At 32.1% G+C, this 120,861-nt stretch overlaps 1 protein-coding gene and 1 long non-coding RNA gene across 4 annotated transcripts; both read right to left on the bottom strand.

Annotated features, from left to right (window-relative positions):
• Positions 1-8,357: 8,357 nt before the first annotated feature.
• LOC134699062 (TPR repeat-containing protein DDB_G0287407-like) lies at positions 8,358-97,721 on the bottom strand. 3 transcript variants are annotated; one of them, XM_063560749.1, is made up of 18 exons: positions 97,561-97,721; positions 96,591-96,701; positions 24,107-24,235; positions 23,449-23,644; positions 22,908-23,037; positions 21,880-22,049; positions 20,542-20,624; positions 19,210-19,404; positions 18,696-18,829; positions 18,013-18,097; positions 17,563-17,760; positions 16,190-16,327; positions 15,639-15,742; positions 13,261-13,432; positions 12,407-12,526; positions 11,157-11,303; positions 10,487-10,728; positions 8,358-8,746 (listed from the first exon to the last, which is right to left on the bottom strand). In XM_063560749.1, exons 1-18 carry the CDS (start codon positions 97,696-97,698, stop codon positions 8,581-8,583), a joined length of 2,658 nt encoding a protein of 885 aa, XP_063416819.1. In that variant the 5' UTR covers positions 97,699-97,721; the 3' UTR covers positions 8,358-8,580. The 3 variants fall into 3 exon arrangements, with proteins under 3 accessions (XP_063416819.1, XP_063416818.1, XP_063416817.1); XM_063560748.1 differs by lacking the exon at positions 96,591-96,701 and adding an exon at positions 25,839-25,949; XM_063560747.1 differs by lacking the exons at positions 96,591-96,701; positions 97,561-97,721 and adding exons at positions 25,839-25,949; positions 26,245-26,411.
• On the bottom strand, positions 74,745-77,023 carry LOC134699063 (uncharacterized). The gene is made up of 3 exons (XR_010103523.1): positions 76,886-77,023; positions 75,776-75,879; positions 74,745-74,910 (listed from the first exon to the last, which is right to left on the bottom strand). It is a non-coding gene; the product is annotated as an uncharacterized LOC134699063 (long non-coding RNA).
• Positions 97,722-120,861: the final 23,140 nt, after the last annotated feature.

Here is a 120,861-nt window from a genome sequence, read left to right as displayed (position 1 = left end):
AGTCTAAGTAGAAATTAAGAACGCATATTATAAAATAGTTGTTTTACACTTAAATGTACCACTGAGGTCTATTTTCCATAGTTTTCAGAATGACTTCGAAATGCTTTGCAATTACGATACAATAAGGCATACGATAAAAACCGGAAGTATTTGATATGTACCCGAATTAGTTTATAACAAAAGTCATATAACACGGCTAAGACGATTCTTCAAATTATATCAAGAAATATAGTTATATCACGGGGTACAGCCTTATCATTATTTTTTGACAAGTATTTGATAAAAAGATCATAACATTTTATTTTTCATAACTGATATATAATCATATCTCTGGCCAATATCAGCCCTCGAGCCTCCGCCTCTTGGGCTGATATTCAACCTTCGACTCATAATACATTTGATATAAAAAAAAATGTCATGCAATAATTTGATGGTTTCGACCTCATACAATGGCTTTAATTAATTGTATAATATACATACAATATAATATAACGCTTGATATGAGGATATATGTCGAATTGATTCTCTTGACAGTTGGACCACAGTTTTTGTTATATTATTGCTATCCTAATATTCGTAGTACATAAAACATAAAAAAAATTAGATAATCCATTTCGAATTGAGTTTTATAGTGAGTTCTATGTTGTGATGTTACACCGGCCCAGTTAAGGCAGGTGGTTTCGTGGCCGTGAAAACGTTAAACCCCTCAACATTCTGTATGAGTATGTCCCACGTAAAGAGTCGGTAATTCAGTGGTTGTAAAGTATTGATGTTAATCATATTGGTTTTCATTTATTGTTTTTTATCATATACTTAGCATTAATATGATAGCTTTTGCATATGTGTAACGAACGGAAGTACACAAGCCATAATTTCCCACCAAGGCTGATAACCCATATCAGCCCGGTCTGATAACCCATATCAGGGGCGTCTCGTGCAAATTACTTCCGGTTTTTCCGGTACCGGTTGTTTACTTTGCCATTGTGACGTCAGATAATTTTTATGACGACGTCAAAATTAACGTGAAATTTTGTGGGGATAGTTACTGGTTAAGTACCTGGAGTAATAATGACCATAAAACTCTTCTAAATTTTCAATGTTTCAAAATGTTACCATACATGATCATACATATATATGGAGGTAAAGATGCTGTTTTTGGACAATTATAATATATATTTGATTCATAACTTAACTTCTTTATAAAGTTTTTGACTGTTTTAGTTGTTGCATTTGTTAACAGTTTATTTGCCTTACATAAAACTATTGTCGGAAGTATATGATAAAGCGATTAATACATGGCCTTTTCCATATCAGCCTGGGTATCATCCCTCGACCCTTATCAGCGCCTCGACTCCGTCCCGGGCTGATATGGGGGTCTCGGGATGATACCCAGGCTGATATGTAAAAGGCCATGTATTAATCTCTATGTATATATCTGACCGTTATTTATTCTCGTTTGATTTATTTGACAATTGACATTATATAGCTTGCTAACTTGACGGTTCGGGGTTTACTCATTGTTTAAGGCTGCACTAGGAATTTGGTCTCTGGTGACCATTAGACATCTTCTTATTTTATACTACATTACACAGAAAATCCTACTTGGGACATAGACATCATGTGGTTGGGTTAAACTGACGTGACATGCGCACAAACCTCACCTTTGCCTATCTTGACAAAACGCTACAAAACAAAAGAACACAATAAAGAGCATGCGCAGTTAAACTACAACAGTTAAGAATTGAATGCTTCTTTTTGTAAATTTATTGGGTGGTAAAAGCGTTGACCGAAGTACATTTTGTATGAAGCGCGGAAGCGGATCATGAAGGGATCATGTTCTTTCTAAACGGTAGGTTTGAAGGTTGATTGAAAATATGGTTCAAAAGTTATCATTTGCAAACTCAAATTTTAGCCCATTTGCAGTTTACCGATTGCTGTTGTAACTGTGACTTTGCCACTTGTAAATCAAGAGTTTTTTTGGTGTTTGTGGCGTTATTATAACACGCTTGGACGAGTCGGAAATAACATATATCATATGGAAGTCGAAGTTTTGTCCCAACTCAAGTGTACCATTTGCATGCTTTTACGACCTTGGCATAGTGATCTCAAAATGAACTGGTATTGGTCTGCGGCATTTTCAAATCCAATATCAGGTTTTATGAAAAATGCTTAAAAAGGATGGCTATGCATTCATTTCCCTATCGTTTCTAAAGCAATCTTGAATGAAATCCAATAAACTTTAACCCTTAAAAAAAACTGGAGGGTAAACCATTTTTTTGGATTTTTATTTTCAACTTAAAAATATGATAAAGTTCATTGATAAATAAAAATGCAAATCCTATATTAGATATTTATAACACCCAGCTACCTTTAAGAATTCGAGATGTCGACGTCCAGATACATGGACAGCTTTACTTTATTAGAATTAGCAAAAAGTTTCACTAAAGGTACAACTCGGCTCACAATAAATAAATATGATACAAAACTTTAGATAAAAATATTTAATTCTAACAAGTAACTAATAATTATATAATATGTAGACATATAAAATCAATATTAAAGTTTGTATAATAAAATCTATATCACAAACTGCTTCTGTTTGTACCATTACTTTCATAAACATAAATTAGAACATACAATAATATGTAACTGCATGTTGTATTATTATTTTGCAGAGTATGTACATGTATCATCAGTACAGCAGAAATCGATTTTGACCTCACAACGTAACAAAAATCTTAGTTTTGTTCACATAAGATCAATGTGTACCTCAATCTAAACATAATTTTTGTTTCAAGAGTGGTCGTAGATTGATGAATAGAGATGTCTCATTATTTTTCCAAAACAAGAACAATTACTAAAACATGTCAAAATACTTGTCAAAGAAGTTGGCACTCGATTCATTCGGTATAATTCTATATTCATTGCCACTCTTTTTCTGATAGAAGGCCACTGTGCGTGTGTAATAAGTATAGTTGTACCAATAATTGACATTGAAATCTTTCATGCATATGTATTGTTCGATATTTTATTCCGAAAAGATGTTTAGCTGACCACATAAATCTTTCTGTACGTGCATAGTTAAGTTGCAATACACCGTACACAAAAACGAAATTTTCATATTTGTTTATTACCCAAAAAGGTTTCAAGGAATGAGTAACCACAGGTAGGTTTATGATTGGTAACATTTACTTTAGCCCTGTTTTAGCTTTATTTTAGGTAAAACATGTAAATGTCTCGACAATTCTATAGACATTGAAAGTTGGTGTTGACATTCACAACTATTTGCACATTTAAAAGTCAATTGTTCTTATTAGAATATAAAATATGTCTTATAAATAAAATCGATGCGAAAATTATTTTGGAGCATGAATTTCAGATATTGAGAAATGTACACTGAGTGTTGATTAAACAAAACAAAGATTTTCGTTACTGTGTCAGTTCAAAATCGATCATGCCCGCTTGGTTAGTACCTATATCCGCTGTACGATGATACACGGTGGCTTTGAAGTGTAGCTTCGGTTTAAAGTGATGAATACAATGATAATTTCAATTGTGCATTTCAAAATTTCAAAATATTAGACTTTCCAATAACCAACGAAACACAACAAAGTGTTTCTTTTAACAATATTTGAAAGTTCAGTTCCTTGAAAAATAACCCGTAAAACTTATTTTCGGTGATCAATGTCTTGAAGTGCAAACAATTCTATCCGGGTTCGGATTAAAAAGAAACTTAAAAAAAAATTGTCTCGCGAAAACCTAACTCACTGCATAACTCTTGATCAGTTGGTGTCAAACTTTAGTTTACAGCCAATCTCAAAATGCTAAAATTTGAAACAGATTTTAGTTAAAATAATGAAATAAACAAAAGAAATAAGTGCACAGTTCATAAGATTGTATAAAGTGGTATTATTATCATGTTTCAGGACGATGAGTTGAACGGACAGACGGACATGTGCATCACTATATACCCCGCATTTATGAGGCAGTAGTATAGTATTAGTGTTTTACACTAGATCAAGGATGAAAGGAAAAACTAATATAAACTCCTATGTTACTTGTCTATTAAATTAAAGAATAGTCTATACAGGTATAATACGCATTGCATAAAATATTCCTTGAAATTTATGATTGCTGTGGTCTGTTTAATGAGTACTGTTGACAGCCAAAAGTTAGGTTCATTAACTATTTATTTTTAGATCAATTTTTCGCAGATGCTTATTCTTATTTAAAGAATAATGTACTGGATTGTTCATGACTAAGATTTTTTGGTTCGTAGAATATAATGTACAGATATCGCTAATAAATAATACAGAGTTTTATAATCTACAAAATCACGTATTTAGGTTTACTCTATTCGTCTGGTGCCATACCAGAAACAGCGTCCAGCGCCTGCTTTACTGCTTTTGTCTCGGGGTGATCCTCTCCTAGAAATAACACATATACCCTGTAGGACTCGGTAAACTGGTATTTGGATTTAGCAAAGTGGTTTGTCCCAAAATATAACGCTCCTAAATTGTACCTAAAACAAAAAGTTGGAACCATAATCATTTAATATTTCTATTGTCTAATTTCAGTACAAATTGTAAGATTAACTAATAGTCACACTCTTGTCAAAATACATTGATTACAAACTCTAGCATATCTTAAAATCATACGAAACGATTGAAATAATGTTAGTCCAATTCTTGAACCAATGCATACATATATCATAAACTTAGCCTTCTATGCATATTTGGTGTTTTTTTGTGCATTAAATCGGTATAATTGTCAAAAATATTTCAATCGGTCAGTGTTGTGAAAATATGGTAGATAATTAATGGTCGTGTTTTGAAGCCGAAATTTAACAGTTGTCACCTGTGTGTAAACAACCAACAAAGAAGCATGCATATTCAGGTAACCATGTGTACGACAGGTTCAATAAGATCTAGTTTATCTTGATGACAGAGTGATGTTAACGTTTGGCTTCATTCGCACTTGCGTTTTGCGCTCACCGAAATTTTATTAGAAAGGTCATGATGCATACGGGAAACACTAAACAATTAAAAAAGCCAACTTCTTAATTTGGACAAATTATATAATTTTCTTGAGGAAAAAGTGTATGTACATCAGTTTTATAAGTTCTATTCGTGCATACCTAATTCCAGTCCCAAAAACTTAATAATAATTTAATCATAGGGGCATCCGAAAATACAATCAGAGACGTGTAAAAATATGAATACCATCTGTTACCTCATATCAATATCATAATAACACAGTATATAATATAAAAGATTGTATACTATCAACATTTTTTGGACAGTGTGCAAAAATATTAAAAATTCATTGCATACCGTATTGTTCCAGTTCCTAGGAAATTCTTGCCGTACGTTTCAAGGAAAATGGATAAGGCGGCTTCATAAAGCTGTGGTGCCATGACGTCATTCTTGTCATCGTAAATAAGTCCAAACTAAATATATAGTTTACCAAAACAAAAGTTAGATACACGAAAAGAACATAAAGTCTAGGTTCTTTTTTTATTAACTGCATGTTTGGGTCTTACAGGAATAAAACGCTACGAAACATTAGAAAACGGTAGTCATTTTGTCCAAACGTCGATAAACGTCGAAAAATCCAAATAAACGCTTTATTTTCCCACGTTACATGTGCCAAATTTTGTTCCATTATATATTCCTAATCTTTAACCGAATCGTGTGGTAAAATTTAAAAAAACATTACCGGTTGTCGTTAAAAAAAACAACACGGTGTATGTTGTGCATGAAACGGAGGAAACTAAAAGACTTATCGGAAATAGCGACAAAAACAGTTCATTGAATTAATGCAACCCCGTATTATACGGAAGATTCAGGAGAAGATAAGTACACTTTAAAAGCAAGCAACTTCAAATGACTGGGAAAACAGTTTTCAAGATCGGGTTGTAATTATTTTCTTAGTTTAGTTTAAACATATTTATTTATAGTGGATTGGGAAACAAGTTTTGCAACTTATATTAATCCCTTTCCACTTTGCGGGTGCGAGTGCTGCCTTGTAGCGGCATTAGCCTACTCTTTTTCGAAATCTACAAGGGTGTCTTTAACGTGCAAGAGATATGGCTCTCTCTTAACACGGGTCAGCCATTTATCGTCCCCGTCCGACGGACTATCATCGTTTCCTCAAGACCATACTCGCAAATGGTGTCAAGGGAGAGCCGAAAATTGAGTTCCTGAAATTTTCATCCCAAACGGGAATCGAACCAGGAACCTTTGTGTTAGTAGTCCGATGCACTAACCACTACACCACGGCTAATACAATTCATTTCAAAGTAATCAAGGGTGAATATGTTTTTATGTACTTGCAGAATGTCGGAATTTTTTATTAGGGTTGAATCAAGATACGAAAAAAATACAATGACAGATCTGATGATATGCACCAAACAATTTTAGCAGCCTGCGATTAAAGTTTTGTTATAATTCATTTATTGAATACTGTATTCTTCTGTCCCATTTTTCCTTCCTTCAAATTCATTACTTACCACAATACAACATTTTAAGGTGAATTAAGGGTAAAAATTATTTAATCGATTTCCGCAACTTGAAATAAATAAATTCATGGTAAATAGACATGACAAAATTAATAGAGACAGATTTAGAATTAACCAACTACATAAAAAAAAAGCAAATGAAACTTGCAAATTGAATAAATGTACGTCAAAAATTTCAGAAAACTCTCTTTGACGTCGTGGTGGTGTAACGTCGAGTTGTAGGAACATCGTGCGCAACGTTAGTATTATAAACCAGCAGACATCAATCATATGGTTTTTTTTTTTATTTTGCCATGTAATTATGGACTTCCCAAATTAATTTTCCTCTGAGTTCAGTATTTTTGTGATTTTACTTTCTACACTCAAAACGACAATGATGCAATCAATCACAAGTAGATATATATATATATATATATATATTTACTTTTTAAGTAAATGTACGGACGTGACCCAAAATTAATTGTCCGGAAATGAAGTTTCACCAAAAAAATATTTTTCTAAAGGGACTGCACCAAACAAATTTGTTTGGATATACGGTTGATATCCCAAAACCAAAAGGTCACCAAAATGTCTTTCTCTTTCTGGCGACAGTGACTTCAAGTACACCATAGACATTAAAACGATATGTTTACCATGTCTATTATCAGTTTATCAATAGGCACTGTGACCTTGGTGTATGACAGACGTACACCAAAATCAAATGTGGTCGTGTTCTATCTAAAAGACATATTTGAATGTTGAAATATGGTTCAAAAGATACTAAGATTTTGTTCATTAGCAGTTTACCGGGTGCTGCTGTAATTTTGAATTTTTGACTTTGATATCAATAGAATGCCGAGGCTTTTTGGTCGGACGTAAAAGACATCATACGGAAATAAAAGTTTTGGACCAAATCAAATGTACTTGCTATTTGTATAACCATAGCATAGTCATGATCACCTCAAAATCTTTTCAAACCAAGTTTTAAAAAACAACAATCTATATAAAAGTTTATAATTTAAAAAATATCTGAAATAATTACGTCTAGATGCATGGAAGGATTTTTATTATACGAGTATCATCAAAAAGTATAGTTTCATCAAAATCGGCTCACAATAAATAAAAATGACACAAAACTATAGATCTAAATATATAAATAATAAGTAATAATAAAAAAGATATAAAGTGTAGAAATATACATTCACTATTTGAGTTTGTTGTAATATCCATATCACAAAGTGCTTGTTTGCAGAAAATACAACGATATGTTACTGCTTCATGTATCATTTCAAAATCAATTAAAGGCCTTAACATTATTTGTATTTTACAAAATTTGAAAATATTAGATATTTCAATAATTAAAGAAGTATATCTCTTTCCTAATGGATAAAATTAAAGTTCACATGAATGATATTAAATGATGTCGAGATTTTTTACTACAAGTGAATACATTATCTTCTACGTTTCCTTGCTTACTTATTTTGACAAAATTGCACTAAATTCACTTATTAATGATTGAAACGAACAAAAAATATTTATTTATTTTCTTATCTCATAACAGCTGTCCCTTTAACGAAATTCAACATCAATATGCTGAAATTTTAAACAAATTATGGCGAGTGTTACAGTTTGATTATAATCATAAATTATACAAACAAATTACAAGAGAAATAAGTGCATGGTACTATTTAAATTATCACAGGAAACAACAATGTGTTGAATTAGAGGACCGACATGTGCATCACCAGACCTCAACTCAATGATACAGAAGAATAGAAAGAGTGTTTTAGACTAGGAACTAGAATGAAAGACAAAATTAATATAAACTATAAAACTTGTCTTGTAAAAATAGACAAAAATGTGTTAAGGGTCTCTTGAAATCTACGATTTCTACTGTCAGTTTAATCAAATTAATGTGTATTGTTGACTGCCAAATACCAAGTCCTTTTATTAGTAAAATATGATTTTTAAGAATGTTGTACTGGATTTTCCCGTAGAATATAAGGTACAGATACCGCTAATAAATAGTATATAATATATAGTGTTATAATCGATAAATCACGCATTTGAGGTCCACTCTATTAGTCTGATGCCATACTGGAAACGACATCAAGCGCCTGCTTTACGGCTTTAGTTTCCGGATGATCCTCTCCCAGAAATAAAACATATACTCTGTAGGACTCGGTAAACTGGTATTTGGATTTAGCAAAGTGATTTGTGCCTAAATATAACGCTCCTAAATTGTACCTAAAACAAAAAGTTGGAAACTTAATCAATAAGATATTTTATATTATCAAATTTTATCTAATGTCTGTTAGGGTGCATCTGATGTATTTGGGGATGGTACATCCAAATAATATAGTAGTGAATTCCTTGCTTTGAGTTTAATTTTGATTTTTCTCAATTTTAAACAACTGTAGAGTGTGAAAAATTGTATTGTCGAAAAGGTGTTATAATACATTTCATCATCCTTTGATGTTTTTACACCTCCAAAACATAAAAAAGGCGAAATTGTGTCACCGGCGAATATGAGCGCTCCAATCGATGTATGTGCTTTCCCAAGTCAGAAGCCTTTCATTCAGTCGTTGTCGTTTGTTGCTGTGTTACACATTTGTTTTTTGTTCATTTTTTTGTACATTGAGGATGCCGTTAGTGTTTTACATTAGTCATTTCGGGGCCTTTTTAGCTGATTTTTTGCGTTATAGGATTTGTTCATTAAGGACGTACTGTGACCTATATTTGTTAATTAACGAAGGACGTACTGTGACCTATATTTGTTAATTAACGAAGGACGTACTGTGACCTATATTTGTTAATTAACGAAGGACGTACTGTGATCTATATTTGTTAATTAACGAAGGACGTACTGTGATCTATATTTGTTAATTAACGAAGGACGTACTGTGATCTATATTTGTTAATTAACGAAGGACGTACTGTGATCTATATTTGTTAATTAACGAAGGACGTACTGTGATCTATATTTGTTAATTAACGAAGGACGTACTGTGATCTATATTTGTTAATTAACGAAGGACGTACTGTGATCTATATTTGTTAATTAACGAAGGACGTACTGTGATCTATATTTGTTAATTAACGAAGGACGTACTGTGATCTATATTTGTTAATTAACGAAGGACGTACTGTGATCTATATTTGTTAATTAACGAAGGACATACTGTGACCTATATTTGTTAATTAACGAAGGACGTACTGTGACCTATATTTGTTATTTTGTCTGTTGTGAAGAGTTGTTTCATTGGCAACCATACAACATCTTCTTTTCCTTTATTTGAACGATGTTCTAGTACTTTGAATTTGCTTTCATGACTGTCATTAGTCTTTTTAACAGTAAGTATTTTAGTATTGTTTTATTTATTCATATGTTTCTGTTGTTTCATGATTGTATAAATGGTATACTGTAAATAAATGAAGCACCTTTTCAGTGGCTTGATTTACTGTGCAACTTTTCGCCCCAAAAAATAAATTGATAAGAATCACAACTTTAACAAATCATGCTGTTTTTGAACAACAAATATTTATCAAATGTACCAGGATTATAATGTAATACGCCAGACGCGCGTTTCATCAGTGACCATCAGATAAAAATAGTTATATAGCCAAAGTTGAAGAGCTTTGAGGACCCAACATTTTGTTGTGCAAAATACGTCTAAGGTAATCTTTTCCATAGTTATTTCGAAAAATTGAAAGTTTTGTAACAGGAAATTTATAAAATGACAACTATATAATTAATAATCACGTCAATACCGAAGTGCTGACTACTGGGCTGGTGATACCTTCGGGGACGAAACGTTCTCCACCAGTGCCATCGATCCAGTGATGTAAATAGTTATCAAAGGTACCAGGATTATGATTTAATACGCCAGACTATATAAGACAATAGATGACATGACAGATGGCATATATCTACATATTTTGACAGTGCAAAAGAATAATTTTGAAAAACTTATTCAAAATGCATACCGTATTGTCCCAGTCCCGAGGAAATTCTTGCCGTACGTTTCCAGAAAAATTGATAATGCGGCTTCATAAAGCTGTGTGGCCATGCTGTCATTCTTATCATCGTAAATAAGTCCAATTTCATTCAGGACAATGGCAGTACGTGGATGATTGGTACCGACCTCACTTCTCGTCACCTTCAGATCATGTAGACAATAGGCTAAGGCTTCATCTACACGGCCTTGTTTGTAGGAAAGCTGACCAAGCTGTTATATCATAATAAAGTAAAATTGTTTCAATAAATGGATTGCGAAAAAAAGGAGCGAATATTACTAATGGGTTTTAGTGAGATACACAAACGGTTAGATATTCATAAATGTTAAATGTAAGAAAAGGAAGCTACTCTATCAGGTTATTAGAGAAGTTGCTTTTTAAAAGACAGATTTTGATCATTAGAGCTGTTGCGAAGTGCAGATAGCCACATAATAATTATGCCAGAAAAAAAAGAATTGAAGGAAATGTTCTTGGTGAAAATTTACACTAAATTAGTGATTTTACTTTTTATTGTCTTTCAGTAACCATGATATTGCAATACCCCTAACAGGAATAAGGAGCCTACCTGATTTCAGGATGAAATGAATAAAAATAAAACAAAAATAACAAAAGAAATAGTTATAATATACCCTATACGTACCCTTGTGAAAATGGCCGCTACAAAATTATGTTTCTTTCCGAGTACAAATGTCGCTAATTCTAATGCTCTCAACATTAGTTTCTTAGCTGACAACATGTCTTCTTTCTGAATGTATACTGTCGATAAACCAAGCAACCCCTCACACAACTATAAAAAAATACAAAATCAGCTATATAGACATGTCATCAAATACATTGGGAAGTTACCTAAGTATATATATAACAATTCTTAATATCATTATGAAGTTATCAATTTTCAAAAGCTGTGTTCAAACTTGTATATATATATATTAAACATAATTATGGTTTTTTTTACAAATTATCAAGAGATATTCAGTGAACATATATTATGAATAAATACAAATGATAAGGATCTTATCAAGTGCAGTATATAAAGAACAAAAAATGATTTTGTCTTCTTTAAGTAGATATAGGAAGATGTGGTGTGAGTGCCAATGAGACAACTCTCCATCCAAATAACAATTTAAAAATTAAACCATTATAGGTTAAAGTACGGCCTTCAACACGGAGCCTTGGCTCACACCGAACAACAAGCTATTAAGGTTCAGTTTGACAATAAGCTTATTCCTTATCAATATTCCAAGTTTGACCGGTCCTAATGAAGTTAAATTATAATATTGAAAACAACGCGTTATTAATTATTTGCGTCCGAAGCGCTTTTCTAGATTGACCTTCATCAGGAAAGCTCAAATATAAAAAAAGAAGATGTGGTATGATTGCACATGAGACAACTGTCCACAAGAAATCAAAATGATACAGACATCAACAACTATAGCTCAACGTACGGCCTTCAACAATGAGCAAAACCCATACCGCATAGTCAGCTATAAAAGATCCCGATATGACAATGTAAAACAATTTAAACGAGAAAACTAACGGCTTATTTATATATATAAAAAAAAAAAAAAAAACAAATATGATACACATAAACAAACGACAACCACTGAATTACAGGCTCCTGCCTTGGGACAGGCACATACATAAATAATGCGGGGTTAAACATGTTAGTGGGATCCCAACATTTCCCCTTGCGAAAGCCAAACATTTGAAATCCGAAGATGTATAAGTACCGAAACAGTTGAAGAACTATATGTCAAAAATACCTAAAAATAAATAGCCAAATTCATCTAAAGCTAACTTTGCTTGAGGGAGTTGAAAACTTAGTTTCTTAATACTCTCTCTATATTTAGAACGCAACACATTTAGCAGCCGTTGTTTTTATTAACATACCTGTAGTTTTTGTGTTGGTGTTATAACCCTGTTCTGACGATTTATAGCATCAATGTATACCCTAACCGCTTTATCATACTCGCCAAGTTTACTGTACACAGTACCTAGTTCATGTAATCCCTATAAAAATGGACAAAATCTTTTGTGTTAAAAAGAAAATAAACATTAAACAAATATATAGAAACAACTACAAAGTTTTAGACCTGCTTAATCTCTTATGAACATGTCATCATTGGCGTTTGAATTTCTTTATTTACAGTTTCCAGGTTTAAAACAACCTTCACAATATCTTACTATATTAGTCTCAAAGACAATATGAAGAGGAAACGGGATTAAACTTTCTTCTCAATGAAATTATATTCCCGTGGATGACTTTCATCTATCAGTTGCTGATCAACAATGTTGCTGGGTTTTCTTCAACTTCTGATGTTATGCAAGAGTAATTGCATGCGTTAAGTTTCTTCTTGGAATACAACTTAGCCAGGTTGACTATATGTTTAAGCTCTTCACATTCTGTTCTTCAATTTGCAAATACAAATAATTTGGCATCGAGCATCTTTAAAGATACATCGTATTTCAAAAGCAAACTAGTGCGTATACAGTAAAATCGTTCTAATTGAATGCTATACGACTTGACACAGCAAAATATCGATTTAGAATAACGCTGCTGAAAATGTAAAGTAACCAAAATTCCAAACTCTAAAGACATTTGAAACGGAAAGTCTGTAATCAAATGACAAAATAAAAAGGTCAATCACATCAATCGAATTGATAACTACTGTCATATTCCTGAAATGGTACAGACATTTTGTTATGTAGAAAATGGTGGATTTTCATTTTTTTAATATAAATACCTTAATAACATCCGGGTGTTTACATCGATATTTCCATGTATGATCATGTACATTGTATACCACAGTCCCATGAGATTCACCATAGTTCAGCTCCAACTGTTTAATCAGAGTTTTAAAAATCTTTTTTGCTGCCTCCATAATTCCAATGATCAAAAAGAAATTTCCCAATCGACTGTTAAAATAATGATTAATTCGATCAGGTATTTAAATAAACTCAGTTATGATTTGATCAAAATGGCCTCTGTAACATTAGTATAAACCATCAACTAATTATGAAGATGTATGTGATTTTATATCATCAATTGATACGATATTCCAGTGTTTTCCATTATGATTTCCTTGATAGAGAGTTGCAGGTCACAAGGAAACTATTAAACCAAGAGTTCCAAATTGTGAAGTTGACATCACCTCCTGTTTTAATTTGGATAGTGTTGTTTAGGCTTCATTTTTTATGTTGTGTTTGGTTTTTTGTGTACTGCTATTTGTCTGTAATTCATCTTTAGCCATACCGTTGTCAATTTAATTTCGATTTATGAGTTTGAATGTCCCTCTGGTATCTTTTGGCCCTCTTTTATAATCATTTCCCCAATGATTCCGGATTTATTTTTTGCCTTTTAATTTTAAATGAAAGTTTGAGTACTGCCTGACAACAAATTCTGCAGCTTTTAATATTCCTAATACTTTCGTGGGAGTTATTTTTTCTAATGCTTTTCCCATGTTGATCGTTGTTTACACACCTATAAATGAATATATATTGGTTTGATATTTGTATTCTGCATGTGTATCTTTCCTGATATGTTTCATTTGCATCAGTTGAATTCGTCCATCTAGAAATGTTTAGTCATATGAGACAACAGTGGTTTGTCGGTGTGTATGATCTGTAGATTTAACTTGGATATACAGACAGAAGAGAAAAAACTCAGCAAGTAATATAATAAATTTAAATGGAGCAGGACCAGTTGCACCAAAGCGCAACAGGGTCAAAATCTCTTGCATCGACAATCGGTAAATTTACACAAGTAATGCACTATGGTGACTGTAACACTTATGCAGTGTTGATTTCAGTCTTTTTTTACGCATAATGATACTGTCCTTAAATTCTGTGATAGTTTGGACACATGACCACAAGGGCAAGATTTCATTGTATCGTAATCAAGATATTGAAATACAAATTGCTACTGGCTATTTTGAAAAAAAATGTTGTGTTCCAAATTAAACTAAATAGTTTGTAATTAGTTTTTAAAATTAATATTTAAACATCCTATAATTAATCTTTGAATCAAAAATTGTTTTTGACAATTAAAAGTTTCTTTCAATTAAATAAAGGGTAACACATACCGTACAGCGGGTTATTTTCGCGGGTGTAAAGTTTCGCGATTTTCATGGAACAAGGTATACGAAATATTTTGGCGGTTATTATTTTGGCGGATTAAAAACTGTTATTCATACCTTTGTATGTACACCTTTAATTTGGCGGAATTTATTTTGGCGATTTTGTTGTATCCGCGAAAATAAGCGAAAATTTGCACCCCGCGAAAATAACCCGCTATACGGTATACATTGTAGTTCATTATAACTTGATAAGCGTACAATGCCATCTAAAATTGTTATCATTTATGTTATCTTCCATGTAATTACTCTGTTCACAAAATAGAGTGAACCATGAAACCTTCGATATATTTCGTCATGAATGAATAAGTTATTGGTTGCTTAATGTCCAGTGACAGATATTTCATGCATGTAAACTATTCACTAAACTACCTATGGGTACATACCAGGGGCAAATCCATCCATTTTTAAAGGGGTTTCATTTCAACCAAAAATACAGATGAACTGTATGTTCTTATTCAAAGCATTGATCATCCCCCTAAATAAGCGTTTTCCACCACCTTCCCTCTTTTGGGATCTGCCACTGCAAACTATCTATATGTTTTGAAATTTATCATGTATAGTAAAACACAGGTTTATACAAATATATCTACACCATATGATACATAAACATACTTACACCAGCAACTACAATCTTTTCATTCTGAAGTCAATATCTTGCAATGATAATAGTGAGTAGATTTACAAAACTATGTAAATGAGCTACAGCTAGTCAGCCAAGACATATCAATTGACTAATTACAGGATTACTCAAGTTGTAAATATGTGATAAATTGGATATTGTATAGAAAGGTATATACTATGAAAATAAGAGCTTGGGGCAGAGCCCCGCGCTCTTATTTTCATAGTATATCCCTTTCTATACAATAACCGACACTTGACATCCAGTAAGGTATTTAATTATGTATTTGCTTAGACACAATAGAACTATATGATCGAATATATTTTCTTAATTGTACTTCCTACTATAGCAATTGTATTTTCTTTACCTGTACAGTTTGCAGTAGTATGTAGAATTTTGCATTATATCCTCTTTGGGTATCTTTTGTACCTTTGACATATATGCCTCTTCTGACAAATCGAACCCACCAAGCTGGAAATCAAATTATATTGAATACACATGTCAGAGTGTTAGCCTTGTTTAAAATATGCATTGTTAAACTTGTGTTTTGTCATATATATCGATTTAAGCTATTACATTTTGTACATGGAATTACATTCAAGTTCGGTAGCATTCAATAACTTAACTCCACATATATTTAATGATATTAAATACCAATCGTATTTTGTTGTGTTGTGTGTATCTTACTCTCAGGACATCTATTTATTAATTTCATTGGTGATCATCTGTGAGTATTTTATTTATGAGAGGTGTTTGAAAAAAAACCTAATACACATATTTTTTTTAGCGGTTTTCACCGTCATTCTTAACATTTTTAGCCCTATTCTCATTGAAAATCATGTGATAACAGTTCAAAAGTTGAGTGAACTGAGTACATTATAGAAGAAAGGTGCATTTCAGTCCTAATATGTCAATTACCGTTTTCCAAGCTTTGATCAACTCAAAAATTCCATCCTCATTATCCGACAATCTATAGAAGACTGCCAGATCTGTAATTGTTTCTTTAAGTCTGTCCATTTGTCCAGCTTTGGTCAGCAAGAAAGGCAATTCTTCTACCTGAATGATATTTTACGATTAGTGAAATATTTTTAATGCTACGTCAATTAAAAACTCTCCGCTAATAATGAATTTATTGAGCTAATATATATCGTATTAGGTCAATAGCATATTGTAACAAATTTATCTTACTGACTATTTTCACATTATGTACTTAGACTAGTGGCTTAACTTATAGTTGATATGTTTCCCTCGGTTATTACCTGTATTTGTTTTCGCTTATTAATAATTGATTGATGAATATCTAAACAGCGGTATATTAAAGTTGCCTCTATCTTCTCCAAAGTGACCAAACCCATTTCCATAGGTTTATCCAAATGCGAATGTCAACAATTACAACTTGTTAGCTTTAATATGCCCAGCGGGCACATGACGTTGTTTCAACGTTGAAAAATTGTTGAATTTTGGTTGAGTTCGTCATCAACGTTGATTAAACGTAATTATTTTCAACGTCAAATATTCAATGTTGATTCAACGTCTTAATTTCAACGTTGAAATTTCAACAGAAAGTTGATGTTGATTCAACGTCTTATTTTTCAACGGAAATAATAATTTTAAACATTTCCCGCTCTTAAAACTTTGCTACTCGGAATATCACGGAAATGCCTCCGAAAGTTTGCGCATGTCTATATTTTTGTTATCATTCATTTGAGGTCATCAGGCATGGTCACGTTTGTTCATCTAGTCACACTAGGAAAATTCCAAAGAAACCAAGAAATTTTGAGATAATGATAAATTTCATCCAATTATTTGCAGAGAATAGATATTTCACTAAATATATTTTTCACACTGATCAAGAAATGTAAAAATAGCACAAACATTATAAAAAACTAATTATCAACATTCTCAACGTTGTATCAACTATGAGTTTTCAACGTTGAATCAACGTTGATATCTAAACGTTGATGCAACGTTGTATTTTCAACGTTGAAATGACCATTCATTTTCAACCTATTATTCAACTTTGATTCAACGTTTCAGCATGACGTTTTTTCAACGTTGAAGCAACGTTGATGTGCCCGCTGGGTGTTTCCTGCATTTATTTTCAATCGTTCATCATCAATTTCTTCAACTGTTCGTTTTACCTTTTACCTCAACGCCATGTTTTTTTCAAATAGGCACCACATCACTACTTAATGTATATCAACATAACTTGCGCCTACTTTCTCATTATCAAATATATGGGGTCCCCTCGTATTTGGTTTTAATCAAGGACTGTAAAAGTAAACACTTACAGTTCTGTCACTTGTGTCCTTAGCTGCATGGAAATCAGCGAGACACATATAACCTTTGACTTTAGCTTCATGTGTAGGGAGGAACTTCCTTTCTACAGCCTGTCGTAGATGATCGTGGAAGAAATTCAAGATACCATTCCTATTTACCAAGTTCTCATACAGCGATATATAGAATGGAGACCAAACAGCACTTGGTATCTATAATTCAAAAATATACCAGACTATTTATGCTTGTTCTGATTTGTCATGACTTAAAGCCATTACATTGGTTCCAGAAAGTTTAAACCATTATATGCTGTACGGAAAGATTTTGTGGGTAAGGATGTTCAAAATTTGATTAATTTCGAAAAGGTATCTTCAATTTAAGTCAATGGTAAAATTATCATATAATATGAAAAAGCTGCAATTATTTGTGTTTTTGCCATTGTTAAGCCATACAATATGACTTACATCTAACAATTCAACCAGCTCTGACTCGGACATTCCTCTGTTGGAGCACCACAAGGCAGTGGTAGCATCACGTACAAGATCTTTTCTGTAAAACAAGTTAAAGTATATTAAAAGTTGAAATGTGTCAAATAATGAGCTTAATATCGTACCATATCTTTTCTGTAAATCAAGGAAATGTCGATAACAATCTAAACTTCCTAATACTATTTAAGCTTACGTTAATATCAAAGACACAATATGGGACAATGTCCAGAGAATGTACAAAAAGTCTAGATTTTGTCAATATACTACATTCACACATCTTTACATTTTATTATAATGTATAAAAAATGTATATTTTGAACAAAGTGCATCAAACGAAAAATATATCAGCCTAATTTAAAGAAAACAAATAACATCAAAAAAAAATAACAGCAACCAACGTTAACGAGTTTCGGGACAGTGGTGAAACAACAAATCAGCAAAACAGAATGACAGCACCAGTTTGAAATGGCTAGACTTACAAATCGTACAGTACTTGAAATTACTGAATGCATGTTGAAAGCCAATACTAGCTTAGTTATATTCACAATTACATAACGTATTCATAAAATCACAAATTAAGATAAATCAAGGATCAGTTGAAAACATTAATGTTGTCTTACTGAAAAAAATATGCATGTTTATATGTAAAGGTTCAATACCTTGGAGTTTGTCCTTTCTCGAATTCCTCTTCCAATCTTTCAAGGATTTTGGCAAATAGATCCTGTGGACTTTCAGCAGATAAATACTCGGAAATTTTATTTGTCAGTGTTCTGAATGATCCAAACATACGGACCTGTAAAACGAAAATAAGCTCGATGTAATAGTCCTTGTTTAATAATTTCTTAATGTATTGTATGGCGTTTGTTTTTAAATAAAAATAAAGAGTTTTAACTTTTCAACTCTATTTTGTAATTAATTTTGTTTAAATGACAGTATTCTTATTTGATATCATTAGTCATATTTCTGTGTAAAGTTTGTTAAATGAAAATATATGTAAAGACTAAATGATTTTGTAAATTAGAATAAAAACTTAGTTGGTTTATTTTTTAATTTACCTCAGAGTTAGGTATTTTCGGTAATACTTTTTTTTATAAACTTTTGAAATTAGTAAAAACCTATAAGCTACATGTAGGAATATATGGTTATTTTGTTTTAAAAATATCAGAATACTACCTCATCCAGAAGTGATTTCAGGTAAAGTGGATTGGATGTCTGTTTTACATTGATGATCATTTCTTTTTGTTCCGTGGTCAATGATTTGCCGTAAATGCCTTCCAAATAATCCGTTATAATCTGCATTTTCTGTGATTCTTGTAGAGGACTTACTTTCATACTTGGAAATCCAGCTTCAATACAGGCGTTCATTGCCTATAATATAATAAGTTTTTCATATGATTCTTACCTCCATCCTTTTTTGACCCAAAAAAATAAAATATCCAAAATAACGAATTCCGAATAAAATAAATTAAAAACGGAAAGTCCCTTATCAAATGTCAAACACAAAAGCTCAAACACATTAAACGAACGGAATACAACTGTCATATTCTTGATTCGGTACACAAAATCATATAATTGAACCTGTTTATATATCAAGCTAAACTTCATACTTGAATGACAGTTGCATAGAATTCCTTCATATTGAAAACAATGTGGGATCATAACTAACAGATATAATAGGTAAAAACGTCAAAAATAAGGGTACAGTAGTCAACACTGTGTTATTATCTTAATCACTTGAAAAATTTAGAACGCTGTCCACAAGGAAAATCAAAATTGCATAAATACATGCCTTTAATACAAAAGCACAGCAGCAAGACGATAGATCAAGATAACAAACAAAAAATAAGTGAATTGCATAAACGCGACAAGGTAAGCGTCTTTAATTGTGCCTGCTCACATCAACGATCAAAACAATTAAATCATTCTTAGAGAAAAAAAACCTTTTTGCTTTACTTGAATACATTTGTTAACATAACGACCAGGTTGTTTATAAATATTCTGTTTGAACGTTTCAAACAAAACAGGATGATCTTGAAGTATATATTATATGTACTCGTTATTTATCATCTTGATTTCGTGTTTTTATCTAACTTTGTATATCATTTAGGCGTAAATGATGTGTGCATTCATAGTAGAAGACGCCTACATTGTCGCGTTCATGCGATACACGCATTTTTTTATTAGCTTGATTTATTTTCTTAAACGATAAATACGAATTAGATATCGGTTAACTAAAACTGCCTCAATTAATTTCAGAAAAATACGCGACTGTATTCTTGCTTTAATATCCATGATGATTATATTTTGCATAAAACATTAAAAGCATTACATAGCACTGGTATGGTTTTTGTTTTTTGATTTTGCCATGTGATTATGGACTTTCCAAATTGATTTTCCTCTGAGTTCAGTATTTTTGTGATTTTACTTTTTAACACAGAACTGTACAATGAACAAATAAAGTTAAGCTCCAGTTCTATGGACTTCTCATATAGATATTTAACTAACCCTGCCAGGAAGCGTTGATATCAATAGAAAAACATTGGGAGGAATTTCTGACGGTATCCACAACAAATCATGTTCAGTACTTTCTGTAAAAAAAGTTTTAGATGACATTATTAATTCAGCGTTTATAAAAATTATCGGATATGTAATAATCTTACATATTCAAGTCTACTAGTATGCCGTCTGTGTCATTTAGTATTTGAACAATTGTTGTCGCTTGTCAGTTATATCACATCTACTTTTTCTGATGAGGTCTGAATATACTCAGCTTATATTCTAAATCTCTGAAGACTGAAATTCATGAACGATTGATGTTCTTGCACACGGTTTCAAAGTATTTTTATAAACCGCTCCACGTTGAATTTGGTATGCTTATAGCCTTACACACTTTATCAGCCAATACTTTGATTGAGACATAAATATATCAGTCCATTGTAATGTAGTAATATTAAAACAGAATGAGACAATACACATATACTTTCTGTGGGTAGATGTATGGGTTTTAATTCATCATGCAAGGCCAAATGGTGACTTGTAGTTGTTCATTCCTCGGTCTTCGGGGGAAAATTGTCTCATTCGAAATCATACAACATATCTTTATTCTCATATTTACTTAGTCGTCATTCCATCTGGCTGTAGACAGTAAATATTTATAATTTCATTTATATGTTATAACCAAAAAAGTATGGACAAGAATTAGCTATTGTTATTCAATTGCACAATTACTATAAATAATAAGGTGAATAATGATCAACTTGTAGAGAAGGGTTTTTCATTCGTTTTAATTCATCTGACAAAGAAATTTAAACATAACTATAGACAGTACTTAAGGAGGTTCGCTACTCAATTTAAAAAAAAATCAGCTTTTCATATCACTAATATATATTAATCTGGGATTATTAAGGGAACCAAAAGAGCGAGACAAAAATATAGTTCAATGTGCTTGTTTTCTAGATTTTACCTATTGGAATTTTGGCGGACAATTATTCTTTCTTTAATTTGTATAGCTTTATCATTGGCAAGTTTAAGTTTTCAAAAACTATTTAAAAATAACAAAGATTTAATAAAACTTTTATAAATGGCTCATATTTATAAATGTAAAAGATTTATTAAAAGAAAAATAGGGCAAATGTTTTTCATGCATTCAAATGAATAAAACCAGAGGATTCCGAAAATCTGACAAAAGGTCAAAAACAAGACAAGCGAAAATCCTAAATGCAAATAACTCAAGTGATATCTTTTTATGCTTTTAAAACATGGGAGACGAATTTAATTGGTTACACCAAAGAAAAATTTTCAGGTAAGAAAAGCGCTATATGGATTCAATTCAATAAAACAAACCGCCTGCTCCTGATCCATCATCCAATTGATTTACAGCATCAAAAACTATGACACATTTTGTTAGAGATCCTGCCATTCGCAACCACTTCCCTATTTCATGAATTAGTATTGTATCTGATGACGGAATCTGCATATCAAAACTAAAGAACACTTTCATCTCTTCAAATAATCTGTAATACAAAACAAAATATATTTTAATTATATTAATTATAAATATAAGTTTTTTTCTTCATAGTGTTATGTACTGTTGAGTCACTTATTTACGTGGGTACCAATATTCGTGTATTAAGGATTTTTTTTATTTTTGTGGATATATTATTTCATGGTGTTTTTCGAATATTAATTTCGTGGTTAATCAATACCCACGAAATCCACGAAAATTGTTATCAAACGTTTCTCATTTTTTGCCAATATTCTCTTCGACCTTTATTAGATTGAATAGTTTTATTTAGCATATTCATTTGGTCAAAGTGTAAGTCACAAGTTTGAACATTATAAGAGAGACAGGAAATATGAAAAGGATATTATAAGTCGAAGAGAAAATTGGCCTAAAAAACTAACAAAAATAACCCGACCAGACCACAAACAAAAGTCTACAAAACATAGCATAGAAAACAAACTAAGATTGTTCAGTTCGATTGTCATATATAAAAGATACTTTGGTGAAATCAAGAAGATTTCCATTTACATATTTAAGTTACAGAAATTAAATTTTGTTATCTTCTAGTTTATACATATGAAAGACGAGCTGGCTCTAACTACAAATGTAGTATGTTGTCTGAAGTTTGTGTTCGTTTGTAAATGGACTGAGAACAGACAAAATTATTTGAGCTTACTATAAAACTTAGAATTCTATTTTTAATTATAAAAATACATTGAAATTGAGAGAATGGCGACGTGTTATTTTTTTTTACAAAGAACACGCTTATCTTTGGGTCTGCAAACACGCCTCCATTCGTATGATATTCACAAATCAATAGATAATATTTTTCTATTCATTTTTTTCATAATCATATATATCTGTATACCTTCTGATCATTTTAATATAGTGGGCACTATCAGCTGAACTTCCAATAAAGTGAAGAAAAATAAATGTGTCTTTTTCAGCATCTTCAACCTGTTTCGCCCAGTTAGCAACAAGAGCTGACTTACCACAACCTATCAAAATATTGAAAAAATATCAGTATAATATAGCACAAAAGAGTCTGTTCAATGTGCTTGTTATTTTTAAAAATGCATTCAACAGTATTAGCGTCCTTTATTACTAAGTTTTTCCAGAATAGTATTATATGCATCATTTTTGCTCGCAATGTTAAAGTTGTTGAATCATATTGCTAGTGGTAAAAACATATTTTTATTAAGTCATTGATAGCCGAAGAAAAAGATAATATATGAAATATATAAAATAAAATATGAGGGACTCTCAACTTAAATTGTGTAATGTTTTCATAGTTCACAATTAGATAAGAAAATATGCAGCTTGCATTCTGTCATGAATACTGATAAATTTATACACCCTCCAAACAATTCTATAACAATATCATATATTGTTACATTACTAGTATTCACCTGATTCTCCAAGTATAATGAATGGTTGTGATATATTCTGACTTCTATGTTTGTTGATTTCTGTAAAATAATTCTGATTTCCAATGTAAACTCGACATCTCTGTGAAGCAAAAGCTGCATGTGCTTCACCTTGTTGTTCTAGCTTTGTTAGCTCACTTCCAATTGGAAATTCTTGATCAACACAACCTTTTAAATCCTATCAAATATAAACATTTGGTCATTATAGCCACTATAGGCTAACTAAGCTGTTTAATTTAACTGTCCCTTGTCTGGACTATATATGCATTATATTTATAGATCATCGGTGATTTTTTCGCTTGCAAGAAAACAATTCGAGTGTAGATGATCAACGCTGATCTGTTTATTGCTGTTTACCTATGACGACGTTGTTAATTTCATGATAACGGGCACGTGCGTCCTTAATTAATAACGATAATTTTCAAATCATTCGACTTCGCTGAGAAAGACAATTATCAGCCAGCAAGATCATAGGTAACTTTCGGAAAATATCGATAATAAACAACAAATAAGGCAATAAATCTATTTCATTTTATCATTCACAGCTAGTATTTTTGCCATCCAAACTAAATGGCTAATGGAACAAAAAGATAATCGTTTCATCATTGCTTAACAAAAAAATATTAAGATAATTCATCACCTGCTTGATCAGTTCAGAAACTTCATCAGCTTGCTTGAATTTCTTTACACTGATTTTTGGATGCTGTTGTACCAATGACTTCAGATAGTCCTGTTGTTTCTTGTGCCATTCAGATTCACTTACAAGACGCTATACGTAAACAGAAAAAAGATGTTACAATATTAAAAGAGAAGTGAAAGATGCTAGAGGGACAATCAAACTCATAGATTGAAAATAAACTGACAACGTCATGGCTAAAAAAGAAAAAGACAAACAGACAAACAATAGTACACAAGACACAACAACAATAGTACACAAGACACAACATAGAAAACGAAAGACTAAGTAACACGACCCCCCCCCCCCAAGAAAACTAGGGGGATATCAGGTGTTCCGGAAGAGTAAGCAGATCCTACTCCACAAGTGGGAACCATCGTTTTGCTCGTATTATTACAAACCCGGTAAATAGTCCAATTCATTTGGTAGTTCACACTCTTGAAAAGTGAACGTGATTGTACTTACGAGACACGGAACATATCCGATATCATCTGTGAAGCAGATATTCCAAACCGGTCAACCAAGTCGTGATGGCGAAGTTTACTAATTTCAATTTTACCATTTGGAACGCTTGCTTTATAAGTCTCCTTGTGAAATATTGTATCAGTTGGGAGATATATACTCCATGTGCAGGGGATGCTGGTATGATGCTACATAGAAATGGAAAGGTCACAATAGGGAAGCTAAAATCATCTTATTTGGCGTAAACTTTGTTTTTAACCGACCCTCATGTCAGTTTCTAGATGTAAGTAAAAAAAATTAGACAGACGTTACTGTATCTGTTGTAATTTTTATCTCTAGTTCGATGGGATAGATGCGTTCAACATGGTCACAAAATTTTCAAATATTTAGTGAGAGAACATTTAGCGGAATGTAAAGTTAATGGATATTGCTAACTGTGTATCTTTCTTCCTTTAAAGTTCCAGTGTGAAGTCTGCCTAATAATAATAAAGGAACAAGTTAAAAAGAAAAAGAAAATGTTGCCACCTTTGGTACCGCATGTGGAGCAGGATCTGCTTACCCTTCCGGAGCACCTGAGATCACCCCTAGTTTTTGGTGGGGTTCGTGTTGTTTATTCTTTAGTTTTCTATGTTGTGTCATGTGTATTTTTGTTTTTCTGTTTGTCTTTTTTCATTTTTAGCCATGGCGTTGTCAGTTTGTTTTAGATTTACGAGTTTGACTATCCCTTTGGTATCTTTCGTCCCTCTTTTGGTACAGTCTATTAGTACTTAGTTGTAATGCGATAGTCATACAGTCCAAATTCTATTGTTGATGGTACAGTTTTTTTTTTATAGAAAATTACACAAACATCTTGATACTTTTAAATCCATATAATTATCAGATCATTTGAAAAAAAAAATGCTTGAATCCGAATAAACAAAGAGTCTAAAAAGTCAAAAACATTGAAATGTCCTGAATCAGCAAATATTGCAACCATACATACAATACTAACTTAACCAATATACATTAATGTCTGTTACGTCAAAATAATAGTTAATTCAACTTCCAGCATCAACATGGACGAGAAATAACAATTTAAAAAATCTTTATTTATGGTTTTTTTTAATCAATTAAATTTTTGGCGAAATAAAAAATTGAAATTAGTTGTAGATATGAACAGGAAGATGATGGATGGCTAATTTACGTCAATTGGCAAACAAGTATGACTATTTAGGACGAGATCATATAAATGTACCTTGTATAGTTCTGGTGACACATCATCTTGAGACGGTGGATCACGGAGATAAAAGAAACATTTGTCTTTTACATCATCTGGATTATTGAGAACACCATGGAAAATTTCAAGCTAAAATAAAACATGACAGGCTTATAACACGTAAATGATGAATGCATATTTTCAGTTTGCGTATACTTTCTAAATGATTTTGTTATTGATTATTTTGATAGGTCATTTTGATTAATTAAATTTGATTTATGATTAAGATTAAGAAAGTATCCAGCAGAAATATTAAAAAAAAACTCATTATTAATATAAGGATCAGAATTTTATTTTCCAGACGGACATAACGGCTACAAAAGACTCATCAGTGTCGCTCCAATAAATAAATGGTAAAAGGCCAAATTATTATCTGGTAACTGACCTGTGTTACACTTGTATCGTATCTGTAATCATCAATCCACTTCAGATTTGGATTATTCTCTATAGCATAGTCATAAGTCATATTGAGAATTTCGTCCTTTTTTACTTCTGTTTGGCTCCAGCCAAATCTATCCCCCATCAAGCAGATGAAGTATGGCCGGCATCTTTCTATCTGAAATAACATTAACTTCATACTATTCTAAGATTTAATCATAAGACACAGATGAATATATATGTAACTGTGTTATAAAAAAAATACACGTTTATAAACGACATATTTTAATTTTAAATTTACATGCTTCTTCTCAATATACACCTATAGTGACTACTTGACTTTTTCATGTTTCAATTCTTTTACTTGTCTCTTGCAAAACATATAGCTATTTGATAATCTGCTAATTTAAAGAAAATAGAATGAAAACATCACGTTAATAGTTCAATGCGCCCAAAGCGCGTTTCAGAATTTGCTTCCACCGTGAACGTTCAAAGCCAAATATTTGAAAGTCAAGGATAAGAATTTACTATGACTCTTAATTTTACTTAATTTTCAAAATAACAAAAAAGGCATCCGTTTGAATATAAAAAAAACTCTAATCGACAGTTTTTGTTTTATGCCTCTTGTTGACATTTTCTTTACTTGCAAATAACAGCCTTGCCTTTTTTTTTTTACATTTATCAATGTTCTACAGACGCCGTAAACATATTTATACTGGTATAGTCTTTTACATATTGTTAGAGGTTCACAAACCTCTTGTAAAATTGTAACAATTGGTTTACTTGCAGCTGTTTGTTACTATACAGCAACAGTTTATACTTGCCTCTTGTTAATATTTCTAAATAGTTGACTTGCCTTTAACACACATAATTGACTATTGCCTCGAATAAAATTGAGAATGGAAATGGGGAATGTGTCAAAGAGACAACAACCCGACCAAATAAAAAAAAAAACAACAGCAGAAGGTCACCAACAGGTCTTCAATGTAGCGAGAAATTCCCGCACCCGGAGGCGTCCTTCAGCTGGCCCCTAAACAAATATATACTAGTTCAAATGCACAGTTGTTTTCTTTTCTTACAATAATCAATACTTTAAATGAACAATGATAAAATTGAGAATGGAAATGGGGAATGTGTCAAAGAGACAACAATCCGACCAAATAAAAAACAACAGCAGAAGGTCACCAACAGGTCTTCGATGTAGCGAGAAATTCCCGCACACAGAGGCGTCCTTCAGCTGGCCTCTAAACAATTATATACTAGTTCAGTGATAATGAACGCCATACTAATTTCCAAATTGTACACAAGAAACTAAAATTAAAATAATACAAGACTAACAAAGGCCAGAAACTATTTATTCTGATTTCTTTTTTAAACTTATAGTAATGGTTTCAAAATACCTCCTGTAAAATATAGCAATTGTTTTTATTTGCAGATTATAGTTACCATACAGCAATAGTTTTTACTTGCCTCTTGTAAACATATAGCAATAGTTTATACCTGCCTCTTGTAAACATATAGCAATAGTTTATACTTGCCTCTTGTTAACATATAGCAATAGTTTATACTTGCCTCTTGTAAACATATAGCAATAGTTTATACTTGCCTCTTGTAAACATATAGCAATAGTTTATACTTGCCTCTTGTAAACATATAGCAATAGTTTATACTTGCCTCTTGTTAACATATAGCAATAGTTTATACTTGCCTCTTGTAAACATATAGCAATAGTTTATACTTGCCTCTTGTAAACATATAGCAATAGTTTATACTTGCCTCTTGTTAACATATAGCAATAGTTTATACTTGCCTCTTGTAAACATATAACAATAGTTTATACTTGCCTCTTGTAAACATATAGCAATAGTTTATACTTGCCTCTTGTAAACATATAGCAATAGTTTATACTTGCCTCTTGTAAACATATAGCAATAGTTTATACTTGCCTCTTGTAAACATATAGCAATAGTTTATACTTGACTCTTGTAAACACATAGCAATAGTTTATTCTTGCCTCTTGTAAACATATAGCAATAGTTTATACTTGCCTCTTGTAAACATATAGCAATAGTTTATACTTGCCTCTTGTAAACATATAGCAATAGTTTATACTTGCCTCTTGTAAACATATAGCAATAGTTTATACTTGCCTCTTGTAAACATATAGCAATAGTTTATACTTGCCTCTTGTAAACATATAGCAATAGTTTATACTTGACTCTTGTAAACATATAGCAATAGTTTATTCTTGCCTCTTGTAAACATATAGCAATAGTTTATACTTGCCTCTTGTAAACATATAGCAATAGTTTTGCCATCATTTGTTTGTTCTGTTGTTATCCCCCATCTTAAGTCGACATAAGTAAAGAATACACCTCTGTCTACACAAAGACGATTTATCTGAAATAAATGTATGCAACAATTCGTATTTCATATAAATATCTCCCAGTATACCACTACGCTTTAGTTAATAAGTAATAAGTAGTGCATTAACATTTCAAGCACGCCTAATAATATTTCATAACTCAATATCCTTTTATAACAAACGTTGAATAGCAGTAACAACTCAATCTAATCTTTGGTGAGCATTGGAGTATCAACAACACGAATTATATGAATTAGAAGAATTCTATGTTGCTTTTGATGCACAACTTTGTGGAAACATGTAAACATAATCTGACCTCAACATAAGTCGCAATCCAGGCAAGTTGTGGGTAAATTTTGAAATACATTTGAGGGATTGTTCTTTTTTAATATTTAAGTTTCTACGACATCTGAAAAATTTACCAAGAAACACATATCGTGCAGCCATAAATCAGAACCATACGTGTAATTATATAAGGACCAGGTACTGCTGTCCCTTCCGAAGCACCTGTAATACCACCAATCTCAAGTTCTTCTGTGTAAAACTTTTTTATTGTTCACTGCTTTTTTGTTTCTTTTCCTTGATGAGTTTTCTCTCTTATTATATTGATATATATATAACTTCTTTTGCCTTGCTTTGGATGTAAAGTCAATGTTATAATGTCATTAACTATTTAATGAGTCGGCCTGTTCTTCAATGGCATATCATTCATCTTAATAGACTAATACCTAGTAGATTATATTTCTATCATGTTATTTACTTTTTTATTGTAACTCTCACATTCTGTTGATAAAAAGGAAGTTCAAAAAATACAGATGAATATGACAATGTCCAAGTACACTCCTCATAAGAATATATAAAATGAAATATTTCCCAATTTTCATAATTTAGTATAATTAAAAATGTAAGTCATGCCCCGACAAATAAACTGTATTTACTACTCTGCTGGTAAGTTTTTACAATTCTTTTTTATTTGTTCAATCTTCACATTTTCGTTGTTTTGTTGGTATTTTTTCACATTTTCTTACTTACGTCTCTAAAAGCCTTTTTGATAATTGCTTCCCTCTCCATAGTAAAATCTCGAAATGTGCTTGAAACAAATACTCTGATTTCCCTCTTTTTGTGAGTTTGTTTTTTGCCTCCCTTCCAGCCATGCAACTCATTAGACATATCTGTTTGCTTTTCGAAATCCTGATCAACTGGTAAATCTACAAAATGTCCATTTAAAATTTCATACTATAGATTCACTATCATTCCTATGGATACCAATGCTAGTGAATTTTGTCGAAAGAAGTTGACTTAGAACTTAAATATTCAACGCAGTACACTTTTTCAATGATCTTGTATGCAGACGATGGCACAACCACGAAATTAGATATCGTTTAAATGTCGTTATGTACTGAAAACTAAAAAATACATGCAGGTTATTTTAATGTGTAACGTATGCTTCTAGAATGAACTTCACTAATTTATTTAGAACGAAGTTTATTACTGCTTTTTTCGAAGGTATAAATAAGAACATGAGTTAAATGAGGCATAACATCACTGACACTTTTCTCAAACATTCTACAAAATACATATATTTTTCTGTATAGTTCCTAAAATCAGCAGATACTCCTATGTCATCCGATAAAATGTATAAGAATGGCATTGTGTTCACTCATCGAAGATAACATGCCAATAACATTTACTTTGATATAGGAAGATGTGGTATGAGTGTCAATGAGACAACTATTCTTTCAATTCATTTATAAAAGTAAATCATTATAGGTCAAGGTACGGTCTTCAACACGGAGCTTTGGCTCACACCGAACAGCAAACTATAATATATATACATGTATATTACTCTACGTCATTCTAAGATAAAAGGTATTTGGTTGGCTTCTTGCAATTTTTCTCTCTGATCATATTGGTCATTACGTTATATCCTGAATACTTACGTTTGTCGTCAACGAGATCTTCAAACATACTCTGATTGCTGGTAAGAATATTTGTCACCATTTTTTCTAAACTTGATCTTTTACCACTGTCGTCAGTCTGTAAATTTTCCATATTCAAAGAATTGATATTTTGAAGAATTGAAGTTTTTTTAGGATTAAGAAATGTTCATCAAATTATAGCAACATAGTTAGTTTATTATTTCCGTGCCACTGTAGAATTACGTTATTATCAAATAAACACATCATAGATACCAGGACTAAAATTTCATATTTACGCCAACAAGGGTTTCGTCTTCAAAAGACTCATCAGTGACGCTCGATTCAAAAATGATTGAAAAAGCCAAAATAAAGTACGAAGTTAAAGACATTGAGGACCAAAATTTCCTAAAAGTTTTGCCAAAAAAAGCGAAGGTAATCTATTCATGTGGTAGAAAAGCCTTAGTATTTCAAAAATTCTAAATTTTGTTAACAGTTTATTTATAATTATGAACATATCAATGATAACTCTAGTCAACACAGAAGTGCTGACTACGTATACAGGGCTTGTGATACCCTCAAAAAGACTTGCAGAAATTATGAATGATATTTGCCTTTCATGAATTTAATTTCGTAGATCTACTCCAACTATCATTACTTCTTTATTTCCATTATGGAAAAAGGAATTCAAATTGAGTATATAGGAAATTGAATTCTTAAAATTCAAAACGACTTTAAATGACGACTGAATATTTACATAATGTGTCTCAAGGATACTTTTTCAGGTTGATTCTCTTTTTAAACATAGTATGCTGTCTTGTTTGTTGTCTTGCTGCATCTGACAAATACTTAAAATTCGGCCTTACATAAAAATTCATGCGTAAAAAAAACCCATTCTGCTCGAAAGTAAGCAAATTTATATCATGGCCTAGGAAAACGTAATTCTTTAATAGATTGTTACTAATAAAGAGTAGGAAAAAATATCAAACTCTAGAACAAATTCAAAAACAGTGCATAAAATCTATCAAAAAGGAACTCAATCAATCAACTGAACAGGTGAAAAATATATAACATATTCCTGATTTAGTATATGCATTTCGAAGAAAATTATGAGTTTAACCTGAATTTTAAGCTTACTAAACCCCCGCTTGAATTACAGATGTTTGTAGTTCCGTTAACATTGTATAGACAAAGTTGGATGATAAACACAAACAGACAAAACAGACATGATAGGCTTATGTTAAAGCATTGGACAACATGTGAGTTATTCACGTTACTTGCTACTTCGACAAATGATCTTGCCTTTAGTATCATTTAATGGTAAAATTTCCTTCAAATTTCTGTATAAAGCTCATTGACCTGTTTAACAGGAGATTTGTTCACTAGCAAACATCACATTGTTCTTAGGCAAGAAGATCATTGCAAACTTATGAATATGTTATCCCTAACTAATTATGCATGTCTTACAACAGCCTGTAGTTTTGTGGTTTTTTTTTTACCTGTTACATTTATTGTTGATTTAATATTTAATATCTGAAATATAACGTCGCATTTATCTAAAATTTATTATGGAACCGATAAAATATATATCTGATCGCATGGTTATTGCTGTTTTCCATCAAATGCATGACTAGTTTGCATTGTTGCTTTACCAACTTCCATGGGTTATATCTCTAAAGTTGTCAAAAAAGAGTTAATTTGATTGATTCAACATCATAACACTAATAAGACTGGAACTGACCGTGATTACTTATTATTTTTTGTCCTTGATGAAATGCTATTTTTTTAATCGTTGTATTTGTATTGGATTTTATGTTATATTGTGTCTGTTTGTAATTGTTTTTAATTTGTTTGTCTTTACTTCCTTATCGTTTACAACTAATGATGATCTTTTTTTATATATTCAAACTCTGATATACCTGATCAATATCTGAAAAGCTGTCATCTTTTGCTGGTTTACTTTCTTTCTTCACACGAACTTCAGCAGCTGATATATAAGGACCAAAATAACCTGTCCAGTATTTGTCGTCTTTACCTAATAAAAAAATCATAATTGTTTATCGAGTTTACTTTTATACGAAAAGATGTTTAGCAGCTACAATGTAATTGAATGCCGACGTCCCCGAGATGAAAAATAGCAGAGAATCATCCTATAGTTTGAAAAACCATAGATTATTTATTTATGTCTATTAAGATTATGACGATGATTATATTTACATTGACAATGGCACATGCGCCCTAAGTTTCTGACTATAATTTTCTATCGCAAGCGAGTAGCACGATATAATGAATTATCACACAAACATAATTTATGGAAACGATCAAAATAGTGATAATGATAGTAGCAACATTATTTTGATAGTTGTTTTTGGCAGATATTATAATGTTTTGTCTGACCAAAAGGATTAAAATGCATTTTTTAAACACAAATAAATACACAGGTATCACAAAAATATGTCTATCAATATAAACAAAAATATTGCTTTACCGATATATTAAAACTAGAGGCTCTAAAGAGCCTGTGTCGCTCACCTTGGTCTATGTGAATATTAAACAAAGGAAGCAGATGGATTCCTGACAAAATTGTGTTTTGGTGATGGTGATGTGTTTGTAAATCTTACTTTACTAAACAGCCTTGCTGCTTACAATTATCTCTATCTATAATGAACTTGGCCCAGTAGTTTCAGTGGAAAATGTTAACAAAATTTACAAATTTTATGAAAATTGTTAAAAATTGACTATAAAGGACAATAACTCTATAGGGGGTCAATTGACCATTTCAGTCATGTTAACTTAATTGTAAATCTCACTTTGCTGAACATTATTGCTGTTTACAGTTAATCTTTATCTATAACAATATTTACTGATTACTGATTCAGGGGCAGCAACCCAACAACGGGTTGTCAGATTCATCTAAAAATTGTACAGCAGATAGTTATTGATCAGATAAACAATGTAACCCCATGTCAGATTTGCTCTTAATGCATTGGTTTTTGAGTTTTAAGCCAAAAACTGCCTTTTACCGCTATGTTCTATTTTTTTGCTGTGGCGGCCATTTTGATTTAATGGCAAGGTCACCGGACACATTTTTAAAACTAAATACCCCAAAGATGATTGTTGCCAAGTTTGGATTAATTTGGCCCAGTAGTTTCAGAGGAGAAGATTTTTGTAAAAGATAACGAAGATTTACGAAAAATAGTTAAAAATTGACTATGAAGCGCAATAACTCCTAAAGGGGTCAACTGACCATTTCGGTCATGTTGACTTATTTGTAAATCTTACTTTGCTGAGCATTATTGTTGTTTACAGTTTATCTCTATCTATAATAGTATTCAAGATAATAACCAAAAACAGCAAAAGATCCTTAAAATTACAAATTCAGGGGCAGCAACCCAACAAAGGGCTGTTCGATTCGTCTGAAAATTTCAGGGCAGATATATCTTGACCCGATAAACAATTATACCCCATGTCAGATTAGCTCTAAATGCTTTGGTTTTTTGAGTTATAAGCCAAAAACTGCATTTTACCTCCATGTTCTATTTTTTGCCACGGCGGCAATCTTGGTTGGTTGACCGGGTCACGCCACACATTTTTTAAACTAGAAACCCTTTAAGATGATTGTTGCCAAGTTTGGATTAATTTGGCCTAGTAGTTTCATAGGAGAAGTTTTTTGTAAAAGATAATTAAGATTTACGAACAATGGTTAAAAATTGACTATAAAGGGCAATAACTCATAAAGGGGTCAATTGACCATTTTGGTCATGTTGACTTATTTGTAAATCTTACTTTGCTGAACATTATTGCTGTTTACAGTTTATCTCTATCTATAATAATATTCAAGATAATAACCAAAAACAGCAAAATTTCCTTAAAATTACAAATTCAGGGGCAGCAACCCAACAACAGGTTGTCCGATTCGTCTGAAAATTTCAGAGCAGATAGATCTTGACCTCAAAAACAATTATACGCCTGCCAGATTTGCTCTAAATGCTTTGGTTTTTTGAGTTATAAGCCAAAAACTGCATTTTACCTCCATGTTCTATTTTTTGCCACGGCGGCAATCTTGGTTGGTTGACCGGGTCACGCCACACATTTTTTAAACTAGAAACCCTTTAAGATGATTGTTGCCAAGTTTGGATTAATTTGGCCTAGTAGTTTCATAGGAGAAGTTTTTTGTAAAAGATAATTAAGATTTACGAACAATGGTTAAAAATTGACTATAAAGGGCAATAACTCATAAAGGGGTCAATTGACCATTTTGGTCATGTTGACTTATTTGTAAATCTTACTTTGCTGAACATTATTGCTGTTTACAGTTTATCTCTATCTATAATAATATTCAAGATAATAACCAAAAACAGCAAAATTTCCTTAAAATTACAAATTCAGGGGCAGCAACCCAACAACAGGTTGTCCGATTCGTCTGAAAATTTCAGAGCAGATAGATCTTGACCTCAAAAACAATTATACGCCTGCCAGATTTGCTCTAAATGTTTTGGTTTTTGAGTTATAAGCCAAAAACTGCATTTTACCCCTATGTTCTATTTTTAGCCGTGGCGGCCATCTTGGTTGGTTGACGGGGTCACGGCACACATTTTTTAACTAGATACCCCAATGATGATTGTGGCCAAGTTTGGTTTCATTTGGCCCAGTTGTTCCAGAGGAGAAGATTTTTGTAAAAGCTTACGACGACGGTCGACGACGACGGACGCCGGACGCCAAGTGATGGGAAAAGCTCACTTGGCCATTTGGGCCAGGTGAACTAAAAATAAAATTAATTGTATACATATACATTATGAGTGTCCGAATCGCTTTTCGCACTTTTGCCTTGATCAAAAACGTTAAAACCACAATAAAAATGCCTGACGTTTATGATAAATTCAGATATTGAAAGTAAATAATCCGGGTCAAAATGATAACGTTTTGTATATTGCAGTGCTCAAGTTCAAATGTTATGGCCATAACAGAGTTTTACTACCAATGGGGTCAAAGGTAAAAATCAACCTGACTGATAAATGACACATCTCATCCCATGATGTATCAGCATAACAAGTTTAGTCAGTTTGGTCAACATTAGTTTTATAGTACAAGGAAAACGTGCATGAAACAAAACAGACAAGATTATACTCTTATAAAGGCCAAAAGCTCAAAGAGAGTGACCGGACTTTGAAACATGACATACCCAAACAAATGATACCAGCTTTGGCTAACCTAAGTTTTAAGATAAGAAAGTTATACACGAAGGAAGTAGAAAGGACAGACGTTTTTATGAATTTGTCTTTATTAGGTAGTACCTAATCCAAACAAATGAAGGCCAAGGATTTTGAAAACATGAGAATAGTTATCAAAGGTACCAGAACACATTAGGAGCTGTATGATCAAAAAGGAACATAAAATAATCCTATATCTATAAAATAAAATAATTGCAACGGTCTTGGAAGGTCAACTCCACCTAGGCATTCGGTATCTCTGATTCTGAATGATTTTTTGACGGTTAATATATATATATGTTATTAATCATATTAACCAAGAATATTGAAGGAATCTGACAGTTATTGATTGTTTACATTAGGCCCATCAGTGTCACTTATATCAAAACATTTGAATGACAAAGTCGAATATGAAAAAATAGTCCCGAGAAAACCGAAAGTTCCGAAAGCTGTACTCCAAACGACTAAGCCATGGTAATAGTTAAGCTATATAAGGACATAAAGGACTTCTGATATTGTTTGAAAAATCATCAACAAAGCGTCATATCACAATTTTAAGATAACATACCTTTAGATGAAAAGGTGACGATCCTAGCTCCAGATCCATAATCAGAGAAAGTCACTGAAGCTTCTAACCAATCTTTATTAGTTAATGTACCTAATTCTCCTGTTGTATATTCTTTTATTACCTATAATATTTGCATTGACAACGTTAAATATCATACCCCTTAAACGTACAGGTAATGATAGTAGTGTATTCCCTCTTGTAACAATTAGTCGACGAATTTTTCGAGAAAAAAAAAGAATATCTATATAATGTTAACCATTTCCTCATGCTTATAAAGATAAAGTTTTAAAGAGACCGTTGATAAACAAGGATGCGTTGCAATTTATGCTGCACGTCACTGAGACGCATTTATGCTGATGTAACCGAGTACCAACTATAACACAATTAAAATTATTGTGTGTTTGAAGACGCCATCACAGAAAATTAACCGCTACCTCTTGCTTGGGTAAATTCGCTTTTGGCTTGACGTAACGTACCAATGTAAGAATTGCTAGCGTATAAAAGGAACATTTCACCAATTACATCCTATTTCCCGATCTGTGCGCATGTTATGTAAAATCTGGATTGACAACATTTTAGTTATCTAAAAAAATGAAATGCAGTTATTCAGTATAAATGTTTAACCTGATTCGTTATATACCAGTTTTCTAGTCTTATGTTTCTAACTTTAATAGCAAACATTTCCTGCGCATGAATTGAACGATGAAACATTGCATTATTCATCTAAACTGACCGTTTTCTGTCAAATTTTAAAATGGTGTATTTGTTAAACCTATTCTCTTACCTGACCATCGTCTGACATGAGTTGGGCTGTAAAGCAGTAGAATCCTCCAAAGCAATGCCCTTGTTTATACCACTCAGACACCTGTACACATACATTATGTTAAAACAAATTAAAGTTATAATTATTTTTTGATAACCAACAATATTGTGAATTCATTATTATTCGTTCGATATCAATTTTCTTGGATTTTTTTTATGACCTTTGAACAGCGAATTCCAATGACTTATGAATTACAAATGTTATATAGAAATGTATGCAGACTTTGATAGTAAAATCACAAAAATACTGAACTTCAATTCAGGATGTCAATAATCACATGGCAAAATCAAATAACAAAACGTATCAAAAACTTATGGACAAGAACTGTCATATTCCTGACTTGGTACAGGTATTTTCTAATGTAGAAAATGGTAGATTAAACCTGGTTCTATAGCCCTAACCCTCTCACTTTAATGACAGTCTCATCAAATTTCGTTATATTTACAGAAACCACGAAATCAAATATCAACTAAAATAAAAATTATAACCAATGCACGAACATTAGTATACACGAAAAAAAAAATCAAAAGTAAACAAAAATCAAGTGTTTTTTTCTTCACATTCTTTCATCATAACTGTAAAGCAGTTCCAACAGACTTTACATTTTTCATTTTGTGCATAAAACTGGTCAAAGAAAATTACAAATCAAAAGTTCAATTTCAAATAGAAAGGGGGTATACCATTGACATTGCTATCGGAGAAGGAATGATCCGATAATGGAACAGCAATCAAAACATATCTACCAAACGTAAACACCCTACCTGTATTTCAGGAGCAGTATCTAAGTATTCAGCTGTAAAGTGATCAAGTAGATTAACTTCTTGATATTTGCAAGACCACATGAGCGACGTTTTAAAGCAAGCCTCAGTCCCATATCCAGATGCATCGCATACTCTGATGTCTCCAGATGTGTTCCAGTGTTTCATATCTTTGTTCTATACAAAACAATTATAAGTGATTCGGTAGCTTTATATACATTCAAACATCTCTCGGTGAATTCTGCACCATTTATTTCAGTAGCAAGGCACATTTCGAAAGGAACGGAAAAACAGGGAAGTAGTCCTCCTGTAACCCGGACTCCATTAGAAGTGAGTGGTTTGATTTTATGTAATGAGTTTGTTTTTGGTCACAAAGCTTTTTATTTGGTCCGTGTCTTTAACATCATCGGCTTCAAAATATTAGGCTTTGTGTGTTCCTGATGCATAACATTTTATAAAAGTGTGTTTATATTGTTGTTTTTGGATGTATATGGATCCGTAAATACATAGTTTTTAGGAAATATTAGGTATATATCCTTGCCCAGCAAAATAATTTTACCCACATTTAAATCTGTGCAAAATACTAAAATTAATACTGGTGCTCGAAACTTAACAGTTGATTATGAAGTTGAAGGTAAAATCAAAAGATCAAAGACATCAAACGAATTGATAACAACTGTCATATTGAAGATCAATTATTCTAAAAACCTGAACCGAAGACGATCCGCAACTACGGCTATGTATAAATAAATAAACGGTACCAATTTTATTGCACCAGATGCGCATTTCGACAATACATGTCTCTTCAGTGATGCTCGTGGCCAAAATATTAAAAACCCAAAGCTTATATAAAACATGAGGAGCAATAATCCAAAAGGTCCAAAAAGTATAGCCAAATCCGTGAAAGGAATCAGAGCTTTGCACGAGGGAGATACATTCCTTAATTTATAATAATTTCTAATATTTGTAACAGCAAATTTTAATAACACAAAAATCCGTATTTTCATGCCAGTACCGAAGTACTGGCTACTGGGCTGGTGATACCCTCGGGGACTAATAGTCCACCAGCAGAGGCATCGACCACTTAGTATTTCGAAATGATACAAGATTTAATGCACAGCAAATTTACAGAAAATAAAGGTATGAATCATATTTCTGGTCACCACAAAAATTCACGAGCAGTGGAATCGACCAAATGTTTGTGAAAACTCATCAATTATACTATACCTCGCCACTTGCATTCTTGAGAAGATTTGGAGACCATCCAACAACTGTCATCTCTTTTCTAGTAACAGCAATATTCATTGGAAGTGCTTTATCTGCCAATTTATGTTTTTCTTCCTCTTCTTCTTGAAGCTGACTCTCAGGAATTGCTTTATCTTTATAGGAATTGTCAAGTAATGCAAAAGCACATAAGTAATCTGCAACAAATAAGCATATGGCCGTTTTATTTTGTATTATTCGTTTACGGTTTAAAATGTTTTGCAAGACATTGCAATTATAAATAATCCAAGAGAAGCTTAAAAAGCATGCAAATTGGTTTTTTTTTGTTATAGTTTATAAATGCATGTCATTTATAGTAAGATGCAATGAAGACATGATAAACATTGTGGAAGACATAAGAGCACTATACATTGTTAACGGTTTACCGCAACAATCAACAATCAACATTTAAAACCTCAAATTATAATACATCTTTCCATTACCTGGAAAGGTCAAACGTGTTATGAATTATTGAACTGATTGCGATCATAATTCTGCAATTGAGAATTTTTAAACTAACATCTTCCTCTTGCACGGTATATTTTAATTTTTTAATCCTTTTTAATGGATGGAATAGAGTTCAACAGAACCGAATAATAAAAACGTGAAATATTCGAATTGTTGTTTTAAGTGGACCAGTATTTGTTAACACTTCATGATCATGTGATATAGCCAAACATAAAGGCAACAGTAGTTTACCGCTGTTCGAAATTCATAAATCGATTGATGAAAAAACAGTTCTGGGTAACAAACTAAACCTGACGGATACGCATCAAATATAAGAGAACTACGGCACAACAGAAACACAACATTAAAATGTCACACACACAGAAACCAAATATAATATAACAATGGCCATTTTTCTTACTTGGTACAGGACATTTTAAGAAAAAACAATGGTTTGTTGAACCTGGTTTTGTTGCATGCCAAACCTCCCGCTTTTATGGTAATAAAGACTTTTAAGGTCTTCGTGTAGTATCTTAATTGTCAGTCGTCAGTTACAATAAACTGATTGTGGATATATTTGTCTGTTCGTAGTCTTTAGTATATATTAGCGATGAGGTTGTCATTTTCTCTTCCATGATTTGAATATCTACTCGTATTTTTCTCTTTTCTTTTTATTTTACTTTTAAAGTTAACATGGTTAAGGAGACACCTACCGGCATTTGTATAGACATCTGATCCACTCTGACTATGCATTAGTAGACTGTTGTCTGTTATTTCCACGTTAATGTCGACATAATAAGCTGTAGTACTTTTCAAGTCTCCTGCTTCCATCTTGTCTTTAATTTTCTGTTTATATAAAAACAATAGTATACCCCTGTTTTATAGTAATTGATAGATAAATCGAAAACAAATTTTGGTCACAAATACACACGGAGAGAAACACATAAACTATAATATGAAAATAACAGAACAAAAGAAACTTTGAACTTTTACAAAAACAAACGCCTAAGTACCGAGAAACGGACTACTTGATAACTGCCTTAATCCTGACAAAGTACAGCACAATTTTAAGAAAAAAATGTAGGGTTAAACATAATTTTATGAATAGCTTAACGTCCAACTAATATTACAATCTTAAGGATACTGCTAAAATTACAACATTACGTGACACGAAAACAGTATAACAAATTAAATTATACAATATGTATACTATTTTTTTCTCTACTGTATACTATTTTTGATATAACTTAAGGTTATATATAACATACACTTAAGATTAGTTTAGTATAGTTGCCATATGTCAATGTTTAATTAAATCGAAAAATTCGTGTTTTTAATTTGATACAATAATCTAATTACTCCTAAAGATGTGTAAGCTATATACTATATTATTTTGTTTAGTTTGAGAGAGGGAGGGATATTTAGATAAATTAGCGCTAAACAAAACATGATACATATATCGAAAGAGCTGTCGACACTGCTTTGTGATTGGTGCCTTACTTTGATTTGATATAGGTAAAAATCAAATGTTTACCCCGTAACTGTTTATAGCTTAAAAAAAGAAGAAATATCGTTATTTATCAACATTTTAGTTTTTAATAATAACTGTATGAGCAATATTTCCCATCGCTTTACAACTAAGGAGACGAGATATGTTTGCCAAGGAGACAACTGTCTTCCGCAGAACAATAACATAGAATAGCTATGTGTCATTCTACAGATTGAACAATGAACCTTTACGGAACAGTAGTCTGCAAACAAAGCTTAGGTATAACGAAATGGAATTCAAGAGAAAAAAATGCTCTTAATTCTCTTCCATTGACAGTTAAATGTAACAGTAAATCATTAGACAAATTATACAAATTACTTTAAAGTGTTTAATTACTCAAAACAGTAAATAGTGACACCAAAGAAGACGCAATACATGAGTAAAAATCTAAGAAAATTCACCATAACTGATAAAAACTTGCTCAAAACCCAATTTCAAATTGATTAATTGGTTGGTTGATTGATTGATGTAGATTAAGTTTTACCACGGGGTAAAAGTCAATTTAAAATTTTTATATTGGAATATTGCAAGTAAAACAAACTATCAGAACCAATACAAATATTTAAAAGAAATAAGCAAAGTTTAAAGTAATGTATGGTTATGGAATCCATGACTTAATAATGTACCAGTTATATATATAATATATTCATTTAAATTCCTGACAATGGCAAAGTGACAGAGCATTTGAAATACACATGCCGAACAAAATATTATCACGAACAACAAAAAAGAAAAAAATACTAGTAGAGGATAAACATGTCAGTATATATAAATATAGAAAGATGTGGTGTGAGTGCCAATGAGACAACTCTCCATCCAAAAAGCAATTTATAAAAGTAAACCATTATAGGTCAATGTATTGACTTTAACACGGAGCCTTGGCTCACACCGAACAACAATCTATAAAGGGCCCAAAAATTACTAGCGTAAAACCATTCAAACGGGAAAAACAACGGTCTAATCTATATAAAAAAAAAAAAAGAAACGAGAAACACGTATAAATTACTTACCTGATTGACTTCGTCGTTAACATCTTTCCCATTTATTAGTAAATGAATCGTTGGTTGTGTAAGGTGCAATCTAAGTCTGAATTTCCCATTTGGTAAGTCATTTATCTGAAGTTTTCAGAAAAATAAAATGACAGAATCGATTTGATATATTTAAAGTTCTATATAGATCTCAATAAAACGTAGACTTTTGGTAGGTAGTATGATCTGATCTGACTGTGTAACCGTCATAAAAATAAAAAAAACCTCAGCAGTCTTAGATACTAGATTTGACATTGTGTATGACACACGTATACAGAAGACTACTTGAAGAGGTTCGAGTAAAACATTGTAATTTATGCCAAATTGGATCATAATTATGAACAAAAAAATCTATTCTTTTTCTATCAAATTCATCTTATGAAATTTATTGCAGGGGTTTTCATAAGAAAAAAAGACTTTTAAAATTATATTTAGAATATTTACTTAACAACCATATATAAGATATTTCGCAATTTCTCTTCAATTGCTTCTGAAATCATTTGATTTGTTTCAATACATGATAAAACTTTGAAATTTTTCGAAAAACAAAGGTTTTTCCTATCCCAGGCACAGATTACCTTAGCCGTATTTGGCACAACTTTTTAGAATTTTGGATCCTTAATCCTCTTCAATTTTGTACTTGTTTAGTTTTATAAATATTTTGATAAGAGAGTCTTATGTAGACGAAACGCGCGTCTGGCGTATTCAATTATAATCCTGGTATCTTTGATAACTAATTACACAAACCTTGTAAGACAATCTATTTTCAAATCTATTTTTTTGTAATTATCATACACAGTTTGACTATAAAACAGTATCATCAAGTCACTCATCGATTAGTAAAACATATATTGAAATTAAAATGTGGTAAAATTCCTCTTTTGTATCATACAAATATTGTAAATAAACCTGTGGTCAGGTTCCTCTTTGATTTATGAAACACATATTATAAGTTAACCTGTAAGTTTTATTATATTTACCCTATAAGTAAACCTGTGGTCAAACTCATTATATGTTTCAGCCCTTCTTGCTTTAGTGTAAAGAAAACCGTCATTTGTTTTTAATAGAGAACCAGGCAGGTTTGCCATACGCTTTAACATCCCTGCGGCTTTACATTGGGTACCTTGCAAAATAAAGTAGATCGGATTATGACAATATAGGATATATAAACAACTAATGGTAATTTAGTCTATCAATGTTAATAGCTAGAATAATTACCTTATACTTTTGATAATTGTTTTTATTTTTCTTATCAATGTCTTGATTCGTATCATGCATTGATGCAATTCTCTTCTAAGTGTCTGACTGATCAAAGAAATTATACATTTACTCTTGTTTGTAAATTTTAAAACATTATAACACCTTCTTACATATCATAGGTACTGTGTGTAAAGATGTATATGCTATTGTATATCCTCGAGTCATTTGACAGCATTTTGATGATATTTTTTAATTTATAATCACTTGTTCATAACCAATGACTTACCTATCATTGATGAATATATGTAGTATCAAGCATTTACCCAGATTACAAAAAAATATACATAGGCAACGGCATCCTATTGAACACTTATATATCTTGTTCAGCGATTTTTTTTAGTACAAGGATCCGTGTTGAAGGCCGTACCTTGACTTATAATGGTTTACTTTTATAAATTGTTATTTGGATAGAGAGTTGTCTCATTGGCACTCATACCACATCTTACTATACATATTAGGTAAAATTGACACACATTAGTCATCAATAAGATACATTCTGAAAAGTAAAAGTGGAACATGATTTCTCACCATTTTCAAAAGTCGGGTCGAAATTGGCAAACAATGAAAATTCACTTGAATATACAATGCCATTCATGTCTTGGTAAACTGGGCTTCCGACGTTCACTGCGTAAATAACTCCTGGTTTCTGTCTAATCAACGAACGTGGAGAATTTGTTAATTCTATGTAAACATCCTCGTCACCTGAAACAAAATATCGCAAAATGTGTTGAAATCTCGAAAGATTATGTGTGTCTCCTTTCTTGCCCATATTTTAAAGTAGTTATGTGAAAACTTGCAGCACTTAGATATTTAGGGAACCGTTTTTTACATGTGTAATCCTACAGGTTTGATACGTTTTCAAAAAAGAAAACTATCCAGCAGGTGGATAATAAAAGAACCTCTGATGTAAAACTAAAAGCATTGGGAAAATGAGTCAAAGTTAATCTTTTATAGTTTATAAAAAATTACCATTCCTTAGAGACTTGGATAGAATTAAAAATCTATAACGGAATTGAACCAAAAATGAGTTGATGAACTACGTACCGATACATTCAGTATTATTAAAAGTAAATGTAGATAGACATAACTGTAAATATACATACTTCTGATATGTTTCCTTATAGCAAATACTCGTACAAGATAATGCCCTACGTCTTTCTCATCTTCTTTCCATATATACTTAAATGCATAAGATCCATTTTGCTGTGAAAGTTCATCAATGGGAATAAGTTGAATTATCTTGTGGTCTAACATTATACAAATCTCTGAAGGTTTATTGACATGCCCTTTTATTTCTTCTAAAGTCACTTCTATATCACCCTTTGTTTTTGTTGATTCGCCTGTTGCGAGACAGAAATCTTGTTTGCATGATGTCTTTAATTCTTCCTTAGATGCCATTATATTGGATAAAACCCCATATCTACAAGGTCCTGCAGGTCCAGAAGCCAACAAACGAGCACCAACAACTTCAAAATTCCATAAGTCCGATTTTTTGTAATTGGTACCATGACAACCAGATATCTCATTTGTCGTAACAAGAATTCCCTCTTTTATCACTAAATGATAAACACTGGAAACCGTAGAGTCTTCCGTTCCGCTACTGTTTGAGCATAGGATCATCATGGCAGCATGCTCTCTGACGTTTCCCATTAGTTGTATTGCTTCGTTTCCATCCAAGCACTGCGTCTGACTGACAAAAGTGTGTGACGTTACCGTTGATGTTTCTATCATATTATCTCTATTATGCCATAATCCAAATCGACTTCCGGCTGGTCCACTGACACAAAGAATGCCATCGTCATTAACAGAAAACTCGTATTTATCCTCCCCAGAAATGGCTTTAGCGCTGAATTTGTTCCCTTCTGTCTCAGAGAGAATCAAATACAACGTATTTATAGAATCGTCTCCTTTCCCGCCACTACAAAGTATCAATGTTATCCCACCTCCTCGTTCATTTCTCCCTCCATTTACATTCAAAGGAAACTCTACGGAAGACTTATTACCCTGCATTTCTACAAACACCCCATTCCTTAGATTGCCATAGTTACTGTCGTTTGTTAACATCATGATGTGATTTTTGTCATGGTAGCAATCAGCAACAAGCATGCCTTCTTCATCTACTTTGTAATTATTCCTTTGGTCGTTATAATATACGTCAGGAAGTGGGATTATTTTTGAAAGCAACTTAAATTGTACATGATTACCATCATATCCTGATCGTACCAAAAACAATTCCGTATTGTAATAGATAGACGTTGTCGAGACGAAGTACAGAGCAGTACGTCCTCCGTGATATGCATTTACATTGTAATCAAGTTTTCCAAAATTATGGATCGGGTGCTCTGACGTGGTAGAACAAAATATAGTTTTTATGAAATCTGAAAAAAGAAAAAAATAATTGTTCTACAACTATATGCAGTTACTAAATTGTCCTTGTTTTAGAACTATTAGAATTTTCTTTGATCTACTATTTTATTACAAATAGATTTCAGGTAAAGCGTTTAGAATAAAAAAAATCAAATGGCGATCACGCCAGTCTAAAATATTCAAATTGGAGAGTTAGTCATATGATACTTCAAGTTTTTTTAAAAGTGAGTATGTTTAATATAATTAATGGCTAAGTTGTCTTAAAAAACAAGTGTACATGGACTTTGACTGATCAATACTTCAGACATTTACTGAAATTAAACTATTGCCTTCCCGTACTATAATTTCCTAATAGTTTTCGTATGCAGTGAACTAAAGCACGATACCCCCTCACGTTGTTATTACTTTGGCAATCGCACAGCGCGTACAAGCGCAAAGGGAATACCGTGATGAAATTAGTCTTCATAAGCGATAGAAGTACACACTTTATTTATGCAATCATCTTTGTATGATTAAAGATTCTGTTAAGTTCATGTTTCAATTCACTATGATATTATGATTTATTAATGAATTATGTGTGTTACGGTTAAATAAAAGTTTCTTTGTCAAAGACTCATATAGTAATTTGGTACATTCCAACAATAAAATTAAGCGCAAATGACATATGTCAAAATAGCAATCGGCGCGAAGAAACTGCTGCAATGAAACTTGAACTTAACCTTAATTTCATGGAAAGTACCATGTAGCTGTTTAAAGTTTCTCTCATCTTTTACTGTTTTCAAAATTAAAATTAAAAACAAAGATTGTTGATCATTTAATACCAGCAGCGCCAATGAAAAGTTTTCTGACAGTAAATGTACAATGGATAGATCTCATCATTCTGAATATAGTTTCTACCATGTCAGATTTCTTTATCTATAAGTCAATAAAAAAACTTACATTTTACCTTTTTTTTCAACAATGTAAGACATGTTGGTTGGCAGGCTCGCTCATCTGACACAGTTTTAATTCTACGAAAAAGTTTGGTCCAGTAGTTTAAGAGAACCGTTTTGTAAAGGTTAACGACGACTACGGACGACTGACGACGGAGATCAAGTGAAAATAACAGAAAATGAACTGATATCAAATTTAACTTTTCTATAACTGTACCTGAGTCATTTACCGTCATTGGTTTCACTTCTTTTATCTTCTCCACGGTTTTTAAAGCGTCCATATTTACATTTTCAGTTTTAACCTCTGAATTATTTGAGAGATTATTTTCCATCTTGCAGGAAGATACGGTTACATCGGAGTTGGTTGCCATTATATTAGATGTTGTCCCTATTCCACTCTCATCGATACGTACAACCCTTTTCTGTTTTACTCTTAACGATGCATTGCTTATCTCTCGTCTATATCCCTTTAAAACTGTTGGTGTAGCCTAAATAATTTACAAAATTAAATATTTTTGATGTTTTATTACAGGCTGAAATCAATATAAGAAACATTCTCAATGAAAAAAATACAAATTATTATTTTAACAGTTGAAAAAAGCATACTACAACACTTTTTCGCAAAGCTTTTGAATACATATATAAATGTATAAAAAAGAATGTATTTAATTGAAGTTTTACAACAAATATTTTTTTCAAATTATAGGCTTTTAAGATTATACTTTTAAAAAAAAATAGTGCCACATTTGAAAGTCAAGCATCACTCTTAAGTGCCTGACAAAAAACCTGGAGTATTGAGATGATAAGATAAGCTTTTATCCAAAATAATTTTAAAACAGAAGCTTTATTTTGCAAGAAACTCAAGTGTGATACTGGAAATGCAAGCGTGGTGGATGAAATAAAAGAATAAATATATTTTAGTTAACCATGAAAATACATCAAATAACCAGCTTAAAAAAAACCAAACCACTTACCAACGATATGGAAAGCAAATGATTTCACTAATGCAAGACAATATTAGTTAAAATAAAATTGTAATGCAAATACATTTGTACTATAATCAAACTCATCATATATACCAGAACTTAATTTTGTACATACGCCAGACGCGCGTTTCGTATATAAAAGAGTCATCAGTGAAGTTCGAATAAAAAAAGTTAAAAAGGCCATATGTAGAAATATGTAGAAATACCTTGATAGATGGAGTAATGAGATCAGCATTTTGTGATTATTTATCAACAGCTATAATGTATAACGAAATTTTACCATCTATAAAAGGTCATGACAAGATAGGCATGTAAGGTTGATTTGTTTATAATAAATGAAGATTCATCAAGCTCGAAATGAAAAATCTTAAAAATTTGTATGGTTAAAAACATATGACAACACGTTTCGTTATATCTAATTATCGTTCATGAAAAAATAGGTTCATAAATACTTCAGACGTGATAATAGATTTACAAATTCTAAAAAAAAGCACCTAGAAACATTTCATGAACTTTAAACGTTCCTACTTATGAGTTAATTTTGAATGAGCAAATTTTTGCAACGTTGTCCAAACGTGTTACTTATCTGAAAACAGAATCACGCCCTCCTTACTGCATATCAGTAGCGGCCGATATTTCACGTATACAACCCTTGTTGACTACAGGAAACCCGAGAGTAAATTATGATGACACTGAAAGACATATTATTGAATGCCTCAGACTAAATGCAAGTTTTTTGGATTTCTGCTATGTAAACAATCGAAGAGGAGTATTGAGTTAGCCTTTCAACACCATCTTGGACTGTGGTATCATTTCTACGAACATACTCGGGTTTTTGAAATTTAATACATCAATGGATGTGTGTACTTACATTTTTACTTCCACCGGAACCCATGCTACTTCTGTAATGAATTTATGGTTTTTCTCTCATTTATTTTCGTAGTCTTTATACCTATGCGCCGAAAAGGTTTTTCCTAAATAAAAAAGAAATTAATTATTTAAGAATTCAACAACAGTCTCTTTACGACTCATGATTAAGGAGTGAATGTAATACATTGTAAATATGTCAATGTTACATGATTATGCTCCAGATCATATGAGTATTTGGACCGTATACCTACGGTCCAGACCGTATGCGTACTTTTTAAAAATACGCATACGGTCGATCGGGCTGTTCGCAAACGGTCTCCAAGATTATAAGAATTTTGTCAAGTTAATTAGATACACATGTATATTACAGATCAACATAACTGAAATCTCGAATTAATATAAAAAGTTGAATTGTAATTGGAATGAAAACTTAAAGTTTAACTAATTAAAAGTTTAGCTCTGACTTGTAAATCACGACAGAATACGGAAGATACTGGACATAAATTAAAAAAAATCTGTTCAAAATACAATGGGAAAATTAAATAAAAAAGTCTCGTTTAAGTCATGCAAAGATTGAAAAGGGTAGATGTGTTACTGTGAGAAAAGTATCGGTAATGAAGGGTTGAGGATATATTTGGTAAAGATGCAAACAATCATGTGAATTTTGCATATTGATCTCTCGTTATTTATGGGTGATATTGAACCTTTGACACGCAAAATTGAAACGGCACATTGGAAAACAGAAGGAATTATATTGCATGTTGTCGCAAAACAAGCAAGATTGTCTCTTGCCAGCAAAATATGCAAAATGTAAAGAAAAATGCATGAACAGAATAGGTAAATGAAAGAAATTTGATGTTCCATGTGTCATATGGTTCAAATTAGTACATGGTGAAAAATCCGATTAGCATGCTCATTTAAAATCATTTGCCAAAAAAAAAATCAATTTCACCACACCTGCTTGTTTATTTAGAACTGCTTTTTTAGAAGAAAAGGAATTGTTGGTTTGAAACTGTCGGTGATCTAAGCAAAGACATATTTATAACCTAAATAAAGAAAGAACACTTCACAAGAGTAACGTTAAGGTTCACATTTTTTGGGGAAATATGTGTTTGTCAACATATATTTGTTTTGTTTGACTAAGAGAATGGGTTCTTCTTATACCAAATCAGCTTGGTTGGATTCATCTTGTCCTTGGTAAGTCCGTTTGTTAAAAACATATTTCAATCACACTATTGACAGGTTATACAATTGCTTTAAGTTTTGTAAGAAGGTTATGAGAATAAAGATATTGGAAACATATTGGAATAAAATTGAGAATGGAAATGGGGAATGTGTCAAAGAGACAACAACCCGACCAAAATAAAAAAAACACAACAGCAGAAGGTCACCAACAGGTCTTCAATGTAGCGAGAAATTCCCGCACCCGGAGGCGTCCTTCATATATTTAATGGATCGACATGAAATTCTGATGCCAACATAAGAGGGCATTTAATAGATCGACATTAAATACTGATGCCAACATAAGAGGGCATTTAATGGATCGACGTCCTTCAGATATAAGGGGGCATTTAATAGATCGACATGAAATGCCCTCTTATGTTGGCATCAGTATGTCATGCCGATCCATTAAATGCCCTCTTATATTGGCATCAGTATTTAATGTCGATCTATTAAATGCCCTCTTATGTTGGCATCAGAATTTCATGTCGATCCATTATAAGCCCTCTTATGTTGGAATCAGTATTTCATATCGATCCATTAAATGCCCTCGTATGTTGGCATCAGTATTTCGTGTCGATCAATTAAATGCCCTCTTATGTTGGCATCAGTATTTCATGTCGATCCATTAAATGCCCTCTTATGTGGGCATCAGTATTTCATGTCGATCCATTCAATGCCCTCTTATGTTGGCATCAGTATTTCATGTCGATCCATTAAATGCCCTCTTATGTTGGCATCAGTATTTCATGTCGATCCATTAAATGCCCTCTTATGTTGGCATCAGTATTTTACGTTGCTCCATTAGAATCCCTCTTATGTTGCCATCAGTATTTCACGTCGATCCATTAAATGTCCTCTTATGTTGCCATCAGTATTTCACGTCGATCCATTAAATGCCCTCTTATGTTGGCATCAGTATTTTACGTCGCTCCATTATAAGCCCTCTTATGTTGGCATCAGTATTTCACGTCGATCCATTAAATGCCCTCTTATGTTGGCATCAGTATTTAATGTCGATCTATTAAATGTCCTCTCATGTTGGCATCAGAATTTCATGTCGATCCATTAAATGCCCTCTTATGTTGGCATTAGTATTTCATGTCGATCCATTAAATGCCCTCTTATGTATGCATCAGTATTTCATGTCGATCCATTAAATGCCCTCTTATTTTGGCATCAGTATTTCATGTCGATCCATTAAATGCCCTCTTATGTTGGCATAAGTATTTTACGTCGCTCCACTATAAGCCCTCTTATGTTGGCATCAGTATTTCACGTCGATTCATTAAATGTCCTCTTATGTTGGCATCAGTATTTTACGTCGCTCCATTATAATTCCTGTTATGTTGGCATCAGTATTTCACGTCGATCCATTAAATGCCCTCTTATGTTGGCATTAGTATTTAATGTCGATCTATTAAATGCCCTCTTATGTTGGCATCAGTATTTCATGTCGATCCATTAAATGCCCTCTTGTGTTGGCATTAGTATTTCATGTCGATCCATTAAATGCCCTGTTATGTTGGCATCAGTATTTCATGTCGATCCATTATCAGCCCTCTTATGTTGGCATCAGTATTTCATGTCGATCCATTAAATGCCCTCTTATGTTGGCATTAGTATTTCATGTCGATCCATTAAATGCCCTGTTATGTTGGCATCAGTATTTCATGTCGATCCATTATCAGCCCTCTTATGTTGGCATCAGTATTTCATGTCGATCCATTAAATGCCCTCCTATGTTGGCATCAGTATTTCATGTCGATCCATTAAATGCCCTCTTATGTTGGCATTAGTATTTCATGTCGATCCATTAAATGCCCTGTTATGTTGGCATCAGTATTTCATGTCGATCCATTATCAGCCCTCTTATGTTGGCATCAGTATTTCATGTCGATCCATTAAATGCCCTCCTATGTTGGCATCAGTATTTCATGTCGATCCATTAAATGCCCTCTTATGTTGGCATCAGTATTTCACGTCGATCCATTAAATGTCCTCTTATGTTGCCATCAGTATTTCACGTCGATCCATTAAATGCCCTCTTATGTTGGCATCAGTATTTCACGTCGATCCATTAAATGCCCTCTTATGTTGGCATCAGTATTTTACGTCGCTCCATTATTAGCCCTCTTATGTTGGCATCAGTATTTCACGTCGATCCATTAAATGCCCTCTTATGTTGGCATCAGTATTTAATGTCGATCTATTAAATGTCCTCTCATGTTGGCATCAGAATTTCATGTCGATCCATTAAATGCCCTCTTATGTTGGCATTAGTATTTCATGTCGATCCATTACATGCCCTCTTATGTATGCATCAGTATTTCATGTCGATCCGTTAAATGCCCTCTTATTTTGGCATCAGTATTTCATGTCGATCCATTAAATGCCCTCTTATGTTGGCATCAGTATTTTACGTCGCTCCATTATAAGCCCTCTTATGTTGGCATCAGTATTTCACGTCGATCCATTAAATGTCCTCTTATGTTGGCATCAGTATTTTACGTCGCTCCATTAGAATTCCTGTTATGTTGGCATCAGTATTTCACGTCGATCCATTAAATGCCCTCTTATGTTGGCATCAGTATTTAATGTCGATCTATTAAATGCCCTCTTATGTTGGCATCAGTATTTCATGTCGATCCATTAAACGCCCTCTTATGTTGGCATTAGTATTTCATGTCGATCCATTAAATGCCCTGTTATGTTGGCATCAGTATTTCATGTCGATCCATTATCAGCCCTCTTATGTTGGCATCAGTATTTCATGTCGATCCATTAAATGCCCTCCTATGTTGGCATCAGTATTTCATGTCGATCCATTAAATGCCCTCTTTTGTTGGCATCAGTAGTTCATGTCGATCCATTAAATGTCCTCTTATGTTGGCATCAGTATTTCATGTCGATCCATTAAATGCCCTCTTATGTTGGCATCAGTATTTCATGTCAATCCATTAAATGCCCTCTTATGTTGGCATCAGTATTTCATGTCAATCCATTAAATGCCCTCTTATGTTGGCATCAGTATTTCATGTCGATCCATTAAATGCCTTCTTATGTTGGCTTCAATATTTTATGTCGATCCATTAAATGCCCTCTTATGTTGGCATCAGTATTTCATGTCGATCCATTAAATGCCCTTCAATGTTGGCATCTTTATTTCATGTCGATCTATTAAATGTCCTCCAATGTTGGCATCAGTATTTCATGTCGATCCATCATCAGCCCACTTATGTTGGCATCAGTAATTCACGTCGATCCATTAAATGCTCACTTATGTTGGCATCAGTATTTCATGTCGATCCATTAAATGCCCTCTTATTTTGGCACCAGTATTCCATATCGATCCATTATGTAGCTTATAATGTTGGTATCAGTATTATAAGTCGATCTATTATATGCCTTCGTATGTTGGTAGCAGTTTTCCATGTCGATCCATTATGTGATCATGTGATGCCTTTACTGAATGTTTTGCTTTATAATTTTAGGTTACCGATCGAAACTTTAATTCTGTAAGTTGGCACTTGATTTGAAAGCTGAATCTAATTGGGAAGCTGACATGACAAGTTTGTTTCAAATGTTTTTATCGTGCGATCAATTTTTAAGTTTTGTTTGGGCATGAAATCTATTTTTCAAATATACAGTTTGATCTAGTTCATTTTGTATTTCCACCTTTTTAAAAATTGACAATCCTGTTCCTTAATAACACTATTTATCCAATCCATCATCGAGTTTCTATAGACATGTTGTATTAAATCTTAATGCAAACTTTTGGACATGAACATTTCCTCATTTCCCGATTTCCCCTTTCACGTTAACATGCAGACTGCTCTAGCAGGCTATCTCTTGTGGTAGTGTGCATTCTGTTGTGTGTGAGGTCTTTTTTAAGATCATATAAGAGTTTTGTAATTTCCAAGGGAGCATTACAACAATTTAGAAAAACTGCATTTTGAAATACTGTTACGTAATTAACAGTCAGTTAAGACCAATTTTGTCAAATCTGCGCAAAATATCACCAATGTATATTGCACATTTGAATCCTTATTAATGTGACCATATATTGGTCCCATAGTTTGAGATGGGGGACGGACCATCTGTGCATGTTAAGTTATTACTGTTTTTATCTTTTATCCTTTGTTATCGGAAAAAGTGTATGAACGTTGTCAAGTAAAACACTAGCCTTATTTGAAGAAATCATTTAACGGACTAATTTTAACCATAGCAGACTAGGATTATTGTCATTCAGGTAAACACGATGGTTGAAATGATTTAACAAGAAATCTAACAGACATAGAAAACTCCTCATTATACGATTGCATGTGTTTGTCGTCACTGATCATCGGCAGTCTTCGGATGTCATATTGATGTTTATTTTTATGAGTTGGCGTCTAGTATAACTAGTCCTTGCATAAAAAAAACTCATCATAGATACTAGGATATAATTTTATACTTTCGTCTACAAAAGACTCTTCAGTTACGCTCGAATAAAAAATGTTAAAAAGGCCAAATAAATTACGAAGTTGAAGAGCATTGAGGACCGAAAATTCCTAAAAGTTTTTTTCAAATACATCGAGGTTAATCTATTCCGAGATATTTGTGTTAGATTCCTTATTTTTTTTAGTTGTTATTAACTTCTAACTAGCTAAAAGTAAAAACGAGTACTCCTTTACATTTTATATATGTACTTAGTGTCTTTTCTTAATTTTATTATGGATAGAGGATGAATATATACCCTGTTACGTCCGGTCTTTGTGTGTTTTGTCTGCCTTGTATCGATCTAATGAGTTAAGGCTCTTCAACTGATGTCAAACTATGTTTTGTGTTCTGCTGTTACACGATTGTCCCATCTTTGGAAAAGGTTGGGCGCTCATAAATACGTTTAACCCAACCACATCCTGTATGTGCCTGTCCAAAGTCGGGAGACTGTAGTTAATGATTAGTGCATTGTTGTGGTTGGTTCATGTCTGTCATTTTTTTCTCTCTAGTATATTACTTTGTTACAAATAAGGCCGTTAGTTTTCTCAATTGGGTTGCTTCAAATTTTTCATATCGAGTTTAGTTTAAACATATGTATTTACAGTGGATTGGGAAACAAATTTTGCAACTTATAATAATCCCCTTTCACTTTGCGGGTGCGAGTGCTGCCTTGTAGCGGCATTAGCCTACTCTTTTTCGAAATCTACATGGGTGTCTTTAACGTGCAAGAGATATGGCTTTTATTAACACGTTTCAGCCATTTATCGCCCCCTTCCGACGGACTATCATCGTTTCCTTAAGACCATACTTGCAAATGGTGTCAAGGGAGAGCCGAAAATCGAGTTCCTGAAATTTTTAACGAGGCAATTTATAGTCGACTAAACGGTATTTGCACCACTTCATTTGAACTTTGTTGCATTGTTGTCTCATTGGCAGTCATACCACATCTCCTCATTCTAATATCAATAATTATTTCTAGCGCAGACATTGAAATGTCCTTTACACAGTGTCCGATTTGATTGTCATTATACCACTGGTATTACAGAGATAATCGTAACTGTCTCAAATGTATCATGTTTTTGATGTTGAAACGTTAATATTCAATCACCATAAGTTAATCATGTGCTATCATATATACGTTTTTAATGTCACTAACAATAAAATACTATCCAGTTACGATTATCTTCTCATTTTTCAATACCATAATTACTATTATCTTTTCTTTCGAGTTACGATTATCATCCCGAATTTTTCAACGGCAATTTTTAAAGCGCCTACACCATTCCAGTGCACCGTTACGATTCAAATATGATGTAATGGTATAGAAAAACCTTGCAGCTATGTAACTATTGACAAAAACATGCTGCATTTAAGACAAATGACTGGAAAGATTTTACCTATATCTGCCGTCGCCATAATGGGATAATCGTAATTGCAGTTACGATTATCTCTTTAATACCAGTGTATACGTCGAATTTGTGTTTTCATATATGAATAGACTATCTTAAAAGTTGAAAAAGGGAAGTCACAATGAAAATAGATTTATTTATAGGTTTAAATGGATATTTTCTTTAAGCGGTTTATAGAAAATCAATTTAAACCTCAATGTATTATCAAAACACTTTTACCAATAAATGTACACGCTTTATAGATACTTTGTTAATTGTAATTCTTGATCTGCAGTAGGTATATATGTATTCAAGCGAAAGTGAAATCGTTAAGTTGGAATATAAAAAAAAAATAAAATAAAACTGTTGGCTTACCGACAACCAAATTAAAAAGGTGAATTCCCAAGATTTTCAATGTCTAAAGAACAGATCAGAACTAAATTAAGATTATTTATCAAACAGTTGTATCATATTTGAACATAAATAAACATGTAAGGAAAATATAACTATATGATGTTTTGATTGAGATCAGTCAAATCATGAAATCTCAAAATAATGCAGAATCAAAAGAGCATCATTTTAGTACTTATAGCTATAGTTTCAAATGCCTTGACAACGAATGTACTATTTCACACATATGTAACCTGACAAAAGGAAAATATAAAAAAGCGAGTGTACACGATACGTTACACAATTTATACGATGATGTACAGACAGAGGTGAAAAAAAAGGTAGACCAAAATTACAAAAATGGGGGCTATACTAAACATAATCAATACGACAATTACTGTTAAAGTATACATACATGTCCATTATTCTTTCACAGATAAGTCCCTTAAATCCACGTAGAAACTGTAATTCCTTATGCTTGTATGGTGTTCGATGATATGTCGTTGTATCCACACGTTATAAATAGCTGTGTTTACATTTTGACCTAGGATATTTATAAGAACTGGTTAACAATTATTTTTTTAATGACTTCTGTATTGACAATGAAGGTATTATAATATAGCTCTAGGTTTAAATGTTGCCTTATTACCTTTACTTATGTATTTATTTTTAATTGCAAACTAGCGTCTATTGTTTTACTATTAAGAAAGTGTACTAGCCTACAGTGGTATTTAGGAAGTTATTTATTGATTTATTTAAAATATTATTCCATCGGAGATCATGGGCTGATAAGCGGTCTGATATGAAAAATAACAAATTATGAAAAATGACAAATTATGTTCTTTTTACCATATACTTCAACACAAGCCATTTAGACAATACAATTTTTGTAAAACCTAATTAGATTGTATTATTTGTTTTGCATTTTTTATTAATTTATGTTCCTGTTTTATAATATGCGTTCTTAATTTCTGCTTAGTCTAAGTAGAAATTAAGAACGCATATTATAAAATAGTTGTTTTACACTTAAATGTACCACTGAGGTCTATTTTCCATAGTTTTCAGAATGACTTCGAAATGCTTTGCAATTACGATACAATAAGGCATACAATAAAAACCGGAAGTATTTGATATGTACCCGAATTAGTTTATAACAAAAGTCATACAACACGGCTAAGACGATTCTTCAAATTATATCAATAAATATAGTTATATCACGGGGTACAGCCATATCATTATTTTTTAACAAGTATTTGATAAAAAGATCATAACATTTTATTTTTCATAACTGATATATTATCAGATCTCTGGCCAATATCAGCCCTCGAGCCTCCGCCTCTTGGGCTGATATTCAACCTTCGACTCATAATACATTTGATATAAAAAAAAATGTCATGCAATAATTTGATGGTATCGACCTCGTACAATGGCTTTAATTAATTGTATAATATACATATAATATAATATAACGCTTGATATGAGGATATATGTCGAATTGATTCTCTTGACAGTTGGACCACAGTTTTTGTTATATTATTGCTATCCTAATATTCGTAGTATATAATACATAAAAAAAATAGATAATCCATTTCGAATTGAGTTTTATAGTGAGTTCTATGTTGTGATGTTACACCGGCCCAGTTAAGGCAGGTGGTTTCGTGGCCGTGAATACGTTAAACCCCTCAACATTCTGTATGAGTATGTCCCAAGTAAAGAGTCGGTAATTCAGTTGTTGTAAAGTATTGATGTTAATCATATTGGTTTTCATTTATTGTTTTTTATCATATACTTAGCATTAATATGATAGCTTTTGCATATGTGTAACGAACGGAAGTACACAAGCCATAATTTCCCACCCAGGCTGATAACCCATATCAGCCCGGTCTGATAACCCATATCAGGGGCGTCTCGTGCAAATTACTTCCGTTTTTTCCGGTACCGGTTGTTTACTTTGCCATTGTGACGTCAGATAATTTTTATGACGACGTCAAAATTAACGTGAAATTTTGTGGGGATAGTTACTGGTTAAGTACCTGGAGTAATAATGACCATAAAACTTTTCTAAATTTTCAATGTTTCAAAATGTTACCATACATGATCATACATATATATGGAGGTAGAGATGCTGTTGTTGGACAATTATAATATATATTTGATTCATAACTTAACTTCTTTATAAAGTTTTTTATTGTTTTAGTTGTTGCATTTGTTAACAGTTTATTTGCTTTACATAAAACTATTGTCGGAAGTATATGATAAAGCGATTAATACATGGCCTTTTCCATATCAGCCTGGGTATCATCCCTCGATCCTTATCAGCGCCTCGACTCCGTCTCGGGCTGATATGGGGGTCTCGGGATGATACCCAGGCTGATATGGAAAAGGCCATATATTAATCTCTATGTATATATCTGACCGTTATTTATTCTCGTTTGATTTATTTGACAATTGACATTATATAGCTTGCTAACTTGACGGTTCGGGGTTTACTCATTGTTTAAGGCTGCACTAGGAATTTGGTCTCTGGTGACCATTAGACATCTTCTTATTTTATACTACATTACACAGACAATCCTACTTGGGACATAGACATCATGTGGTTGGGTTAAACTGATGTGACATGCGCACAAACCTCACCTTTGCCTATCTTGACAGAACGCTACAAAACAAAAGAACACAATAAAGAGCATGCGCAGTTAAACTACAACAGTTAAGAATTGAATGCTTCTTTTTGTAAATTTATTGGGTGGTAAAAGCGTTGACCGAAGTACATTTTGTATGAAGCGCGGAAGCGCTTCATTCTAAAAATGTACGCACGGTCAACGCTTTTACAACCCTATAAAGTTTCAAAAAGAAGTATTCAAAACTTATAATTACATTTTGTAGCTAAAATCATGAAAACACGATTTTTATCCAGTTTTATTTAATTCACCTGTTCACTTTTTTGTGGGACCTCGTGTCATCATGCATGATAAATGTTATTGTCTGATGCAATTGTTTACGGAATAACATGTTAGCCAATCAGGAAATGAAACTTACATCTAATGTAATTATAACGACAACTTACATGAACAAGAAAAATAAAAATTAACGACACATAGGGTAACATCTGTACTCGCTACTACATGGTGCTAGCTTAAGTACTTTTAACATGCTTTTCATAGATACTTTTTATGTGATGATCTCCCTTTATCAACAGAACGCGTGACTGCTCGCTTGAGAACTATGAATAAATTTTTGTCGTATTATTGTCCACCACACTGCAAGTTATGCTATCTTAGTACTAGTATTATTATGTAAAATTTGAGATGAACCATTTGTTTCATGGTGATTTCTGTGACGATTAGAAATAATTGTACTGGAAAGACTTTGCAAATATTAGATTTTGATTATCTTACATTGTATCAGTTTTGGGGCATTTAAGCAAGTTAAATAAATTTTATAATAGTCCAATGTCTTTTTGTGTAAGCATTTGGCCTGTATTGCCCTCTAAAAACATTGTTTTTATGCTTTGTAAAATATTCCCTTTTTCGATTTTTTTTTCTATGGAATACCATTTGCTTCATGAATATCTGTGAACAATTTTTCTTAACATTGTATTGAAACTTGTACTTTTAACTTCATATGTGTTTGTAAAATTACTTAATGTTGTTGGTTTTTTTTATCTTTTGTTAAAGATGTGATTGAAGAACTTTGTGCTTTTTGGTGCATGTTGTATTCAACCGGTTAAACTAACTGTCACCCCTGGGATCAGACAGAACATGGCCTTTCCTCTACATAAAAAAACGACAAAGATGTAAACAATTACATGTCACCGTACGGCCTTCAACGTTGATCATTGAGATCTTATTTCTAACCCATAAGTGATTGTCTAGAAACAAAGCTTCACCCAAAAATCATTTTCAAGGGCCGTCATCAAACAAAAGTGTTTGGATGCACGGATCAAAATATATTTTCCCAAAATCAAAAGGTGTCCCGAATTTCTGTCTATTTCTTGCTACTTTGACTTTAGCCAATTGACCTCAAAACGCTATGTTTAAGGTAAACCTCAGTTAATTAATAGGCACGGTGACCGTGATCTTAGACGTAAGTACATCAAAATCAAAGGGATCATGTTCTTTCTAAACGGTAGGTTTGAAGGTTGATTGAAAATATGGTTCAAAAGTTATCATTTGCAAACTCAAATTTTAGCCCATTTGCAGTTTACCGATTGCTGTTGTAACTGTGACTTTGCCACTTGTAAATCAAGAGTTTTTTTGGTGTTTGTGGCGTTATTATAACACGCTTGGATGAGTCGGAAATAACATATATCATATGGAAGTCGAAGTTTTGTCCCAACTCAAGTGTACCATTTGTATGCTTTTACGACCTTGGCATAGTGATCTCAAAATGCTGCGGCATTTTCAAATCCAATATCAGGTTTTATGAAAAATGCTTAAAAAGGATGGCTATGCATTCATTTCCCTATCGTTTCTAAAGCAATCTTGAATGAAATCCAATAAACTTTAACCCTTAAAAAAAACTGGAGGGTAAACCATTTTTTTGGATTTTTATTTTCAACTTAAAAATATGATAAAGTTCATTGATAAATAAAAATGCAAATCCTATATTAGATATTTATAACACCCAGCTACCTTTAAGAATTCGAGATGTCGACGTCCAGATACATGGACAGCTTTACTTTATTAGAATTAGCAAAAAGTTTTACTAAAGGTACAACTCGGCTCACAATAAATAAATATGATACAAAACTTTAGATAAAAATATTTAATTCTAACACGTAACTTATAATTATATAATATGTAGACATATAAAATCAATATTAAAGTTTGTATAATAAAATCTATATCACAAACTGCTTCTGTTTGTACCATTACTTTCATAAACATAAATTAGAACATACAATAATATGTAACTGCATGTTGTATTATTATTTTGCAGAGTATGTACATGTATCATCAGTACAGCAGAAATCGATTTTGATCTCACAACGTAACAAAAATCTTAGTTTTGTTCACATAAGATCAATGTGTACCTCAATCTAAACATAATTTTTGTTTCAAGGGTGGTCGTAGATTGATGAATAGAGATGTCTCATTATTTTTCCAAAACAAGAACAATTACTAAAACATGTCCAAATACTTGTCAAAGAAGTTGGCACTCGATTCATCCGGTATAATTCTATATTAATTGCAACTATTTTTCTGATAGAAGGCCACTGTGCGTGTGTAATAAGTATAGTTGTACCAATAATTGACATTGAAATCTTTCATGCATATGTATTGTTCGATATTTTATTCCGAAAAGAAGCGTTGCGTACGGTGTTTAGCTGACCACATAAATCTTTCTGTACGTGCATAGTTAAGTTGCAGTACACAGTACACAAAAACGAAATTTTCATATTCGTTTATTACCCAAAAAGGTTTCAGGGAATGAGTAATCACAGGTAGGTTTATGATTGGTTTACTATAGCCCTGTATTAGCTTTATTTTAGGTAAAACATGTAAATGTCTCGACAATTGTATCGACATTGAAAGCTGGTGTTGACATTCACAACTATTTGCACATTTAAAAGTCAATTGTTCTTATTAGAATATAAAATATGTCTTATAAATAGGAAAAATCGATGCGAAAATTATTTTGGAGCATGAATTTCAGATGTTGAGAAATGTACACTGAGTGTTGATTAAAAAAAACACAGATTTTCGTTACCGTTTCAGTTAAAAATCGATCATGCCCGCTTGGTTAGTACCTATATCCGCTGTACGATGATACACGGTGGCTTTGTAGTGTAGCTTCGGTTAAAAGTGATGAATACAATGATAATTTCAATTGTGCATTTCAAAATTTCAAAATATTAGATTTTCCAATAACCAACGAAACACAACAAAGTGTTTCTTTTAACAAATATTTGAAAGTTCAGTTCCTTGAAAAATAACCCGTAAAACTTATTTTCGGTGATCAATGTCTTCAAGTGCAAACAATTCTATCCTGGTTAGGATTATAAAGAAACTTACAAAGACATTGTCTCATGAAAACCTAACTCACTGCATAACTCTTGATCAGTTAGTGTCAAACTTTAGTTTACAGCCAATCTCAAAATGTTAAAATTTGAAACAGATTTTAGTTAAAATAATGAAATAAACAAAAGAAATAAATGCACAGTTCATAAGATTGTATAAAGTGGTATTATTATCAAGTATCAGGACGATGAGTAGAACGGACAGACGGACATGTGCATCACTATATACCCCGCCTCTATTAGGCAGTAGTATAGTATTATTGTTTTACACTAGAACAAGGATGAAAGACAAAACTAATATAAACTCATATGTTACTTGTCTATTATATTTAATGAAAGTCTATACAGGTATAATACTCATTGCATGAAATATTCCTTGAAATTTATGATTGCTGTGGTCTGTTTAATGAGTACTGTTGACTGCCAAAAGTAAGGTTCATTAACTATTTATTTTTAGATCAATGTTTTGCAGATGCTTATTCTTATTTAAAGAATAATGTACTGGATTGTTCATGACAAAGATTTTTTGTTGTTCGTAGAATATAATGTACAGATATCGCTAATAAATAATGCAGATTGTTATAATCTACAAAATCACACAACTAGGTTCTCTCTATTCGTCTGGTGTCATACCAGAAACAGCGTCCAGCGCCTGCTTTACGGCTTTTGTCTCGGGGTGCTCCTCTCCTAGAAATAACACATATACCCTGTAGGACTCGGTAAACTGGTATTTGGATTTAGCAAAGTGGTTTGTCCCAAAATATAACGCTCCTAAATTGTACCTAAAACAAAAAGTTGGAAACATAATAAATTAATATTTCTATTGTCTAATTTCAGTACAAATTGTAAGATTAACTAATAGTCACACTCTTCAGTCAAAATATATTGATTACTAATTCCAGAATATCTTAAAATCATATGAAACGCGTGGCCGGTTTCTTGAACCAATGCATACTTATATCATAAACTTAGTCTTCTGTGCATATATCGCTTTTTTCGCATTAATTGCGTATAATTGTCAAAAATATTTCAATCGGTCAGTGTTGTTGTGAAAATATGGTAGCTAATAAATGGTCGTGTTTTGAAGCCGAAGTTAAACAGTTGTCACCCGTGCGTAAACAATCAAGAAAGAAGCATGGATATTCAGGTAACCACGTGTACGACAGGTTCAATAAGATAAAGTTTATCTTTTTTTTTTATATTTATTTTATTTTATCAAAACACAATACATGATCATGATAATATACAAAAGTATATAAATTATTCTTTACAATGCAGGTAATACAATTACAGATAATTATAATTAAGTTAATTTTAATAATTCTTACAATTACTAATTCTAAAGAACAGTTTGAGTTTTCTGCTGCAAACTAATTTGTCTATGTTTTGTTTTATTTTCTATAGTAAAATTTTGAAGAAGAAAAAAAATGGATAGAGAAAAAAAAATAAAAAAAAAATCAAAAGTTTGTCAAAAAAGTAACAAAAAAATATCTAACAAAAGAACAAATACAAGTTTGAAATTTTTAGAAAAAAAAAAAAAAAGAAGAATTGGTCATCTGTGGTTTGCTCTATATATTACTGTCCTTATATGGTTTCTGATTCAAGAAAGGTGGAAAGTAAAGAGCCAGATTTATAGGTTTTCATTAGCAAATTTAAAAATAAAAGTCTCATGTATTTGTGTGATTGTTCTCAGTATAAACACAGAAAGTGCCAGCTATTCCATTCTTTCTCAAACTGTTCTTGTTTTTGTTTGTAAATAGCTACATTTTTTTCAGTACAATACAGATCATTTAACTTATGCTTGAGTGCCTGAAGTGATAGAACTTTTTTCAAACATCGACTTGAATAAATATAATACTTAATACAGAGCAATATCTTATTTTGTACAATACAGTTTCTAACATCAAAAATACCAAATACAAAAGTCTTACAATTATAGTTAAGTGTTACGTGTGCTGTAGATGAAGTCCATGTATCAAAATTTTCTAACAAAATTTGTACTTCTTCACATTCCCACAATAAGTGTATAATGGTTTCTGGTTGTATATTACAAAAAGTACAAAGAGGGCTTTGTACAAGTTTTATTTTTTCCAGAAAATAATTAGTAGTCAAAACTAAGTGGTTTATCCTGTATTGAAACCACTGTGCTCTACTATTTGTAGTAGTTTTAAATGGAAGTGTATAAATGAGTTTCATTTCATCATTAGTGACACCAAACTTTTCCATAATTTTCATTTTATTTGTTGGTTCCGTAAGATTTTTTCTCAATATGAGGTACATATCTTTGGAACCTTTTTTATGTTTAAAAAAAATCTTGATATTATTAGGAATGCTTGGGTAACAATTCTTAATTGGCGATGTAGCATTTTTAACAAACTGTTGTGAATACTGTTTAACACAATTTATTAAGCCATAATATTTCAGAAAATCTGTACGTATTTGATACACCTTCTGGAATTCAGTCAGAGAAAAAAATTCTCCGGCTTCATCTAATAAATCATTTACAATGTGTACACCTTTGTCATACCAGTCTTTGTAGAAAACAACATCATTTTCTATTTCAATTTTCTCATTAAACCATAAAGGCATATTCAAAAAATATTCCCATGTATATTCAATATTTAATGAAACAATTTCTTTCCAGGCACTCAAAACATCTTTCCAAAATGGATTTGTGCATACATTCATACTTTTTTCTATGTTTTTGACACCTGTATTTTCTAATAAGTCAGAATCAATCCCATAGAAAGCAAGAGTGTCCTGTAATTTTTTATTATTGATCAATCTTCTAACCCATGTACATTTTTGTGATTTTATGAAAGGTTTCAAACAAATCATTTTTAGACCCCCTTCAAAATAATCTTTAACTAATGTTTCTCTCTTAACTTTACCAACTGGTTTTTGCCAAACAAAACTATAAAACAAGTTATCAAGTTTTTTAATAAATCTAGAGTCTGGATTTGGCAATGATGAAAACAGATGGATTAGCTTTGGTAATGCCAATGTTTTAACCACTGTAATACGCCCAATTGGAGTTAAGTTTCTCTTGCTCCATTGCTTTAAAAGAGATTCAATCTCCAATATTTTTTTATCATAATTTAATCGTATCATCTTTGATAAATCTACATCAAAGTCTATTCCAAGGTACGAAAAATTATGTTTACCCCATGATAAGTTTAAGCTAGTACAAAGTTCATTCTGACTGTATTTCATACTGCCAATCCATACAACCTGGGTTTTACTGTAGTTAATTTTTAAACCTGAGATTTCCCAAAAATAATTAAGGTCTTTCATGCTTTCCATTAGAGATTCTTCAGATCCATCCAAAATAATAGCAGTATCATCAGCAAATTGAGACAATTTATTTTCAATACTAACAGATTTTAACCCTTTTATTTTCTTATTATTGCGAAGCTTAATAGCTAGTATTTCAGCACACAATATAAACAAATAAGGAGAAAGCGGATCGCCTTGTCTACAACCCCGTTCAATGTTAAAAAAATCTGATAAATTACCCCCTTGGTTTACAGCTGAATTAATATTAGAGTAGAAAATTCTCACCCAATTACAAATAGATTGTCCAAAATTGAAAAATTTTAATACTTCTTGTAGAAAATCCCATGATAATGAGTCGAACGCTTTTTCGAAGTCGACAAATAGGAGAAGTCCTGGTAGGTTTTTTTCTTCTGCAATTTGCATCAAGTCATATAACAATCTTGTGTTTTCTCCTATAAATCGACCTAGTACAAAGCCAGTTTGATCAGGATCAATCAAACTTCCCAATACTTTTTTAAATCTATTAGCAATAACCCCTGATGCAATTTTGTAAGAAGTATTTAGGAGCGTAATTGGTCTCCAGTTTTTAAGAAACGTTCGTGGTTTGTCTCCTTTAGGTATACATGTAATTATACCTTGTCTCTGTGTAACAGAGAGTTGACCTTTTTCAAAACCATAATTTATGGATCTTACTACAAATGGACCAATTTTTCCCCAAAAAACTTTGAAAAATTCAGCTGTAAAACCGGATGATCCTGGACTTTTATCATTTTTCATTGCTTTTAAAAAATTTGATGCCTCATGTAGACAGATATGACCCTCTAGATCATCTGACTCCTCATTTGTTAATTTGTTAACATTGTATTTATCAAAAACAGTATCAAAATTCTTAATCTTATCTGTAACAATATTTTTTTTTGAGTACAACTCTTGATAAAAAAATTTAACCTCTTTGAGAATATCTTTTTGATTATTAATCATTTCTCCATCATCTTTTTGCACTTTAGGGATAATTTTATTCGTAAAATTTCTAGATTCCAAATTACAAAAATATTTACTAGGTTTTTCACCTTCTGAGATCCATATTGCCTTGGATCTTAGTACACTCCCTCTTAATTTTTTCCCTCTAATGTCTTTAAGCTCTTGTTTTTTTTCCTCAAGACTCTGAAAGTCAGTATTGCTGTTAATATTTTCTTCTGCCCTTTGAATCTCTTTTGTAAGATTTTCTTCTTTGTCCCTCTCTTTTCTTTTCTTGTAGCTACTAAATGCTATAGTTTTACCTCTTATTTCCATTAATAAGGTTTCCAAAAATAATTGATCATCAATATTTAATAAAAAATCTGAATTCATAATGTTCTGCTTTTCTGAAAGTGGTATTGCAGAATACTGATTTTTTATATCTTCAATTTTTACATTTATTGTGTCTAAATATTCTTGGTCAGATAGCAATGAGTTATTAAACTTCCAGAGTCCTTTTCCCCTTTTGAAATCATTAAATACTAAATGCAAAACTATGATGGAGTGATCTGATCGATAGCTTGATTCTATATATGAATCTTTTAAAGAAGGTAATAACACATCAGATATGAGAAAAAAGTCTAGCCTTGACTGTTTCAGTGGTGACTTTTTTCTCCAAGTATAACGTCTTTTATCTGGATATAGTTCTCTGTATGGGTCAACCATACTTTGATTATCTATAATTTCCAATAATTTTAACCTGGCTTTTGGATTGTTTACATGTAAGTAATTGTAATAATCTATTTCAGGATTAAGCACAAGATTAAAATCACCACAGATTACAAAATACTGATTCTCAAAATCTTCAATGATATCTGATATTTTTTCATAAAAACCTGGATCGTCCATATTTGGACCATAAATAGCAATTAAGGTTATCTTATGATTTTCAATTGTTACGTCTAATGCAAGATAATTTCCATATAAATCTCTTCTTTCTCTATGAACTTGAAACTCAAAATTATTTTCGAAAAAAATTGCTACTCCTCTGGAGTTTGATGAAAATGAGCTAAAATAGCATTTGTATCCCCATAGGTTTTCAATATCATTTTCTTGTGATGGAGTAAAATGAGTATCTTCTAAACAATATATATTACAATTTTTATCTCGCAAGTAATCAAAAATATCTCTTCTTTTACCAATATCGCCTAAACCCTCGCAATTTACTGACAAAATTTTAATACATTCCATAATTCTTATACATTGTCAAATATATAATATAGAGCAAACATAGAGACCAAATATATATTAATATAAAAATTAAGACTAAAGGCTGAAAAGTAAGACAAGATACACAGTATCTTGTATAACCAGAATTAAAATCAAAAAAATTGTCCGACATGGTCACCACTGTATTGTTACACATTTGGTGTTTTGAACCTTTTTCACTAATTATATACAAAGATTTTAAGGCTGTGTAACAAGTCTTTGTTTTAAATTGTGTAGTACACAGTTTTGTTATAAAATAATTGGCATGATTTTTTTTTACCATATCTTAAACAGTCTTTCCCTTTGGTTACCTAAGGGAGATAACCACAATATTGTTATATACACATATTGCATATTTTATAGTCTATTTTAAATCAATCTAGCGTTTTAGATAAAATATTGGTTTCAAATTAAACACAAAATATCTTTGTAAGTATATAGACATGATGTAATAGAAAAAAAAAAACCAAAAGACCCATATGATAATGATATGACATATTTAAGACAAAAGTGTAATATTGAAATGTTTATATCAATAGTTTCACGGTTAAAGTTGAAGATATCTAACTTTCACCATTTGCATTGTTCACATCTTTGGTTCTTTCATATTCAATTCTGTAGCTTATATCATCAAAAATGTCAAAAATAATTTGGAGACCATCTTTTGTCTTCCCAAATACAGATCCATTGTAATAGTATGCTACATCAATGTCTTTATGGTGTCGTAGTCCCTTCAGTAGATCTCTATTTTTTATGGTAATGTCATCATACAATTTCACATGGTTCTTCATTTGTTTCTTTTTTCTCATAATTGCTGTTTTCACCTCACTATTCACCACTTTAACAATCACTGGTGGTACTCCAGATTTGTAAGACCTCAGCCTGTGTATTGCCACTATATCTCTCTTTTCCAGCTTTAAATCTAGGTCATCTTTCACTGTTTTTAAAAAAGACTCTCTAAGATTTTCATCATTTTCTGTCTGGAAGTTTACCATCTTGATGTTAAATTTTCGAGAATATTGCTCATTGTAATTAGCCATTGACAATGCTGAATATGATTTGTTCATAGTATCCTCCATTTCTATTGTTAAACTATTTAATCTAGTATTTTGTTCCTCTAACTGATTACTTCACTCTTCTCAACATCAGACAATGTTCTTTTAGCTTGTTTTGAGGCCTTCTCACCAGATTTTACCTTTCCTTCTTTGTGGTCTTTATTCTCTTTATTCTCTTTGTTGGTTAAATCCTTCCTTGGGGCAATAAGTGTTTGTACTGTCTTATTCAAGTTTTTACCTAAATTGTCTCTAGGCATATTGACTCTATGAACAGTTTTTACAATCCTTTAGTTTCACACAGAAAAACACTAAAAATGCAAATATAAATCCAAATGCAGAATTCTAAAGAATAAAACAGCTAAATCCTGAATCCTTATATGTAGAGGATCCTAAATATGTAATTTTCCAATAGCAACAATGTATAGAATCACTTCAAAAACACCAAAATTGAGGAGCTGAAATTAATGTGTCACACTCTTGGCAGCCATGTTTTATCTTGATGACAGAGCGATGTTTACGTTTGGCTTCATTCGCACTTGCGTTTTGCGATCACCGAAATATTACGAGTAAGGTCATGCTGCATACGGAAAACATGTCGGCGAAGTGTTTGCTGGAAGCAAACAATTAAAAGAGTAAACTTCTTAATTTGGACAAATTATAGAATTTTCTAGAAGAAAAAGTATACGTACATAAGTTTTATAAGTTCTATTCGTGTATACCAAATTCCAGTTAAAAAAACTTAATAATAATTTAATCATAAGGGGCATCCGAAAATACAACCAGAGACGTGTAAAAATAGGAATACCATCTGTTACCTCATATCAATATTATAAGAACACAGTATATAATATAAAAGATTGTACACTATCAACATTTTTGGGACAGTTTGCAAAAATATTAAAAATTCATTGCATACCGTATTGTTCCAGTTCCGAGGAAATTTTTGCCGTAGGTTTCCAGGAAAATTGATAAAGCGGCCTCATAAAGCTGTGGCGCCATGCTGTCATTCTTATCATCGTAAATAAGTCCAATTTCATTAAGGACAATGGCAGTGCGTGGATGATTGGTACCGACCTCACTTCTCGTCACCTTCAGATCATGTAGACAATAGGCTAAGGCTTCATCTACACGGCCTTGTTTGTAGGAAAGTTGACCAAGCTGTTGTGTCATAATTTAGTAAAATAATTTTAATAAAAAAAATTCAGGGATAAAAGGGCCTGCATCATACATGGATTTCAGTGAAAAACACAAAAGGTATAATAAATGTAAAGAGAAAAGAAACAACTATTGTGAAGAGTTGTCTGATTGGCAATCATATCACATCTTCTTTTTTTTTAAACTATGAGGATATTGAACATTTTGCTTATATTGAATGGCTGATTTTATTCATAAGATTTAATGTGAAGTGCAAATAACCAACGGTTGAATAGGCAAACAGAAATGAAATAAAATATCATCAACGAATAAAATTTTATTGTATTAAGATTGATTGGTTGTTTGAATTTTTTGGGGTTGTGTTACACGCCACTTCTAGCTTTTTGGCTATGTCGTGAAGGTCGGAGGAAACTGGAGTGTACAGAGAGAACAACCGATCTTGGTTAGGAAAACTGGCAATCCTAATCAATTTAGAATGGAATCAAAGGTATCTGCCTCGAACGGGATATTAAACAGTCTTGGTGTTAAGAAGCTAACCATTTCTGTATATAAAAGTCTAGAACAACTCGGTCAATAATGCAACTAGTGTATAAGATAGGAAATTTTCAATCGGAATAGCGATATATAAAATCACATTTCGGTTTTTATTAAATTTCAGAACTAGGAATCCAGTATGAGAAATCACATATGTAGGAATGTCTCATCTTGATAACCGCAAATCGTACATATACAAGTGTACTAAATGGACAAAGAAATTTAAGATACTACTATAACCGTCTTAAAAAATGATCTGGAAGCTCTTATGTTTTGCTTTCTACAAAAAAAATATTAATATGAAATATCGTTATTGCTTCAAAATTAACACTTTATCATTGCCTTTTAGAAAGGATGCTATTGCAATAGATCTGCATTCAAGATATAAAATCCTAAACCTATGTCTGGGCCAACATTGAATAAAAAAGACAAGTATTGAAAAAAGAGACAATCAAATTTGATTTCAGGATGAAATGAATAAATAAATGAAATAAATAGAAAACAAAACAAGAAAAAAAAGCAAAAAAAACCCAACAAAAACAATATAAAAAACAAGTGAAACTGCGAGCTACTGCTCACTGATGACACCACCGCCGCAAGTGGATAATATTGATAGTGTAACAAGAGTGGACACACTGAAATGTCTCGCCTTCTTTACTAATCCTTGCTACTATCTTGATAGACCTAAATATAAAGCTTTATTACAACTGTGACATAAACTCAACATTAACCAAGAAAATGAAACATTGATCAATGAACCATGAAAATGAGGTCAAGGTCAGATGAACCATGCAAGGCAGACATGTACAGCTAACAATTCCTCAATACAACAAATATAGTTGACTTATTGCTTATAAATAAAGAAAAACAGACCAAAACACACACACTTAAAACTTAGCAATGGACCGTGAAAATGAGGTCAAGGTCAAATAAAACCTGCGTAACCGACATATAGATCATAAAATATTTCCATACACCAAATATAGTTGACCTAAGGCATAAAGTAGTAGAAAAATAGACCAAAACTAAAAAACTTAACTTTGACCACTGAACCATGAAAATGAGGTCAACGTCAGATGACATCTGTCAACTAATCATGTACACCTTACAATCATTCCATACATCAATTATAGTAGACCTATTGCATATAGTATAAGAAATACAGACTAAAACACAAAACTTAACTATAACCACTGAACCATGAAAATGAGGTCAAGGTCAGATTACACCTGCCAGTTGGACATGTACACCTTACAGTCCTTCCATACACCGAATATACTAGACTTATTGCTTATAGTATCTGAGATATGGACTTGACCACGAAAACTTAACCTTATTCACTGATCCATGAAATGAGGTCGAGGTCAAGTGAAAACGGTCTGACAGGCATGAGGACCTTGCAAGGTACGCACATACCAAATATAGTTATCCAATTACTTATAATAAGAAAGAATTTAACATTACAAAAAATCTGAACTCTTTTTTCAAGTAGTCACTGAACCATTAAAATGAGGTCAAAGACATTGGACATGTGAATGACGGAAAGTTCGTAACATGAGGCATCTACATGCATATACAAAGTATGAAGCATCCAGGTCTTCTACCTTCTAAAATATAAAGCTTTTAGGAAGTGAGCTAACACCGCCACCGCCGGATCACTATCCCTATGTCGAGCTTTCTGCAACAAAAGTTGTAGGCTCGACAAAAATATGCAATTGTTCGGTAAACAGGCAGTTGTCGAGTGATCAATCTGAAAATGCATCACACGGTATGGCTGACATATATAAATGTTGATACCAAATTACAGAAAGGGTGGATGTGTAGTTCCTGAGAAAAATGTGACGAAAGTTTCATGGGACGGACTGACTGACGAACGGACGGACTGACAGACAGACAGAGGTAAAACAGTATACCCCCTTTTTCAGAGCGGAGGTATAATAAAAACGAAAAGATAAAAAAACAAATAAGGGGGGGGGGGGGCTGTCAAGCCAACGTTTGGGCTATACTTGTAAAATGGCTTTACATATATCATATATCATGTATTAAGCTCAATAGGAAGGGCTCTGCCCCTAACCTTGAATCTATATCCGTAACCTAATTGAAATAGAACTAGACAGGTTGGAAAGGACCTGTATACACTTATTTATGTTAGGCACAGTCAAACTCATAGTTTGAAATTGAACTGACAACGCCATTGCTAAAAATAAAAAGACAAACAGACAAATAATAGTATATAAGAAACATTTTAGAAAACTAAAGACTAAGCAACATGAACCCTAACCCAAAACTTGGAGTGTTTTGGCAACCATTCCAATTTTATAGTAATATAATATTGTACTTAATATATATATATAATTCTTATCGATTTTTTTTTATTGCAAATTCCACATCATATTAGTAGCAAAGTAAAAAACATATATATCAATCTTTTTGGAAGCCTATATTTGTAGATGTTTACAAAATTCTCGATGATTTTTTTAATATAAAAGGATTTTTTTACCTCCCCATCCCCAAAGTTTATAAACTACCGATTAATTTGAAATATGTCGAAAAAGGCCAGGTCGTGCTTAATGCTTATCATTTCAGATTGCACAAGAAGCGCTTGATTAAGACTAAGCAGCCATGGTATGATGATATTGACTGTATAATTCCGATAAAACTGCCTATGCAAAAAGAAGCATTTTTTCGTTATTCAGGTAACTATGTGATAATTTCTAAAATACAATGGTTATGTAATATACCATACTTAAACTTTAATAATTGTCAATCGTGTATATTAAGTTCCATTTATAACACGTTATATTAAAACATACCCTAGTGAAAATGGCCGCTACAAAATTATGTTTCTTTCCGAGTACAAATGTCGCTAATTCTAATGCTCTCAACATTAGTTTCTTAGCTTCTAACATGTCTTCTTTCTGGATGTATACTGCCGATAAACCAAGCAACCCCTCACACAACTATAAGAAGAAAATTTTATGCTATGTAATTCTATCATCGAATATCAAGAAGGCATCAATTTCCAGTCCGAGTTACCTTGGTATATATATATACTCAGAAAAGGTCACATGGTACTCAAAAAAGGTCACATGGTAATAATATCATTACAAGTTATAATTTTTCAAAAACTGCTTTCGATTAAATATATGTTACACCCGATTTCATTGAGTGTGTAGGGAAAGGTAAAATCCAGGCTTAGCTTGCTTGTTAGCTGAACTATTAGGTTAGAGAACCAACCCTCCTTTAGGAGTAGACTAGTCCGACAGATACCCAATCTATTTTATTTTCTGCAAGACTAGACTACTTCGAAAGAAGGGTAGTATACCTAACCTTAACATGACACCATGGTTCAGCTTACAAGCAAGCTAACCAATGATTCTACCTTTTCCTACACACTCAATGAAATAGGCTGTACACATTTGTTTTTAAAAATTAATCAAGAAATAGTCAATCAGCATAAATTATATTAAGTAGTTACAAATGTATAAGTATTTACAGAGAATTAAGATAATAGCAGTATACAGTATATAAAGAACAAAAAAGATGCCCTTTGTTTATTGTTTCAACCAAATACTGATAATTGTAATTCTGAACTCGATGTGGACGCAACACATTAATTACCTGTATTTTTATTAACATACCTGTAGTTTTTGTGTTGGTGTTGTAACCCTGTTCTGACGATTTATAGCATCAATGTACACCTTTACTGCTTTATCATACTCGCCTAGTTTGCTGTACACAGTACCTAGTTCATGTAATCCCTATAAAAATGGACAAAATATTTTTATTAAACAGAGAAAAAAATAGACAAATATATAGAAACAGTTACAAAGTGTAAGATCATCTTAGTCTATGTATTATACAAGAAATCATAAACTTGTCCTCACTGGCGTTTCCATTTTTGTTTAATAGATTTTAGGATTTAACATACTTCAAAATATCTTACTTGCCTAGGTCTAAGAGCAAGATAAGCAGAGGAAAAGGGATAAAAATGTTCTCATAATAAAATTTAATTCCCGTGTAAGACTCTCATCAATTAATATCTGAACAACAATGAGTTTTTTTTTTACTTTTGATATTGTGCAAGAGTAATTGCATTCTTGAAATTATTTTCATAGAATACAACTTAGCCAAGTAAACCTTTTTAGCTCTTTTCGGTTCTATTAGCTCTTCAAAGTCTGGTCTACAATTTGCATTTACAAATAATTTGGCATCAGCATCACTAAAGACACATTATATTTCTAAAAACAGTTTAGTACAGTAAAATCGTGACCATCGAATGTTATTAGAATTTGATACAGCAAAACTAGATTTAGAATTACGCTGCTTTAAAAGCTTCATTGATTGGTATTTCTTAATCAGAATATGGCTGAAAAACAATAAATGAATACAATTTTTAAATAGAAATACCTCAATAACATCCGGGTGTTTACATCGATATTTCCAAGTATGATCATGCACATTGTACACCACAGTCCCATGAGATTCACCATAGTTCAGCTCCAGCTGTTTAATCAGTGTATTGAAAATCTTCTTTGCTGCTTCCATTATTCCAATAACCAAAAAGAAATTTCCCAATCGACTGTAAAACAGATTTTCAATTCCATCAAGCATCTAAATAATCTCAAATATAATTTTATCAATTTCAAAATAGCCTCTGTATTCCATGTATAAACTATCAATTGAAAATGAGTGTTGTCGTGGATTTTATATACTTGAAAAACTTGTTGAATATTAAACCTTAGTTTTAATACTGAACAAATGATAGCTGCGCGATATGCATGTCTAATAATTCGGCTGCATTTAATTTCCTTACTGCTTTTGTTGGAGTTTATTTTTATTAAACTTTTTCGGTGTTGATGTTTGTTGAAACAGATATATATTGGTTTGATGATTATGTTTTGTTTATGGCCTGATTGATTCCAATTGTATGATTGTATACGCCCTTTTGAGACATCTGGAATGTTAAGTCATAATATAACTAACGGACAGCAGTTATGTGTCGATGTTAACCTTGAGAATCATTTTGAATAAATAGTCCAAAAACCAAATAAAGAAGAATCTGTCTTGGGACACGGATGTGCCCGCTCAAGATTTTAAATTTTTCAAATGAAAAGAGGTATAACTATAAAATGGTAAAAGACTCACTGCCCAAATTCTGTGTACATTGTGTAGTTTTAAACATTGAGCATGAGTTTTGGAATAAAATACGGATGAGACAACTAAACTTAGAGTGCGGAAACTGGAAACATTGCAATTATCAGAGTTATTAAATGACATAACTCTAGAACGGTTATTAAAAATATTGCCAAAATGTGAACCTTTTCTGTGTGTTCTGGTTCGTACATGTATGCATTAAAGTTTGAAGAGAAAAACGTTAGTAAGATTGTGGAAACGAACAAAAAAGCAATTTTTCCAAAGTCTTAAAGGGTTAGTATTCTCTTTACCTGTACAGTTTGCAGTAATATGTAGAATTTTGCATTATATCCTCTTTGGGTATCTTTTGAACCTTTGACATGTATGCTTCTTCTGACAAATCGAATCCACCAAGCTAGAAATCAAACGAATAGTTTGTCATTATTGGGAAAAAAACCTGTCAGACTTTAAGCCTTGTATAGATGAGGGGGGGGCAGGGGTAAGGGAGACAGGGAGAAAGGGGTAGGAGAAAGGAGAAAGGGAGTGGGAGAAAGGAGAAAGGGGGTAGGAGAAAAGAGAGGAGGGCTGGGAGAAAGGAGAAAAAGTTGGAGAAAAAATAAAAATATGAAAAAATAAAATATCTCTCTTTTTTCCGGTAAATTAAAAAAAAGAAATAAGGAGAAGAGGGGTAGAGATAGGAGAAGAGGGGTAGGAGAAAGGAGAAGAGGGGTGTGAGAAGGGAGAAGGGTATCCCCCTGTCCTCCCCCTCATAGATAATGCATTTATTTAACTGATAAATTGTGGGGTTTAAATTTAAGGCATTACATTTTGAAAATGGAATTACATTTAATTAAAGGTATTACATTTTATACATAGAATTACATTTAATTTAAGGTATTATATTTTGTACATGAAATTACATTTAATTTTGACAGCATTTAATTAGAACCTTCCACATATTTTTAATGATAATCAATTCCAATCTTTTTTATCGTGTTAATCTATTAAAAGTCATTACAGACCTTATAGGAAATCTATAAATTATTTGTTATTTGCGGTCATATTTGTATATTTTCTTTTGCCTTTTACATTTGTGTATTTTTAACTGACTGGGTGTGGAAAAAACATGCAAATATTTGATTTTGTATTGTTATACTGTCATGATTTTGTGTTTTTGACGCATTTGTCTCTCAAATAAGACAAATCAATTTCAACTGAAATAAAGAGGATCAGGTGACCAGGATTATTACGGGAAAAAGTCATTCAAAGAAAATAAAACAGACACATTTTCAACCTGTTTTCGCACACATTCTAATCATTTGTAGACTTATTCTCCATTGGAAATCACTAAAGACCAAATTTCGAATGCGCTCAATACACAATAGCACTGACGTGCATTTCGGTTCTTATATTTCAATTACCGTTTTCCAAGCTTTGATCAACTCAAAAATTCCATCCTCATTGTCCCACAATCTATAGAAGATTTCCAGATCTGTAATTGTTTTTTTAAGTCTGTCCAACTGGCCGGCTTTGGTCAGCAAGAAAGGCAATTCTTCTACCTAGATGATATTTAACGATTTGTAAAATTTTAAAATGCTATGTCACAAAAAGCTCTCGGCCTGTATGGAATTTATTGAGCTCATATGTATCGTATTAGGTCAATATCATACTGTAACAAATTTATCTTACCGACTATCTTCACCTGCGGAATTTAGACTACTTTCTTATATTAGATGCGTTTCCCGCGGTTTTAGTTTATAACCGGATTTGTTTAAGAAATAATTCATGGAAGGCATAGATTTGTTGGAAATTTACACATGGCCTGGGCCGTGATATTCGAATTTTATCATGAGCGTTAGCGAGGGATAAAATTAACGAATATCACGGCCCAGGCCATGTGTAAATTTACAACAAATCTATGGCTTCCATGAATTATTTCGATTCTAATAGGACAAATAAGTTAATTTAAATACTGAAGCGAGGGTTGGTATGCCGTGTGTGGAGCTGTTCTTTTTTTACTCCTTGTTAGATAAAGCTCAAATATTCTCATACATCTTTAACTTGCATTAATTATTTCATTAATAACCGCTAGAAAAAATATGTTTAAATCTCAAACCCAATATTTCCGATTTTTAGTTTACATGTTTTCTCGTAAGCTACCGTCAAATCCAAAATTGACATTTCGTAAAGAAGGAGCTGCCATGTTGACTCGCTGAATCAAAGGCAATAGAATAGAAAACCTCAGAATTCCATTTTAATACAATATTATACGAACTTCGTTGGTTACAAAAAAGTTTTTATTTTTGTGATATTGACTAAATATTGTTTTTATACTGCAACTTAAATTAGTATATTGATATTTTTTTAAATCGTAACATAAATATCAAGCTTATTTGCATCCCTTAATGAACCCCTCATTGTAGAGAAAGTGTTCCATGATGAAATTGACATTGCACAAAAATATACAGTGTTACTATATTTAGGAAATAAACAAAACTAGTTGCAATACATTAATTCTTTTTATTATGCATCTGAATAAGAATAAAAGTTCTGTAATGTTTTTTGTTTAATTAAAATTAGTAATACAATAAATTTGGCAAAGCGTTTGCAATGTAGGTTCAAATACATGTGGATTTACGTGGGAGGTATATTGTAACATCCATTAGTATGTATATCTCTGAGTCTGCGCTAAGTATAGATATATCGAGAATTTTCACACAGTGTTGTTTACAAAGCGAAAGAAGCACGTCATATTAGAATTATGTTTAATCGATTTATTTTCAATCGTTCATCGTCTATTTCGTCATGTGTTGTTCTGGGAAATTGCGTCACATATATCTTCAACGCCATGTTTTTTAAAAGGGACATATATATTGAAATACAACACTCACACTAATTCCATATCAAATATACAGGATCCCAACGTGTTTGCTTTAAACTAATGCTATTTCATAAGAGATAAGGTGATTACATCTATTTCATTTTAGCCTACAATCAACCTCTACTAAATATATACAGATTGACAGATAAGATGAAGCAATAAACGTACGCAATAATTTCAATTAACATTTCCCTGATACTTTGCTTATGTTGCGAATGGATTGTTATATTTACATAAAACTTCAATTTAAGGGTCCTCATCGTGGTCCGCGATTTAGTCATGTCACTTTCATACAAAAACAAGTTAAACAACGTTGATGAAAATCACTATACTTTTACGTACAAGGATAACACAGTGCAAGACAATATCAATTTATGTGTTTTCGGTGAGCCCTAATGTCGTCTCTGTTTCTAAATTTGGTTAGAATTCATTTATGTTACTGTGCTGCAAGAAAATTTTGAAAGTTTTCGTTACGAAGCCTGTACAAGCAAACACTTACAGTTCTGTCGCTGGTTTCCTTGGCTGAATGAAAATCAGCGAGGCTGAGACAACCCTTGACTTTAGCTTCGTGTGTAGGGATGTACTTCTTTTCTACAGCCTGTCGTAGATGATCGTGGAAGAAATTCAAGATACCATTCCTATTCACCAAGTTTTCATACAGCGATATATAAAATGGAGACCAAATAGCACTCGGTATCTACAATTCAATGATATATGAAAATCATTTAATTAATAAGATTGTTCTGCACTGCAAAAAATGTACATGTCATAAATAAAGCTATCACAAATGTTCCAGTAAAGCCTTATTAAGTTTGAACCAGTAAATGTTTTAAGGAAGATTTTGTGGTGAAGGATGTTTGAAATTTGAAAAACAATTAAACAATATCTTCAAATTATGTGGTAAGTAAAAATATGATGTAGTTATGGAAAATTTGCAATCATTTAGATATGTATTGCTTAGCAATGCAATATGACTTACATCTAACAATTCAACCAGCTCTGACTCGGACATTCCTCTGTTGGAACACCACAAGGCAGTGGTAGCATCACGTACCAGATCTTTTCTGTAAAACAAGTAAAAGAAAATTTGATAGTTGCAATAATGTGTTAAAGTTCGTATAACACCTTTTCTGTAAAAGAAGAAAATGAAGATTAAAAGTTGAACTGTTTCAAATAGTGTATCGGCTTTCATAAGTTTAAAAGACAAATGATATAAGGCAATGCCCTAATAATTTTGCATAACAGTCTTATAATTTGCATAATATATCTATGGACACATCTTTCCATGTGATTAATATGTATTTGAAATATAATTATAAAAAAGTGAAACAATCGAGAGAAAAATATCGACCTAATTTAAGACAAAACAAATATGACAGCAACCATTGACAACGAGTTTTATGATCCCGAATGGGAACATGAACATATAGAATGTGGTTGGATTTAACATGTGTTTAAGCTCTCACATAGTCCCTTACCTGGGACAGTGGTGTAACAGCAAAAAATCAGAACAGCCTGTCAACATCAGATTAAGAAACACTTTGAGAAAAAACGTTGCAACCGAGATGGAGAAAGAAGGGTACAAGTGACATGATCTGGAGAGGCTAGCAAAAAATCAGAACAAGGTAGAGAAATATCGTTATTGGCTTATGCTTCACCAAGGTGTAAAAGAATTAAGCTATTGAAACCCAATTTATGACCATTTGTAAATTGTTATACGATGATGACTGATGTACCCATATTTTGACTATTTTATTAATTGTGACTGTTTATTTAAAGCATCGTGTAAATATAACGGAATTTGATGAGACTGTTATTAAAGTGAGAGGGTTAGCGCTATAGAACCAGATTTAATCCACCATTTTCTACATTTGAAAATGCCTGTACCAAGTCAGGAATATGACAGTTCTTGTCCATTCGTTTTTGATGCGTTTTGTTATTTGATTTTGCCATGTATTATGGACTTTCCTTATTGATTTTCCTCTGAGTTCAGTATTTTTTGTGATTTTACTTTTTGTATATGTTCATATTGATTAATCAAAATACCTTGGAGTTTGTCCTTTCTCGAATTCCTCTTCCAATCTTTCAAGGATTTTGGCAAATAATTCCTGTGGACTTTCAGCAGATAAATACTCGGAAATTTTGTTTGTCAGTGTTCTGAATGATCCAAACATACGGACCTGTAAAACGGAAATAAGCTGGATGTTATAGTCCTTGTTCAAAGGGACACTAGGTACATTATATGAACAAAAATAAAGTTTGATATTTTTGTTCAATGAATTATGACAGTGAAATAGTGAAATAACAATTATTCTTTTGAAGCCAAAAAGGTTCAATTTTGTCAAATTACGCTAAGAAACATTGATAATTAGGTTTTCACTTGCAAGTGAAAGAGTCGTCCTCTTTAAATCCGTATTCATGTGAACTTCAATTGAACCACTAGCTAGAGATTGACAACGCATGCATTGTACGTGTACTGGTTATTTAAAGAAAAAGAATGTCAACAATGAAAGTGAAACTACGGTAAATCATTTGATTACTAAATCGATGCACATAAAATTATTCTTTAAAGGTTAAAAGCAATGAGAAACATCTATTTTTAATCTATAAAATCAAATCAAACAGACCTATAAAAATCCAATTGCACGTGTTGGCTTAATCTATTCATATCTTTATTATGTTTACATCGCTTATATGGTCATCTGAGGTCAAATCGATAGTTAATTAGATGGCGTCTGGACTAAAATACACACGAAACGAACCTATATTTTATCTACCCCGTGCTCTGTAAACTGTTTATTTTAGACTTTTGATAGTGTGGATAAATGTTTTACATTATATTAGATTAAATATGAGAATTTGAGTCAAATCGGTGACCATGAATTTTACAGCTAGTGCCCCTTTAATAATTTCTAAATCTATACTACGGCTCTCTTTATGTACTATAAGAGAAATTGAGAATTTAAATACGGAAATTATTATGGTTTAAATGACAATATTTCTCGTTTGATAATACGAGTCATATGTCTGTATCGAGTTTGTTTCAATAAAACATGTTTGTTTAGACTAAAAAGTTTTAAATATTTATTTTTTAATTTCAATTTTCCTTAAATTTTCATTATTATTTGATTTACCTCGGAGTTAATTTTTTTGTTTTGTTATTATTTATTATTTTTTACGATCATTTTAAATTAGAGGAAACCTTCAAGTTGAGATAATATGGATAACGTTCCAAAAAAAAAGCTGGAGATATCTGCCGGAAGATTTAGTCTTAACATGATCAAAAAATTCTACCTCGTCCAGGAGAGATTTCAGGTAAAGTGGATTTGATGTCTGTTTTACATTGATAATCATTTCTTTTTGTTCCGTAGTCAATGTTTTCCCGTAAATTCCTTCCAAATAATCAGTGATGATCTGCATTTTCTGTGATTCTTGAAGAGGACTTACTCTCATACTTGGAAATCCAGCTTCAATACAGGCGTTCATTGCCTGTAATATAATAAATTGAATGGTTTCGATGCTACATATGACTGAACTCTATCTCTTTTTGGCTTGAACAACCTGATTGTTATGTTTACAAATGTATTCACGTTTATTCGATTCTCTTCAGTCTTGTTTGTTAGTTTAAACATATTTATTTATAGTGGATTGGGAAACAAGTTTTTCAACTTATATTAATCCCTTTCTACTTTGCGGGTGCGAGTGCTGCCTTGTAGCGGCATAAGCCTACTCTTTTTCGAAATCTACAAGGGTGTCTTTAACGTGGAAGAGATATGGCTCTCTCTTAACACGGATCAGCAATTTATCGTCCCCGTCCGACGGACTATCATCGTTTCCTCAAGACCATACTCGCAAATGGTGTCAAGGGAGAGCCGAAAATTTAGTTCCTGAAATGTTCATCCCAAACGTTAATCGAACCAGGAACCTTTGTGTTAGCAGTTGTTTGTTACCTTGGTATATATTTTAAATCGATTATAGAGAGTTGATATTGGTACACCATGTTACCTTAATTTACTATTTTTATTCCTATATTTAAGCACAAAAGTACCCTTTGTAATTGTTTGCATTTTGGCAATGGTTTCTACATGTGGTTCTTAAAATTTCACCAGCAAGTCCATATTTGCACTTCTGAAATCAATACAGTTTGCATAAATCTTTTTTTTTTTTTAAGCAAATATACCTTTTGTAATTGACATACATATTACAAATGTCAACTTACATGACGTTTATCATTTGTTATCCTTGCTTTTATTTCCATGTTTAATATGCTTTAGCATTAAACGGTAAAGGCAATGGTAATGTCTAAAACAAACTTGTACCAGGAGAAATGTATAAAGTTAATCCTATTTGTCTTTTCAGATTTTTATATAGATATATTACTTACCCTGCCAGGAAGAGTAGATATCAATAGAAAAACATTGGGAGGAATTTCTGATGGTATCCAAAACAAATCATGTTCAGTACTTTCTGTAAAAAGTTAAATAGCAATATTAATTCAGCGTTTTTATGGGAAATATAATAATCGTACATTACTACGACTATGACAGCTGTGTCGTTTAGTTATAGGTGATATAGTTTTGGCAATTACACTGCATCATCTTATTTTCTTAGAGATTTTGGTATACTTAGTTTATGTTCTACCTTTTTTAAGGCTAAAATTCATTGGAGATACAGGCTGTTACAAGTCTTGCTGGTGTAACATTTTTTTCATAAACCGTCCGACGTTGAATTTGGTTTTGCAAATTTTAAGCTTACAGCCATGCAAACTATTTCGGCCAATAAATTATTGAGACAAATAGACTGCAGTCCACTGTATTGAATCATATTAGTAACAACAAAACAACGAGAAACGGACAATAACTAAATACTTTTTGAGGGTATGTGTATGGGTTCTATTCAGCATTCAAGGACGTGATGTGACCTGTAGTTGTTTATACCTTCAATCTTAGAAGGAAAGTTGTCTCATTCGAAATCATATGACATTTCATTATTTCTATATTTATGCAGTCGTCATTTTGTCTTGCTGCTGAAAGAAGGTAATTTCATGTGATATTATCAATATTTTATAGACAAGAATTAACTATGGTTCTCTAATTGTACAATTACTATAAATGATACGGTGAATAATTATCATTTCTTTAGGGAATGTTTTTTAAGTAAAGAACAATTTCAAATAAAGGGATATCCAAGAACTTTTAATAGTATTAGTTATATGTAATCGTACCGACTTCTCCAATTCCATCATCCAGTTGATTTACAGCATCAAAAACTATCACACATTTTGTTAGAGATCCTGCCATTCGCAACCACTTCCCTATTTCATGTACTAGTACTGTATCTGATGAAGGAATCTGCATGTCAAAACTAAAGAACACTTTCATCTCTTCAAATAATCTGAAATACAAGATAAAATATTCAAAATGTTGTTTAATTTTTATAAACATAAGCCTTTTTTCTTTTTTTTCTTTTTTTTTCTCATTTGATAATAGAAATTTAAGCAATTACATTTAGGTCTTTTTTGCTTGGATCTCCATTTTACACCCGAACATTTGGTTAAGGGCGTTCATATATATATTTGATTCAAATGAAATTACCATTTTTAAAGAAGAACAATACACAATCAAAACTAAATTGGTCATAAACAATTGAAAGGTCTTTCCTGTTTCCTTTTTGTTAAATTTACACTTATATAGAATCGGAAGTCTTCAAAACACCGAAATCATTGAAATTGTTGAAATTATTGGTTGTTAAGGACTTATATGTCATTGATAGGGACAAAAATTTCATTTCCAGTATTAAAAAGTAAAATCACAAAAAAAATTCATTTTTAAATTATTCATTGGCTTCTAAGTTCAGAAATCTGTAACATGGCCGCGTACGAAGAGTGTTGTTTGTGTCATTAGTATCTGACATGTTGAAAATTGATTATAATGGATAAGAATACTTTTTGATCTACAACTACGGCTGTTTTTTAGATCCACAAATCATTAGGCAAGGCTATCATGTACACGTATGTTCATATTTACATCTATATACATAAATTAGTCTTCATGGCAGAATTAAAGATGCATATTTAGACGAGAACATGTTAATAAAATACTTATAGAAATATATATATATATACATATATATATTATATGGCTTTCCAAATACCGTTTCGATCCCTAACATCACTGAAGAGACATATATTGTCGTAATCTAGATCTGGTGTACAAAAAAAAATATTGACACCTTGCGTTTGTGGCATAACATCTTGGTCGCAAGTTCATTGTTTTCAGTTTAGTATTAAATTTATATTAAGATCCATTTTTTTTCATCTCCTGATCTATTTCATTTGGCAATCGCCAATGGCAGTCATCAGGGTTGACGAACATCAGTTGTTCGACCTATTAGTCAAATGCGTTTTGTTAAAATATACTTTTTCACTTTTTTTGTCTTTTGGAAAATGTTGTTTGTGCAGGATTTAGACCCTTCTACAACGAAATTTGTTTTACATGCACACATATAAAAATTGCGGTTTTTATCCAACGCAGTCATAGGTTTGAACGTAGTTTTCAATTTAGACTCGTTTATATATAGAACGTAGTTTTCAATTTAGATTTGTTTATATATATATATATATATAAACGAGTCTCAATTGAAAACTACGTTCAAACCTATGACTGCGTTGGATAAAAACCGCAATTTTTATACGTGTGCATGTCAAACAAATTTCGTTGTAGAAGGGTCTAAAAACAGCACAAACAACATTTTCCAAAAGACTAAAAGAGTGAAAAAGTATATTTAAACAAAACGCATTTGACTAACAGGTCGAACAACTGATGTTCTTTAACCCTGCTGACTGCCATTGGCGATTGCCAAATAAAATTGATCACAGGTTGTAACAAAATGGATCTTATTATAAATTTAATACGTCAGAGAAAAAAAAATTGTTAACTTGTGGACAGGATGTTGTGCCACAAACATTCGGTGTCAATATTTCTTTAGTACACCATATCCAGATTTCGACAATAAATGTCTCTTCAGTGATGTTAGGGATCGAAACGGTATTTGGAAGGCCATATAAAAAGCACCCTCATTTTTAGAGAAAGTACCCTCATTTTTAGATTAACTCTTGAATTTTAAGAGTCAATATATAGGATGAACGGATCATATATATATATATATACAACTCGTCTAAACATCAACCCAACAATGTTAGATCTGTAAATTTGCTTTTGCAAATTTTTGGTTCTTCCCTCGCCGGGATTCGAACCCATGCTACTGTGATATCGTGACATCGAATCGCCATCCTGGATCGGTAAGGACATTTTTTATTATTTAGATTTTTTTGTTTGAGGACTGCCCTCAATGCAGTTATTACATCTCAACTGTCACATCCTTTGGAAATCTAAAGTTGTGCCATTTCACATCGTAAATAACTATTTTTATTTTTGGCATATTTCTGTAGTCTTTGCGGTGTGTTTGGAAATTTTAAAATTGTTCCAGCGTTCGCTTAAATTGTATAAATCAAGATTTTGATAGTCTCAATTTGAATTGACACGATTCATTTGACATCGTGCTATTATTGAAGAAGGATATCTGTTATCCGAAATATCTAATATTTGTATATTTTATAGTTATTTTATGGTGATGTTGTACCCTTTTTGACTTGTTATATATTATATTTTGTAGTGTACAGAATCATATTACATGATCCATCGCCCTGTAAGATTGATCGTTGACTATTTATTCAGTCATTATATATATATATATATATATAACTCGTCTAAACATTAACCAAACAATGTTAGCTCTGTAAATTTGCTTTCGCAAATTTTTGGTTCTTCCCTCGCCGGGATTCGAACCCATGCTACTGTGATATCGTGACATCGAATCGCCTGCACTGCAACCGTCCCGCCAGACCACACGACCACTTGGCTCTACAATAATAAAGCTTTCAGTGGCCGTGTGTTACCTTTTCTCGTCAGTTTTAATCTAGCGCTGTTCTACAGTACAAGATATATAAGGCATGGAGATGTTATTGTTACAGATCAGCTCAATTATCTATAGTAAAGGATCCTACAAATTAATGTAAGATACAGTCACAGAAAATAATTATATTTATTAGTACGTCTGAGTCAGTGACAACCCTACAACATATTTATCCATCGGATCGCCATCAATGATGGTGATACATGGCTGTGTACATAATGTATTTACAACTCGTTTAAACATCAACCCAACAATGTTAGATCTGTAAATTTGCTTTCGCAAATGTTTGGTTCTTCCCTCGCCGGGATTCGAACCCATGCTACTGTGATATCGTGACACCAAATCGCCTACACTGCAGCTGTCCCGCTAGACCACACGAACACCTGCACTCTACAATAATTAAGCTTTCAGTGGCCGTGTGTTACCTTTCCTCGTCAGTTGTAATCTAGGGGCGTCCTACAGAACATGACATATAAGGCATGGAGATGTTATTGTTACAGATCAGCTCAATTATTTATAGTAAAGGATCCTACAAATTAATGTAAATTACTGTCGCAAATGTTAGGTTCTTCCCTCGCCAGGATTCGAACCCATGCTACTGTGATATCGTGACACCAAATCGCCTGCTATATATATATACCTTCTGATCATTTTTATATAGTGAGCACTATCAGCTGAACTTCCAATAAAGTGAAGAAATATAAATGTGTCTTTCTCAGAATCTTCAATCTGTTTCGCCCAGTTAGCTACAAGCGCTGACTTGCCACAACCTAACAAAATATTGCCAAAAAATATCATTAGTTATTAGTTGTTAATTTCTGTGTCATTTAGTCTCTTGTGAAGAGTTGTCTAATCATAACACATTTTCTTATTTTCATATATAGCATACAAGAGTTTGAACAAGGTGCTATGATATGTAAAGAAATAAGCGTCTTTTCTCAATAATACGTTTTTTTAACCGGTATCTAACTTGTTGTTATTTTTGTTGTAGTCCACAATGTAAAAGTCGGTTATCTCGTGGTAGCGTGTTTGACCGCCTCTGGCCAATCAGGTTATACGTGTTTTTTTTTAATAAATGGTGTATTAGAATTGAGAATGGAAAATGGAAATGTATCAAAGCTATTAAGACACTTCAACCCGACTAAAGAGCAGACAACAGCCGAAGGCCACCAATTGCACATTACAAATAAAGGCAACAGTAGTATACCGCTGTTCAAAACCCACAAATCCATGGACAAAAAACGAAACCGGGGTAACAAACTTAAACCGAAGGAAACGGATTAAATATAAGAGGAGAACAACGACACAACACCGAAACGCAACACACTCAGAAACGGACCAAGCAACAGACAAAACACCACGAGAATAACAAATATAACATCAAAACCAAATACATGAATTTGGGATAGACAAGTACCGTGCCACGTCTTATCTCAATATCTCAAAAATAAGAGAAAACAGTAACAACTCAACGTTAAAATGTAACACATACAGAAACGAACAATATTATAACAATGGCCATCTTCCTGACTTGGTACAGGACACTTTTAAAGGGGAATAAAAGTGGTGGGTTGAACCTGGTTTTATGGCATGCCAAACCTCGCACTGTAATGGCAAAGTTAAATATATAACATTGAAATGACAACATAATATTACAGGACTACAATACAAATAAATAGGAGAACATATTAGACAAAGAAAAACATGATTAATAGATAACAAAAAGCATCAGGTTTAAACTTCAAGAAGCCAAAAATGCGTCTTGTCCACACAAGACTCACCAGTGACGCCCAGATATAAAAGATCGAAAGTGAAAAAAAGTACAAAGTTGTACAGCACCGAAGAGTAAAAGTTAAAAAAGTTTTGCCAAATACGGCATTGTTTGTATGCCTGGGATAAGAACAATCTTATTATATAGAACAATTCTTACTATTGCAAACAGTAAATTTTATCAAATGAATATGAAAGAGATGTACATAATGAAACTACTAAAGTGTTAACTAGTTACAGAAAACTAAACCCGAAAACACAACGCCCAGATATAAAAGATCGAAAGTGAAAAAAGTACAAAGTTGTACAGCACTAAAGATCAAAAGTTGAAAAGGTTTTGCCAAGTACGGCATTGTTTTATGCCCGGGATAAGAACACCATTATTATATAGAACGATTCATGCTATTGCAAACGGTAAATTTTAACAAATGAATATGAAAGAGACGTACATAATGAAACTAATAAAGTATTAACTAATTACAGAAAACTAAACCCGAAAACACAACGCCCAGATATGAAAGATCGAAAGTGAAAAAAAGTACAAAGTTGTACAGCACTGAAGATCAAAAGTTGAAAAGGTTTTGCCAAGTACGGCATTGTTTTATGCCCGGAATAAGAACACCATTATTATATAGAACGATTCATGCTATTGCAAACGGTAAATTTTAACAAATGAATATGACAGATATATACATAAAAAAACCTGAAGTATTTACTTATTACAGAATACCGAATACATGATGCCAAGTTCAATACAGCATAGACACACCCGAATCAGTCCAGGCGTCAACGCAATTAAAAAAAATGACGTCACATACGATGGCGAAAAGGTACCAACGTTATGCCACATTTGAATTTATGAAATTTAGAAACAGCATGACGTCACACATGAAAAACTATAATTCAAAATGAGATAGAATTAGGATTGCTTTAAGATTATATTAGAACTAAATACTGATAATTCATTAAAACAAAATGCATATTGCAATACTTATTAATAGCAATTAACTGTAATATATATATATGTCCAGTTTGTTATGAATCCAACTTCAAACGTAATTAATCGTACAAAATTAAATATAATTAATAAAGGCTGTGATTAATTTTTTTATCCGTAACACCGAAATATAATAAAAAGACGTCAACACATTTGACAAAATCCGATGAGAATTACAAATATAACATTAAACATGTAAACTAAATACATGAATTTGGGATAAACAAGTACAGAAACACGTCTTATAGTAATACGAATTCACATTCAGCAAAACAGTCACAATCGGGAATAAGTCACGTTTGGTAATTAAAAGATAAGACGACATAATGACAAACCACATCTTACCATGTGGTAAAAATGTCCTTATCTAGTTTGGTTAAAGAGACATCATATGGATCCACCAATTCGTGATGGTGTCCATAAAATTTACGGAGTGTCAATTTTAATCTGTCCTCCGCATAACTTTGTTGGAGCAGTTTCTGCGTAAGGAGCACACTCCTGTATATGAAGTCCGTATAGTGTAAACAAGCACGTGAATAACGTATCAATTGTGATGTAAACATAACCAGTCAAAGCCGAGTTCAAATTAGTATTTTATTAACATGTTCTGGTCTAAATATGCATGTTAAATTCTGCCATGAAGACTAATATGAGGCAGGTATTACCTGTAAATGGAGACAAAGTCTGTAAATAAAGCAGTCGGTTTTGATTATATTCCTGCGTAAAGTTTACGCAAAAGCATATGTATAGACCTGTTATTTAAACTTATTTCATTCTGCTTTCAAAATGGTAAAGTGCCTGATTTATGGTTAAATGGAATTATTAATCCTATTCCAAAAAATGATAGTGGTTGTAAATTCGATCCTATGTCATATAGAGGTATAACTATTTTATCTATCCCATGTAAAATTTTTGCTGACATTTTAAATAAGCGTTTGAATAAATGGCTTAATGAAAATGAAATTTTATGTGATGAACAGAACGGTTTTCGAAAAGGTAGAAACTGTACAGATCATGTTTATGTATTAGATAATATTGTTAAAAGTAGAAAAAATGCAAAAAAGGATACATTTGTATGTTTTGTTGACGCAAAGAAAGCATTTGATACCGTTGATAGAGACTGTCTAATTTTTAAATTGAAAAAAGTTGGTATTAGCGGTATATTTTTAAATTGTATTACTTCTTTATACAGTAATGTTAATTGTGCAGTGAGAGTAAATAACTTTATGACATCCTTTTTTCCAGTTGCTCTTGGTGTAAAACAAGGCTGTGTTTTATCGCCGACTTTATTTTCTATCTATGTAAATGATTTAGTCTCAGATATTAGAGAAGCAAATTGTGGTATTCAAATAGATGACATTATGGTCTCTATGTTATTATATGCTGATGATATTGCATTGATTGCACCTGATGCAGAGAAACTGCAAAAGCAGTTGGACATTTTAAATAAGTGGTGTGAAAAGTGGAGATTAACTCTAAATGAAAACAAAACCAAAATTGTTCATTTTAGAAATAAATCTGTACTAAGAAGTAATTCTCAGTTCAAATGTGGCGAACTTTGTCTTGAATATGCAGCTTGTTATAAATATCTTGGTGTACTTTTGAATGAATTTTCAGATTATTCTATAATTGCCAAAGAATTGTATAAATCAGCTAATAGAGCTCTTGGTGTTATTAAAGCAAAATTTTGTAAAAACTGGTGGTATGAGTTTTGATGTATTTACTAAATTATATGACACTTTAGTCAAACCCATTTTTACATATGCTTCCGGTGTATGGGGCATTAATATACATAATTGTATAAATAATTTGCAAAACAATGCTTGTAAATTTTTCTTAGGCTTAAGCAAAAGAAGCAGCAACTTAGCTGCTAGAGGTGATATGGGTTTTTTATCAGGCGATGCACTACTGAAAGTTGAAGTTTTTAAACTTTGGAATCGTCTAAAATGTGACAATACTAGTAATATATGTAAAAAGGTTCATACCTGGGCGATTAGAAGAAAATTGTCATGGGATTATAGAGTTTTACAGTTAGCTCGTAAATATAGTTTGATTATAAATGTAGAAGATGAAATTAATATGAGTAATGTATGGGACTCTATACAAGTTTTTGAAAAAGAATATTGGCACCATGAAGTATGGAATGATAAAAATAATGTCAATGGTAATAAATTAAGATTTTATAGATTGTTTAAAACTTGTATTGGTACGGAGCCTTATGTAAAGGTAGTTAATAATAGATGCCACCGACGTATTTTGTCACTATTCAGAGCTGGTTCGTTACAACTTAAAGTTGAAACAGGTCGATATGCTAGACCACCAGAACCTCTACAAGACCGTTTATGTATTTTTTGTGATAGTAGCCAAATTGAAGATGAAAAACACTTTCTTTTTAATTGTTGTTTTTACTCTGATATCAGACATGAATTATATGCCAAAGCCTGTCTTTTAAATGTTGATTTTGAGAATTTATGTGATGTTGAAAAACTTCGTTATCTTATGTGTAATGAGAATATGGTTCCTCTTTTAGCTAGTTCCCTTTATCATATGTTTTATCGACGAAAACATGTCATCTAGAAATTATATATGTTTTGTTATTTTTAATCTTTTTTTTAATTTACGAAATACATTTTAAATGTATCAAAGCTGTCCTTTTATGTATGTATTAGATGTTTGTTTTAATGATAGTGTCTCATAAGTCGTTTTCGGCTGGCATCCTTTTACATAAATGTTGGGTTCTTATGACTTTATGTGTATATATATATATTGATATTGTAATGGATGGTGACACTTTAATAAAATAAATCTTATCTTAAAATCTTATCTTATGTATGAATATTTTTTTGTAACTTAGGTATTTGTTAAAAAAAGAAACGAAAATACCGTAACGTTTCCGATTTTGGTTCTGTTGTTAGGGATTTTAGTTGTGACGTTATTTAAGCTATGAAGTCATATGCAATGTAGACAAAAAAAACGTTATCATCAGGTAACGATTTTTTCATATCAAGGAATTATAATAATGAAATTGATATTGCGTTCATTGGAAAAGATGAAAAAGAGAAAAGATATTTTCTAAATCTTTCCTTTGCCAACAAAGGTCTCGACGGCGTCAACCTTGGCAATATCCTTCATCATAAATTAGTTCAATCGAAAATACCTCCTTATTTTAAAGACCAGTCTGTACCAATAATTTCTTATACCTATACCAAACCTATTGCAACTAAAATTTTCAATTACAAACGCGTTTTGCAGGATCTCGATATTGACGACTTCAAGTCTAAACCTCCTGATTGCACTTGTGCTAGTTCCCAATTCACATATAATCCCGCTGGCCACGTTATTACCGGTGACCTTAACATTGTTAATAACACTTCTCTACGAAACGTGTTATCGAAAGGTCCGAAATATTGTGAGCCTAAATCCATCAATTGGAAATACAACTTTAAAATTTTGATGGATTCAGTCGAGGATTATGCCAGGCAATGGGCTAAGCGCGAGAAGGAAGACGTAGACACTCTATCCAGAATTAAGAAACTGAATGGGTCCATCAATGCCCATGCTACGTCAATTTTTAAAGACCCAAATGTTGCTAAACACCTATCCGACCTCCATGATAAATATGTTGTTGTCCCCGCAGATAAAGCCCCAAATAACATCGTTTTTGTCTGTAAAAGTCATTACATTAATTGCTTGATAAAATAATTAGGTATAGACAATTCACTTGGAAACTCAACATATACCCTCACGACACTTACCAAAGAGGAAATCCTGGATAATCATAGGTCTGTTCTTTGTTCCTTTGGTATTTCAACCAAAGATGAAGAACTGGATCTTCCATCACTGTATTGGATACCTAAACTACATAAATGTCCTTTCAAACAGCGGTATATTGCTGGGTCTTCCAAGTGCTCCACAAAACCTCTTTCTAAATTATTAACATCCATTTTATCAGCAATCAAAGACGGGCTTCAAAGTTATTGTGAAACTGCCTATTCTAGAGGTGGCGTGAATCAGATGTGGATACTTAAAAATTCCAAAGATCTTTTAGAGTACATACAATCTAACTCTCTTTCATCTTGTAACAGTATTAAAACATTTGACTTCTCTACTCTTTACACAAGTATTCCACATTCTAAACTTAAAGACAAATTAAAAGAGTTGGTATTACTTTGCTTCATTAAAAAGAATGGCCAACGTAGATACAAGTATCTTGTCTTAGGGAGGGATAAATCCTACTTTGTAAAGAATCACTCTGATTCAAACAAAAAATTCTCTGAAACCGATATTATCAAGATGCTTGATTTCTTGATTGACAACATATTTGTTACGTTTGGAGGACGTGTTTTTCAACAGACTGTCGGCATCCCAATGGGAACAAACTGTGCCCCTCTACTTGCTGACTTGTTTCTTTATTATTATGAGGCTGACTTCATGCAGGAACTTCTTAGTAAGAAAGATAAGAAGTTAGCAATATCCTTTAACTCTACTTTCCTCTATATCGATGACGTTCTTTCACTAAACAATTCAAAATTTGGTGACTATGTGGAACGCATCTATCCCATTGAATTGGAGATAAAGGATATTACAGATACAGTTAAGTCAGCTTCATATCTTGACTTTCATCTAGAAATTGACAATGAGGGTCGGTTGAAGACAAAACTTTACGACAAAAGAGATGATTTCAGCTTTCCAATTGTGAACTTTCCATTTCTAAGTAGCAAAATTCCAGCAGCACCTGCATACGGGGTATATATCTCTCAATTGATACGATATTCCCGTGCTTGCATTTCCTATCATGATTTTCTTGATAGAGGGTTACTGCTCACAAGGAAGCTATTAAATCAAGAGTTCCAAATGGTGAAGTTGAAATCATCCATTCGTAAATTTTACGGACGCCATCACGAGTTGGTTGACAGTTATGGAATAACCATTTCGCAAATGATATCGGATATGTTCCTCACGTCGTAACTACAATCCCCTTCCCTTTCATGAATTTGACCTACCGAATTAGACTATTTACCGGATTTGTAATCACATAAGCAACACGACGGGTGCCGCATGTGGAGAAGGATCTGCTTACCCTTCCGGAGCACCTGATATCACCCCTAGTTTTTGGTGGGGTTCGTGTTGTTTATTCTGTAGTTTTCTATGTTGTGTCATGTGTACTATTGTTTTTCTGTTTGTCTTTTTCATTTTTAGCCATGGCGTTGTCAGTTTGTTTTAGATTTATGAGTTTGACTGTCCCTTTGGTATCTTTCGTCCCTCTTTTTTTTTAATACTAGACTGATAAATTTATATTTCACTCAAAGTTTCATACAAATTAGACAGGAAAAAGGAAGTAAACTGTAGATTTCTGCGAGGATGCGGGAATTCAAAGCATGACATACAAAAAATGAACGATTTTGAGTTCATTAGTACAATTATTTTTATTGATTTTTCTACTGTTATTGGGGACTTCGTTCCCATAATAATTTTATACACAATTCATAGGACTTTAAAGCACTATCAAATACGAATTAATTGTTTTTTTAGAACTAAACGAGTTACCTGATTCTCTAATTATAATGAATGGTTGTGATATATTCTGAGTTCTGTAGTGTTACCTGATTCTCCAAGTATAATGAATGGTTGTGATATATTCTGAGTTCTGTATTGTTACCTGATTTTCCAAGTATATTGAATGGTTGTGAGATATTCTGATTTCTGTATTATTACCTGTTTCTCCAAGTATAATGAATGGTTGTGATATATTCTGATTTCTGTATTATTACCTGATTTTCCAAGTATAATGAATGGTTGTGATATATTCTGATTTCTGTATTATTACCTGATTTTCAAAGTATATTGAATGGTTGTGAGATATTCTGATTTCTGTATTATTACCTGATTCTCCAAGTATAATGAATGGTTGTGATATATTCTGATTTCTGTATTATTACCTGATTCTCCAAATATAATAAACGGTTGTGATATATTCTGACTTCTGTGTTTGTTGATTTCTGTAAAATAATTCTGGTTTCCAATATAAACTCGACATCTCTGTGATGCAAAAGCTGCATGTGCTTCACCTTGTTGTTCTAGTTTTGTTAGTTCACTTCCAATTGGAAATTCCTGATCAACACAGCCTTTCAAATCCTATCAAGATATAAGCATTTGGTCAATACACCAAACTGAAAAAGACCTAAAGTTATGTAACTGTTCCTTGTCTGATTTTTCTTATTATTAAATTCTCAGTATATAAGACAATTTATCTCTCTGTGTTTTGTACCCACATTAAGTGTTATTACCATCCAAATTTTTGACCAATCATGCAAGCAGATAACCCAGTTCATCATAGTTGAGTAACACATTTAAGATAATTACCTGCTTGATCAGTTCAGACACTTCATCAGCTTTATTAAACTTCTTTACACTGATTTTGGAATTCTTTTGTATCAATGATTTCAGATATTCCTGTTGTTTTTTATGCCATTCAGATTCACTAACTAGACACTACAAGTATCACAGATATATGTTACAACTTCGAAAGTTTTAAACCTTTGTAAAGGTTTTAACTGTTAGTACTTAGTGGTTATACAATAGTCATACAGTTCAAAGTCCGAAGGCATAACTGTTACATGTAATGGTGCGATGATACTGTTACAGCCGTGCATTATAATTATTTGAACATTTGGACATTGGACAGCTGCTTGACTGAGAATAATTTAAAAACAAAAGGACAAAAACATAAAAATGATTAAGGGATTTTTCCGAAAAAGCAAACAGTGGTAAACCATAAAATATAATTACCATCTACGGACTAATAACATTAACAGTACCAATTTTCCTGCACTAGATGTGCATTTCGACAATACATGTCTCTTCAGTGATGCTCGTAGCCCAAATATTTGAAAACCAAAGCTTATATAAAAGACGAAGAGCTATAATCCAAAAGATCCAAAAAGTATAGCCAAATCCATGAAAAGAATCAGAGCTTTTAATGAGGGAGATAAGTTCCTTAATCTGTAATAATTTCTCACGTTCTGTAACAGCAAATTTTAATAACACACAAAAATCCGTATTTTCATGCCAGTACCGAAGTGCTGGCTACTGGGCTGGTGATACCCTCGAGGACTAACAGTCCACCAGCAGAGGCATCGACCCAGTGGTAGTAATAACATTAACGGTACTTATTTTCCTGCATAAGATGCGCATTTCGGTAATACATGTCTCTTCAGTGATGCTCATGGCCAAAATAGTTGAAAACCAAAGCTTATAAAAAAGATGAAGAGCTATAATTCAAAAGATCCAAAAAGTATAGCCAAATCCATGAAATATTTCTTTTTAAAACAAAACGATTGAAACAACGTTCAGATTCACATGGCCGAGAAAAATCAAATGTAAATTCTTTATCGATTATCTCTGTGATTCAGTAAAATTCTGGCAAAGTCATTTCTAGTTACAGATATAAAAAGGAAAATAAATGAAATTAACTTTTATGTTCTTGAATATGTATGTAGTGTACCTTATATAGTTCTGGTGACACCTCATCTTGTGAAGGAAGATCACGGAGATAAAAGAAACATTTGTCTTTTACATCATCTGGATTATTGAGGACTCCGTGGACAATTTCAAGCTAAAACAAAATATATTGTCAAGTTATAATGCGTAAATGATGATTACATATTTTCAGTTTTATTAGTAATTCTTGTTCATTTTGTTGTAAATTATAAAGGTCATTTCAACGGGTGATTATCTTTTATAAAATTTTATTGATAATTTACATTAAAAAATTATCAACAGAAACATTAATTAACACATCATAGATAACAGGATTAAAATTTTGTACGCCAGTCGCTCGTTTTGTTTACAAAAAACTCCCTAGTGACGCTCGTCTTAAAAAAACTCTTCAGTGACGTTCGAAAAAAATAAAGTACGATTTGACCATTGCCCCAAATACTATATGTAACGTTGTTCTTATAAACAGTATTCTTTGTTTTATACCTTCATTTATCTCATCTCGAACTTTATTGTCTGAAGCCCAACCCTTTAACGGACTTGCGTTTCATTCTGCTTACAGTGTTACAAAATTTACTGTTACATGTATTTAGAGAAGACATAAAATTCATTTTAAGCTTTAGAGTTTTGAATATTAAACATCCAAGCTGTGATGTTTTGCAACCATAATCTGTTAACATAGGAAACCATTATTATTTTTAAAAAATCAATTCATAAATAAGCTGTGCATGAATATTATTCCTTCTTGTGACTTTTATGCACTCTGAAAGAATATTTTTATCACATTTTGGACCATTTTTCCATATTTGACAAATATCTGATAATGGTGATCATTTTATCAATATCGACTTAGCTAATGACTAAATCCTAAGAATATAAGCTATTTTACAGTTCCTACACTGTATTTAAAGATGATGCTAGTTTAAAAAAAAACAATTATTGAATTTACACTTTCAAATAAGTATCTGTTAACTGACCTGTGTAACACTTGTGTTGTATCTGTAATCATCAATCCACTTCAGATTTGGATTATTCTCTATTGCATAGTCATAAGTCATATTAAGAGTTTCATCTTTGTTTTCTTCTGTCTGGCTCCACCCAAATCTATCCCCCATCAAACAGATAAAATATGGACGACATCGATCTATCTGAAATAACATTGACTTTATACATTTCTAAGATTCAATTAGAATTTCACAAACATTTTCTGTTATCAAATGTTCGGGTCAGTATATGTTGTGGTCGTTAAACATCTTTCTGTTTCTTACATTACAAAATGCATTGATGGAAGTAATATGTAGGTATGTGTTCATTAATATAGATATAGGAAGATGTCGTATGTATGAGACAACTATCCATCCAAGTCACAATTTATAAAGTTGAGCATTATAGGTCAAGGTACGGTCTTCAACACTTCAACACGGAGCCTTGGCTCACACCGAACAGCAAGCAAAAAAGGGCCCTTAAAAAAATGCTAGTGTAAAACTATTCAAACGTAAAAACCAATGGTGTAATCTATATAAAAAAACGAAAAACGAGAAACACTTATGAACCACGTCAACGAACGACAACTTATGAACACAGATTACTGACTTAGAACAGGTGCAACCAATTGAAGCGGGATTAAACGTTTTAATGTTACCTTCTCCCTTATCTGAGACATCACAACATAAAAAGACACTCTATAGAATATCAATTTGAATGGCTTAAGTCAATAAACTAGAGGCTCTCAAGAGCCTGTATCGCTCACCTGACTCTACTTGGGTTTTTGAAATCATATAAAAAAAGATAAAATTTGGCTACAAAGTAACAACACTTGGCCACCACCTCATTAGGAAAGGAACATTTATGATATGATTTATTTCATTTAATTCAGTGGTTCTCTAGAAGAAGACTTTTGTATGCATTTCCCATAGGGTCCTATGTTAAACAATGTCACCACACTGGCGGCCATCTTGGTTGTTGGATCGGCTACAAAGTAACATCACTTAGTCAGCACCTCATAACGAACATTCCTACTATGTTTGGTTTCATTCAATTCAGTGGTTCTCTAAAAGAAGTCATTTGTATGCTTTTCCCATAGGGTCCTATGTTAAACTTAGTCCCCCGCTGGCGGCCATATTGGATGATGGATCGGCTACAAAGTAACAACACTTGGTCATCACCTCATGAGGAACATTCATACTATGTTTGGTTTAACTTCATTCAGTTGTTCTCTGAAAGAAGCCATTTGTATGCATTTCCCATAGGGTCCTCTGTTAAACTAAGTCCCCCGCTGGCGACCATCTTGGATGATGGATAGGCTACAAAGTAACATCACTTGATCAGCACCTCATAAGGAACATTCATGTTATGTTTGGTCACATTCCATTTAGTGGTTCTCTAAAAGAAGACATTTGTATGTATTTCCCATTGGGTCCTATGTTAAACTAAGTCCTCCGCTGGCGGCCATCTTGGATGATGATTCTTCTACAAAGTAACAACACTTGGTCAGCACCTCATAAGGAACATTCATGCCATGTTTGGTTTCATTCCATTCAGTGTATCTCTAATATAAGTCATTTGTATACATTTCCCATAAGGTCCTACGTTTAACTAAGTCCCCCGCTGGCGGCCATCTTGGATAATGGATCGGCTACAAATCAACAACACTTGGTCAGCACATCATAAGGAACACTCACGCCATGTTTGGTTTCATTCCATTCAGTGGTTCTCTAGAAGAAGTTCAAAAAGTTAAATGTTAACAACGACGATGGACGCCGACGACGGACGACGGACGACGGAGGCCAAGTGATGAGAAAAGCTCACTTGGCCAAGTGAGCTTAAAACGCAGTAACACAAATGAACATACACTGATCGAATAAATTTGATCTATGATACAATGCAAATGCAAAGCTAATAAAAATGAAGGATACATAATAAAGGTAAAAGTATTATACCGCTGTGAAATGCTAAACAATTTCGCAAAGCATCATCTTTGAAAAATTACGTCATCTTATACATAGGTAAATCAAAATAGTTTTGTTGTTTAGTATACTTCTTTTTCTGTCTGTATATTCTACCGTTTAGGTATACCAAGAAAGTTCTTGTATATCAATAAAATTATTCTAAATAATGGTTCATGTGGGGTGAATATCAACAATAAAACTATAAAACTAATGCTCGATAAAACTGCATGTTCAAGTACAGGAGCCGTAATCGGATGTACCTTTTTAAACGACACTTAGTACATTTAAATTTTAAAATACACAAATAATGCTGACTTGCCTCTTTCGTGTTTCCATTTTTTGTTTTCATGTCTCTTGCAAAGATTTTAGTTTTTTGTTAAGGGTTTGAACTTGATTCTTACACACTCTCATCTTCCCCCTTGAAATAATAAAACTAATAACTAGCTTCTTGAATATAGAAAAAAACAAATTCTATAGTATTTCTCAATAGTTAACTTGACCCAAACACACAAGATTAAATATTGCTTCTTACATTAACGAATAAATTACATGCTCAATGAAACTATTTTTTACTGGTATCTTTTTAACATATTTTTATAAAGTTTCACATACCTCTTGTAAAAGTATACCAATTGATTACATTTGCAGATTATAGTTACCATATATTAATAGTTTATACTTGCCTCTTGTAAACATATAGCAATAGTTTAAACTTGCCGCTTGTAAACATATAGCAATAGTTTATACTTGCCTCTTGTAACCATATAGCAATAGTTTATACTTGCCTCTTGTAAACATATAGCAATAGTTTATACTTGCCTCTTGTAAACATATACCAATAGTTCATACTTGCCTCTTGTAAACATATACCAATAGTTTATACTTGCCTCTTGTAAACATATAGCAATAGTTTATACTTGCCTCTTGTAAACATATAGCAATAGTTGATACTTGCCTCTTGTAAACATATAGCAATAGTTTATACTTGCCTCTTGTAAACATAAAGCAATAGTTTATACTTGTCTCTTGTAAACATATAGCAATAGTTCATACTTGCCTCTTGTAAACATATAGCAATAGTTTATACTTGCCTCTTGTAAACATATAGCAATAGTTTATAGTTGCCTCTTGTAAACATATAGCAAAGGTTTATACTTGCCTCTTGTAAACATATAGCAATAGTTTATACTTGCCTCTTTTAAACATATAGCAATAGTTTATACTTGCCTCTTGTAAACATATAGCAATAGTTTATACTTGCCTCTTGTAAACATATAGCAATAGTTTATACTTGCCTCTTGTAAACATATAGCAATAGTTTATACTTGCCTCTTGTAAACAAATAGCAATAGTTTATACTTGCCTCTTTTAAACATATAGCAATAGTTTATACTTGCCTCTTGTAAACATATATCAATAGTTTATACTTGCCTCTTGTAAACATATAGCAATAGTTTATACTTGCCTCTTGTAAACATATAGCAATAGTTTATACTTGCCTCTTGTAAACATATAGCAATAGTTTATACTTGCCTCTTGTAAACATATAGCAATAGTTTATACTTGCCTCTTGTAAACATAAAGCAATAGTTTATACTTGCCTCTTGTAAACATATAGCAATAGTTTTGCCATCATTTGTTTGTTCAGTTGTTATACCCCATCTTAAGTCGACATAAGTAAAGAATACACCTCTGTCTACACAAAGACGATTAATCTGAAATGAAATTATGTATAAATTCATATTTCATATAATATTATAAACACTGTTATTCTACGATTTTTTTTAAATAATAAGTTGTGTGTTCACATTTTAAGTACGCCTTAGTAACAATTTCCAACACAAATCAGTATCCTATTATAACTAACGTTTAACTCTTGTTAATATTGAAGTGCCACAAAACTCTCTACTATGTGGTAAATATTTAAGTGCCAAACAAGCACAACCTTTAGATGAGTAAAATTTCAAGTTGCTTTTGATGCAAATTTTTCTGAAAAATGTACACTTGACCTTTTACTAAACATTGCATCATAGGCAAAATTTAAGGTAAATTTTCTAATACATTTCAGTGACTATTCCTTGAAATACTTCAATTTTCAGCACAAATGAAGAAAGTTTCGAACACCTATAGTGCAACCACAAATCGGAATCATACGTTTAAGGAGCAGATAATGCTTACCCTATCGGTTCACCATATATTATCTCCGAATTTTTATGTTTTTTTATTATGTGGTCATTTTTATAAATTTCCTGTTTACAAAACTTTGAATTTTTCGAAAAACTAAGGATTTTCTTATCCCAGGCATAGATTACGTTAGCCGTATTTGGCACAACTTTTTGGAATTTTAAATCGTCAATGCTCTTCAACTTTGTACTTGTTTGGCTTTATAATATTTTGATATGAACATCACTGATGATTATTATGTAGACGAAACGCGCGTCTGGCGTACTAAATTATAATCCTGAAACCTTTGATAATTTTTTACGCTCAAGCTTCAGTTTTCGGTTAAAATTTTTTTATTGCTCACTGTCTTTTCTTCTTTTTTCCCTTTTGACCTTGGTGTTGTCAGTTTTTATTGGACTTTTTATCTTTTCTCTCTTGTGGATTGATATTTTGTTTTCTGAATTGCTACGTATGTATTGTCAATTTTATAAAGTCAAAAACTCTTATATGAGTCGGCCTGTTCTTGAGTACCATATTATATATCTTTAATATCTTGATAGGCTAATATCTAATAGATGTGCTTCTTTTTATTTCAAGCATAACGTTAACTTTTTATGGCAACTACAATGGTCGGTTAATATATAAAGAACAAAAAGAAATATTAATTACAGATGAATAAGACCTTCAACATTATTCAGGTACACTTCTGATTCTAAACTAGAGGCTCTAAAGAGCCTTTGTCGCTCACCTTGGTATATGTGCATATTCAGCAAAGGAAACGGATGGATTCATGACAAAATTATGTTTTGGAGATCATGATGTTTTTTGTGAATTTGCTTCACTAAAAATTCTTGCTGCTTACAATTATCCCTATCTAAAATAAACTTGGCCCAGTAGTAACAGAGTAGAATATTTTGCAAAAATTTACAAAGTTCATGAAAATTGTTAAAAATTGACTTTAAAGGGCAATTAATCCTTAATGGGGCAATTAATCCTTAATGGGTCAATTAACCATTTTGGTCAAGTTAACTTAATTGTATGTCTTACTTTTCTGTACATTATTGCTGTTTACAGTTTATCTCTATCTATAATAATATTGAAGATAAAAACCAAAAGCTGCAAAATTTTCTCAAAATTACCAATTCAAGGGTAGCAATCCAACATCGGGATGCGTGATTGGTCTGTAAATTTCAGGGCAGATAGATCTTTACCTAATAAACAATTTTATTTCGCGTCAGATTTGCTCTTAATACTTTGGTTTCAGAGATATGAGTCAAAAACTGTAATTTACCCTGTGTACTATTTTTAGCCATGTCGGCCATCTTGGTTTGCAAGCGGGGTCATTGGACACATGTTTTAAACGGGATACCCTTATGATGATTTTGGACATGTTTGGTTAAATTTTTCTCAGTTGTTCTCACCTCTCTGAAAGCTTTTTTGATAATTACTTCCCTCTCTATAGCAAAATCCCGAAATGTGCTTGAAACAAATACTCTGATTTCCCTCTTTTTGTGAGTTTGTTTTTTGCCTCCCTTCCAACCATGCAGATCATTAGACATATCTGTTTGCTTTTCGAACTCCTGGTCAACTGGTAAATCTACAAAATAACAATTAATATTTTATACTATGGATTCATTTTTTTTTTGGTTGGATTACAATGTCCGTGGATTTTGTTGTCTCAAGTTCGACCAAAATTGAAATGTTGAACGAAGTACAATTGTTCAATGATCTTGTATGCAGACTATTGCAAAACCTCGAAATCAAATATCAACGAAGTACAATTGTTCAATAATCTTTAATGCAGACTATGGCAAAACCTCGAAATCAAATATAAACAAAGTACAATTAAAATTGTTACCAAATTAGATAAATATATTTACAATTTCTAATTTGTCGCTTGTACTGAAAAAAAGAATTGATATGCAGGTAATTGAATAGGGAACGTATGCAGGGTGTCATTCGGTTTAACGGGTGAAATGATCGTGAAAGAATATCTAACGGCGGTTAAGTATTGAGAGACGATCGTGAAAGCTCTGGTAACGGATCGTGAAAAACATTGAATGTAAATTCTAGTTTAGAATCTTTGAAAAAATTGCTTAATTTTCTAACCGCGGAACAAATCGGAACAAAAAAATTTGCCTGTCAAAATGATTTAACTTCCTCAACATAAGTGTGAAATAAGATAAAGAAAATATGCAGTACTTTGTGAAAAAACATAAAAGGCGCAATGCATGTCTATGAAATTAATTACAAATAATACGCTTTTTGTACCTATAACCTACATATTTCAATTCATCATGATATATTTGAAATTATATCTTTGGTGTATCTGATAGTACAGTAAGATTAAAGTATGTTCTTCCCTTAAAAGCATTAATTTGTATATGAAACCCTTGAATTTGTTGAATTTTCATCAAACTTGATCGTGAAAGATCAGGCAACGCGTTGTTTTGATCGTGAAAGATGATGCGTTACCAGACTTAATACTAGTCCTCAGAAATCAGTATTTTCTTTACCATTTGATACACTGCAACTGGTTGAAGCTTGTAACTTTTTTGATAATAATGAACATTTGTTTTCTATTCAACACTTTACCCCGAAAGATAAAAACACCCAACTTAATACGTGTCTAAATAAGTGTGAAAGGTTTAGCTCTGAGAATCGGTCAAGTGCAATTCAGGCAGACCGACACTATTTAGCCAATAATATGGATATGAAACATTTAAACCAAAATGATATCCATCAAACAAAAAATTACAGCCAAACAACATCTTTCATGACTAATTTGTGATTGAACGATATCCAAACTTTTGTGCAACATTACTTTCTTAAGTTCTTTATATACCACACAGATGTGGATTGATTCAACTATATACTACAGACTATAGAATACCAGAGTGCAAATGCTGTAGTGTCTCGTCTACTTTACTTATGGTAGTATATTTGTTGAACGTCTATTATATCAAGGGTTTTACTAGAAGTGTCAAATGCGCGTAAGATTGTCAATGGTTTATAAAAAGAGTTCAAGGTCAGATGAACCATGCCATACAGATCTCTACAAATATCCCGTACGCTAAATAAATTTGTTCCGATCCTTACAGTGCCTTAGAAACTGACAAATGTAAAAGTTATGTTTGGCCATTCAAATTGGAATATAAGTTTAAAAGTATATGAACCCTGACCGACAACCAGACATAGACATCTTACTGTCATTTAATATATCAAATAAAATTGACGTCATCATGGTCAGATATGAAACAGGCAGACACACATGTACAGTGTTCACCATACACGAAATACCTAGGCGCTATAGCATACAGGTATATATCCAAAAGGCTAAACAACATAAAACGAACATTGCCGCATGATAATGAGTTTAATGTTAGTTGAAACCTTGCAGAAGTCGAAAATAGACATCTTACAATCTTTTCTGATCTGAAAGGTTTTAAAAGAGAAACGAAAGATACCAGAGTAACAGTCTAACTCATATAAATCGAAAATAAACTGATAACGCCATGGCTAAAAATGAAAAGGACAAACAGACAAACAATAGTACATATGACTCAACATAGAAAACTAAAGAATAAACAACACAAACCCCATCAAAACTTAGGGGTGATTTCAGGTGATACGGAAGGGTATTAACTTGATAAGTGTTATTCTAAATACTCACTTTTGTCGTCAACTAGATCTTTAAATATACTCTGATTGCTAGTAAGAATATTCGTCAACATTTTTTCTAAACTAGATCTTTTGGTAGTGACGTCAGTCTGTATATTCAAAATTCATAGAATTGATTTTTATAAAAGAGGTAATTACCAAACTGATTGAATTTTCATTAAATTATACCAACATAATTGGTTTATTATTTATATTGTAGAATTTCGAGATTATCAAAAAGATTCAAAATCTTTTACTAAAAGAGTCAACTCATTTACTAAAAGAGTCAAACAATTTACTAAAAGAGTCAAACAATTTACTAAAAGAGTCAAAACATTCACTAAATTTTATCATCAGTACAATGACATCATTCGTTAATATATTTCAACAGGCGGATATCTTGCACAATAAGGTATTTCACATCCTTTTATTGTAATATTCTTTACAAAGTACAAAAATGGCAGGATTCACCTCAAAAGCTAACAGACTTATTAAGAAGGAAGGGGTATAGTTACGATACTGTTATCGGGTCATTAAAATTGCATATTGTGGTTTTAATATTGATTCACTAATGTATCATTGAAACAACAGCCAAAATAAAAAATTCCATGTGTTATATTATTTTCAACATTGGACATCTCACTAACATCCATCGTGTATCCTCAATAACTTCAAGAAACTATACAAACATAGGTTTACTATAATAAGGGTGGTAGGCCGGCATTACAATACCTGATCAATATCTGAAAAGCTGTCATTCTTGGCAGGTTTACTTTCCTTCTTCACACGAATTCCAGCAGCAGATATATAAGGACCAAAATACCCTTGCCAGTATTTGTCGTCCTTACCTAATAAGAATATAATTATGTTATTGTAGATTATCGATGACTTTTCAAACGAACGGGTGATTCTAAGCTTCAATCTCATCAAGGACAATTAAAATCTCTGTATCGGCATTTTGATTATGACGTCGTTGATGTTAACATTGACAATGGAATATGCACCCTTAATTTCAACCGATAATTTTCTATCTCAAGCGAGTAGCATTATATGAAAAATTATCACACAAAACATGATAAAAGATCAAGGGAAAAGTACACAAAATATCTATAATGACCTTTATAGTAACAACAATATTTTAATTGGTAGCGTTTGGACGATATCATTCTATATCTTGTTAATCAAAGTGCTACAATAAAAATGGTATGCACACAACACAAGTCAGAGATTGTTTTACTTTCACAGGGATCAATCAAATCAATCGAGTTGAGATGACAAATGATAATCTGTACATCGATATTTTACCTATGACAACGTTGCTTATTAAAATTTCATTGACAACAACACGTGTGTCCTTAGATCCTAGCAATGATTTGTCATGCCCTTTAATTTGCTGAGAAAGGAATTTATTAGTCAGTAAGATCAAAGGAAAATTTTGTAAAATAGCTATAATAATATTTACCAAGAATATCCAATGAACCTGATAGTTTATGATACGTAGATAAGCTACAAGAGAAGTGTACATAAGCGTTCGTCGGGCGTTGAAGTAATGTATATTGCCGTATATCTGGCATTTGTCTAACGCATATGAAATGCATGCTACGAAGGCAAAACTTCCCTTGAAAGTTTGTGGGACGCATGTCGGTCGTACCTCGGTCTATTATACGTGCCTTCAGTGTGATTAGGGCGTGTAATTATAGGTTGTTTGAATTACTTCTGAAAACACTTGGTCTTGAAATAAACGCACATATGTTACTATAAATGTCGGAGCAATTTTCGTTGATTGTCTTTAGGTGTTATACTACTAAATCTTAGTCCGTCACATCCGGTTGCAAATAGGTCGAAAACATATTCCCTTAAATTTGACATTTGTAGGTGAGTAATCCTACATTGCATTGTAGTAACACATTTCTGGGTCATTAACATATATCTTGGGTATTTCAAAGCAAAATAACATTTTTTTATTTGTGGTTTCTATAGAATACTTTTTTGAAACTTTAAGTTAAATGGTTACTAAAGCCTGTACGGAGATGAAATTATTAAGAGCGGGAACTTTGATTTTTTATGGTGATGGTTAATTTCTTAAAAATTATGCAATGACATGTTATTTTTGTTCCATAGTATAATAGTACTGAACATGATAAAACTGTACTCATGCCAATCATTTCTTTATTTGAAACAAAGATAAATTCTGCACAACTTTGAAAAGTGCAATTTTACCAAAGACTAATAGAGGAAAATTAAGGGTTGTGTTACACAAGAATACGTTTTTGATACGCCACGGGTGTATTTTATACTTTCAAGAAGGGCTGAAACTAGGCCCGCATATGTCCAAGTAAAAGTCCAAGTAAATGTCGAATGATCTTGAGGCTTTACAACCTGATCAAACGTGTCTCACAAGTATCTATAGCGTTTGAACACGCTGGTCACGTATATAGTACGTGCGTAAAGCGCACAAGTAAACGTTTGAAAACCGTTACAGCTAGATGAAAAATTTTGTGCTGCATAACAAATTCATTGAGTTTCAGCATTCGCAATTCGTATACCTTTGGATTTCGACGTACTTCAATCTTATGCAACGCGCGTCAAACAATTCATTGTGTTTCTCTTGCGTGCACCTAACGTACATGGACTTTTTCTATGTATGTCTGATGTACTTCGGTCGTTACACCAGTGTGTGACGCGGGCATAAATTTGGAGCTAAAATGACCTTTGAAAATTTTGGAAGCATTATCAACGCGGTGCAAATGCGTCATTACGCTATCTTCAGATTTCATACCTTTAGATGAAAAGGTGACAATCCTCACTCCAGGTCCATAACCAGAGAAAGTCACAGAAGCTTCTGTCCAATCGCTATTAGTTAACGAACCTAATTCTCCTGTTGTAAACTCTTTTATTACCTATAAAATATAAAATGGAGAAATGAAATGGGGAATGTGTCAAAGAGACAATAACCCGACCATAGAAAAGACAACAGCAGAAGGTCACCAATAGGTCTTCAAAGTATTTGTGACCATCAAGTCGCCAATTTATGCCGTCGGAGCTTAAAAGAACAACCTAAATTACTGTGTTTATGAAATAACAGACATAGGAAATTAACCGCTGCCTTGCTTTGATACATTCGCCGTTGGCTTCGCAAAACGTACTAATGTTTAAATTAATTGTATATAAGGATGATTGCATTCCCTCATTTATAATTACCTCTCATTTCCCTATCGTATCCTGTTAAAAAACTCTGAATCAACAATATTTTCGATATCAATCATTAAAAAAAAAAATGTTGTTATTAACCGATAAGGATCAAGCTGATTCATAAGTTATTTATAAATGTTATAATGAACACGTGTTTTATTTGAAATTTGTCACATGACTAAATATAAGGTCTACTCAATTATTGAGTTTTTCACGAGGTAAAATAAGCGGGAAGAATTGTACCTGTAAATATACGATGTTATAGTTAAACACCGACGGATATGTGTGTCTGGGTATAGGAGGTCAGAAAGGGAGGGGCTGCTTATCAAGACACGTTCGTTTAGAAGGATACAGGGGGGTCAGGGAGTTGGAATCCCCTTATTTTTACGATCATACTTTAGAATAGACTCATATGACTGGAACCCCCTTTTTCATTCGGGATTGACACCTACTTTTAATAATTGTTGGATCTCTCCCTAGGTGCTATAATTAGTCTTCAACAATCCGAACTTTAGTATTTATTTGAATATTAAGACTGACTCAAAATGAACTATATGTTTTAATGTATAATTCAAATGTAAGTTGTTTAAAGGAGCACAAGCTGTCAAATTCATGTTCATCAATTTGACTCAAATTTTCATGTTTGATTTATAACAATGTTAAGCATTTATCCATCATATAGATAATTTTAAATAAATAGTTTACAGGCCATGAGCTTGATAATATGTAGTTTCATTTCGTGTGAATTTTAGTCCAGACGCAATCTAATTAACTATCGAGTTGACCCCCGAACACCTCCGATGACCATATATAAGCGATATAAACATAACTATAGATATAAATAAACTCGTGCAGTAAGAGTTTTCTAGGTCTGTTTTATTTCATATTATAGATTTGAATTATATGTTGATCATCGTTTTTTTTTATCTGTATAAGAATGATTTTTTGTGGATCGAATCAGTTAATCAAATGATTTACCTATGCTTCACTTTCAATGTTGACATTTTTTTTCTAAAAATAACTTTATACGGAGAATGCATGCGTTATCCATCTCTAGTTAAGGGGTTAAATTGAAGTTAACATAAATACGTATTAAATGAGGTCGAATTGTATATCATCAATGTTTCTTAGCTTATTGTGACAAAATAGAACCATAATGGCTGCTTTAAGTGTATAAAAACTATTTCATTATTTTATTTCATTTATTGATTGAACAAAAAAATAATCTTTTAGACTTTTTTTATATATGTCGTAGCTAGTGTCTCTTTGATAGATGTAAAAATATATATATGTTCTTTAAGACATTGCCATATGGGATCGAACATTTTATCTGAGGCATAGGAGTATTAAATATTTTGTTTGTTTAATCCAAAATTGATGCGTAATATCTTTACCGCTTTTAGAATTTCCTAAATACGTTTTTTTAAATATGGCTTGAAACATCTTGTAGTGACCACTTTAAGGAATTTCTTATGCTCATGATTTCAAAAATCCAATTTGTATTGTTATGACTAACCATGGACTGTATTTTGGGGATTTCCAAAATCCCTGCTCGTCACACCCTGTGGACAAAATCCATCGTTATTCGTTTCAATAAATCTAATCAATTCACACTTGTTTCAGAAACAGAAAACTATAGAACTAGAGTGTATAATATCATGTGTCATTCGACGCTGGCATTTTGACAGTTCGGCTGGACACTTTTTTTCAAAGTTGTATTTGATTTATTTATAGTAATGGCTGAAGTGGATGTTTGTAAGTTTTTACATGCTTGAATATATAGGTGACAAAAATTATTCCTTTTGGAGGTTGTTTATTGATTAATCATATGTTGAGGCAGCAGATAATGACATGAAGACAAAAATTAATATAGGTGCAGTGAAAATAATGTTAGTAAAGTTGCTAAACTGTATTGCCGAAGCGACCTGATGAACCAAATAGTGTTTGGATTTTATAAAAAAAAAAATATGTTCGTTTGAGTAGACAAACACGTACATAAAAAAGTGCTGGACTTCCGATTTTATCTTTAAAAGCAAAGATTTTTTTAATGAATCGAACGATGGTACAGTGTATATTTTAATTAAACTGTCCGTTTTCTGTCACATTTTTAAAATGGAATATAGTTTTAACCTAACGTCTTACCTGGCCATCGTCTGACATGAGTTGGGCTGTAAAGCAGTAGAATCCTCCTAAACAATGCCCTTGTTTATACCACTCAGACACCTGTACACAGACATTATGGTAAAACATTTTTGTTTAAAAAAATTACATGTTTTACATGTCGTTTACTGCAACATCATTTTTTATTTGCTGCTTTTTCATTAAAAATAATTCTAAGACCATTTTAATCATTTTAAGTCTTTATTTCTTTATCATTTTAATCAGCGGTTGGATACACATTGAAACTGCATTGAAAACACAACCCTTAGAGTCGTAGACATTATATCTTTTCCCCATTTTATTTAAGAATTGAATGCTTCTTTTTGTTAATTTATTGGGGTGTAAAAGCGTTGACCGAAGTACATTTTGTATGAAGCGCGGAAGCGCTTCATTCTAAAAATGTACGCACGGTCAACGCTTTTACAACCCTATAAAGTTACAAAAAGAAGCATTCAATACTTATAATTACAATTTATTTCGCTAGAATCATGAAAACACGATCTTTATCAAGTTTTTTTTAATTCACCTGTGCACTTTATTGTTGGACCTCGTGTCATCATGAATGATTAATTTTATTGTCCCATGCATTTGCTTACAGAATAACATGTGATGTGCAGTTAGCCAATCAGAATAACGTATAATAGTGAAACATACATCTAATGTAATTATTGATATTTTGATATTTTTATTTGATTCAGCGTAATCAGATACAATAAGTGTTGTCTCACTAACACATACCTAACATGATTTTAACATCAATACAGGATACTAAATGAATTATGAAAGATAACAAAAATAAAAAAGTATCTACTAGTATATAGTTCCAACCCGAATTAAATTTCTCTTTTTTTTGCATAAAAATTGCAACTGAAAATACAAAACTCAGCCTTCAAATACAACCGTCATCAGTATTTTTGTCAAGGCGTAATTAGTGACGTCTCAATCAAAGATGGAAAGTCCAATAACGAAACAGCAACCAAAACATATCTACTCAACGAAAACATCTTACTTGTATATCGGGAGCCGAATCTAAGTATTCTGCTGTTAAATGGTCAAGTAGATTTACTTCTTGATATTTTTCAGACCACATGAACGACGTTTTAAAGCAAGCCTCAGTTCCATGTCCAGATGCATCACACACTCTGATGTCTCCTGATATGTTCCAGTGTTTCATATCTTTGTTCTATGCAAAACAAAGACAATTTTCCGTTACTTTGTTAGTTCACTGCACATGTGATGAATGGTGCACCATTTATATATGAAACAACGTACTTTTCAAAGTAAAGTGAATACACAGAAGCAGCCCTGCATTAAACGGAACTTTAAAGCGTTACATTGAAAGTGTGTAGTTGGTTTGATTTCAAATCAATTACAAATAATCTGTTTCGGCTAATATCTTCAGATTGTTTTTGGTCATATAGCATTTTACTTGATTCAACCGCTCCGGTTCGCAGACGCATGAAATTTATATAAAGTTTTTTTCAGTCATTTTGGAAGGGGGTATATATATTTCTTTAAATTTTCCAAATAAAACATAAATAGATCAAAAAACTTGCAAAAAATATTTTTAAAAACAATTATTTTTTTCCTTGAAAGTTGAAAAAGGGTAAAATTTTGATAAAGATGGTTAATCTGCCTGCAAATGGAACTGGACACCTAAGACAGAACGAGTGAGCTGTTATATCACTGTGACGTCATAAACTAATTGCGTTTCAATTGACCTATTTAACCGAAAACGGCAATTCTATACAAAGTTTTTGGATTTGGAAACCTTAGCTATGAGCCAACTCCTAAACTGACAAAATAGTTTTGCCCGCATTCATTAAAATCTGAACAATTACTAAAATCGATACTGGCGCTCGAATTAAAACTGTTCAATATAAAGTTGATGAGCAATTACTCCAAACAGCTAAACTGAAGACGTCTTCGTCATTTATACCTTAGTGTTTGGAAATAGTTCTTGGTTTTATGAAAAGTAAATTTATAAATAAATATGAACATCAATAATATTTCCTGTTAACACAGTCAACACAAAAAATGCTAACATCTTAAAAACTCATTAAAGATATCATACCTCACCACTTGCATTCTTGAGAAGATTTGGAGACCACCCAACAACTGTCATCTCTTTTCTGGTAACCGCAATATTCATTGGAAGTGCTTTATCTGCTAATTTGTGTTTTTCTTGCTCTTCTTCTTTAAGCTGTCTCTCAGAAATTGTTTTGTCTGTATAGGAATTGTCAAGTAATGCAAAAGCACACATGTAGTCTACAAGAAATAAGCATATTGCCGTGTATACAGTATTATAATGTAATGGTTTAAAATATTTTACGATGACATTGACATCCTTAAAATGTCAAACTGAACCCTCAAAACATATTTCGTTTGTTTATAATTGTATTTAATTTATATTGAGATCAAATTAAGATACAGCTGTCGTTGTGGGGGAACAAAGAAGAGAAATATTTATTGACCAGTACATGATTTACAGGTTATCTAAGACTTTTTATATTCAAACCTTAATTCTTAATTCAACAATTTTTTTTGAAAATTCAAATGTATACTGAATTTTAAACTGATTCCTATGATAATTCTACAGATGATGATTTCTATACGAATACCTTCCTTTTGCACGGTGTATTTTAATAGAACTTCATTTTTATGTCTGCATCAATTTCAAACGGAATCGAATAATAAAAAGTCCAATATTTCAAAAAGAAATAAATCATGTAAAACGACATTGATTGCATCCCATAAGTCTCTTATACCCTTCCAAAGTACTTGAGATCACAACCAGAATATAATGGGATTAATGTAGCTAAGTCTTTATTTAAACTATGTTAAAAATTTACGCCGAGCTGACACATTTTAAATTTCAAACAGTATATACCACTTCGATTTTCTAGAAGTAGCCTCTCCACTGTGGGAGGTCATGGATTCAAACCCCAGTCAAGTCGGACCAAATACCTGAATGCTTCTCCGCTAAGTGCTTGGCATAAGTCTATCGGCTCATAGCCAGAATAATGTGTCCGGTTAAGATGATATATCTTCTTCTGGTTTGTTACCTTGTGAACGAGCATGTTAAACATCCGATTTCATAGCGTGTATGTGTAGTACAAGGTATGGTTGATATTCTTATAATATTATTATGTTCTGGTCCCGAAAATACATGTTATATACCACTGCAGGTTTAACATTCATCCATCCACCCATCAGTCCATCAAACAGTATATTTACTTCCTTGTACCAGATTGTACACGATGAGTCAGAATTTTAGCATTCGAGAACACATGTCATCAAACTGGACACTTGCTGATTCCTGTTTCTACTGTGGATTCGTTTTTATTCGTTAGATATCAATTTTTGTGAATTTATGGGTACACGTGAATTACGAATTCCAATGTTCAACTTATTAAAAAAAAAATTATATGATTGTTTGCAGACTTTGTTAAAACCACGAACTCAAATATCCACGAAGAGGCAATTTTTCTCTAAATCATTTAATAATATTACCCACGAAAATAGATGAATACACAGTGTTTTCTGATATTCATTAAAGTAGAGTGCACGTTTTGAATTAGTAAGAAACAGCCTTGACGAGCATGTTATCGCTAGACATTCGAAACGGGTAAGCTTTACAAGGAACAACTCTTACTCCAGGATAGTCTGAAAAAAACTTAAAATGGGAAAATCAAAAATTAAAATCGATTGAATTATTGGAAATATAATGCCATTGAAAAATAAAATAAAAAAGACTAAACTAATAGAATAACAAATCATAACCTTGTTAATGATTTGATATATTTTTAGTTAAGTCTTGTTTTGATTTTATTATTTGTTAGTGGTTGTTACATGTGGAACAGGATCTAAGTACTCTTCGTGAACATTTGAGATCAAGTTTTTGATGTTATTCCTTTTGTGTCACACTTGTCTGTCTTTATTATTTAATGTCCCCTTGGTACCATACGGTTTGCATATTTTATCATGTATTTTAAGTTTTGGAGACACCTACCGGAATTCTTATAGACATCTGATCCACTTCGACTTTGTATCAGTAGATAGTTCTCTGTTATCTCCACGTTAATGTCGACAGAATAAGCTGTATTGCTTTTTAAGTTTCCTGATGGTTCTATAATGTTGTTAATTTTCTATAATTATAAAAATTTAAAGTATTCAAGATATATTCTTTTTTCTACTGCCAAAGTTTTTGATACAACTTAAAATAAATTTTGAACAGTTTTCCCCTTAAAGTAGATCACGTGTCTAAATTATAATCCATAGATTTTTTAATAATTTGCCAAAATGAAGTTTATATCATGCCTTTTTAAACCACAATAATAAAAATAATGGGTACCGAGCTTATTTTCACGCTACTGGTTGTGCAAAGTTGACAGAGTCTGTATAGATTATTCATGGAAAACCCTAATTTTCTGACAAAACGAAAACTGCACCAACGAATTTTGAGATAAAATATGAGAAGATAGCTCTTACATTATGTTTACAGATAAGAAAAAGAAAAAATGGGGTCACGAGAATCGTTTTCTTGCTACATTATAAAATAGGTAAATTCATAGCACATTCTATTGGAAAAGTAACTTTATCTGAATTATTTGCCCTTACATTAGAGTTGCCTCCCCTTATGTGGCAAAGTAGGAAAAATAATATTAAACAAGAGTATTCTGCTTTTTGTAAAATACAACCAAAAATATGATAAAACATGTCATTTTTCTATAATAAAATAAAAATTCTCACACAAGAATTACCAACTACTCTCAAAATTTGCACAATTCATTAAAGATCTAGACCGATTGTTTTCTGGTACGTTTTTTTTTATTTCAAAATCAAATGGAGGAAGACACCCTATCTACCTTATGTTGACCGTTAAAATATATAAGTATAAACATCCCAAATGTCATAAAAATAATTTAGTTACTGTTTTAATTATTCTAGAAACGTTTCTAATTTAATATAGTAATTTTTACTTACTACTATAGATGTGTAAGTTATAAAGTATACCATTTTATTATTGATTGAGGGTCCATGAAATTTAATTTTAGTAATAATAATTAAAAATTGATAAAAAAAATATTAAAAAAATATCAACAAGATTTCTAAAGTATGATGTTTCGTTGATGAAGAACTTAGTAATTTTAACTAATTGTCAGATAGGTTTTCAGACAAAATTGACCACAATATAACATATTTTTATTAGATTATGTAAAACCGTGTCAGTTATTGCTTTTAGATATATATTTTTTTCTTTACGGAAATTGATGTTAATGAGTCTTTCATAAACTCTTTCACATTCAATCATAGATTTTCTAGATTATGAAAAAAAGTAAATTCACAAAAATACCGAAATTTGAGAAAAAATTATAAAGGAGAATCCATCATCAAATGGCAAAAACAATAGCTTAAACACATCAAACGAATGGATTACATCTGTCTTATTACTGACTTGAATAGGCTTTTTCTTATGTAGAAAATTGTGGATAAAACCTGGTTTTAAGGCTATATAAACTTCTCACTTGTATGACAGGCGCATAAATTGTATTATATTGCCAATAATGTGTGAACAAGACAAACAGACATGATAGGTAAAAATGTAAAAATAGGAGTATATCAGTAAACATTGTGTTATAAACCTAATAACTATCAAAACAAACAAATATGTAATATATAAACACAAAAGGAAATAACTTATTAATAATTTCAAATCCTTTGTCACAGATTCTGATACTGAGATGACCGTGTATGTCAAATTCGAGGTATGAGTCTACAAATGAGACGGAGGAAGCCTGTGGTAGTTTAGAGCTTGACAAACCAATTTTAGACATTGTTTATTCTTCAGAACCATGTATCTTACTTTTGCTTGGTTGGCTTTTCATTGCTGCACATCCAATATCATTTTAATCGCAACAGCGGAAAGCAAATATACTAATGTCCACAAATGAAGCGTCGCAATGTACAGCAATAAAAAAACAACATGAAGCAAATAATGACAACATAGGAGTGTATATATATATTAAAAAAAAGATACTTTCGAAACTATATTATGTTTGATGCATTCCTTTGAACTTATTTATGTAATACGGAATGTTTGACCCTTTTAACAGCTTATAGTTTGAAAACAGCAATTTAATAAAACATCAACCTTTCATTTTTTGTAACAGGAACAGTATGTCGCACCATTTAAAAAAAGGAGATGAGTATGTTTGTCAGAGAGATAACTGTCCATCAAAGACCAAAGAACAATAATAGAAAATAAAAAAATAAATAATGGTCACAATACAGCTTTAACAATGGACAAATCCCATACGAACAAATTATCTTCAGAAGGCCTAGTTATAAAGAAATGTGATCCAAGAGGAAAATACCAACAGCTTGGTTTTAGTAATAGCGTAACACAAATGACAATTATGACAGATAGCAACCCATGACAACTTCTTGATCACAGGCTCCTGACTTAAGACAAGCAAAATATACATTGGACTGATTTAAACAGGTGAGTGACTTCTCAACCCTCCTTCATCGCCTGAATAATAGTACATCATTAGACAAAATTATATAAAATTAGTTGAAAGGACTTTATTCCTCAGATTGGCACATAGCAACAACAAAAAAGACAAAATACACAAAGCACCAATCTAAAATGCTCACAGTAACTGATTAAGCTTTTTCAACACCCAATTCAAAATTGATAAATCGGTTAATTGATGTTTGCTTTCCGCCAAATCAGCCCGAAAAGGCTAAACCGTGGCGAAATGTCAACATGTCTTTTCTGGTGTTTATTTCATCAACATGTGTACCTTTTAAGTGAAACCACGACAAAAGGGAAAGACGTAGTATTTTCAAGCTCAGACAGTTTCAACTACACATTTTGGAAAAGAGAAGAAGAAAACATAATTCCGAGGAATAAAGAAACATGTCAGCCATTAGCAGATACAAAAGTTTATACAACGCTTTTAATTAACAGGTCATATTGAACGAACTTATTAACAGAACATAGATACTAACCTGGTTGACTTCATCATTAACATCTTTCCCGTTCACTTCTAAATGAAACGTTGGCTGTGTCAGGTGCAATCTTAGTTTAAATGTCCCATTTGGTAAGTCATCTACCTGAAGTTTATAGTAGACAAAATTCAAATCCATTTTCGATTTATTATAAAACTTGTTAGTAAACCTGTAGACAAATATTTCTTAATTTTATCTTGCCACTTTTTAAGTAAACCTATATCCAAATCCATTTTGTCATACAAGGCTTGTACGTAAACCAGTGGTAAAATCTTCTTTAAGTTTTATTGAACACATCGTGTAAGTAAACCTGAGAACAGATCCCAGTACAAAAAGTAAAAGTTTCTCTTCGATTTATTATACAAACTTGTTAGTAAACCTGTGGTGAAACCTTTCTTAATTTTATCATATGATTTTGTGAGTAAACCTGTATCCATGTCCATTTTGTCATACAAGGCTTGTACGTAAACCAGCGGTAAAATCTCCTGTTTGTTTTATTCAACACATCTTGTAAGTAAACTTGTGCTCAGACCCCGGTTTGTTTATTATATACAAAAATTGTCAGTTACTCTGTGGTCAAAGTCCTTTTTGTTTTATCAAACAAATCTTTTTAAGTAAACATGTTGTCAAATTTCTCTTTACTTAATTATACAAATCTTCTAAGTGAACATGTTGTTAAGTTCCTTTTTGTTTTATTATACACATATTGTAAGTCAACAAGTAAATGCTATTCATTCATTGTGTTTCATAACATACAAAGTGCGGTCAAAAATTACTTGTATATTTTATGATACATGAGATACCTTGTAAGTAAACCTGTGGTCAAACTCATTATATTGTTCAGCTGTTCTTGCTCTAGCGTATAGAAAACCGTCATCTGTCTTAAGTATAGAAGCAGGAAGATTTGCTATATCCTTAGGCATCCCTGCAGCTTTGCATTGGGTACCTGGCAAAAGAAGTAGATCGAATAATATATAATGAGTCCGAAAAAAAATAGGGAAAATACCACAAACAAATAGTTATTTAAATATTTTTTTCATATGAAAATTACCTTATACCTTTAATAAATGTTTAAATTTTATGTCTTATCTATATCATGGTCCGTATAATGTATTTTTTATATTCGCTCGTTAGTGCCTGCTGTTCGAAGGTAATATACACACACTGTTGCTTGTAAATCATCAAAACTGGTACTGATTATAACGCCTCCTTAACTCCTAGAGTCACAGTGCGTAAAGATTTATTTGCCATTGGTCATATATTTTTTTTAGACAATTTGATAAAGGCACAACAGAATGTCTTTTGATATATCTCCGAGTCTTTTTACAGCATTTTGTCGCTGATCTTTATGATTTTTATTTTTTTTTATATCTTATTCATAACCATTTCTACACCGATCGAATACGTATAGTATCAGGCAGTACCGTGACTTGAAAACAAATATGCATAAGCAACGGCAAATTCAATTAAACAATGATCATATTTCGCATATGGTTAAGTAGATGCTGATCATATATACATTTAAAAAGTAAAATAACAACAAAAACACTGAACTCAGACGATATTAAAAAATCAGAAAGTCATCATAAAATACATTCTGAAAGTAAAAGTGGATCATGATTTCTCACCCATTTCAAAAGTCGAGTCGAAATTGGAAAACAATGAAAATTCACTTGAATATACAATGCCATTCATGTCTTGATAAACTGGGCTTGCGGCGTTCAATGCGTAAATAACTCCCGACTTCTGTCTAATCAATGAATACGGAGAATTTGTAAGTTCTATGTAAACTTCCTCGCCACCTTAAAAAAAACAATCATGTATCTATGCATCTGAGCAGAAAAAAAGAAGACATGAACGTCTATATAATTGTCAATGAATTCACCAAGAGGGTAGATACTAATATAAATGGACATAAGACAATACGTCCAAGGTTACTTACAATTAAAAGGAACATAATCAACGAATATTTTTTCTGGTATTATTATCATAGTGATTTGTAAGTAAAATGTATTTCAATGAATCTAATCAGCTGATTAGTCTCGAGTAGCCAGTGGATTGTAACAGGTTAGGTCAAGAAGAGCTTGGAATCTTAATGGTTTATTTTAATAAGCAATGTTTGGTGAATAAAACTATTATAATGTTAAAAAAAATGCAAAATTACAGAAGAAAGAGAGATAAGACAAAGTAACAAAATTAATATTTATTTATATTATTCTATTGACTGTAAGTAACGAAACTTCTCTGCCCTTTTGAATGTTAAATTGACAATATTACATTTCTTTTATTTTTATTTTTATCACTTTTTCATTCTACTCTGACATGAGTAGATTTCGAAAGTTACCGTTCCTTATAGACACACACATGGAAAGAATTTAAAATCTAGGCAATAATTGAAACAAAAATGAGTTGATGAAAGGCGAAACTGACGCAAGGAATATTTGAAAATACTTTCAGTATTCTCAATTGACATATTGATAAATTAAGTTGTAAACATACATACGTAGCTTATATTACGCATAGAATATTTGAGAATTCTCAAATGACAGTTTGATGAATTGAGTTGTAAACATACATACGTAGATTATGCATAGAATATTTGAGAATTTTCAAATGACAGTTTGATTAATATAATTGAGTTGTAAACATATATACGTAGCTTAGGCATAGAATATTTAAGAATTCTCAAATGACGTTTTGATAAAGTGAGTTGTAAACATACATTCGTAACTTACGCATAGAATATTGGAGAATACTTTCATTATTCTCAAAGTACATTTTGATAAATTGAGTTGTAATCATACATACGTAGGTAAGGCATAGAATATTTGAGAATTCTCATATGACATTTTGATAAAGTGAGTTGTAATCATACATACGTAGCTAACGCATAGAATATTTGAGAATATTTTCATTATTCTCAAATGACATTTTGATAAATTGAGTTGTAAACAGACATATGTAGCTTACGCATAGAATATTTGAGAATTCTCAAATGACAGTTTAATAAATTGAGTTGTAAACATACATACTTAGCTTACGCATAGAATATTTGAGAATTCTGAAATGACATTTTGATCAATTGAGTTGTAAACATACATACTTCTGACATGTTTCTTGATAGTAAATACCCGTACA

The sequence above is a fragment of the Mytilus trossulus genome, unplaced genomic scaffold, assembly GCF_036588685.1.
Source record: "Mytilus trossulus isolate FHL-02 unplaced genomic scaffold, PNRI_Mtr1.1.1.hap1 h1tg000024l__unscaffolded, whole genome shotgun sequence".
Classification (NCBI taxonomy): domain Eukaryota; kingdom Metazoa; phylum Mollusca; class Bivalvia; order Mytilida; family Mytilidae; genus Mytilus; species Mytilus trossulus.
This window is presented reverse-complemented; position numbering and strand designations above follow the sequence as displayed.

Coding starts and splice junctions, on each gene's coding strand:
- LOC134699062 (XM_063560749.1), bottom strand. CDS start 97,698: ATGGGGGATAGATTTGGGTGGAGCCAGACAGAAGAAAACAAAGATGAA. Junction 15,743..16,189: donor TGATCAAAGCTTGGAAAACG/GTAATTGACATA, acceptor TTTGATTTCCAG/CTTGGTGGGTTCGATTTGTC. Junction 11,304..12,406: donor CACCAACACAAAAACTACAG/GTATGTTAATAA, acceptor ATTTTTTTATAG/TTGTGTGAGGGGTTGCTTGG.